Genomic DNA, 137,145 nt, shown 5'->3' with positions numbered 1-137,145 from the left:
TGTTATGCTCCACAAATAAGTGAGACCATATGATACTTGACTCTCTCTGCTTGACTTATTTCGCTCAGTATAATTTCTTCCAGTCCCGTCCATGTTGCTACAAAAGTTGGGTATTCGTCCTTTCTGATGGAGGCATAATACTCCATTGTGTATATGGACCACATCTTCCTTATCCATTCATCCATTGAAGGGCATCTTGGTTCTTTCCACAGTTTGGCGACCGTAGCCATTGATGCAATAAATATTGGGGTACAGATGGCCCTTCTTTTCACTACATCTGTATCTTTGGGGTAAATACCCAGCAGTGCAATTGCAGGGTCATAGGGAAGCTCTATTCTTAATTTCTTGAGGAATCTCCACACTGTTCTCCAAAGTGGCTGCACTAACTTGCATTCCCACCAACAGTGTAAGAGGGTTCCTCTTTCTCCACATCCTCTCCAACACACATTGTTTCCTGTCTTGCTAATTTTGGCCATTCTAACTGGTGTAAGGTGGTACCTCAATGTGGTTTTAATTTGAATCTCCCTGATGGCTAGTGATGATGAACATTTTTTCATGTGTCTGATAGCCATTTGTATGTCTTCATTGGAGAAGTGTCTGTTCATATCTTCTGCCCATTTTTGATATGATTATCTGTTTTGTGTGTGTTGAGTTTGAGGAGTTCTTTATAGATCCTGGATATCAACCTTTGTCTGTACTGTCATTTGCAAATATCTTCTCCCATTCCGTGGGTTGCCTTTTTTAAACCAAAGATTTTAACAAGAAATGAGGATGGACACTATATCATACTTAAAAGATCTATCCAACAAGAAGATCTAACAATTATAAATATTTATGCTCCTAAAATGGGAGCATCCAATTCTATGAGCCAATTAGCAACAAAATCAAAGAAACACATCAGCAATAATACAATAATAGTAGAGGACTTTAACACCTCATTGATAAGGAAAGATCATCTAAGTAAAGATTAACAAGGAAATAAAGGTCTTAAATGACAGGCTGGACTAGATGGACATCACAGATATATTCAGAACACTTTGTCCCAAAGTAACAGAATACACATTCTTCTCTAGTGCACATGAAACATTCTCCAGAATAGACCACATCCTGGGTCACAGATACGGTCTCAACTGGTACTGAAAGACTGAGATCTTTCCCTGCATATTTTTGGAATATGCTTTGAAACTCAAACTCAGTCACAAGAAGAAAGTTTGAAAGAACGCAAATACATGGAGGCTTAAGATCATCCTACTAAAGAATGAATGGATCAACCAGGAAGTTAAAGAAAAAAAATTTGGGGAAACAAATGAAATAAAAACACAACTGTACAAAATATTTGGGATGCAGCAAAGGTCTTCCTAAGAGGAAAGTATATAGCAATACAAGCCATTCTCAGGAAACAAGAAAGGTCTCAAGAACACAACCCAACCTTATACCTAAGGGAGCTGGAGAAAGAACAGCAAATAAAGCCTAAACCCAGCAGGAAAAAAGAAATAATAGAGACCAGAGCAGAAATCAATGAAAGAGAAACCAAAAGAACAGTAGAGCAGATCAATAAAACTAGGAGCTTGTTCTTTGAAAGAATTAATAAGATTGATGAACCCCTGGCCAGACTTATCAAAAAGAAAAGGGAAAGGACACAAATAAATAAAATCATGAATGAAAGAGGACAGATCACAACCAACACCAAAGAAATACAATTATAAGAACATATTATGAGCAACTATATGCCAACAAATTAGATAATTTGGAAGAAAGAGATGTATTCCTAGAGACATATAGACTACCAAAACTGAACCAGGAAGAAATAGAAAACCCAAACAGATGCCTAACAAATGCCATCAGACCCCATCAGAAAGGAAAATTACAGACCAATATCCTTGATGAAAATGGATGTAAAAATTCTCACCAAAATACTAGCCAATAGGATCCAACAGTACATTAAAAGATTATTCACCATGACCAAGTGGGATTTATTCCTTGCCTGAAAGGTTGGTTCAACATCTGCAAATCATTCAATGTGATACAATACATTAATAAAAGAAAGAACAAGAACCATATAATACTCTCAATAGATGCAGAAAAAGCATTTGACAAAGTACAGCATCCTTTCTTGATTAAAACTCTTCACAGTGTAGGTATAGAGAGTACATATCTCAATATCATAAAAGCCATCTGTGGAAAAGCCACAGCGAATATATTTCTCAGTGGGGTAAAAATCTGGAACAGAGCAGGGATGTCCACTATCACCACTGCTGTTCATATAGTACTAGAAGTTCTATTCTTAACAACCAGACAGCAAAAAGAAATAAAAGGTATTCTAATCTGCAAAAAGGAAGTCAAACTCTCACTCTTTGCAGATGATATGATACTTTTTGTGGAAGACCCAAAAGACTCCACCCCAAAATTTCTAGAACTCATACAGAAATTCAGTAAAGTGGCAGAATATAAAATCAATACACAGAAATCAGTTGCATTTCTATACATCAACAATGAGACAGAAGAAAGAGAAGTTAAGGAGTTGATCCCATTTACAATTGCACCCGAAACCATAAAATACCTAGGAAAAAACCCAACCAAAGAGGCAAAGAATCTGTACTTAGGAAACTATAGAATACTCATGAAAGAAATTGAGGAAGACACAAAGAAAATTGAAAACATTACACGTTCATGGATTGGAAGAACAAATATTTTAAAAAGTCTATACTACCTAGAGAAATCTGCATTTAATGCAATCCCTATTAAAATACCATCAACTGGGGGCGCCTGGGTGGCTCAGTGGGTTAAGCCGCTGCCTTCAGCTCAGGTCATGATCTCAGGATCCTGGGATCGAGTCCCACATCGGGCTCTCTGCTCAGCAGAGAGCCCGCTTCCCTTCCTCTCTCTCTGCCTGCCTCTCTTGTGATTTCTCTCTGTCAAATAAATAAATAAAATCTTAAAAAAAAAATAAAATACCATCAACTGTTTTCAAAGAAATGAAAGAAATAATCCTAAATTTTGTATGGAACTAGAAAAGACCCCAAATAGCCGAGGAATGTAGAAAAAGAAAACCCAAGCTGGTGGCATCACAATTCCAGACTTCAAGCTTTATTACAAAGCTGTCATCATCAAGACAGTATTGTTCTGGCTCAAAAACAGACACATAAAAAAAAAAAAAACAACAACAGACACATAGATCAATGGAACAGGATAGAGAGCCCAGAAATGGACCCTCATCTCTATGGTCAACTAATCTTCAACAAAGTAGAAGTAGACTTTTACAATGGAAAAATCACAGTCTCTGCAACAAATGGTGTTGGGAAAATTAGACAGCTACATGCAGAAGAATGAAACTGTACCATTTTATTACACCACACACAAAAATAGACTCAAAATGGATGAAAGACTTCAATGTGTGACAGGAATCCACCAAATTCCTTGAGAAGAACACAGATAGCAACCTCTTCCACCTCAGCCACAGCACCTTCTTCCTAGAAACATTGCCAAAGGCAAAGGAAGCAAGGGCAAAAATGAACTACTGGGACTTCATCAAGATAAAAAGTTTTTTCACAGCAAAGAAAACATTCGACCAACAGAATGGGAGAAGATATTTGCAAATGACATATCAGATAAAGGGCTAGTATCCAAAATCTATAAAGAATTTATCAAACTCAACATCCAAGGAACAAATAAGCTAATCAAGAAATGAACAAGCATTTCTGCAGAGAAGACATCCAAATGACCAACAGACACATGAAAATGTGCTCCACATCACTCGGCACCAGCGAAATAAAAATCAAAACCACAGTGAGAGTACCACCTCACACCAGTGAGAATGGCTAAAATTAACAAGCTAGGAATTGATGTTGGTGAGGATGAGGAGAAAGGGGAGCCCTCCTACACTGTTGGTGGGAATGCAAGTTGGTGCATTCACTCTGGAAAACAGTATGGAGGTTCCTCAAGAAGTTGAAAATAGAGCTACCCTATCATCCAGCAGCTGCACAACTGGGTATTTACACTAAATATATAAATGTAGTGATCCAAAGGGGCACCTGCACCCCAATGTTTATAGCAGAAATGTCCACAATAGCTAAACTATGGAAAGAGCCCAGATGTCCATCCACGGATGAATGGATAAAGATGTGGTGTGTGTACACACACACACACACACACACACACACACACACACACTGGAATATTATACAGCTATCAAAAAATGAAATCTTGTCATTTGCAATGAGGTGGATGGAACTAGAGGGTATTATGCTAAACCAAATAAGTCAATAAAAGACAATTATTATATGATCTCACTGATTTGTGAAATCTGAGGAACAAGACAGAGGATCATAGTGGAAGGGAGGTAAAAATGACACAAGATGAAACCAGAGAGGGAGACAAACCACAAGAGACTCAGGAAACAAACTGAGGGTTGCTGGAATGGAGGGAGGTGGGAGGGATAGGGTTGCTGGGTGATGGACATTGGGGAGTGTATATGCTATGGTGAGTGTTGTGAATTGTGTTAGACTTACGAATCACAGACCTGTACCCCTGAAACAAATAATACATTATATGTTAATAATAAGAAAATTTGAATAAATGTTACTATTAAATTGTGGGCTTGAAAAAGTGGTGGACTTGGAAGATTACATCAGGAAACTGTCTTTTACCACTGGTTTCAGCCATACTTTGGAGGATTTCACAGATTTTTGGTCATTTTCAGCTTTAAGAATAGTCTCATTTTCATATATAAACAAGTCCTGTCCAGAATAATTCAAGATTTCAACATCATACCCAGTTTAAACCTGAAGTGGAGAAGGGAGGGGAATCTATCACTCTCCTCTCAATCCCTCTTCTTCCCCAGAACCCTCCCCATCTCTGCATTGCTAACTTCTCAAGGTTAAGGTTACTTAGAGTTTTCCTCCAAGAGTACGGAGGCAGAATACAACATGATTGGTGTGGCTATAATTTGGGACCCCAGTCACGACAGGACAGGCATCCAAATACTGCTGTTTCATGGGAGATGCCATTGAGTTCTTCAGAGATGATGTAGTCAGACACTCTGGGGCTCACCTCTTGTGGAAATCCCTCAGCTCCTGCTCTGTAGCCCTTCTTTCCCCAAATACAATCTTTTTAAAAAAATTTATTTATTTGATAGAGCTCACAAGTAGGCAAAGAGGCAGGCAGAGAGAGGAAGGGAAGCAGGCTCCTGGCTGAGCCGAGAGTCGGATGCGGGGCTTGATCCCAGGACCCTGGGATTATGACCTGAGCCAAAGGCAGAGGCTTTAACCTACTGAGCCACCCAGGCGTCCCCCAAATACACTCTTGAAGTAGTTATACTACTACCAGATCCCTTCATCAAGGTAGGTGGCTGTCTTAGGCAGGGGCTGATCACAGCACTTTGGGCCCAACTACTTTGGTGGCATTCACATGGCCTTATATGGTGTCTCATATAAGACAAGGGCATATTTCTCTCTCTCTCCTTGCCTGGCCATCCTGGAATGTTCTGGTATATACTCTGTTCCTCCTCTGGAACCCTCCAGGTGGAAAGCCAGGACTAGTCTCCATGGTCTTGTAGCGCTCCATATTCCGAGACATGTTTCAGGTTCTTCTGAGAACTCATTAACCTTCATCTGGGCCTTCAGTTCTTGCAGTTCAGGGCAGAAGAGTTACCTCTAATATCCATGAGGGGTTCTTTTGGAGCAATGCTCTCACTTGCTTTGTGGTTGGGAAACACCAACTCTCTTCCATTGAGGTGACTCTCTTCCATTGAGGTGGGTGATGATGGTGGAATTTGCTGGACTCGACCTGCCTCTTACCAGGAAGTCTCAAAAGCTGTGTCTACAGCTTTTATTTTTTTTTCAAAGAATGTGGGGCAATGTTTCAGTCACTGTCCTTAGCTTTGGGATTTTAAACAAAACTCTATCAACTTACAGCCCCAACAGCACCATTTGAGAATGTAAATTCCCTAGATTTTCTCCAGCTCTCAATATTATCAAACTCAAATTCTTTTTCTCTTTTTTGCCAATGTGATGGGAAATAAAGAAATAAAGAGACTGCGGACTCTGAGGAACTAACTGAGGGTTTTGGAGGGGAGGGGGAGTGGGAGGTTGGGTGAGCCTGGTGGTGGATATTGTGGCATGTATTTCATGGAGCACTGGGTGTGGTGCAGAAACAATGAATTCTGAAACACTGAAAAGAAATTAAAAAGATAAATAAAAATTTAAAAAAGTCAAAGAAAATTAAAAAAAATCTTAAAAAAGAATAATTTCTATTTAAAGAACATATATCATCCCAAGAAATTTTCTCTTATTGTACAAAAGAAGAGTCATGAATCATGTTATCCATACAGAAAAAAATACTAGTTTGATAACTATGGTCATTTACATAATTTTATAATAAAAGAAAGTATGAGGTCTCCCCAAAAAAGAGATAAATTGTATCCCATTGTTGTTTTATTTTAATTTACATATTTCTCTTTACTTCTATTTATTAACTAGTAACATTTTCTCTTAAAAAAAATTGCCTGTTCAGGGACCCCTGGGTGGCTCAGTCTGCTTTTGGTTTGGGTTATGATCCCGGGATGCTAGGATCAAGTCCTGCCTTGGGTTCCTTGCTCAGTATGGAGCCCGATCCTTCCTCTGCCTGTCGCTCCCCCTGCTTGTGTACCACCCCAGCTCGTGCATGAGCTCTCTCTCTTTCTGTATCTCTCTGACAAATAAATTAATAAGATATTTTTAAAAAATTGCGTGTTCAGAGATGCCTGGGTGGCTCATTTGGTTAAGTGTCTCACTCTTGGTTTTAGCTCACGTCATGATCTTATGGGTTTGTAAGATCAAGCCCTGTGTTGGGCTCTACACTCAGTCGGGAGTCTGCTTGAAGATTCTCTTCCTCTGTCCCTCCCCCCACTCACACATGCTCTCTCTCTCTCTCAAATAAATACATAAATCTTGGGGGTGGGGTAGGAGAATGGGTGAGCCTGGTGGTGGGTATTAAGGAGGGCATGTATTGCATGGAACACTGGGGGTTATATGTAAACAATGAATCTTGGAACACTACATAAAAAACTAATGATGTGAGCATGGAGACTAAAATAACACAATAAAAAAAATTTCCTGGGGGGGCACCTGGGTGGCTCAGTTGGTTAAGTGTCTGCCTTGGGCTCAGGTCATGATATAAGAGTCCTGGGATTGAGCCCCATGTCAGACTCCATCCTCAGTGAAAAGTCTGCTTATCCTTATCCCTCTCCCTTTCCCCCCTCCCCTTTTGTGTTCTGTCTCTCAAAAAAAATAAATAAAATCTTTTGAAAAAAGACTGTTCAAGACATTTCTGCAAAGACAACATTCAATCAAGAAATGGGCAGAGGACATGAACAGACATTTCTGCAAAGAAGACATCCAGATGGCTAACAGACACATGAAAAAATGCTCCACATCACTCGGCATCAGGAAATACAAATCAAAACCACAATGAGATACCGCCTCACACCAGGCAGAATGGCTAAAATTAACAAGTCAAGATATGACAGCTGCTGGTGAGGATGGGAAGAAAGGGGAACCCTCCTACATTGTTGGCGGGAATGCAAGCTAGTGCACCCACTCTAGAAAGCAGCATGGAGTTTCTTCAAAAAGTTGAAAATAGAGCTGCTGTATGACTCAGCAATAGCATTACTGGGTATTTACCCTAACGATACAAATATAATGATCCAAAGGGGCACTGCACCCAAATGTTTATAGCAACAATGTCCACAATAACCAAATTATGGAAAGAACCTAGTTGTCCATCAACAGATGAATGGATAGAGAAGATGTGGTATATATATATATATATATATATATATATATATATATATATATATAATGGAATTCTATGCAGCCATCAAAAGAAATGAAATCCTGCCATTTGTGACGATGTGGATGGAACTAGAGCGAAATAAGTCAATCAGAGAAAGACAATTATCATATGATCTCCCTGATATGAGGAATTTGAGAGGCAATGTGGGGAATTTGGGGGAATAAATGAATAAATGAAATAAATGAAAATAAATGAATAAAGGAATAAATGAAACAAGATGGGATCGGGAGGGAGACCAACTGTAAGAGACTTAATCTCACAAAACAAACTGAGGGTTGCTGGGGGTAGGGGGGTAGGGAAAGTGTGAGTGGGTTATGGACATTGGGGAAGGTATGTGCTATGGTGAGTGCTGTGAAGTGTATAAACCTGGCGATTCACAGACCTGTACCCCTGGGGCTAATGATATATTATATGTTAAAAAAACCCAAAAAACCCAAAAACCCAAACCCCACAGGCTCTGCTGATGTGCCCTTTGGCCTGGGTATGACTGCCTTAGAGTCTCTGCATTTCCAAACCCAAACTTCTACAATTTTTAGCTGTTTGCAGACAGAGGGGGGCATTGGAAACTGAGGCAGAGAAGAACAGAGAAATTATAAAAACTTTTCCATAGAGAGTCACGAAAAGGCAAGCTCTAGTTATACTACTTCTCTCTGAGTATCTGAGCTACTCCACAGTTAATTTACCTTTTTTTAAGTAAGCAAGTTTGCACAAACCGTTACCAACAAATATTAAATAAGTCAATATTAACAACTTTTCAATAAACATAATTGTGATATGCTAAAAAAAAAGCCTGTTCATATCACTTGCTCATTTTTCTTTTTTTAAATAAGATTTTATTTATTTATTTGTCAGAGGGAGAGAGAGGGATAGAGAGGGAGAGAGAGAACAGGCAAGAAGAGGTTAGGAAGAAGCTGGCTTCCAGATGAGCAAGGAGCCCAACGAGGGACTTGATCTCAGGACACTGGGATCAGGACCTGAGCTGAAATCTGATGCTTAACTGACTGCCACCCAGGCGTCCCCATTTGCTCATTTTTCTTAGTGAGTTATAGTGGCTCTTTATGTATTCTGCATACTTTTCCTTTGTCAATTACAGACATATATGGTAAATATTTTTTCCTATTGGACAGCTTATCCTTTAACTTCATGGAGTTCTTTTTCTTGCAGTTTTTGGAGGAAGAGTTTAAAAATCTCTGGCTTAAGTGTCATCTGAGCAATATATTTTGTGCCCTCAAAGTGTCTGAGGGTACACTTCTCTCTACACTATGAGCTCTTCCCAGCAAGAAGGGACTTCTGAATCCTAAGCATGCACTCTTTGTAATACCACCATTGTTCAGTCTGGTAGAAAAATTCCTGTCCCTAAAATATTTCGAACTGGAGTATGAACTTTGATCCTTAATTTGTTTAGAGCATCCTAATTCCTAATTTTTTACAAAAGGAGAGCTTTAGAATTTATGTTTAGGGACACCTGGGTGGCTTAGTTCCTTAAGTGGCTCCTTTTGGCTCAGGTCATGATCCTGGGATCGAGTCCTGCATTTGACTTCCTGCTTGACAGAGAGCCTGCTTCCCCCTCTCACTCTGCCTGTTGCTCTCCCTGCTTGTACTCTCTCTCTGTCAACTGAATAAATAAAATCTTAAAAAAATTAAAAAAAATTATATTTAATTTATTAAATTTATTAATTTAACTACAGAGTGCTTTCAAATCTATATTACCTCAGCCTCTTGGAGGGTTGGAATTATGTCTCTATTTTGAGAAAACTGAGGTTCTCAGTAGTTCCTAATGACAATTGAATCATGCTGTCAGACCTGGAGCCCAAGTCTGTTTCTCCCAAACTGTGGCCTCTTTTGGCATGGTCTCCCATACAGCCATTGTTTAATATCCATCTTAAAAGAATTCTGAAGAACTTGTGAGGAGGATGTAACAGGTACTCTGAGATCCTCAGAAGGAATGCTGTGTCAGTAAAATTAAAGGTAATCATAGACAATATAAGTTGTTGCTATTGTTTTTCTGGCTTTTTCCTGAGAGGAGATGCTGAATAGAGAATTTAGCAAGATTGGTGGAGCCAGAAGTTCTAGGAAAGGATTTGAGAACTGGGAAACATCCTTTGTTTAGTTGCCCAAAGCCCGTCTGACTAGAAACATCTCCATCATGTAAATATATTTCCTTTTCCTTTAAATCATTATGAAACTTTATGAAACAAATAGTATGAGTTATAATATCAAGAAGTTATTTATTTATTTATTAAAATATTTTATTTATTTATTTGAGGGAGAGAGAGAGAGAGAGAGAGAGAGAAAGCACGGGAAGGAGGAGGGTCAGAGGGAGAAGCAGACCCCCCACTGAGCAAGGAGACCAAAGTGGGACTCGATCCTGGGACTCCAGGATCATGATCTGAGCCAAAGGCAGTCACTCAACCAACTGAGCCCTCAGGTGCCTGAGTTATTTATTTATTTATGTATTTACTTAAAACTTAAAAAAGATTTTATTTATTTGAGAGAGAGAGCAAGAATGGGAGGAGAGTCAGAGGGAGAGGGAGAGACAGAATCCTTAAGTATATTCCTTACTGAATGCAGAGCCTGATGCAGGTCTCTATCCCAGGATGCTGGGATCCTGGTATGAGTCAAAATCAAGAGTTGGCCACTCAACAGACTGAGCCACCCAGGTGCCCCTGTTGTTTTCTTCAAACCAGTGAGTGTCAGTATACTGATAGGTATACTGGTAGGAAGTGGCAAAGCTGATTCTAACTCAGAGCTAGTTTACAGTTCAAAGACAAAGTAAGTTCTGTCTCTGGAAGGAATGTTCTACCAATTATAAGTTGGTTTTACTAGGACAAACTTGGCATTCTTTAGTGACGGACACATGAGAATGTTATTTTCTTTTTGGTGGTTCCATAAACCTACTGATTGATTCAGTTCAGGAGAAAGTCTCCATTTGGGACTTAGCACCTCTCTGACACTTAATCATTTTTTAAAAAAATTTTTATTTATTTTTTTCAGCATAACAGTATTTATTGTTTTTGCATGATGCCCAGTGCTCCATGCAATACGTGCCCTCCCTATTACCCACCACCTGGCTCCCCCAACCTCCCACCCCCCGCCCCTTCAAAACCCTCAGGTTCTTTTTCAGAGTCCATAGTCTCTTATGGTTCACCTCCCATTCCAATTTCCCTCAAACTCCCTTCTCCTCTCCATCTCCCCATGTCCTCCATGTTATTTGTTATGCTCCACAAATAAGTGAAACCATATGATACTGGACTCTCTCTGCTTGACTTATTTCGCTCAGCATAATCTCTTCCAGTCCCATCCATGTTGCTACAAAAGTTGGGTATTCATCCTTTCTGATGGAGGTATAATACTCCATTGTGTATATGGACCACATCTTCCTTATCCATTCATCCGTTGAAGGGCATCTTGGTTCTTTCCACAGTTTGGCGACCGTGGCCATTGCTGCTATAAACATTGGGGTACAGATGGCCCTACTTTTCACTACATCTGTATCTTTGGGGTAAATACCCAGTGACACTTACTCATTTTTTAACAGAGAAAGCGCATCTCCAGCTCAGACCATTTAATAAGCAAAGACTTCCAGGAATTTAATTTTATTTTGTATTTATTATATTTATGTGTTGCTCTTACCTTCTATTCATAAACAAGTGATACTGGTTTTTAGATATTGGTTAATATGGTTTTGACATATTAACCTTTAAAGTGTGAGTATTAGAGGGGCACCTGACTGGCTCAGTCAGTTGAGCATGTGACTCTCGATCTTGGGGTTGCAGTTTGAGCCCCATGGTGTGTGTAGAGATTTCTTTTTCTTTTTTTAAGATTATTTATTTATTTATTTGACAGACAGAGATCACAAGTGGGCAGAGAGACAGGCAGGGGGCAGGGAAATAGGCTCCCCACTGAGAAGAGAGCCCGATGTGGGGCTTGATCCCAGGATCCTGGGATCATGACCCAAGCCGAAGGTAGAGGCCTTATCCCACTGAGCCACCCAGGCGCCCCTGTAGAGATTTCTTAATAGTAAATATATATATATATATATATATATATATATATATATATATATATTTACGAAGCAGGAAAGAATATCCAATGGGAAAAAGTCTCTTTAACACATGAAGATACTGGAAAAATTAGCAGCCACATGCAGAGGATGAAACCAGACCACTTTCTTACTCCATACACAAAATTAAACTCAAAATGGATGAAAGCAAATGTGAGACAGGAATCCATCAAAATCCTGGAGAACATAGGCAGCAACTTCTTTGACCTTGCTGCAGCAACATCTTGCTAGACACGTCTCCAAAGGCAAATAAAAACAAAAACGAACAACTGGTACTTCAACAAAATAAAAAGCTCTTGAACAGCAAAAGAAACAGTCAACAAAACTAAAGGGCTAATGTTCAAAATCTATAAAGAACTTATCAAACTCAGCACCAAAAAACAATCTAACCAAGAAATGGGCAGAAGAGGGGCCCCTGGGTGGCTCAGTTGGTTGAGTGTCTGCCTTGGGTTCAGGTCATGATCCTGGAACCAGGAACTGAGCCCCATGGCAGACTCCCTATTCAATGGGGAGTCTGCTTCTCCCTCTCCCTCTGTTCCTCCCACGCCACTTGTGCTTGCGTGCTTGTGTGTCTCTCAAATCAATAAGTAAAATCCCCCCAAAATGCAGAAGACATGAAGAGACATTTTTCCAAAGAAGAAATAAAAATGGCCAACAGACGCATGAAAAAATGCTCTACATCACTGGGGGTCAGGGAAATACAGATCAAAACCACAATGAGCTACCCTCTCACACCAGTCAGAATGGCTAAAATTAACAAGTCAGAGACAACAGATGTTGGTGAGGATGTGGAGAAAGGGAACCCTCTTACACTGTTCGTGGGAATGCAAACTGGTGTAGCCACTCTAGAAAACAGTATGAGGGTTCCTCAAAAAATGAAAAATAGAACTATCCTATGACCCAGAAATTGCACTACTTGGTATTTACCCAAAGGATACAAACATAGTGATTCAAAAGGGCACGTGCACCCCAATGTTTATAGCAGCAATGTCCACAACAGCTAAAATATGGAAAGAGCCCAGATATCCAGTGACAGATGAAGGAATAAAGATGTGGCAAAGCACACACGCACACACACACACACACACACACACACACGAATATTACTCAGCCATCAAAAAGGATGAAATCTTGCTATTTGCAATGATGTGATGGAAATAGAGGGTATTGTGGCTCAGTGGGTTAAACCTCTGCCTTTGGCTCAGGTCATGATCTCCAGGGTCCTGGGATCAAGTCCTGCATCAGGCTCTCTGCTCAGCAGGGAGCCTGCTTCCCTCTCTCTCTCTGTGCCTCCCTCTCTGCTTACTTGTGATCTGTCTGTCAAATAAATAAATAAAATCTTAAAAAAAAGGAAATAGAGGGTATTATGCTAAGCAAAATAAGTCAGTCAGAGAAAGACAAGTACCATATGGTTTCACTCAAATGTGGAATTTAAGAAACCAAACAGATGAACATAGGGGAAGGAAGGGAAAAATAAAACAAGACAAAATCAGCAAACCACAAGAGATGGCTGAACTTGAGGAAACAAACTGACTATTGCTGGAGGGGAGGTGGGTTGGGGAAAGGGACAATTGGGTGATGGGTATTAAGGAAGGCACTTGACATAATGAGTATTATATGCAACTGATGAATCACTAAATTCTACTCCTGAAGCTAAAAAAAAAAGATTATTTATTTATTTCAATATTTTATTTATTTGACAGAGAGAAATCACAACTAGGCAGAGAGGCAGGCAGAGAGAGAGGAGGAAGCAGGCTCCCCGCGGAGCAGAGAGCCCGATGTGGGGCTCGATCCCAGGACCCTGAGATCATGACCTGAGCTGAAGGCAGAGGCTTTAACCCACTGAGCCACCCAGGCGCCCAAAAAAAAAAGATTTTTAAAAAGATTTTATTTATTTATTTGACAGAGATCACAGGTAGGCAGAGAAGCAGGCAGAGAGAGAGGAGGAAGCAGACTCCCTGCTGAGCAGAGAGCCCGATATGGGGCACGATCTCAGAATCCTGGGATCATGACCTGAGCTGAAGGCAGAGGCTTTAACCCACTGAGCCACCCAGGTGCCCCAAAAAGATGGTTTCTAAAAAAAAATATTTAAGGGCACCTGGGTGGCTCAGTAGGTTGAAGTGTCTAACTCTTGATCTCAGCTCAGGTCTTGATCTCAGAGTCATGAGTTCAAGCCCTGCACTGGGCTCCATGCTGGAAGTGGAGTCTACTTAAAAAAAAAAAAAAGTCTTAAAAATTAAAATAAAAAATAACAAAAGGTACATGTATTAGAGAAAACACACAGATGAGCACATGTATAGTCCTAGATTATCTTGGGAAAGAAATATGAGACGCTGTACTATGATTCTGGGAGGACAAGGAGAGAAATTTTTCACTGTGTACATTATTGTACCTTTTGAATCTTGAATCATATGAACATATAATGTATTAAAATATAATTTTTATTTTATTATTATTTTAAAAGATTTTATTTATTTATTTGAGAGAGAGTGAGAAAGAATGTGTGTGCATGATTGGTGGGGTGGAAGGGCAGAGGGAGAGGGAGAAGAAAACTCCCCATTGACCAAGGAGCCCAGGACCCCAAGATCATGAGCTGAGCTGAAGTCAAGTCAGACCCTTAACCAACTAAGCCACCCAGGCATCCCTATAACTTTTATTTTAAAGACAGAAATTAACATGGAAAAAGGAAATTTAAAGAGTCTATTAAAATGTAATTAATTAACACTTATCATGACAAACACTGAGTAATGTATGGAATTGTCAAATCATTATATTGCAAGCCTGATACAAATATAACACTATATGATGATTATACTTGAATTAAAAAAGTAAATTAAAAGTATATTAATTAGATACTACAGGTGGTAATGTGGATATGACAAATATAAAAAGGGCATGTGGTTTGTGGCAAAAATTATAAAGGCAGTATGTGAGTTAAGGGAGGCTGGAAACACTACTTAAAGAATCTGAGGTATTTTGGCAGGTTCCCTTTCAAGTCGAGGTGGCCATGTGGGTGAAGAGGGGTCTTTGGTGATGACCAGGTGTTGAGGGAACAGCTCATCTTTCCTTTCCAGGTCTCAGTTTTATCTGTAGTGGGAAGGGGCTGCCCTGGAGTTTTCTCTGAGATCCAACTATCTTTGTTTGGGTTCCCCAGAAGCAGACCTTAAGGCAATGATCCCAGTGAAAGCACTTCCTTATTTAGGAAGTGCAAGAAGCACCCACTGGTTGTAGAGAAGGTAGCCAAGGAGCCAGGGAAAGTGCATTATGAGGCAGGTTAGCACTGTGGGGAGTGACACTTGCTTCCACTGAGAAACAGTAAAAAGCACTCCTCTCAGCCCACATGAGGCTAAAGAATCCGGGCATTTAGACACTGACTCCTATCTGTCCCTGGCTGATGGTGACCCCAAGGGAGGATAATTCCCCTGCACTTGTAGTCTGCTTTTCACAGGGGCAGGTCACCTGAGACTCGGGAGAAAGTCCTCAGGCTGGGGGAAGCACCTATGGTGGTGACAAGTCCTGGAGCCCACAGGAGTCCCCAGTCTCAGTCACACCCTCCTGCTCTGACTAGCTTAAAGACTAACTTATTTATGGGGGGGGAGGGGCAGAGAAAGAGGGAGGGAATCTCAAGCAGACTTCCTGCTGAGCCAAGCCCAAGTGGGGCTTGATCTCATGACACTGAGATCATGACTTGAGCCAAAATCAAGAGTTGGATGCTTAACCCACTGAGCCTCCTGGGCTCCCCCAATTCTGACTAGCTTAGAGTCTCTGCTTGCAGGCTTCCTGAGAAAGGTGGAGGCAGTGAGAGGGCTGGATGTAGACTTAGTTCCTGGATATGAGCAAGACAGAAGAGGAGAGGCAGGAGAACACGTGGAACCGGCATGGGAGGAACCCAGTAGCAAAACAGGTTCCCTGGATGTTTCCTGTTTCAGCTGAGTCAACCCTGTTGTCAAGACCCATTTATACTCTCTGGCCCTATTTGCGACGACGTGGATAGAACTAGAGGGTATTATGCTTAGCGAAATAAGTCAATCGGAGAAAGACAACTATCATATGATCTCCCTGATATGAGGAAGTGGAGATGCAACATGGGGGGTTAGGGGGTAGGAAAAGAATAAATGAAACAAGATGGGATCGGGAGGGAGACAAACCATAAGTGACTCTTAATCTCACAAAACAAACTGAGGGTTGCTGGGGGGAGGGGGACCGGGAGAGGGGGGTGGGGTTATGGACACTGGGGAGGGTATGTGCTATGGTGAGTGCTGTGAAGTGTGTAAACCTGACGATTCACAGACCTGTACCCCTGGGGATAAAAATACATTATATGTTTATATACTCTCCGGCCCTGCCTGCTGCTGCACGTCTAGGAGCAAGCATTCTGGGCCTGGAGAAGGGAGTGTGTAGGTGGCTTCATGAACTACCAGTCCTTGCACTATTTCTTCAGGTACTTCCCAAGAATAATTAGGGGCTAGGCCAGGATGTCTGTGTTTCTAGGTGGAGAACACACAGGGCAGAGGGAGAAGGAAGGTTGAAGGGGCAGATGTTGGGTTTGGAGACATCAGGAAATGGGCTCAGCCCTGGTTCTACAACAGAGAGCAACCAGGGGAGAATGAAGGCCAGACCCAGGGTTCTGGAAGCAAGAAGTGAGGGCCTGGAGGAGGTTGTGAGCAGTGAGGTCACTCTGCTGTGGGGAGGGGCTGCAAGCCTGTTGCCAGAGATGTTTGTTGTGTTTGCCTCTCAGCCCAGTACCCAATCATCCTTCCTGTCTTTTTTTTTTTTTTTTTTTTAAGATTTTGTTTATTTGACAGAGATCGCAACTAGGCAGAGAAACAGAGAGGAGGAAGCAGGCTCCCTGATGAGCAGAGAGCTTGAATCGGGGCTTGATCCCAGGACCCTGAGATCATGACCTGAGCTGAAGGCAGAGGCTTTAACCCACTGAGCCACCCAGGCGCCCCCCCTTCCTGTCTTTTTAATTTTTTAAATTAATTTTTATTTTTTAAAGATTTTATTCATTTGAGAGAGAGAAAGAGAATGAGGAGGGTGGAAGGGCAGAAGGAGAGGGAGAAGCAGCCCTTGTGGCGTTTGATCCCAGGACCCCAAGATCATGACCTAAGCTGAAGTAAGACGCTTAACCAGTGGAGCCCTCAGGCTCCCCTCATTCTGTCTGTTTTAACAGGAACTTCAGCAATGATTTGACAAAATTGCTTGCTCATTCTATAGGTGAGGAAACTGACCTACCCACAGGAATTAGTTTGCAAAGCAATGTGGCAAGTCAGTGGCAGAACAAAGGCCAGGGTCTCTCTTTCCCAACTCCTAGTTCAGAAATCTTTTTGAGATATTACTCCTACTTTTGGAAGTGTAAGATCTCTGGTAGAGAAACAATATACTGTACTTTTTTGCTAAACTTCAGGTGCACAGAATTAAGTTATGAGCAGTGCTTCATTTGTACACTATCATTAATTGGCCTATGAATGCCCCTCTTGTATTCTGTTACCATTTGATTATAAAATCTGAGCAATCATGAATTCAGTACTTAACCCAACAAGTAGATTATTCCAAAGAATTTACTCATGGATGGATTTCTCCTCTATCCCCAGAAGTGACAATTTATCTGGATTTGTGTTTTTCATTTTTCCTGCTCCTTCTTTTAATTATCACACATGTTGTTAGTTTCATTTTACTTGTTTTTGAACTATATGACTATGGCAAGAAAATGTTCTGTTTTGGGGGAACTGGCTTGTTTATTAAAATTTTTCTTATTGTGAAGATTTCAAACCCACAAAACAGAGAGGAGGAATACCATGAACCTCAGTATGCCCATCACCCATCTTCAACAATTATCAAGATTTGGCACTCTTGCTTCACCTATCATGTTTTCCTTGGAATGCTTTATTTATTTATCTTAAAGATTTTATTTTAAAGTATTCCCTACTTCCAATGTGGGGTTCAAACTCACAACCCCAAGATCAAGAGTCACATGCTCTATCAATTGAACTAGCCAGGCACCCCTCCCTGGAATACTTATTCATTTATTCATTCATTCATGTTGCAATTTGTTTGTTTATTTCTTTATTTTTATTATGTTATGTTAGTCACCATACTGTACATCATTAGTTTTTAAAAAATTAATTAATTTTATTTTCTAAAATTTAATTTAATTTCTTTTCAGTGTAACAGAATTCATTGTTTATGCACCACACCCAGTGCTCCATGCAATACGTGCCTTCCATAATACCCACCACCGGACTCCCTCAATCTCCCACCCCCCACCCCTTCAAAACCCTCAGATTGGTTTTTGATGTAGTGTTCCACAATTCATTATTTGCATATAACACCCAGTGCTCATTGCAATACTTGCCCTCCTTTATACGCATCACCAGGCTAGCCCATACACAATCCCCCTTCCCTCTGAAACCCTCAGTTTGTTTCCTAGAGTCCATAGTCTCTCATGGTTCGTTCCCCTCCTCTGGTTTTACCCCCTTCATTTTTTCCCTTCCTTCTCCCAATGTCCTCCATGCTATTCCTTATGTTCCACAAATAAGTGAAACCATATAATAATTGTCTTTCTCTGCTTGCCTTATTTCACTTAGCATAACCCTCCTGTCAATGGAAATGGTGGGTATTCATCTTTTCTGATGGCTGAGTAATATTGCATTGTATATATGAACCACAACCTCCCTGGAATACTTTAAGGCAAATCTTAGATATCATTTCACCAAAGCCCTTCTTATTAGGAATGTAAATTTGCAAAGCACGTGTTAAAGTAAAAAGCAACCTTTCCATATTAGGAGATACAAATCTGTAAAAATAATTTTAATAAAGCCTATAATTCAGTTGTCAAAAAAGTGTACCTATTGTGGGTAGGGGGATGGGGATGGGTGAAATAGGTGAAGGGGATTAACAGTACACTTATTGTGATGAGCACTGAAGTAATGCATAGAATTGTTGAATCATTATATTGTACACCTGAAACCAATATAACACTGCTAATTATACTTGAATTAAAAAATAAATTAAAAATTACTTGTACATAGTCACTTATACATACATACTTCAGAATTCATTTCTGAAAACTGTTGATTTTTTTTTCTTTAAAGATTTTATTTGTTTATTTGACAGAGAGAGAGAGCAGGAACAGGGAGAGCCGCAGAGGGAGCGGGAGAAGCAGAATCCTGCTGAGCAAGGAGCCCGATGTGGGGCTGCATCCCAAGATGCTGGGATCATGACCCAAGCTGGAGGCAGACTCTTAATCAACTGAGCCACCCAGGTGCCCCAACGGTTGACTTTTTAAATGTAATCATATTACTATAATCACCCCTGACAAAAATCAACAATTTGGATTTTTTAGCATGCAGTACCAGGAACCTGCTAATTTGACTTAACATTGTGTTGCTAGGATTATCATCCATGGTATTCCGTTTGGCTGTATAATATTCTATTTATGCATTGTATGTTCTCTTATCACGACATTGGATCATTTCCCGTTTTGAGTCATTACGCACCGTGTGAGTATGAATATTATTGCATGCTTCTCCTGGTGCATATGTGCTATGTTTACTTTGACAAATTTGTAAAAGTAAACTTGTTGGGCAGGATATGCAGTGTTTGAACCTGTGTTTCAAAAGTAATTCAGTTTTCCCACTAACCAGTAATGTGTTAGCGATCCCACTGGTTCACAAACCCCTTAAAACTCGTATGTATGGATTGGGTTGTAAAGTAAAATTCAGGTTTTAAAAAATTATTTTTTATTATGATTATTATTACTATTATTTTTACTGTGGTTACATTCAGAAATGTTTGAAGAACCGTGGTTTAAGAGCCAAATAGTTAGGGTGTGCCTAGGTGGCTGAGTCAGTTAAGGGTCTGCCTTCAGCTTAGGTCATGGTCTCCAGGTCCTGGGACGGGTCCTGTGTCAGGTTCCCTGTTCAGCTGGGAGACCACTTCTCCCTGGCCTACCCACCCCCACCTTGTGTGAGTGCTCGCTCTCTTTCTCTCATAAATAATAAAATCTTAAAAAAAAGAAAAAAAAATCCAAATGATTATACAAGTTTTGTTACAAAAACCTACAGTCCATTGGTCCCCTCTCCACCTACCCCAGGCTATCACTTTTGCTAATTTTGGCATTTATTTTCGTAACTGTGAGCAATACACATATACTGTGATTTCTCAACTTTTAGGCATAATCTATTAGGCTTTCTTGCTATGGAAGGTGGGCTTTTTCCTTGTTTTACCACTCTTCTTTTTCTCCATCCTCCCAATAACAGTTAAAGTTTTATTTTTGATTAAATTGATGTTTTGGTGCACCTGGGTGGTTCAGTCAGTTAAGCGTCTGCCCTTGGATCAGGTCATGATCCCAGGGGCCAGGGGCTGAGTCCCACATCGGGCTCCATGCTCAGCAGGGAGCCTGCTTCTCCTTCTGCCCCTCTCCCCGGCTTGTGTGCATGCTCTCTCTCTCTCAAATAAATTAATAAAATCTTTAAAAAATTGATGTTCTGGCTTTACATTATTATGACTATGTAAGTGCTATTCTTGGCTGAGCAATGTCATATATTCTGATTTGTTTTTGTTTCTTGTGTAACTTTTTGTTTTCTCTATATTTATGTTATAGATATATTTTCTATAATCTTGATTTTATATACATATGTATATGTATACATATATATAAAATAGATAATAATAATTGCCTTTTTTTCCTTGGTTATCTTGGTGGTTACCACTAATTCAGTTGCAAGCCTATTTTCAGTTGTCTAAATCTCCTGAGTATGTCCAGAAACATTAGATGCTCCATACAGTGTGGTATCTGTGCATCTATCTTATCTATCTCTCTGTCTTTTGTGGCCACAGTCCCCTAGGCTATTCACCTTTTCACCTCTTCTTCCTCTTCCTGGTGTAGAGATCACATCTGCTTATTTTTTGAAACTTATTCTTCAAGCCACAGCAGTCTGGTTTCCCCATGCCCCATGCCTCTGCAATGACCTTTTACAAGGTCAGGTTTATGCTGCTAAATCTGTTGGGCATTTTTTTTTTCATCTTCGCCTCTCAGCTGCATTTCACACCCGGGGCACTGGACTTCCTTGAAGCAGTTTCCTCTCTCTTGCTTATCATCTGTATCGGCCTTGGGTTATGTTCTCCCAGAAGTAGAGCCTGAGACAAAGATTTGGGTACAAGGAGTTTGTTTGAGAGGTGTTGGGATCACTGGCAGAGGGGCAGAGAGGAATGGCAGCCAATAAAAGGTACATTTAAAAATTTTTTCTCCAGGGACGCCTGGGTGGCTCAGTTGGTTAAGCAGCTGCCTTCGGCTCAGGTCATGATCCCAGCATCTGGGATCGAGTCCCACATCGGGCTCCTTGCTCAGCGGGGAGCCTGCTTCTCCCTCTGACTCTGCCTGCCACTCTGTCTGCCTGTGATCCCTCTCTCCCTCTCTCTGACAAATAAAAAATAAAAAAAAAATCTTAAAAAATTTTTTTTTCTCCAACTTTATTGAGGTATAGTTGATAAATAAAAATTGTATATATTTAGAGTGTACAGATGTTTTCATATATGTATACATTGTGAAATGATTACCACAATCAAGCTAATTAACATATCCATCATCTCACAGTCATCTTTTTAAAAAAAGTTTATTTATTTAAGTAATCTCTACATCCAACTCAGAACTCAAACCCATGACCCCAAGATCAAGAGCTGCATGGTATTCTGACTGAGCCAGTCAGGCACCTCTCACACAGTCAGCTTTTTTTTTTTTTAAAGATTTTATTTATTTATTAGTCAGAGAGAGAGAGAGAGTGAGTACAGGCAGACAGAGTGGCAGGCAGAGGCAGGGGCGAAGCAGGCTCCCTGCCGAGCAAGGAGCCCGATGTGGGACTCAATCCCAGGATGCTGGGATCATAACCTGAGCCAAAGGCAGCTGCCTAACCAACTGAGCCACCCAGGCGTCCTGAGCTTTTTTTTTTTTTTTTTTTTTTTGGGTGAGAACATTAAAGATTTACTCTCTTAGCAGGCTTCAAGTATATAACATCACATTATTAACTACAGTCACCATGCTGTACATTAAATCTCCAGAATTTATTGATCCTGTATAACTGAAAGTTTGTACAAAGTGTGCATTGTTAAGTCAGCTACCTCAGTGGGTGACTGGACCTTAATCCAGAGGGAAAATGTTGGGAAACAATGAAAAATATACCCACCTAATGTGCGAGGAAGCTGGGTATTTATATTCCAACTTCTGAAAGTTATTGGTTGAGAGCTGCTTTGGAGTGAGATGGGCATTAATTTCTTTGCGTTTCTGGCTTAAAGGGTTGCAGGCCTGGCAGCTCTCTGGAAATTGTCTGGCAGGTTCTGAGGTGTTAGGATCTGAGGGATTTGAGGGCAGCGTGCTGACAGTATCTGCTACACTTCCCAAATAGAGTTGACCCTTGAACAATAGGTTTGAACTGCTTGGGTCCACTTATACCCAGATTTTTTTCAATAAATATACATATATTTCTTTAAATGTATTTCCTCTTATGATTTTCTTAGTAACATTTTCTTTTCTCTGGATTACTGTAGTGTAAAAATAAAGTATGTACCACATATAACATACAAAATGTGTTGACTGTTTATGTTGTCACTAAGCCTTGGTGTGTGTGTGTGTGTGTGTGTGTGTGTGTGTGTATATATATATATATATATGTATTTAAGTTTCTGGGAAGTGAAAAGTTATATGTAGATTTTTGAGTGCATGGCAGTCAGTGCCCCTAGTCTGTGTATTGTTCAAGGGTCAACTGTAGAAAGATAGAGGAGGGCAGGGATTTTTTTGTGCTTTGCTTACTTCTGATCTCCAATGTCTGGCACATAATAATTGCTTAGTATATAATACTGAATTTTAATGAGCAATGAACAAGTGAATGAATGAGAAATTCAGGAGTTCAGTTTTAAGGATCTAGCAAGAGGCTAAACAAACTGCAGTACTGGATATGATGAAAGTTAAATATTTTAGGCAAAGGAGCCTCATTTTCATATGGAAAAGAGTAAGCAAGGAGAACCCTTGTAAAGAGGGACTTGAGAACAATTCAGTTTAACATAATCATGGAATTTAAAAACATGACATGAAATCACTGGGTTCTTGTTTTTTGGGGGGTTCTTGTTTTTATAATTTTATTTTTAATTTTTTATAAGGCTGAGGAAGATTTTAAATTTTATTATCATTATTTTTTGGGTAATCTCTACACCCAACATGGGGCTTGAACTGATGATCCTAAGATCATGAGTCATGCTCTACCAACTGAGCCAGCCAGGCACTCTAAATCACTGGGTTTTTAATAATGCCATTGAGCTGAATACCCAGCTCTGGAATCCACCTCTGATCTTGTTCTGTGATATGATATATGGGCTATTGTTTGAATTAGGATTTCTATTATTATTATTTTTAGAATCTCTGTTATTTGTAACCCAAAGTATACCAACAGATATAAGCTCTATCATAAAAACTTGGTATGTAATTATATAACTTTAATGTGCCTCAGTTTCTGCATCTGAAAATGGGGGTAATAATATCCTCTTCATAGGATTTCTATGAAGATTAGAAGAGTTAACATACTTAGAACTGGCATAGAGTAATTGCTCAATCAATGTCAGTTGTAATTAGTTTTTTTGGTTATTATTTTATTTATTTATTTATTGTTTTTAAAGATTTTATTTGTTTATTTGACAGACAGAGATCACAAGTAGGCAGAGAGCCAGGCAGAGAGAGTGGAGGAAGCAGGCTCCCTGCTGAGCAGAGAGCCTGATGTGGGGCTTGATCCCAGGACCCTGGGATCATGACCTGAGCTGAAGGCAGAGGCCTTAACCCACTGAGCCACCCAGGCTTCCCTATTATTTTATTTTTAAAAATATTTATATGAGAGAGAGCGAGAGAGCAGGGGAGGGGCAGAGGGAGAGAGAGAGAGAATCTTTCTTTTTAAAAAAATTCTTTATTTAAATTCCATTTAGTTAATATATACTGCATTATTAGTTACCAGGGTAGATTTTAGTGATTCATCAGTTGCATATAACATCCAGTGCTCATTACATCAAGTGCTCTTCTTAATGCCCATTACCCAATTACCCTTTCCCCCCACCTTTTCCCTTAAGCAACCCTGAAACAAACCCTAGTTTGTTTCCTAGAGTTCAGTGTCTCTTATGGTTTCCTTACCTCTCTATTTTCACCTTATTTTTCCTTCCTTTCCCCTATGTTCACCTGGTTTGCTTCTTAAATTCCACATGTGAGTGAAATCATATGGTATTTGTCTTTTTCTGACTGACTTATTTTGCTTAGCACAATACCCTCTACTTCTATCATGTCATTGCAAATGGCAAGATTTCATTTTTTTTGATGGTTGAGTAATATTCCATTATAGCTATCTATCAATCATCCATCTATTTATCTGTCATTTCACATCTTCTTTATCCATTCATCTGTTACTTGACATCTATGATCTTTCCATATTTTGGCTATTGTGGACATTGCTGCTATAAATATTGGGGCACATATGCCCTTTTGAAACATGATGTTTGTATCCTTTGGGTAAATACCAAGTAGTAGAATTGCTGGGTTGTAGTGTAGCTCTATTTTTGACTTTCTGAGGAATCTCCATACTGTTTTCCAGAGTGGCTGCACCAGTTTGCATTCCCACCAGTAGTGTAAGACATTTCAAGGGAGAGAGAATTTTAAGTAGATTCTGTGCTGAGCATGAGCCAGATGTGGGTCCCCTTCCTTGTCCCTGAGAGCACAACCTGAGCCGAAATCAAGAGACAGCTACTTAACTGACTGTGCTACCTAGGCGCCCCTGTTATTATTATTTTTAATTATGTTATCATACTATGTGTTCATTATTTGTTCTATGTTCTTAAAATGTTCAATTTTCAAAATTTGGCATTTTTAGTTCCATTTTTGACATTTTCTATTTCTTACCTTAATGTATCATGATTAGAGAGTATGGTATGCATCATTTCTTGTCTTTTGTGGCATAAAATTGGAATGGTTCTTGTAAAATGTGCTTCAGTGTTTTAAAAAAAACCCTTTTATTTCTGAAAGTTAATCTTCACATATGTCCACTAATGGTGCCTTTCTAGTTGTGTTGTTCAGATCAATTAGTTCACTCCCATATCTATAAATCTGAACTTGTCCCCTTTTCTACTTTCTAAATCTTTCCAAGATCCACCTCCCCCTTCCAGGTCCTAATTGGATATCATTCCAACCTCTTCTCAAATTTCAGTTTGTTTCTAACCTCTAAGATCTTCCTGTTCTCTACTTTCAAAAGAACTTTCATTATTAAGATTCTGGAAAAAGACTCCAAGCTATGGCTTTTCTAGCATCACTGGTGGATTTTTATATATTTATTTATTTAAAATTTTTAAAATTTAAATTCAATTATTCACATATAGTGTATTATTAGTTTTGGGGGATAGAATTTAGCGATTCACCAGTTGCGTGTAATACCCAAGATCCCTTCTTAATGCCCATCACCTAATCAGCCCATCTTCCTACCCATCTCCCCTCCAGCAACCCAACTGGTGGATCCCTTAAACCATACTTCCTCTAGGGGACCTGAATGGCTCAGTCAGTTAACCATGCAACTTGATTTCACCTTGTGTCATGATCTCAGGGTCATGTGATCAAGCCCCATGTCAGGCTCCACATTGTGGAGTGTGTGAGCGTGGAGTCTGCTTGAGATTGTCTCTCTGCCACTGCCTCTGCCTCTCCACTTGCTTGCTCTCTCTCTAAAAATAAATAAACAATAAATAAATAATAAATAAATAAGTAAACAAACAAACAAATAAATATCTTTAAAAAGCCCTCCACACTTCTTGTCCCATCTGTGGGCAGGAAGTGTCTGAAACCAGATGTTCCTCTTTTCTAGACGCTGTCAAAATTTAGCCTCCTTCTCTCCCCCCACCCTGTTGCGGGTGCTCAGCTTTTGGCCACATTATTGCTTCAGTTCTCTGTTGCAAGAGTTCTTACACTTTTCAATCTGCAGACTAATTCTTTTGAGAGCAAAAGACACTGTGGAACCACACACTACAGCTTACCTAGGCTTCATTGGCATTTTTATGACCCAGGAAAGGAGTTTTTTTTAAAATTTATTTTTAAAATTTCTTTTCAGTGTTCCGGAATTCATTGTTTATGCACCACACCCAGTGCTCCATGCAACACATGACCTCCATAATACCCACCACCAGCCACCAGCTCCCCAAACCTTCCATCCCCTTCCCCTCCCAAATCCTCAGTTTGTTTCTCAGAGTCCACAGTCTCTCACTGTTCATCTCCCCCTCCAATTTCTCCCAACTCCCTTCTCCTCTCCAGCTCCCCATGTCTTCCAAGTTATTCCTTATGCTCCACAGATAACCAAAACCATATGAAAATTGACTCTCTCTGCCTGATTTATTTCACTCAGCATAATCTCTTCCAGTTCCGTCCATGTTGATACAAAAGTTGCGTATTCATCCTTTCTGATGGAGGCATAATACTCCACAGTATAGATGGACCACATCTTCTTTATCCATTCGTCCACTGAAGGGCATCTTGGTTCTTTCCACTGTTTGGCGACTGTGGCCATTGTTGCTATAAACATTGGGGTACAGATGGCCCTTCTTTTCACTACATCTGTATCTTTGGGGTAAATACCCAGCAGTGCAATTGCAGGGTCATAGGGAAGCTCTATTCTTAATTTCTTAAGGAATATCCACACTGTTTTCCAAAGTGGCTGCACCAACTTGCATTCCCACCAGCAGTGTAAGAGGTTTCCCCTTTCTCCACATCCTCTCCAACACACGTTGTTTACTGTTTTGTTAATTTTGGCCATTCTAACTGGTGTAAGGTGGTACCTCAATGTGGTTTTGATTTGAATCTCCCTGATGGCTAATGATGATGACCATTTTTTCATGTGTCGGTTAGCCATTTGTATGTTTTCATTGGAGAAGTGTCTATTCATGTCTTCTGCCCATTTTTTGACATGATTATCTGTTTTGTGTGTGTTGAGTTTGAGGAGTTCTTTATAGATCCTGCATATCAGCCCTTTGTCTGTACTGTCATTTGCAAATATCTTCTCCCATTCCGTGGGTTGTCTCTTTGTTTTGTTGACTGTTTCTCTTTGCTGTGCGGAAGATTTTGATCTTGATGAAGTCCCAAAAGTTTATTTTCGCTTTTGTTTCCTTTGCCTTTGGAGACATATCTTGAAAGAAGTTGCTGTGGCCAATGTCGAAGAGGTTACTGCCTATGTTCTTCTCTAGGATTCTGATGGATTCCTGCCTCATGTTGAGGTCTTTTATCCATTTTGAGTTTATCTTTGTGTATGGTGTAAGAGAATGGTCAAGTTTCATTCTTCTACAAATAGCTGTCCAATTTTCCCAGCACCGTTTATTGAAGAGACTGTCTTTTTTCCCACAGGATATTTTTTCCTGCTTTGTCGAAGATTAGTTGACCATAGAGTTGTGGGTCCATATCTGAGCTCTCTACTCTGTTCCACTGGTCTGTGTGTCTATTTTTGTGCCAGTACCATACTGTCTTGGTGATCACAGCTTTGTAGTAAAGCTTGAAATCAGGCAACGTGATGCCGCCAGCTTTGTTTTTCTTTTTCAACAAATCCTTAGCAATTTGGGGTCTCTTCTGATTCCATACAAATTTTAGGATTCCTTGCTTCAGCTCTTTGAAAAATGCTGGTGGAATTTTGATGGAATGGCATTGAAAGTATAGATTGCTCTAGGCAGTATAGACATTTTAACAATGTTTATTCTTTTTTTTTCAATGTTTATTCTTCTGATCCATTAGAATGGAATGATTTTCCATCTTTTTGTGTCTTCTTCAATTTCTTCCATGAGTGTTCTGTAGTTCCTTGAGTACAGATCCAGGAAGGGAGTTTTCAATGTAAGCTAAAGAGCTGGTGGTCAGATGTCAGCCAGGGCTACAGTCATTTGAAGGCTTGACTGCTGCTGAAGGATTTATTTCCACAGTAGCTCATTGACACAGAGGGTGAGTTGGTATCGTCTATTGGTGGAAGCCCTCAGTTCTTTTCCATCAAGGCCTCTTCACAGGGTAGCTTAAATGTCCTTAGCAGCATGGTGGGTGGCTTTCTTGAGACTTCAGAGAGAGTAATCCATGGCAGCAAGGCAGAAGCCAAAATTCCTTGGAAGTCACACACTTTCACTTCTATCATTACACAGGCCAACCATAATTCAATGTGAAAGGGGTGTGAAAGAATATTAATAAAGGAAGATCAGGGGTGCCTGGGTGGCTCAGTGGGTTAAAGCATGCCCCTTTGGCTCAGTTCATGATCCCAGGGTCCTGGGATCGAGCCCCGCATCGGGCTCTCTGCTCAGCAGGGACCCTGCTTACCCCCCTCCTCTGCCTGCCTCCCTGCCTCCCTGCCTGCTTGTGATCTGTCAAATAAATAAATAAAGTTTTTTTTAAAAAAAGGAAAGGAAGATCAAAGGGGCCATCTTGAATGCTGGCTATTACCTAGGGCATGCCAAGTGTAACTGATGTAGTATGCTTGGACTATAAATGGTTAGCAATGAGGCTGAAAATTATTTAGGGACTAAATTATCAGGGGCTGAAGAGTTTGGTTTTTAACTGCTGGTGGTAGAGAAATCTTGAAATATTTTGAAGAAGGCACCTAGGGTTGAACTGCTTCTTCTTATCCAAATCTGGCAGGAAGCTGCCCAATACATTTAAATAAGCTCTCAACATTCTCTGCTTCTCCTTTGGGCTGTTTGAAAATTCATGTATATTTACATACATCCCATTGTTTCATTTCTGTTGGACTGACTTTTGGAAACTGTTAGTTTGTATCATATGTCAGCTTGGATTTCTTCCATTGTGTCAAACTCCGTATTTCTGCATCAGCTGGGATATTTTTAGTCGCAAATAAAAAATTCCACCCACAATGACTTAAGCAATGAAAAGAATTTATTAATCATGCGACTGTAAAGTCCAGAGGTAAAAAGGATTTCAAGTGTGGTTTGATCCAGAGCTTTACATTTGCAAGAGGGATTAGGCTTTGTTTTTATGCTAAATTGGTTTAGTCTCAAGTGGACTTTCTTCACAGTAGCAAAAATGTCTACAGTCGTTCCAGGTTTTACATTATATTAGAAAGAGAAAAAACATCTTTGTCCTCAGATCTACTTTGATGGGTCTGGATTAAGTCACATGCTCACATTTTAAACAAATTACTGAAGTCAGGGGTATGGAATATATGGATTGGTTTAACTTAGTTCACATGTTCTATGCTTTGAGCTGGGGATGAACCTTAAACCACATAGTTGTCCAAATGGAAATTAAGAGTTCTGGGAAGAGGAATTGGATGCTGGGAGGTTAAATAGATTATGGGGATTAAGGGGTGTACTTGTTGTGATAAGCATCAGGTGATTCTGGAATTATTGGATTACTATATTGTATACCTGAAACTAATATTACACAGCATGTTCACTAAGGAATTTAAATAAGCTTAAAAAAAGGGCACCTGGGTGGCTCAGTTGGTTGAGTGACTGCCTTTATCTCAGTTGTGATCCCAGGACCCTGGGATTGAGCCCGGCATTGGGCTCCCTGCTCAGTGGGAAGCCTGTTTTTCCCTCTTCCTCTGCTGCTCTGCCTGCTTGTGGTCTCTTGCTCTCTCTGTCAAATAAATGGAGAAAATCTTAAAAAAAATACTTAAAAAATAGTTGCTGGGAAGATGGAAAGATGCTTGGGAGGCAACCACAAGTGTCCAAAACAAAATCAAAATTGTGATGTGGTTCATCTAAACAAGATTTCCTGGGGCACCTGGGTGGCTCAGTTGGTTAAGTGACTCTTGGTTTCAGCTCAGGTCATGATCTCAGGGTCCTGAGCTTGAACCCTGCATTGGGCTCCACATGGAGTCTGCTTGAGATTCTCTCCCTCTCTTTTCTACCCCTTCCCCTGCTCTCTCTCCTTAAAATAAATAAGTAAGTAAGTAAGTAAGTAAGTAAATAAATAAATAAAATCTTTAAACAACATTTTCTGAGCCCTGGTTAAATATAGTGTTGGGTCCTGGGATAGAGCCATGAACAGGACACAATCCCTGCTGTCAAGTGAGACATAGTAAATATTTGTTAAATGAGTAGTCTGGGGGAAGATACATATATAGAGAATTTGTCATACCATATAAGGTCTGTTTCTGGCTCTAGAGACTTTGAGGAGGGAGGGTGATCTGCTTTTTCATTCCTCTTTCTTTTCTTTCATCTTCTTTTTTCCCTTTCTTTTCTAATTGAAATCTAGCTCTTCCAGGGTGAGACACTGAGAGGAAAGAATTGGATGGATAGCAGAGGGTTCCTCACATGTGCCTTGCTGCCTGTTGGTAGTCAGAAGTGTCCCTATTCTCACTGGTGCAGACTGGGTCCATCTCTTACTTATGATCTTCAGGATCTGATGTTCAAGGTGTTCTTGGAGGGGTGATATTTAGTTTTACCTTGGTCCCCTTCCCTGATGAGGAGTGCTTTGAAGGGGGAAATACCCAACTCACTTGGCCTCTCCAGGCTTAACCCATTCTCTAACATGTATTTCTTCATTTGGAACCATGAAGTCCCCATCTCCCTGCTTCTTGGTCTTATTTAAGCTGCACAAAACTTTTCTGGAGGAAGGATCTTAGCCCTTCTTCAAGCCCTCAGGTCTGTAAAACCCTGACCATGGAGACCCTGAAGCTGAATGTGACAGTAATGATACAAGATCAGGTCAAGGATCATGATTATTTGTCAAACTGTACAAGATTTTGTAACCAGAGGATGTAATGTAATCAGTGTAATGATAACAATAATGTGGCAGGGACACCTAGTTGTCTTCTCATATCTATTTCTTCTTTAGAAGATAAACTTCAAATTTTTCCAGAATTTAAACTACAACTTCCTTTGCAGCTATGTGTGACTAAGTTCTGGCCAATGAGATGGGAGAGAAATCGGTATAGCTTTTGGGTCATACCCTTAAAGGAAGTTGGTTGCTATGAGCAAAACAGGGAAGAATGGATATTGAGTGGCCTAAAACAACAAATGTCCACTATGAATAAGTAATAGGATTTCCAATTATGTGAAAATTAGTAAGTTAATAAAACCTCACTAAAGCAGAGCCAGGAGGCTACAGTGGGAGGTTAGAAGAGAAAGCTGTAGCACTCAACCTCAGTTACAGGAAATATTGTTTTTTTTTTAAATTTTTATTTTTTAAAATTTTTTTTTAAAGATTTTATTTATTTATTTGACAGAGATCACAAGTAGGCAGAGAGGCAAGCAGAGAGAGAGGGAGGAAGCCGGCTCCCTGCTGAGCAGAGAGCCTGATGCGGGGCTGGATCCCAGGACCCTGAGACCATGACCTGAGCCGAAGGCGAGGCTTAACCCACTGAGCCACCCAGGCGCCCCCAACAGGAAATATTGTTAATTATAGACCCCAACAGAAGAATCCTCAACAGGAAGGAATTATAAATTATAGGTTCCTGTAACCATCCCTCAGAATAACATACTGCTTAAACTATAACTTTAACTAATGAGGAGTTGTACTGGTCATGCAAGCATGCTTAAAGATGACCTTGAGAAAAACACGTACTAGTAGCAGGCCTCTGGTGGAGGGGATGATACATGTCTTTGAAGCCAGCAGCTGGGAAGGCCCAGCTGGCTCAGGGTGGAACACCGCCCTGCTTCCCTTTTTGTTTGTCTCCCCTATCTCAGAGAAAGCTTCCTGCTAAGGTAATACGTTTAAGTGTGTTTTCACAGCTACAGATCTCATGCTGCTCAACCAGACACATCCTCCTCTTTTGTTTACCTTGTTTATCTCTAAAACTTGTGACCAAAATATGACTCTCATTCCTTCTAGTTTACCTACTAGATATATGGCTAATGTATAACCTTTTCTTCTCCTTTCTTATCTTGCATCTAATAAAAATGGGTTTGAGGAGTTCGGGGTGACAGTCTTTCCAGCTGTTGTCCCCTGCTCCCATTCTTTTACAGCTGACTTGTTTGTGCCTCATACTTCTGCCATGCACTATTAGGAAAGTGGCAGGTTTCAACAGGGAAAGATGTATACTACATCTCCTACAAGAAGTTGACTACCCCAGCAATTCAGCTAATGGGAAACTGTCATCTCCTGGATCTCTGCTTCTCTTCAATAGAATTTTGTTCCAAACAATCCCTATCAGCTTCCTCAATTTCTATAAAAACATTCCTCTCCTTTGTTTGTTGTACTTGCCTGTGGTTTTGTCATAGCTTCCATAAATTGCAATTCTGTGCTATTCTTGAATAAACATATTTTTGCTAGTAAAATAATTTATTTATAAGGTTTGATTATTATAAGGAAAATGAAGCTCAGAGAGTAAGTTAACTTGCCCAAAGTCACCCAGCTAGTAGAAAACAGTTAGTGACTGAACCCATATTAACTGAAATGCTCTTAACCATGATGCTGGCTGGCTTCCAATGGCTAACTCAGGTGAGGTATATCTGTGTTTGAATCTCCACAGAGCAGTTCTGTGCTCAGTTGGGTTTCTACTGACTGATGCCTCTTCAAATAGGGTATAAAGATAAATCTAATGCTAGCCCTTTTCCCTCTTGATCCTTGGCTTTATTTAGCCAGAAGTTGGGGCATACTTTGATAACAGAATCAAAAATTTGAAATCATTTGCAGTCTGCTTCATCCTGCAATGTTCTGCAGGATACAGGTAGTTCAGACAGCTATCAATAGGCTTCTGGTGTGTGAACATCCTCCTTTCCTCTTGTGGTAAAGAACAAAATCCCTAATTGCTCTGCCCTTTGAGTTCACCAACATGGAATACACATGGTAAGAACAGCTGTAATACCTGGAGGTTTGACTGTTCATAAAGAATAAATACCCTGAAAAAATATTAAATTAAATTATATAAAAAAAAAAGAAATACCTACCTGAATTTCTACAAGACAATAGGGGCTTGATGTGGAGACATGGGGATCAGGTATGCAGATGTATGAGGGTTGGACTGCCACTTTCCTAAGGGTGCACAGGAGAAGAATGAGGCACAAACATGTCAGTTGTAAGAGAGAGGGAGCAGGGTTTGACAGCTGGAAGGACTGTTACCCCAAACAACTCCTCAGCCCTGTATTTATTAGATACAAGATAGCAACAAAGGAGAAGAAAAGGTTATACAATAGCCATAGGTCTAGTAGGTAAACAAGAAGGAACATGTAATATGTTGGTCACAAGTCTTAGAGGTAAACAAGAGGACGAATAAAGTGTGTCTGGTCCAGCAGCATGAATTTATAGTTGAGCAAGCGCACTGAAAGGGATTACCTTAATAGCAGGCTTTCTCTGAGGTAGGAGAGACAACAAAAAAAGGGAAGCAGGTGGCTTCCACCCTGAGTAGGCCGGGTGTTCCCAGCTGCTTGGCTTCCATGAAGCAGGCAGTGTTCCGCCCTGAGCAAGCAGGGCATCCCCAGTTGCTCAGCCTCAAGGACGTGCATCATCCTCTTCACCAGAGGCCTGCTGCCAGTACATGTTTTTCTCAAGGTCATCTTTAAGCATGCTTGTGTGACCAGTACAACTCCTCATTTAAAGTTATATTTTGAACAGTATATTACTCTTACGGACAGTTCCATTGGACTAAACTGGAAATCACCCACAGAATTCAGGCTGCTCCAGGACTCACTCTCCCTTTCTCTCTCAGGGGCACTGTGTCTCCCTCATGTTATCTTTGCTTCTTTCTGTGAATAGACTTTATTCCCTTCCTGTGACCACTATTCCTTCATAACATAGTTTGCTCCAGTTGTCACTTCCACATTTCAGGAAGAAGGTTCAGGGAGGGCATCAGCCTCCTTGTCCATCAAGTTTCCCCTTACATCTCATTGGTAAGAATGGGATCACATGGCCACACATGGCTGCAAGGCAGGCTGGGGAATCCTATAGGCCACCCCCTTTCTAGTCTCTGTCTTAGAGGCATGGGAGAGGAAGCCGGAGTTAGCCTACTAAAGTATCTTCCCCAGGAGGTGGAATTTAGATCAGCCTGCCAGCGTGATTGAGATAAAATTTATAAAATGGCTTGAAACTATAAAGCACTATAAAATGTTGACTTCAAAATGGGATGCATGTGGTACAACCCATTGGGAGAGAGAGTCATTTAAAGGTCCCCAAAGTGTGCATCTACCTTGCCTGAGTCGTTTCATCTGAAAATTATATCCGTAAAAAGGAATTACAGAGAAGCAAAAAGTTATATGTGGACAATTTTTAAATGCAGAACTGCCTAAAATTACTAAAATTTCTCAACTTAATGGAATACCTTATATTCATTAAAATGGGTATAAATATGAAATATTTGTGCTAAAATGTTATATGACAAAACCATGATACAGGGTTAAACCAACCCCATCATGACCAATTTGTAAATTATATCTGTGCTGGGAGTGAGGGCAGAAAAACTGATATATGATAGAAGTGGGACTGTATGTTGCTTTTTCTTGTTTTCTTTAATATTGTCAAAATACTGTTTGCATGTTAACATACAGGGAAGGGAGGGGAAAAGTGGGAGGGAAAAAAACCCCATACAGTGTCTTTGTAGGTGTGCCTCAACTGTCAGGGACTGAACAGAGTTTTGTATCTTAGGACATATCTGACCTACTCCCCAGAAGTGATCTGTCCTGTGGAGTTGGGGAGAAATTGTTGCCCTTTGACATTTGTGTCTATTCCTCTCCTCTAGAAGCAAAAATATCAGATAAAAGAGTTTGTAGTTCTTTTCCTTCTGTTCCTTTCATATGAAGGAAGTAAAACTTCCTTTCTGTCCTATTCCAGAAATTAGTAATTTTCTTTTCAGTCCTCAGGTCATGTCCTGAGCCACTTCCTCTTTCAAAGATGGGAAACAGAAAGAAGTATTTCAGGGGTGGTGGCAGTGCATGGTTTCTCTGCCCTGCAGGTGACCGCTGCCAAACATGTTCTTGGTGTGATCTTGGAGAGGGAATACCTAAGACTACCAGAAAACAGATGATATGGTTGTTTATTTCTCCTGCCTGAAGTTTGGATCTCTGGTCTGAAGAAGTGTGTGGAACCATCTAGAATGCTTCTGAGAGAACAACAGGCAGCTTTGAGACCAGTATTCCCTTTATGTATCATTGGGGATGTGTTACTATATCATTGGTTAACCCAAGACACAGTGGGTAGAATAATTATAGTTAATGTTGACTAAATATTCACTACATACACTTTGACATCCACTAATTTCATTTAATCATCACAAACAGCTTCAAGAGGTAAGTACTATTATTACCATAATTTTCCAGATGAGGACAAGGAAATCCAGAGAATAACTTGCTTAATTAAGGTCAAACACTTAATAGAGATAATCTGAAGCCTTAGTATGGCTTCAGACCCCAAAAGCTTAACCAGATTGTTAAGAATGACATTCAGGTGGAAATTTTCTCAGCAATAAGTGTAATGGAAAAACAGTATGTTATTTGTATTTCCCAGAATCTTCTCGGAAGGGTAGATCCTGTGTGGCCAGTTCCTTTGAATATGGTAGGTCAAGCAAATTGGAGAGGTTCAGACAGAGGTAACTTGTCTGTGTAGGTGGGGGATGGGAGAAAAATTTGGAGAGATGGGTCTGGGAGATTGTGTTGGGAAGAGAGGAGCCACAATCCTGGGTGCCATGTGGGGCATGGGAGATTAAAGAGACCCTGCTACCTTCCTCACTCTCTTGAGGGCAAAGGCAGAAAATTAGGGAGAAGAAACATGGTAAAGAGGATTTGTGAAGTTGAATATAAAGACTTAAGTGATACCCCACTTATTTGAAGTAGCTGAGAGGATAAGTCTTGAAGACATCTCAGGAAGAATAGTCCAGTTAAAGGGAACAGCCAATGTGCTGGAAATGTGCCTGGTATGTCTGGGGACCAGCAAGGAGGCCAGCATGGCTGGAGTGGAAGGAGTGAGGGGTCAAAGAGAAAGGGATGAGCTCGGAGAGGTAAAGGTGGGAGAATAGGACAATATGCCCCATGTCGACAGATCACCCAAAGCACTGTTACTATTGACTGAATGTGTGAGAACATCTCCACCACGGTGCCTCGGCCTCCTGGAACTGCCACATAGACCACACAAGCAAAGGCTTGAACAACAGCTTGTCTGAATTTTGGGAGAGTGCCTGTGATCTTCCTAGAACAGAGAAAATGGGAGGCCTGTGAAGAGCTGCACTGGGGTCATTTTCTGCTTGCCTCTCTTCTTCCCTTAGGAGGCCATCACAACCAGTTTCTGTGATCTCCGGGGTTCTGAAGAGGTATAGAACTTTCTTGCGCACCACCCCCCACTCCTAAGGGCTACAGACTAAAACTGCCTCATCTATTAGTCTAGAATATTGCCTCCCCTTTTCCAATTCATCCTTTCTGATTTTCAGGACGAGAACCATGTAGAAATTTGTTTGCCATCTAGGTAAGTAATAAACTGTCTGAACCTAAAAGTGGCTAATTGTGTCTTTACTGATCAGTCAGGCCTTGGCCTGACCTAGCTTTGTTGTCTGCTTGAAGCTGAGATGGGGCCAGCCGAGGGAAGGAAGATCAAGAGCCATCAGGCATTCTGTTTTAGACATACTTGGTTTGAAGTACTTGTTCGACATGGAGCAGGAAGTTGGATATCTGAGTCTGGAGCTCAAGAGAGGCGTCTGGGATGGAGGTATAAACTTTGACATTGTCAGCATCTGGATGATATTTAGTCCCCTGAGGCCACCTAAGAACAGAGTATAGGTAAAAAAGAGGCCCAAAGACTGAGCTCTGGGATCCTCCTTAAGAGTTTGGGAGAGTAGAAGGGACGGACAAAAGGAAGAGGGAGGAGGGACTTGGATGAATCCAATGTACAAATTAGTTCCAGGAAGGACTGGTCAAATGTCAAAAGGTGTGCTGAATCACTTAAGAGGAAGATTGAGAAACAACTCCTGCAGTTAACCATGTATCCTTGGTGACGTTGGTGAAAATGGTTTTGATGGAGTGGGAGCTGGTGTGGGGCAAATGCCTGATTGAGATGGGTTTAAAGGGGAGAGGGAGGAGCAGAATTGAGCACAGCAAACAGTTGTCTACTGTTTTAGAAACTGTTTTGCAAAAAGGAAGTAAAAAATGGAGCAACGAAAAGAAAATATTTGCTTTTTCATGAAGAAAAAAAATTATTTCTGATGAGAATACCAGATTTCTGTGTATACATTCAGTATTGTTTTCATTGGCCTGATGCATTTATTCCAGAACCAATACCATACTTTAACTTACAATGAGTTTGGGGTTTTACTTTGATATGGCATCTCTGGATGTGGAATGGTATGATCTAATAAGGTACGCTTCATAGTTTTCTAAGCTATTTCTATGTGTTTTCTCTTCCAGGTGAGTTTTATTTTTATTTTTTTCCATTTTATTTATTTTTTCAGCATAACAGTATTCATTGTTTTTGCACAACACCCAGTGCTCCATGCAAAACGTGCCCTCCCTATTACCCACCACCTGTTCCCCCAACCTCCCACCCCTGACCCTTCAAAACCCTCAGGTTGTGTTTCAGAGTCCATAGTCTCTTATGGTTCACCTCCCCTTCCAAATTTTTTTTTTTAATAAACATATAATGTATTTTTATCCCCAGGGGTACAGGTCTGTGAATCGCCAGGTTTACACACTTCACAGCACTCACGATAGCACATACCCTCCCCAATGTCCATAGCCCCCTCCCCCTATCCCAATCCCCCCTCCCCCCAGCAACCCCCAGTTTGTTTTGTGAGATTAAGAGTCATTTATGGTTTGTAATTTTTAAAAATTTATTTATTTATTTCATTTTAAAACAATGCACATTTATTGTATAAATTTCTGGAAATCAGAAAAATAGAAGGAATTGTTTTTCATTGTACACTATAATATCAAGCAGAAGATACTACTATTATATTTTTCTTTCTTCTCATTTCTTTTCTGTCTCTCTCTCTACATATATCTATATATATGTGGGTGGTATTATATAATTATGATTTTTAAAAAAGATTTTATTTATTTATTTGGCAGAGAGAGTGTGAGCACACAAGTAGGTGGAACAGCAGAGGGAGAGGGAGAAGCAGACTCCCTACTAAGCAAGGACTCCAATGCAGGGCTCCATCCCAGGACTCCAGGACCATGACCTGAGCTGAAGGCAGATGCTTAACTGACTGAACCACCCAGGCACCCCACTTCCAGGTAAATTTTAGAATCAGCTGTCAAATTCAATAATAATTCTGTTGGGTGGGGCGCCTGGGTGGCTCAGTGGGTTAAAGCCTCTGCCTTTCGCTCAGGTCATGATCCCAGGGTCCGGGATCGAGCCCCGCATCCGGCTCCTTGGTGGGGAGCCTGCTTCCTCCTCTCTCTCTCTGCCTGCCTCTCTACTTGTGATCTCTATCTGTCAAATAAATAAATAAAATCTTTAAAAAAAAATAATTCTGTTGGGTGAGATCATACTGAATTACTGATTTCTTTGATAGAGAACTGATGTATTTATAGTGTTAAGCCTTGTCATCTAAGAATATGGCTTGTCTCTATTCTTTGATGTCCTTGAGGAAAGCCCAATAGTTAAAAAAATACAGTTTTTACATATTTCATATTAGATCTATGCTTATGTATTTTGTAACTTTTCAATGTTATGGATGGTGTTTTCCTGTTATATTTTCTCATTAGAAGATTAGTCAACCTTAGCTGAACAAGGAATAGATTAGATTATATATGAACATATAAATGTTCATCTTGCTGAATAAGATTAGTTCTAACAAGTTACTGTTAATGGTCTTGGATTTTCGTACTTGCTGCAAATGATGACTTTTTGACCACTGAACATGCCTTGTGCAGGAAAGAGTTATGACTAGATATTATTCCTGCCCATATTTTTTGCTCTTGGGGAGTCAACAAAATGATCAGAACAATCCTTTGAAGTGGTTTCCTAGCTGTGCCAGATTTACTCAAACTGAAAGAGAAAATAATTGCATTCGTGGTGCTATGTAATACTGGAATCTTGCTTTATATTGACTTGCATAAAGAACAGATGAATGGCTAAAAAAATACACAAAAAAACCCAAATTAATACAGAGAAGTAAAATTTCCTTCTAAAAGCTTGTTTTAAAATCTTTTCAATAAATGGAACTGGGAAATTATTTGTTCATATGGACAAAAATGAAATTGGACTCCCTATTTCACACCACATACACACAAAATAAAAAATAAAAAATAATTAAAACATTGCAGCAAGTCAGAAATTAAATAATGTAAGAAAAACAAATATTGGATAATATATCAGTGGAAAATGTTTATTCTAACTTTGGAGATTTCTTAAGTCACAGGAAAGGCTGGTAATAATAATCTATATTAAACATAAAAATATCTGCCCAAGAGGAATACCAGTTATAATTGATAACAGCATCTAACTTGCAGTTTGAGCATGAGTATCAGAAGAGATTACGTCTGTGAAAGTGACTTATAAAGTGCTAGGTAAATGGTGGTTGTGTTTACTTTTGAATTCCCCAGCAATTTGCTTTATTTTCTATTTAGTTTTACTTGGTTTTAAGAACACTGGTTCACTTGGGTGCCTGGATGGCTCAGTGGGTTAAAGCCTCTGCCTTCGGCTCAGGTCATGATCTCAGCATCCTGGGATCGAGCCCCACATTGGGCTCTCTGTTCATCAGGGAGCTTGCTTCCCCCCCCTCTCTCCCTGTCTCTCTGCCTACTTGTGATTTCTGTCTGTCAAATAAACAAATAAAAAATCTTAAAAAAAAGAACACTGGTTCACTCAAATTATTTCAAGTTTTGAAGATTTCATAGTTAGGATTCTATGATAGCCATCACTACTGGTCACTATTTTTTTCTTCTATTTCCAGGTACAGGAGACAATTCCACTTCCCTGCCTGGATTTCTGAGATAACACATGAAAGATAACTTCTTGAAAGAATCTCTCTTTCCTGTAGTAAATTTTGGACAAATAAGAAATAAACTTCTGGAATGGCTGGGTGGCTCAGTTGGTTAAGCCGATGCCTTTGGCTCAGGTTATGATCCCAGGGTCCTGGGATGGAGTCCCGCATCAGGCTCCTTGCTCAGCAGGGAGCTTGTTTCTCTCTCCGTGTCTGCCTGCCGCTCTGCCTGCTTGTGCATGTGCTCTCTCTCTCTCTGACAAATAAACAAATAAATATAATCTTTAAAAAAAAGTTTAAAAAAAGAAATAAACTTCTATTATATTAGGCACTGAGATATTGGTGTTGTTACTGCAGCAAAACCTGACTTATCCTTACTGACACAGAAATCCATAGTCTGGATGGAAAATCCATCTGAATTTCTAGGTTTTTAAATTGTAAAGTTAGGATGCTGATTTGAGATCTTCCTTTTATTTTAGTGTGTTTATGACTATAAATTTTTCCTTAGCACTGCTTTCACTGCATCCCATTTTAAGTTTTGTATGTTGTGGTTTTACTTTATTCATCTCTAATATTTAAAAATTTTCCCTTGTGCATGGAGCACTGGGTGTGATGCCAAAACAATGAACACTGTTATGCTGTAAATAAACAAATAAAAAAAAAAGAAAAAAGTAAAAAAAAAAATTTTTTTTTCCCTTGTAATTTCTTCTTTAGCCCATTGATCTTTGGGAGTATGTTGCTTAGGGGTACCTGTGTGGCTCAGTTGGTTAAGTGTCTGCCTTTGACTCAGGTCATGATCCTGGGGTCCTGGGATTGAGCCCTGCATCGGGATCCCTGCTGTGCAGGGAGCCTGCTTCTCCTTCTGCCTCTGCTTCTCCCCCTGCTTGGTCTCCCCTTCTTTCTCGCTGTCACATAAATAAATAAAATATTGAAAAAAAGAGTACATTGCTTAATTTTCACAAATCTGTGAATTTTCCAGTTTTCCTTGTATTGTTGATTCTAACTTTATCCTACCATGGTTGGAAAAGATACTTTGTATGATATCTATCTTTTAAAACGTATTGAGACTTGGGGCACCTGGCTGGCTCACTTGGTGGAGCATGCAACTCTTGATGTTGGGGTTGTGAGTTCAAGCCTCATGTTAGGCATAGTGCTTATTTAATAAAAAATCTAATGAGACTTAATTTTTTGCATAACATAAAGTCTGTCTTAGAGAACATCCAATATGAACTTGAGAAGAATGTTTATTCTGTTCCTGTGGGGTAAATTATTCTGTATGTCTCTTAATCTATTTGGCATATTTTGTTGTTCAAGTCCTCTATGTCCTTACTTATCTTCTTTTTTTTATTTCATGCATGTCTCCTTTTGTCTTTTATTTATTTATTTATTTATTTTCAGTGTCACAGTATTCATTGTTTTTGCACCACACCCAGTGCTCCATGCAATACATGCCCTCCCTATTACCCAACACCTGGTTCCCCAACCTCCCACCCCCTGCCTCTTCAAAACCCAGGTTGTTTTTCACTGTCCATAGTCTCTCATGGTTCATCTCCCCTTCCAATTTCCCTCAACTCCCTTCTCCTGTCCATCTCCCCATGTCCTCCATGTTCTTTGTTATGCTCCACAAATAAGTGAAACCATATGATACTTGACTCTCTCTGCTTGACTTATTTCACTCAGCATAATCTCTTCCAGTCCCATCCATGTTGCTACAAAAGTTGGGTATTCATCCTTTCTGATGGAGGCATAATACTCCATCGTGTATATGGACCACATCTTCCTTATCCATTCGTCCGTTGAAGAGCATCTTGGTTCTTTCCACAGTTTGGTGACCGTGGCCATTGCTGCTGTAAACATTGGGGTACAGATGGCTCCCTTACTTATCTTCTATCTGGTTATTCTACTCATTATTGAGAACAGAGTATTGAAGTCTCCCAAGTATTATTATAGGATGGTCTATTTAATCCTTAAATTCTGTCAATTTGTGCTTCATAGACCATATTCTGATGATCCGTTATTAGGTGTGTACATGTTTATAATTGCTATATTTTCTTGCTGTATTGAAACTTTTATTAACATGTAATGTCTTTCTTTACCGTTTGTGTAAACTTTTTTTTTCCAGTCTTCAAATATTTTTTATTGGAAGGCCATGCATTGCCTTCATTTATTGTATTTCAAATCACTGTACATTTACTTTTGTGAAAACACTGCCTGCATTTTCTAGTACAAAAAAAACCTAAAAATTGTTTCAGGAATGTAGAGAAATATCCAACTTAAATAGCGAAAAAGTGCACCATAATTACTGCTGCACTGCAGTCATTTCTGCATTTCCCATGTTTTTTAAATAACTATCTTGTCTGATAACATACAATATAAAGAGCAATTATGAAAAACAGATATTTACATATACTTCTAAAGTCTTATTGAGAATATCCTGTTGGCATTGGATAACCAATCATAGGTGCAGCTGCAGTAGCAGGATATGCATATGCCTGTTGGTTCATACCATTGTGCATATTTGGAACATTACTTCTGTATTGCTGAGTGCTATCGTAACCATTCTGGTAAGTCCCTGTTGTGTAAACTTTTTGATTTAAAATTTAACTTGGGTGGCTCAGTTGGGTTAAGTGTCTAACTCTTGATTTCGACTCAGGTCATGATCTCAGGGTTGTGAAATTGAGCCCCAATTTGGGCTCTGTGCTCACTGAGAAGTCTTCTTGATATTATCTCCCTCTCTTTCTGCCCCATTCCCCCACCATCTGCTCATGCATGTGGATGGGCTCTCTCTCTAGCTCTCAAAATTTTTTTTAAGATTTTTGTCTGATGGGGGCACCTGGGTGGCTCAATGGGTTAATCCTCTGCCTTAGGCTCAGGTCATGATCTCAGGATCCTGGGATCAAGCCCCACATTGGGCTCTCTGCTCAGCAGGGAGCCTGTTTCCCCACTCTCTCTGCCTGCATCTCTGTGTACTTGTGATCTCTGTCTCTCTGTCAAATAAATAAATAAAATCTTAAAAAAAAAGATTTTGTCTGATGATAATATAGCTACCCTTGCTCTTTCCTGGTTACTATTTGCAAGTATCTTTTTCTATCTGCTTACTTTCTTACTTTCAATTTGTTTGTGTCTTTCTACCTAGAGTGAGTCTCTTATGGAGAGTGCACAGCTTATATTTGGATTATGTTTTTTTTTTTTAAACATCACAAATAAGATTTTTTAATTTGTAACCATTGAATGTCTGAATTTTAAACAGATTCTTGGACTGGTGGCTCATATCCATCAGCTCGTTCTACTTTAGCACCGGTCTCATCCCCAGTAGCTTTTCCAGAACTACTACCTTCACCATGAAGCTCCATGAGCTTTCCCAATTCAAACTTGGTTTTTGAAGTGAGTCTTGCTGATCTGCAGAATGATGAAGTTGCATTTAGAAAATTCAAGATAATTACTGAGGATGTTCAGGGCAAAAACTGCCTGACTAATTTTCATGGCATGGATCTTACCTGGGACAAAATGTGCTCCATGGTCAAAAAGTGGCAGACCATGATTGAAGCTCATGTTGATGTCAAGACTACCGATGGTTATTTGCTTCATCTGTTTTGTGTTGGTTTTACTAAAAAACGCAATAATCAGATTCGGAAGACCTCTTATGCTCCGCATCAACAGGTCCACCAAATTCGGAAAAAGATGATGGAGATCATGACCCGAGAGGTTCAGACAAATGACTTGGATTATGGTTTTTAAATTCATTCTGCCAATCCTTGTCTTTTGTAGGGGGGTAATCCATTTACATTCAGAGTAATTACTGATAAGGAGGGACTTAGTACCAGGTTGTGGGGATTAGGGAGGGCACGTATTGCGTGGAGCACTGGGTGTGGTGCAAAAACAATGAATACTGTTACGCTGAAAAGAAATTAAAAAAAAAAAAGAGGGACTTACTTCTGTCATGTTGCAGTTTATTTTCTTTATGTCTTAAAACTTTCTTAATCACCTTTTTTTGTGTTTATAAAGTTGACTTCTTTTTGCAGTGAAACATTTTAATTCCATTCTCATTTCCATTTGTGTATATTGTGTAGTTATTTTTTTGGTTACCAAAAGATTACATTTAACATCCTAAAGTTATAACATTCTAATTTGAATTTATTTATTATTATTATTTTTTAAGATTTTATTTTTTTATTTGACAGACAGGAATCACAAGTAGGTAGAGAGGCAGGCAGAGAGAGAGAAGGGGAAGCAAGCTCCCTGCTGAGCAGAGAGCCCGATGTGGGGCTCAATCCCAGGACCCTGGGATTATGACCTGAGCTGAAAGCAGAGGCTTTAACCCACTGAGCCACCCAGGCACCCCTCTAATTTGAATTTATAGCTTCACTTCAAGAATATACTAACTCTGCTCCCTTAAAGCTCCATCAGCATGCCATTTTGCTTACTTAGATCACTAATTTACTTCTTTATACATTGTGTGACCAAAAAAATAGGTTAACAGTTGTTTAAAAATATGCATTAGTTTCTTCAAATATGTAGAAAACAAAATGTGGCATACGAACCAAAGCTATAGTAATACTAGTCATTAGACTAATGGTTTACAAAGTGTAGTCATCTCCTAAATCCTATAGAAAACCAAAAAAAGTCATAATGCAATCTTATTATTATTATTTAAAAAAGATTTTATTTATTTTTTTGACAGAGAGAGATCACAAGTAGGCAGAGCAGCAGGCAGAGGGAGAGGGAGAAACAGGCTCTCCACTGATTGGGAGTCCAATGTGGGGCTTGATCCCAGGACGCCGGGATCATGACCTGAGCTGAAGGCAGCCACTTAACTGACTGAGCCACCCAGGCGCCTATAATGCAACCTTTTTATAATAATACTAGTGTTTATAATTGCAGGTATTCCTCTTTACTGAGGTCTTTATTTATTCATATGACTTCAAGCTGTTGTCTAGTGTCCTTTCATTTCAAACTGCAGGACTACCTTTAGTATTTCTTTCCGGGTAGGTCTAGTGGTAATGAGCTCCTTCAGCTTTTGTTAACCTGAGAATGTCTTGATTTCTCCTTCACTTTTGAAGCACAGATTTGTGGGGTATAAAATTCTTGGCTTACAGTTTTTTTTCTTTCAGTACTTTGAATATATCAGCCCATTGCCTTCTGGCCTCCAAAGTCTTTGATGAGAAATTGACTGAAATCTTATTTAATATACCTTCTATGTGATGGTTCACTTCTCTTTTGCTGCTTTCAGACTTTCTTGTCTTTAGTTTTTGACAGTTTGATTATAATATATCTTATATGGGTCTCTTTGAATTCATTCTACTTGGATTTTATTGAACTTTTGTAATATATATACTCAGGTCCTTCAGAAAAGCTGGGAATTTTTCGGTCATTATTACTTCAAATAATCTCTCTGATTCTCTTTCTTTTCTAGCATTCCCACAATGTTTATATTGGTCTGCTTAATGATGCTCCACAGGTCCTGTAGGCTCTTTTCACTTTTCTTTAATTTTTTTTTCTTTCTGTTTCTTAGACTCAATAACTTCGGGTTATTGTCCTACCTTTAAGTTTGCTGATTCATGTTTCTGTCTGCTCAAACCTGCTTTTGTATCCTTCTGATGAATTTTACACTTCAGTTACTGTGGTTTTTGGCTCTAGAATTTTTTGGTTTCTTTTTAGGTTATTTTTTATTTTGGTTTTCTTTTTATTGATATTTTCATTTTCATATGTATTTTCTTTATGTTTTCCTTTAGTTATTTGGGCAACTTTAAGACAGTTGTTTTAAAGTTTTATCTAGTAGGTCTACCATCTGGTCTTTCTCTGGAATAGTTTCTGTTTTTTCCCTTTGAATGGGCCATACTTTCTAATAATATAGTAACTCTGGAAGTCAGATTCTCTCCCAGGGGTTTGTTTTCTTTCTTTCTTTCTTTCTTTCTTTCTTTCTTTCTTTCTTTCTTTCTCTCTCTCTCTCATTGTTATAGGTTATCTCTGTGCCAGGGATGAGCTTGAGGTATTAAGGTCTTCTTAGGGCAATTATAGAGACTTTCTAAACTCTTTTCTGTAACAGTTGCTTTTTAAAAAAAAATTTATTATTTCTTAGTTTTTGAAATTAAAACTTTGTTTTGGGGTACTGGTCTGTGATTCTTCAGTCTTACACAATTCACAGCACTCACCATAGCACATACCCTCCCCAATGTCCATCACCCAGCCACCCTATCCTTCCCACTCCCCCTTCCCTCCAGCAACCCTGTTTGTTTCCTGAAATTAAGAGTTGCTTATGGTTTGTCTCTCTCTCTGGTTTCACCTTGTATCATTTCCCCCTCCCATCCCCTATGAGCCTCTGTCTTGTTTCTCAAATTCCTCATATCGGTGAGCTCATATGATAATTGTCTTTCTCTGCTTGGCTTACTTCACATAGCCTAATACTCTCTAGTTCCATCCACATCATTGCAAATGGTAAGATATTTTTTGATGGCTGCATAATATTCCGTTGTATATATATCTCACATCTTTATCCATTCATCTGTTGATGGACATATTGGGTCTTTCCATAGTTTGGTTATTCTGGATATTGCTGCTATAAACATTGGGGTGCAGGTGCTCCTTCAGATTACTATTTGTATCTTTGGGATTAATACCCAGTAGTGCAATTGCTGGGTTATAGTGTAGCTCTATTTTCAACTTTTTGAGGAATCTTCATACTATTTTCCAGAGTGGCTGCACCACTTGCATTCCCACCAACAGTGTAGGAGGGTTCCCCTTTCTCCGCATCCTTGCCAACACCTGTCATTTCCTGACTTGTTAATTTTAGCCATTCTGACTGGTGTGAGATGGTATCTCACTGAGGTTTTGATTTGTATTTCCCTGATGCCGAGTGATGTTGAGCACTTTTTCATGTATCTGTTGGTCATTTGGATGCCTTCTTTGCAGAAATGTCTGTTCATGTCTTCTGTCCATTTCTTTTTTTTTTTTTGTAATTTAATCTTTATTTACAGACACTGCAAGAGAGGAGATTCCACATAGAAATAAGAAACCCACTGGGAGGAGGAGCTTCATACAGTTTGTACAGTTTGGAACTGGTCAAGTAGAGTTTTGTTGTAAAAAGTGCTACAATAACAAAACACATTTAAAAAGAATTCTTAGGGGTGCCTGGGTGGCTCGGTGGGTTAAAGCCTCTGCCTTCAGCTCAGGTCATGATCTCAGGGTCCTGGGATCGAGCCCCGCATAGGGCTCTCTGCTCAGTGGGGAGCCTGCTTCCTCCTCTCTCTCTCTGCCTGCCTCTGTGCCTACTTGTGATCTCTGTCTGTCAAATGAATAAATAAAATCTTTATAAAAAAAAAGAGTTCTTGGGGCGCCTGGGTGGCTCAGTGGGTTAAAGCCTCTGCCTTTCGCTCAGGTCATGATCCCAGGGTCCTGGGATCGAGCCCCGCATCGGGCTCTCTGCTTGGCAGGGAGCCTGCTTCCTCCTCTCTCTCTCTCTCTCTGTCTGCCTCTCTCCCTACTTGTGATCTCTCTCTGTCAAATAAATAAATAAAATCTTTAAAAAAAAAAAAAAGAGTTCTTAGTAGAGAAACAGTAAGACAAACTTCTACCAAACAGAGCACACCACAAACAATGTTCTGCGTCGGCTGTACAAGCTAAAAGTTAAAGGTCCCAGCGGTGCCATCCTGAACCTGGAACGTATAGCCTTCAGAGGTAGTTTCTGGCACAACATTCTGATCTTCCTCTTCCTCTACAGAGAAATACTTCTCAATCAAGTTTAATGAAGCTTTGTACACAGACTCATTTTCATGGTTTTGTAGAGCCTCGATTTTGTCCAAACCTCCACATTCTTCGATCATTATACTAAGTTTCTCGGTTTCACCTAATTTCTCAGCAGCCTGAAAGATATTGGAAATGGCATCCAGAATGACCAAAATAATTTTGGTATCCTTCGCAGTTAAGAGGTTCATCAATGGTTCTATTATGCCACAATGGATGAGGTATACAATCTGTTCAACTGTCCCACCACTTGTATAGTTGGTCACAGCCCAGACAGCTTCCTTTTGTGTCTTAAAGTCTGCCTTAGAGAGAACACCGATGAGGAATGGGACTAATCCATGATTCACAACTTGCTGAATCTGGTCCTGGCGGCCAGCTGTGATGTTTGACATTGTCCACGTGGCTTCCTTCTGAATATTAGTTTTGGGGTTCGTTAGCAGGCTGGGAAAGACAGCAAGCGCTCTGGCATCTATTACAACCTGAGTCTGTTCATCTGTCCCAGTAACAATATTTCCTATGGCTCTTAGCACAGGAGTCACAATGGGCAATTCAGTAGCTCCTAGAAGCTTTACAAGCTGGGGCACAACTCCTGTTTTCACAACCATCTCAATCCGTTCATTTGGACCATCCGTCAGGTAGGAGATGGCCCAGCAGGTATCTGCCAAGACCTCTGGATGGTCGTGATGCAGGAGATGAACTAAGGTAGGAAGAATCTGCTCCACGGCATCTAGCGGGGGTGCGGGGTTCTTGTTGCGACAAAGGTTTGAAAGTGTCCAAGTAAGGTTCCGTAAGTAGCCACATGCTAACGATGACATATCAGGAACCGCAAGGAGAGCCAGAAGTGGTTCAACTGCACCATACTTGATAACCAAGTCTCGAAAAACTGAACCGTGACCTGCAATGTTTCCTAGAGCCCACACAGCCTGTTCGCTGATGTGGGCGTGGGAAGATGCCAACAGGGAAATGAATGCTGGGATAGCGCCTCCATCCACCATAGCCTTGGTCTGTTCTGATGTCCCGGAAGCAATGTTAGAGAAAGCCCAAGTGGATTCAAACTGAATGGGACTACAATCGGTTCTGCCCAAGAAGGACACAAATTTTGGAATCAAACCAGCCCGGATTATGTTGTCTACGGGGGGCTGCTTTTCCCGAGAAAGCAGTTTCCTAGCAGCTTGAGTAGCCTGGAGCTGGCTTTCCAAATTGTTGCTATTTATGCCCTTGACAATGTCATCAACAGACCAATTTACAGTGCCCTGGTTGTTGCGGTTTTCCTGCAGTGGAGAGGTAGCATCATCGGGAAATGAGCTTACGTTTCTCCTTTTCAGCATCTGGTCATCCTTCTTAGCTTTCCTCAGCTCCACATTAACTTCTATTCGACGCCACCTCATTTCTGTACTGTCTTTCCCCTTGTTCTTGAATCTATTAAGGCGGGCAGCTGGTGAATTAGCATTCTTGTTGGTGGACATGGTTATGAGACAAAGGGAGAAAGCTACACGGCCGGCTCAGGCTTCCACGGGAGGTGGTCCGGAACGCACAGGCTGCAGGTCAGCTGCCCTCAAAACGTCCACCACGGATCACCCCAAAGACGGTGTCCTTCTGCCCATTTCTTGATTGGATTATTTGTTCTTTGGGTCTTGAGTTTTATAAGTTCTTTATAGATTTTGGATACTAGCCCTTTATCTGATATGTCATTTCCCATTCTGTTGGTTGTCTTTTGGTTTTGTTGACTGTTTCCTTTGCTGTACAAAAGTTTATTTTATTTTTAAAAATGAACATATAATGTATTTGCTTCAGGGGTACAGGTCTATGAATCATCAGTCTTACACAATTCACAGCACTCACCATAGCACATACCCTCCCAAATGTCCATAACCCAGCCACCCTGTCCCTCTTCCCCACCCCCCAACAATGCTCAATTTGTTTCCTGAGATTAAGAGTTCACGGTTTGTCTCCCTCCCTGGTCCCACCTTGTTTTGTTTTTTTTTTCCCTCTCTATCCCCCACAACCCCTGCACCTTGCCTCTCAATTCCTCATATCAGAGAGATCATATGATAATTGTCTTTTTCTGGTTCACTTGTTTCAAAAGCTTTTTGTATTGATGAAGTCCCAATAGTTCATTTTTGCCCTTGCTTCCTTTGCCTTTAGCAATGTTCCTAGGAAGAAGTTGTGGCTGAGGTCGAAGAGTTTGCTGACTATGTTCTCCTCAAGGATTTTGATGGATTCCTGTCTCACATTCAGGTTTTTCATCCATTTGGAGTCTATTTTTGTGTATGGTGTAAGGAAACAGTCCAGTTTCATTCTTCTGCATGTAGCTGTCTAATTTTCCCAACACCGTTTGTTGAAGAGACTATATTTTCCATTGGATATTCTTCCTGCTTTTGTCAAATATTAATTGGCCATAGAATTGAGGGTCAATTTCTGGGCTATCTATTCTGTTCCATTGATTTATGTGTCTTTTTTGGTGCCATACTGTCTTGATGATTACAGCTTTGTAATAGAGCTTGAAGTCTGGAATTGTGATGCCCCCAGCTTTGGTTTTCTTTTTCAACATTCCTCTGGCTATTTTCTAGTTCCCTATAAATTTTAGGATTATTTGTTCCATTTCTTTGAAAAAAGTTGGTGGTATTTTGATAGGGATTAGCAGTTGCATTTGAATGTCTTAGTTCTTTTTTTTTTTTAAAGATTTTATTTATTTATTTGTCACAGAGACAGACAGAGCACAAGTGAGGGGAGTGGCAGGCAAAGGGAGAAGGGGAAGCAGGCTCCCCGCAGAGCAAAGAGCCTGATGTGGGACTCCATACCAGGACCCTGGGATCATGACCTGAGTCTAAGGCCGACACTTAACTGACTGAGCCACTCAGGCATCCCAAATGTCCTAGTTCTTGAAAAGCATGTGTTACTCTGGTTCCCAAAAGTGGAAAAAGAGAAAAATGGAGGAGAAAAAGGCACCAGCCCATTAAATCTCCTGGAAGTTGATTCTGCCAGAGATGGAAGTGCTTGCATAAATGGGTGGGGTCCAACATGGTTGCCTGGCTGTGTCTGAACTTCTGAGATCAGAGGGACAATCAGCAATCAGAACACTCCTGAAAGCTGCATGCAAGCTGCTTCTGGAACACAAGCACAGTTTCCTGCCACCTGTGGGAGATGGGGGACCCATAGCTGCCGTAGTACTGGGGAACTGAAATAGACTGAAATTTGCCATGAGTTTCTGAATAGACTCCAGAATTCCTACATAGTCACATAAGACACGTTCTGCCAGTACAGTTGCTATCTAGGTAGGGAGAAGGATTCCTAATACTCCCTACTCTGCTATATTTCTGAAATTTTCATTCTGATTCAATTAATTTTTATTATGAATCTTTTCTATGAGCCAGCCACTGTCCTGTGCACTGGAAATAGAGTGATGAGCAAGATACACAAGAATCTCTGCTCTCAGGGAGCTTATATAGTCTAGTTGGGGGTTAGACAATAAAAAAACCCCAAATAAATATATAATTTCATGTAATGATAAATGCTAAGAAAAAAACATTTGAGTATTTGTAGCAGACATTGTAGTTTCTCTCCTCACATGCCATCAGTATTTAACATTCTCATGCAAGCTGGCCAGATTTCTAGCTGTCATTGCCTGCAAGTGGTTGCCTGAGGGCTCTTTCTGCCTCTGGAGCCTCTTCTTCCTGAGCATAATGGCAGGCAGGTTGGGAGTACCAGAGAATTAAGGCTACTCCAGAGAGCACCCTTCAACTAATAACTGATTTGAATTGTGGGTAAGAATCTAGGGGTGTCTGGGTGGCTCAGTTGGTTAAGTGGCTGCCTTCAGCTCAGGTCATGATCCCAGGGTCCTGGGATTGAGCCCTGCATCCAGCTCCCACTCAGGGGAGAGCCTGCTTCTCCCTCTCCCTCTGCCTGCTGCTCTGCCTACTTGTGCTCTATCTTCCAAATAAATAAATAAATAAATAAATCTTAAAAAAAAAAAAAAAAGAATCTAGACCCCCTTACCTCCCAGGCAGATAACTCTGAGGTATGTTTTACACGGGTTTCCAGAGTTCTCAAGGTATTGAGCTCCAATTGTCCATAGTGTTAATTTTTTTCATCACACATTTTTTAAGGAGCTCTTTCCTGTTCCCATGTTGACACCAGTATTTCTTGTATCACCTCCCAAATAAATTACTTGCACTTGGATCCTTGTTTCAATCCATTTACAATGGAACCCAAGCTAAGGTTTTATCAAGAGAGGGGGCTGAGGAATGTTTGAGAGGAAATGGCTGGGAGCCCATAGACAGGGGGTCACCTCATCAGGTGAATACCTATTGGTGAGTAAATGAGAAAGGCTCCGTGGTGTGGATAGCCATTCTGAAAATTTACCCATGCCTTTACAGATAGTGGGCCCTTGGCCACTGTTCAGGGCAAAGAAGCCCTCATGTCTGAGCTATAGCAGCTTCCTGTGGTGATCAACATGTGAAAGCTTTTACCAAAACAAATCAAGCATAAACATGAAATTATTCCTCCACACTCTGATTGGTATCCTTTCATCCAGGGCCTATGGCCTTACTCCTCTCTCCTCTTTTTTTTTTTTTTTTAAAGATTTTATTTATTTTTTGACAGAGAGAGAGATCACAAGTAGGCAGAGAGGCAGGCAGAGAGGAGGGGGAAGCAGGCTCCCTGCTGAGCAGAGAGTCCAATGCAGGACTCAATCCCAGGACCCTGAGATCATGACCTGAGCCGAAGGCAGCGGCTTAACCCACTGAGCCACCCAGGCACCCATCCTCTCTCCTCTTTACTGCTAACATGTATAGATGTATAGGTACTTTGTTGTTTTAAATTATTTATTGGTGTTTTTCTTTTCTTTCTGATTATAAAAATCATTCTTTTTTGTATAAAAGTTTTAAATACAAAAAATATAGAAGAAAATGAATATCGTCCTGGGGCAGATTAAAATAGACCATAATTCTCTGACACAATTCCCATTTAGAAGTGGAATCTAGTCCTCTCTCCTTGAATGTGGGTGAGTTCTGTGACTGCTTGACGAATAGAATATGGTGGAAGAGATCCTGTGGCAGTTTTCAAGTCAAAGTCTCATGAGACTGGACACTTTTGATTATTATTTCTTAGAACACTTACTCTTGAAGTTTAATCACTATGCTGTGAGAAGTCCAAGGAACGTAGAGAGGCATATGGAGGTACTTCAGTCAATAGTCCCAACTGAGCCCCAACCTGCACCAACTGCTGGCAATGTGAGTGACCAATTTTGAAAGTCCAGCCCAACTAAGCCTCAGATGACTCTACTCTAGTGTTTGTCATAATCTGACTGTGACCACGTGAGAGCCCTCAGTGAGAACTGCTGAAGCTGGACAATCTACAGGACCATGACACAGTAAGTCACTAAGATTTGGAGTGGTTCGTTAAGCAGCAATAAATGACTGGAACAAATTCATAATCCAACCATCCAAAGATAGTCACTATTAACATTTTGGTTTTCTTTTTAAAAAAAATTAAAAAAATATTTTATTTATTGACAGAGAGAAATCACAACTAGACAGAGAGGCAGGCAGAGAGAGAGGAGGAAGCAGGCTCCCCGCGGAGCAGAGAGTCCGATGTGGGGCTTGATCCCAGGACTCTGGGGTCATGACCTGAGCCGAAGGCAGAGGCTTTAACCCACTGAGCCACCCAGGTGCCCCTAACATTTTGGTTTTCTTACACACACATATTTTTAAATAAGTAATTTTATTAAAAATGTATAGAATTTTTATGGATTTTTTTTGGAGAACAAACATTTATTTGCTCTGGTAATTAAGAAGGTAGGACTAGGGGCAAGAGAAAATGTGTTAGAGATAGAGTGAAAAAAATCATTGGCTTGGGGAATCACATTAGCAGTCACATACAAGGTACAGTTTTGTATTCTATGTATTTCGTGTGTGACTGAATAAAGGAAATCTCATTTAAAATGGAGTCAGGAGGCCAGGAAGGGCAGCTTTCATACCCTACTGCTCATGGTCAGTTGTAGACCCCAATAAAAACAGACCTGCTTTCACACAGGAAGATATCTATACTTTATATTTTTTTCCTCCAGGAGAAGGAAGATTTTCTCCTTGCCCACCAACAACCTGCCAATAAGAGACTGTTATAACTCAGCAATGAAAAACCACTACATTTTGAACCTTCTGTTTATTTTATTTTTTTAAAGATTTTATTTATTTACTTGAGAGAGAGAGAGAGCTTGAGCACAGGTTTATTCTTTATTGGTGAATTTTATTTTATTTTTTTAAAGATTTTTTAGTTTATTTGACACAGAGAGAGATCACAAGTAGGCAGAGAGGCAGAGAGAGAGGGGGAAGCAGGCTCCCTGCTGAGCAGAGAGCCCAATGTGGGACTAGATCCCAGGACCCTGAGATCATGAACTGAGCTGAAGGCAGAGGCTTAACCCACAGAGACACCCAGGCACCCTATTGGCGAATTTTATTTTTAAAAGATTTTATTTGTTTATTTGACACGAGAGAGAGAGAGAGAGAAAGAGAGAGAGAGAACAAGCAGGGGGAGTGGCAGGTAAAGGGAGAAGCAGTCTCCCAACCAAGCAAAGAGCCTAACTCCGGACTTGATCCCAGGACCCCAGGATCATGACCTTAGCCCAACTGACTAAGCCACCCAGGTGTTCCGAACTTTTTGTTTATAACAACCCCTCCCAATTCCTTCCTTTCCTCTCTAAAAGAGCTTTCCCGTCCTTTGGTTTTGGGATTTGCCTCTGGTTTTGTCATTAGCTTTTAAGTCTCAAATTGCAATTTCTACTATTCCTAAATAAACCCAGTTTTGCTAATAAAGTAACTGACAGTTTTGTCTTTAAGGTTAACACACGAAATTATGATCTTATGTCTTTGAAAACAGATTCAGAAGTGAGTAGACATAATGGAATGTAAGGATATATCACAGAGTGAGACATCATTTAACCATCCCACTATTGTTGGGTATTTAGGCTGTTCTTGTTTTTCATTATAAAAACATTGGCTCAGTGAACAAACTTGTACATACCTTTTTGACTGTACTTCTCAACTATTTCTTAGGATAAATTTCTGGAAGTGAAAATTCCTGGACAAAGGGTTTGAGGCTTAAAAATTTTTTTTTCTTTTATTATGTTCAATTGGCCAACATGTACATCATTAGTTTTTGATGTAGTGTTCAATGATTCATTGGTTTTTTTTTTTAAAGCAAAATAATATTCAAAAAGCACTGGGTTTCTCTGTATCTGAATTGTCCTTTCTGATGGCTACAAAAGGAAGACAGCACTGGCTGAACCACACTCCTTGTTTCTTGGGCAGGAGGGAAGGGCCTCTTGTAAAGTGTGTTTTCAGGGAGAAACAGTGTGACCTCCCACAAATGCTTGGTTTGTATAAATGTTCGGACACACTTTCGAGGAGAAGTCAGGCCCTAAGTCTATTCAGCTTGCTTTTCATAATGTTCGGCCAACCCTAAAAGCAGGTGGGAACACCCCCAAAACCAAGCCCCCTCCCAAAAACCCAACCAACCTTTGGTGATTTAGGAAAGACATTAGGGTTTGAGGCTGATGGCCAAGAAAGAATTCTTGAGATGTCTTTGGTGCAAAAAGGTGATTTTATTAAAGCATGGAGAGGCCCTGTGGGCAGAAAGAGCTGCTATGGGGTTATAAGGAGTGGCCCATTATATACTTTCAAGTTGGCAGGGGTTAGGGATAGTGTAAGTCTCTAAGGAATTTTGGAAGCAAGATTTCCAGGACCTTGAGAGGGCTAGCTATTGTTGGGAAAAGATCATTTATTACTGTCTAATAAAACCTTAGTTATGAGACCCTTCAGATTATATCGGTGGGCCATATGCTTGGGGAATGATTGCCAAAACATATCTTGGGGGTTTTAGAGATAAAGGAAGTTTCCAAAGGAATTTTTATAGTTAAAGTAGACTTCCAGGATCCTGGGGTGAGGGGGTCAGGCTAGCATTGCCTTTTGCCCTTAGGAAAGTATTAACATTGAGGCAGTTGAGTCCTTAGAGGAATGTCACTCTGCCTGTTTCAAGGACTTGTCAATGGGCTGTACTTAATAAGGAAATTTATTAATTTTTCTTCTGTCTTTGTTTCCCACATCACTTGGGACAATGATCTTGATGGTTTGGGCCAGGAATCTGGTTAGGAAGGGAGCACAGGCTGTTTGCAGCCCCAGGAAAATGTCAAGCAGGGCTGGTGTGCTCCCTGAGCCTCCGCCCTCTTCCTTTCAATTGATACAAGACTTCTGCCTCAAGCTTCTCCTTTTCTGTCCTTCTTATGCTTGGTGGCTTTCTTGAAGTGGCTCCGTGGTATGTGCAGCCCATAGTTCCTGGCCTTCCAGCTATGACTCACAGAGTCCTTCTGTTAACAGGTACACCAGGGACTTCAGGGGGAGGGGGGCTCAGGGTAAGGAGGGGATTTTATGAGTCTGAGTGGAGAAAGGCGGCACAGAATACGTAGGAACTAGCCTGGGGGAAGATAAAGAGAGTTTGGGGGAAAGATAAGGGATTCAAAAAGAAGTGTTGGTGGGAATGCAAGTTAGTGCAGCCACTTTGGAGAACAGTGTGGAGACTCCTGAAGAAATGAAGAATAGAGCTTCCCTATGACCCTGCAATTGCACTGCTGGGTATTTACCCCAAAGATACAGATGTAGTGAAAAGAAGGGCCATCTGTACCCCAATGTTTATTGCAGTAATGGCTACGGTCGCCAAACTGTGGAAAGAACCAAGATGCCCTTAAATGGATGAATGGATAAGGAAGATGTGGTACATATACACAATGGAGTATTATGCCTCCATCAGAAAGGATGAATACCCAACTTTTGTAGCAACATGGACGGGACTGGAGGAGATTATGCTGAGCGAAATAAGTCAAGCAGAGAGAGTCAAGTATCATATGGTTTCACTTATATGTGGAGCATAACAAATAACACGGAGGACATGGGGAGATGGAGAGGAGAGGGAGTTGAGGGAAACTGGAAGGGGAGATGAACCATGAGAGACTATGGACTCTGAAAAACAACCAGAGGGTTTTGAAGGGGCCGGGGGGGTGGGGGTGGGGGGTGGGAGGTTGAGGAACCAGGTGGTGGGTAATAGCGAGGGCATGTACTGCATGGAGCACTGGGTGTTATGCCAAAACAATGAACACTGTTATGCTGTAAATAAACAAATAAAAAAATTAAAAAAAAAAAAAAAGAAGCTGAGAATAGAACCAGACCAAGATACCCAGAGAAGCTTGGATGAATAATTAAATTAATGGACTATGCAATGGGGTTTGGCTGGCCCCTTCACTTTACAGATCAGGAAACAGGCCCCAGAGAGGTGGAAGGATATGCCCAAGGGTGCACAACACATATTGGATGCTGAGTGTTTTTTTCTTGGATTCCATCTTATCACCTTCATTTTGTCCAGAGTTCTGTTTTCCAAGAATCCAAGTGTAAATGTTGAGTGACTGGCCAAAATTTTTCAATTTTGTTTCCTTTTATGCCTGTGCTTTGTAGAGAATTTGTAGAGAATGAACAAAAGGGAAAAAAAGTGCTTGATAATTGCACAGGAAGGAAATTACCTAATTGAGAGTCTTTAGGAACTTGATTGTTGGGCAAATCAGTAGGTGGGAGCACAGGGTGGAGTTAGAGACTGGCTGAATGCACCCCATTCAACTATCAGGAATCATCAACTGGGGCTTGTGGGGATTCAGGGAGGCTTCTTCCCACCTGTTTTTATGCCACTTGTGAGCCATAGGTCTCAGATGAGCATTTATTTATTTTTATTTAAGAATTTTCTCAAGTAGGCTCTACACCCAACATTGAGCTCAATGTGGTGCTTGAACTCAGGATCCTGAGATCAAGACCTGAGCTGAGATCAAGAGTTGGTTGCTCATCCCTCTGAGTCACTCACGTACCCCTCAAATGAGCATTTATAATCTATTTATAATAGGGAATACTAACTTTGAATCCTGGAGATGTTATTTTCCCCAAAGAATTCCATTTGTCTCATTAGTAAATTTTTAGAAAAGATTTTATTAAGCAATCTCTACACACAACACAGTGGTCGAACCCACAAACCTGAGATCAAGAGTCACAGGCTCTACTGATTGAGCCAGCCAGGCATCCCTCATCTGTACTCAATTATTATATTTTGTATTACCTTATTGAAAAATGTGTGGAATGCATTCTCTCTCTTGTTTCATTGGGCCACAAAACCTAAAATATCTGGCCCTTTATAGAAAAAGTGTGCCAATCTCTGCCTCAGGCTAATAGAGCTGGACTTGGGAGGCAGACATTTCTATGCTGGGTTTGGGTGAGTTTCAGCCGGTAGATGCATGGAGCAGGAGGGTAAGCTGTTTTCTTACTTCTTATTCCTGCCTGATCCTCACCCCTTGTCCTTCCTCTAGCCTTGGTCTTACTATGTGATGGGTTCAACCTGGAGACTGAAAAAGCAGCGATCTTCCAAGAGAATGCAAGGAGCTTTGGGTACAGTGTGGTCCAGCTTGAGGGATCCCGGTAAGGACTGCAGGTGGAGGTCTGTCTTATACTTATTCTCTTTAAAACATATATGCCTGAAAAAACCCCACAATTTCCTTTATTTTTTTTCTTGATTTATTTATTTTTGTATCAGAAATACAGTTACAGAGTTCTACATTTGAAAGATAGAGTGTAATAGTAAAGTCTTCTCAGCACACACTCCTTTCCCCCATTCCCTACTCAGGAGGGCCCCTGGTAAATGGTTTCTTGTGGGTTCTTCCATAGAGGTTCTATGCTGTGTGTGCCTCCATATTTCCCTAACCCCCATACCACACACAATTTGTAGCATGTTATACTCAAACTGCAGCTTGCTGCCCATTTTTGTGAAAAAATTTTATTGACACAACCTTCATCCCAACTTGCCATTCATTGTTTATGGTTGCTTTGGATTTAAATGAATCAAGAGTCTTCAAAAGGGAGTATATGGTCTGCAAAGCCTAAAATATTTGCCTATATGAAATAATATTTATGGAAATAATAGTACCTTTCCAGAAAAAGTTTCCTGGCCTCTGCTCTATACTGAACTCTGAATTTTTTTTTTTCTTAATAGAGCTTGGTGATTTTACCCGATAAATGTATAAAGACCTTACTCATTCTTTTTTTTTTTTTAAAGATTTATTTATTTGTTAGAGAGAAAGAGTGAGCGTGTGCAAGCAAGCATGGGGGAGGGGCAAAGGGAGAGGAAGAGAGAATCTTTTTTTTTTTATATTTATTTTTATTTGTTTATTTACAGCATAACAGTGTTCATTGTTTTGGCATCACACCCAGTGCTCCATGCAGTACGTGCCCTCCCTATTACCCACCACCTGCTTCCTCAACCTCCCACCCCCCCCCCACCCCCCTGCCGCCCCTTCATAACCCTCTGGTTGTTTTTCAGAGTCCATAGTCTCTCATGGTTCATCTCCCCTTCCAGTTTCCCTCAACTCCCTCTCCTCTCCATCTCCCCATGTCCTCCATGTTATTTGTTATGCTCCACAAATAAGTGAGATCATATGATACTTGACTCTCTCTGCTTGACTTATTTCACTCAGCATAATTTCTTCCAGTCCCGTCCATGTTGCTACAAAAGTTGGGTATTCGTCCTTTCTGATGGAGGCATAATACTCCATTGTGTATATGGACCACATCTTCCTTATCCATTCATCCGTTGAAGGGCATCTTGGTTCTTTCCACAGTTTGGCGACCGTAGCCATTGCTGCAATAAACATTGGGGTACAAATGGCCGGAAGAGAGAATCTTAAACAGACTCTGTATAGAGTGCATGGGGCTTGATCTCATGACCCTGAGGTCCTGGCCTAAACTGAAACCAAGAGTCAGATTCTTAACCAACAGCGCCACCCAGGCACCCCATTTTTAAGAAAGATTTATTTATCTTACTTTCTTTTTTATGCTTGCTTCATAATCTATTATTTTGATGTATTATAATTTACATTGATATTAAAATCTCTTCTTAATAGACATTAGATTGTTTCCAAACTCCTGTGATGTGAAAAATGCTGTCATTTTGCACAGGTGCAAGTATGTTTGGAAGTAAGTTCCCAGAACTAGGATTCCAGGATCAAAGGATACATATGCATGTGTAATGTTAATAGGTTTTTCCAGATTACTCTTTATGGAGGTGGCAACAATTTACATTCACACCAGAAATTTATTGAAACACCTACTTCCCCACCCATTTGCCAGCCCAGTGTGTTATCAAACTTATTGATCTTTGCAAATTGAATAGGTGAGATATGGTATCTCAATTTAGTTTTAGATTGCACTTATGTTTAAATGAGATATAGATTTCCTTTTCTGTGAACACCTTTTTCTTATTTGTTGCCCATTTTTCTGTTGTTTTTTCTTCCTTAATTGGTTTGTAGGAGCTCTAACTATTGAGGAAAGTAGTCTGTGGCATGAGTTGCTAATCTCCCTCTGCCCAGTTTGTTGTTTGTCCTTTGATTGCTTGTGGTAGTTTATCATGTACAGAAAATTTTTATTTAACTTCAGTTAGCCAACATCATTAGTTTCAGATGTAGAGTTTAGTAATTCATCAGTTGCATATAATACCCAATGCTCATCACATGATATGCCCTCCTTAATGCCCATCACCCAGTTATCCCATCTCCCCACCCACCTCCCCTCCAGGAATCCTCAGTTTGTTTCCTGAGATTAAGAGTCTCTTGTGGTTTGTCTCCATCTCTGATTTCTTCCCATTAAGTTCTCCCTCCCTTCTTCTATGATCCTCTGCACTATTTCTCATATTGCACCTATGAGAGAAACCATATGATAGTTGTCTTTCTTTGATTGGCTTATTTTCCTCAGCATAATACCCTCCAGTTCCATCCACATCGATGTAAATGGTAAGATTTCATCTTTTTTGATGGCTGACTGATAATCCATTGTGTATTTATACTACATCTTCTTTATTCATTCATCTGTTGATGGAAATCTGGGCTTTATCCATAGTTTAGCTATTGTGGACATTGCTGCTATAAATATTGGGGTGCAAGTACCCTGTCAGATCACTATGTATCTTGTATCTTGTATCTTTGTATCTATGTATCTTGTATCTATGTATCTTTGTATCTTGGGGTAAATACTTAGTAGTGCAATTGCTGGGTCATAGGGTAGTTCTATTTTTAACCTCCATATAGTTTTCCAGAGTGGTCATACCCCGTTGGATTCCCACCAGCAGTGTAAGAGGGTTCCTTTTCTCCACATCCTCACCAACATTTGTTGTTTTCTGACTTGTTAATTTCAGCCATTCTGACTGGTATGAAGTGGTATCTCTTTGTGATTTTGATTTATATTTTCCTGATGCCCAGTGATGTAGAGCACTTTTTTTTCATGTGTCTGTTGCCATTTGCACATACAGAAAAAATTTAAAAGGTTTTAATTTAAATTCTAGGTGGTTAACATACAGTGGTATATTAGTTTCAGGTGTACAGTACAGTGACTCAACACTTCCATACAATACCCAGTGCTCATCACAAATGGCACTCCTTAATCCCCATCACTTATTTAATCCATCCCTAATCCTTCTCCCTTCTAGTCACCATCAGTTTGTTCTCTATAGTTGAGTCTGTTTCTTGGTTTGCCTCTCTCCTTTTCTTTTTGTGTCCCTTAGCTTGTTTTCTTAAGTTCCACATATAAGTGAAGTCTTACGGTATTTGTCTTTCTCTGATTGACTTATTTCACTTAGCATAATACTCTCTAACTCATCTATGTCATTGCAAATGGCAAGATTTCATTCTTTCTTTTGGTTGAGTAATATTCCTTTGTATATATGTACCATCAATTTTTTAAAAAGGTTTTATTTATAAGTAATCTCTACACCCAGCATGGGGCTCAAACTCACAACCCCAATATCAAGATCACATGCTCCACCGACTTAGCCAGTAATGCACCCCAACATACCACATCTTCTTTATCCATTCATCAATTTATAGACATATGGGATCTTTCATAATTTGGCTATTGTGGATAATGCTGGTTAAAAATATTGAGATGCAAGTATCCCTTTGAGTTAGTGTTTTTATATTCTTTGGGTAAATATCCAATAATGTAATTGCTGGATCATAATGTAGTTCTGTTTTTAACTTTTTTTTTAACTTCCTGAGGAACCTCCATGCTGTTTTCTAGAGTGGCTGCTCCTGTTTGCATTCCTACCAACAGTGCAAGAGTGTTCCCCTTTCTCCATATCCTTTCAGTCCCTGTTGTTTCTTTCTTTCTTTTTTTTTTTAATTTCTTTTTTAGCGTAACAGTATTAATTGTTTTTGCACCACACCTAGTGCTCCATGCAATACATGCCCTCCTTAATACCCACCACCTGGCTCCCCCAACCTCCCACCCCCCCCCCCCCCCGCCCCTTCAAAACCCTCAGGTTGTTTTTCAGAGTCCATAGTCTCTCATGGTTCACCTCCCCTTCCAATTTCCCTCAACTCCCTTGTCCTCTCCATCTCCCCATGTCCTCCGTGTTCTTTGTTATGTTCCACCAATAAGTGAAACCATATGATACTTGACTCTCTCTGCTTGACTTATTTCACTCAGCATAATCTCTTCCAGTCCCATCCATGTTGCTACAAAAGTTGGGTATTCATCCTTTCTGATGGAGGCATAATACTCCATAGTGTATATGGACCACATCTTCCTTATCCATTCATCCGTTGAAGGGCATCTTGGTTCTTTCCACAGTTTGGCGACCGTGGCCATTGCTGCTATAAACATTGGGGTACAGATGGCCCTTCTTTTCACTACATCTCTATCTTTGGGGTAAATACCCAGTAAGCACCTGTTGTTTCTTGTGTGTGTGTGTGTGTGTGTGTGTGTGTGTGTGTGTGTTTGATTTTAGCCATGCTGCAGGTATAAGGTGATACCTCATTATGGTTTTGGTTTGGATTTCCCTGATACCACATACAGAAGTTTATTTAAAATGACTGTGGTCTGTGATTAAATGTATTCATTTAAAAAAATTTAATTCTGAATCTGCTTTCTCTACTCTGAAAAACAACCTGAGGGTTTTGAAGGGTCAGAGGTGGGAGGTTGGGGCAACCTGAGGGTTTTGAAGGGTCAGGGGTGGGAGGTTGGGGGAACAGGTGGTGGGTAATGGGGAGGGCACGTTTTGCATGGAGCACTGGGTGTTGTGCAAAAAGAATGAATACTGTTACACTGAAAAAATAAATAAAATGAAAAAAAATGAAAAAAAAATTTAATTCTGGTATAGTTAACATACAGTGTTATATTAGTTTCAGATGTACAATATAGGATTCAACAACTTTTAAACGACTTCTTGGTTTTGTATCATTCTTAGAGAGGCCCTTCCCCTTCCATGATTTAAAATTTTACCATTTTTTTCTTTGCGGAGTCTTCCTCCTATTTCTGGGGAATTGGGAAATACCTGTGAGGGTTGTCTGTCCTCACTTTCCTCTGGGTGGCCGAACTTCCATGATCTCTTTCTCTCCCCACACATCAGAGTTTGCTCTTGTCCCTGTGGTAATTTGTTCCTATCTCACCTCTCCAGGTTTGTTGTTGGGGCCCCCCAGGAGATAAAGGCTGCCAACAACACAGGTGGTCTTTACCAGTGTGACTACAGCACGGGCAAGTGTGAGTCCATCCACCTGCAGGGTGAGTCACTGCCCCTCCCTGGGACCCAGGTCTAGGTTTCTACCTGTAAATACACCTGAACTTTCCAGGAATTCCTTTTGCTTTGGGGGTGTGTGATTGAGGGGCTCAGGTGTTCAGCTCCCCAGCCTCTGTGTGTATACAGATTTGACCTCAGACATCCTCAGGTACTCCCTTCATGTTCCTTTCCTAGGACTTGGATTCCTTCTTGAACTGTCAGGTCTCCATGTCTCCCAGGTCAAAGTGACCTCTGTTCACCTTCACAGAGCCCCTTTTACTCCCCAAAGGTGACCATGTATTTATGTCCCCCCAGTCCCCCTGGAGGCGGTGAATATGTCTCTGGGCCTGTCTCTGGCATTTGCCACCAACCCTTTCCGACTGCTGGTGAGTTGTCCTGGGTCATGGGAGTGTCCTGAGGGAAGGAGTTGGGGGTCCATGGCTGCTGGAGCTGTGGTCTGTGGAGGGTGGAGATACTGGGGTGAAAGGACAGGAAGCAGGAACAACCCCTCTCACCTGCAACCTTCCCCAGGCCTGTGGCCCCACTGTGCACCAAACTTGTAAGGAGAACACCTATGTGAATGGCTTATGCTTCCTGTTTGGATCCAACCTATGGCAGCAGCCCCAGACTTTTCCATCAAATCTCAGAGGTAAGTGGCTTTTGGCAGAAACTGCAGATGGGCAGTGTGAGGGAAACAGGAGGACTGGGATGGGCAGAAACTACAGATGGGCAGTGTGAGGGAAAGGGCAGGACTGTTTATAGCTTGAGTGGTGACTCAGAGGTCTAGGTGCAGAAGCTGGAGTGACTGGGCTCCAGTAGAGAAGGTCGGGGGAGATGTGAGGGTCTTCAACTTTAAGAAAAGTCCTGAAAGAATCCATCAATATCCTAGAGGAGTACAGAGGTAGTAACCTCTTCAGCATCGGCTACAGTAACTTCTTTCAAGACATGCCTCCAAAGGCAAAGGAAACAAAATGAAAAAGAACTTTTGGGACCTCATCAAGATAAAAAGTTTCTGCACAGCAAAGGAAACAGCCAACAAAACAAAGAGGTAACCCATGAAATGGGATAAGATACTCGCAAATGACACTACAGACAAAGGGCTGGTATCCAATCTATAAAGAACTTCTCAATCTCAACACCCAAAAAATAAATAATCAAGTCAAAACATGGGCAGGAGACATGAACAGACACTCTCCAATGGAAGACATACAAATGGTTAATTGACACATGAAAAAATGTTCATCATCATCAGCCATCAGGGAAATTAAAGCTGAAACCACACTGAGATACCACCTTACACCAGTTAGAATGGCAAAAATTAACAAGGCAGGAAACAAATGTTGGAGAGGATGTGGAGAAAGGGGAACCCTCTTATGCTGTTGATGGGAATGCAAGTTGGTACAGGCATTTGGAAAACAGTATGGAGGTTCCTCAAAAAGTTAAAAATAGAGCTACTCTAATGACCCAGCAATTACACTACTGGGTATTTACCCCAAAGATACAGATGCAGTGAAAAGAAGGGCCATATGCACCAGAATGTTCATAGCAGCCATGTTTACAATAGCCACTCTGTGAAAAAGAGTGAAGATGCCCTTCAACAGATGAATGGATAAAGAAGATGTGCTCCATATACACAATGGGATATTACTCAGCCATCAGAAAGGATGAATACCTAACTTTTGCATCAACATCGATGGAACTGGAGGAGATTATACTGAGTGAAGTAAGTCAAGCAGAGAAAGCCAATTATCATATGGTTTCACTTACTTGTGGAACATAAAGAATAGCATGGAGGACATTAGAAGAAGGAAGGGAAAAATGAAGGAGGGAAACTAGAGGGGGAGATGAACCATGAGAGACTGTGGACTCTGAGAAACAGGGTTTTGGAAGGGAGCGGGGTGGGGCGATGGGTATTAAGGAGGGCATATATTGAAAGGAACACTGGGTGTTAACATGTAAACAATGAATCTTGGAACACTATATCAAAAACTAATGATGCACTGTATGGTGACTAATATAACAATAAAAAATAATAGAGAAGTCCTGAGATAGCTACTCATCTTTGTGAGATGATTCTCCCCACCAGCCCCTGCCATCATCCTTAGAGTAAGTGTCTAAGTCTCCTGATCATAGCCTTTGAGGCTCTCCCAACATTATTATTTCATCCACTGTGCTCCAGGCACCCTGGCTGCCTTTTTTCTCCAAGAATGACACCAAGTTGTCCCTGCCTCAGGGACTTTACTATTCCTCCAGGCTGGAGGCTCTTTCCTCAGATCTTAGCTCACAACCCGTTATTGTCATCTCTGCTCAAATGTCATCTCTCCAGAGAGGCCTTTCCTGAGTGGCTCTTATAATCATTTTCACCATTACTTCCTACCACATTGTTAAACTTTACCATCTTCATATCTGTCTATACTTATTTTGTTTCTTTTCTGTGTTTTCTTCTAGAATGTAGGCTTCATGATAGCAGGGATATTGCTTACCTTTGTTGATTGCTTTATGCTCTTGTATCTATTGCTGCTTAACAAATTGCCCCGAAACTTAGCAGCTAAAAATAATAAACATGTATATTACTGTTCCTATGAATCAGGAATCTGGGCATAGTTTAGCTGGGTGCCTCTGCCTCAGGTTTTTTCATGAAATTGAAGTTAATCTGTTAAATTGGAGCTGTGGTCTCATAAAGGCTTGACTGGAGAAAGAAGATCCATTTCCAAGCACATTTACAAGATTGTTGAACTGAGGACCTCAATTTTCACTGACTGTTGGAGGTTTCTCTCAGTTGCTTATCACATGAGGTCCCCCATAAAGCAGCTTACAACTGCTCCCCCTAGAGCAGTTGACTTCCCTCAGAATGAGTAAACAAGGGAGTAGGAGAGCAAGAGAGAGAGAGAGAAAACACCCAAGAAATAAATTAGTCTTTCCATAATGTAATCTGAGAAGTAATAGTACATTACCTCTGGCATCTTATGTTCCTTTGAAGTGAGTAAAAAAATCCATCTCCCACTCAAGAGAAGGTGACTATGTAAGGGTGTTATTTCTAGGAGGTGAGAACCTTGTGCACCATCTTGGTGGCTGCCTACCACATCCTTGTTCCCCAAACATTTGTTGATTGATAGAGAGTGAGTGAGTGACAGTGACCAAATCTTTTTTTTTGAGGTACTTTCTGCCACTTACTTCTTCAACTGCGTGGCCATCCCTTTGCTTGTTTTTAAGTTGGGTCTGTTAACAAAGGCAGATATGTCTTTCTTTTATAGTTCCCCCCCACTCCCCTCAAGCTCTGCTCCTTTGTACTTTAAACAGATAACCTTCCTTCCTTCTTCACAAAGAAAATCAAGGTTGCCAGGGATGAACTCCCTCTACTTACTCCTTCTTCTTGTTCAAATTTTTGCAATGGTACCACCCTTGGCAGTGTCTCACTGGTTTTAGAGGGAGACCTAACTGTCCACCTTTCCATGAATCATTCTTCTATCGGGGCGTTTGAGGATTTATCATATCACCAACTCAAAGCCCACACCCTCAATCATCTCTCCAGGAGCTTAAATTTCTCCCCCTCCTTTGGATGTAAACATGCTCATGCTTACCTATATCTTAAAAAAATCAACCACCAGAATTGATAGCATTGAAAATAACCTTTCCTCTCACTGGTCTTCTCCACATCTTCTGCTATTTCTCCTTTCCTTCACCACCAAACTTCTTGTAAGAGTTCTCTCATCTTATTCCCATTTCCCCCATATCACCATTCTTCACCCTCTGAATATGGCTTCTGTCCAACCATCATATAAATCTTACTCTCACAGATGGCATTTGTGATTCCCTAAATGCCAAATCTCTATCCTGTCCTCATGTTTACTGACTCTGATGTGACCTACAGATCATCTCTTCCTTCCCTAAACACCTTGGCTCCAGATTTCTCCCTTCCCCTCTCCTCCCTTCTTCTCCTATCCCACTTCCCCTTCCCACTCTACCTCCTCCCCTCGCTTGCACTCCCCCTCCCCTCCTTCCTCTTGTTTCTTCCCTTGCCAAGGCTTCAGCTAAACTTCATCTCCAGGCCATCTTCCTCTATCACCTTTGCATATGTAGGTAGGGGTACTAGGTTACAGCTTCTGTTCTTGTCCATGTGTTCTTCCTGCCCAATTGCATTCTGTGGCTTCAGCTGTTACCCTCACATTGCTCTCTTTAGTCCTCAGTCTTGGGATTCCATACTTTTCTTTTTAAAACACATTTTCAGTTCTTTAAAAATTATTCAGAATTCAAACAGCACTCAAGCACATAACACTTCTCTCTCTTGGTTCCCACAGCCTACATTTTCTTCCTGGCACTCAACCACTGTTACCAGTTTCTTCTGTCTTCTGGTAAAACTCTATATTCACAAACATATACATATCCATAATCTTTATTTTGTGCCACAAACGGTAGCATGTTGTACACACTTGATTCTTTTCATTTAACATATCTTTGAGATTTTCAAAATTTTTTTCTGGTTAATTTTCTTTGTATATGTTCCATACAGATATTAGAATCTGCTTATCTATTTTTGAAAAGCCAATACTTTTTGGGGTAATTTTATTTTTTCAAAAATAATACAGTTAAATTGGCCTTTTTTCTTTTAGTATACACTTCCCTGAATTTTAAGGTATGTATAGATTTTCATTAAAAGACAACATGAACATGGGCTGCCTGGCTGGCTCAGTTGGTAGAGCATGTGACTCTTGATCTACAGGTTGTGAATTCCAGCCCCATGCTGGTTGTAAAGATTACTTAAAGGTAAATCTTTTTTCCAAAAAAGATTTTATTTATTTATTTATTTATTTGTGTGTGTGTGTGTGTGAGAGAGAGAGAGAGAGAGAGAGAGAGAGAGAAGTGCACAAGCAGGGGGAGCAGCAGGCAAAGAGAGAAGCAGACTTTCTGCTTAACAAGGAACCCAATGCAGGACTCCATCCCAGGCCCCTGGGATCATGACCCAAGCCAAGGACAGATGCTTAACTGACAGAGCCACCCAGGCATCCCTAAAAATAAAATCTTAAAAACCCCAACATGAACAGAATACAAGAGTTCTGTTACTCCCCTAAAAACATCCTTCACACTCCCTCTCTTTTAAAAAATATTTTATTTATTTATTTGACACAGAAAGAGTGAGTCTGAGCAGGGTGAGTGGCAGGCAGAAGGTGAGGAAGAAGCAGACTCCCCGCTGAGAAGAGAGCCCAACATGGGGCTCTATCCCAGGACTCTGGGATCATGACCAGAGTTGAAAGCAGAAACTTAACCGACTGGACCACCCAGGGGTCCCTCAGTGCTATCTCTTTATAGTTAGTTGCCTTCTCCCTTTCCATCCTAGCCCTCGGCACTCACTGGTCTGTTCTCCATCACTGTTTAGTTTGTCTTAAGAAAGCTACATAAATGGAATTATAACCTTTTGAGATTGGCATCTTTCACTAGCATAATGTATTTGCATCCATATTGCATCCATTGTTCATCCATGTTGTTGGGTATATCAGTAGTTCTTTCCCTTTTTATTGCCAAATAGTATTCCATTGCATAGATTTACTGTAGTCCTAGAAGACATACTGTTCACACATTGAAAGATGTTTGGGTTGTTTCCAGTGTTTGGTAATCATTAATAGAGTGGCTAGAAACTTTTCATTGCTATAGTAATCTTTCTAAATACAAAAAAGATCATCTCACCTCCTTTTCTAAGAAAACTTCTGTGGCTTTCCACTGCCTGAGGGACAAAGTCTAACTTTTTTGGGGGGATGGAAAGGCCCTTCCCAACTTTCCTCTGCTTAATAACATAGGCTTATCTCCATTCTCTTCACATAGATTGATTTTAGTAGAGCCATTTCAATCCCTCAATTCTGCGATATTATTTTAAGTTCATTTCCCTTGTATCAGTCAAGGTTTTGACTGGAATGGATGGTACACTCCAGTTAGAATAATTTGAGAAGGTTTTATTTACAAAGGGACTAATTTTAAAGGTTTGTTAGAGTCTTAGGGAACTACAGTGGATGATCCAGGAACCCAGGGCAAGCAGCAGCAGAGCTGTTACCTAGGCTGATTGGACAAGGAGAGGGAGAAGTTGTGTGGAGTGTGCCTCCTTGAAGGAGCAGTGATTTTCCACTGAGGGCCACAGCTGGCCCAAAGCAACCTTCCAGGAAGGGAGTAAGGGTAGAATACTCTGATCTCACTCTTCCCTCCCTCTAGTTTTCTATTGAGGCTCCTAATTGGGCAAATCCAAGTAGAAATCAGAGGCAAAGGAATCCAGAATGCATGTGGTTTATGTGGGCTGACTTCCTGGGTTGCAGAGCAGATTGGAGGAGGATAGAAAGTGGATTTGGGGCTGGGGACAGAAAGGAGGAGGATATCCAGTATATTGTTGTATGTGCTATTCCTTTTTTCCTGTAATTTATTTCTCCCTTTGTATTTCTGGCAAATTATTTCTCCTTCTCAGAGTTAGCTCTGATACCACTACTTTTCCTGACTTCCTTGGGCAGAATTTACCAAATTTTCCCATACTTCATCCATATTCCAAATTGTATTAAACAATATTCAAGTTTATTAAACAGATCTTAAGAAGTATAATAAAATGGTTAACTTTCATTAGCACCAAGGTTTATTTTGCTCCCAAATTTTGCATATAATTGAACTTTTTAATATGCTAACACCTGCTGAATTGATTCTACTGTAAACTCTAAGGCTTCAGTTTCTTCCTGCAAATTTTTCTTTGCTTCTCCTAACATTTCTTGTGTTTATTCTTGTGAATGGCTAATGAAAACATCACAAAATTGATAAGGAATCATTAAGCAGTAGTCATCTATCTGCAAGTATGATGTCCTTACAAGCATCTTTAAATTTTGTAGTTTTTTTTACTTCTATTTCTTCCTTCAGCTTGAAGGAAGAATCTACTTGTAGTCATGAAAATTTGTTTATCTTTTGTTGATCTTCAAAAGTAACATTGGCACTATGGAAAGAACCAAGATGCCCTTCAACGGACAAATGGATAAAGAAGACGTGGTACATATACACGATGGAGTATTATGCCTCCATCAGAAAGATGAATACTCAACTTTTTAGCAACATGGACGGGACTAGAAGAGATTATGCTGAGTGAAATAAGTCAAGCAGAGAGAGTCAATTATCATATGGTTTCACTTATTTGTGGAGCATAATATGGAGGACATGGGGAGATGGAGTGGAGAAGGGAGTTGAGGGACATTGGAGGGGGAGATGGACCATGAGAAACTATGGACTCTGAAAAACAATGTGAGGGTTTTGAAGGGGCGGGGGGTGGGAGGTTGGGGGAGCCAGTTGGTGGGTATTATGGAGGGCATGTATTGCATGGAGCACTGGGTGTGGTGCATAAGCAATGAATACTGTTACTCTGAAAAGAAATAAAAAAAAAGTAACATTAGCATCTTCTGGCAGATGCCTTCTTCATGGTGGCTGTGATCTTGAGATTGTGCCCATGTTTTTATTAAGCTTGGAACATGGGTTGGATATTGTTTACCATTTATTTTAACTTCTTAGCAGAGAGCTGACATGCAAAAAAATGAATGCATTTAGTTAGTGCATGTACTAGTACTTAATTAGTTCATCCTTTCTTTTGTTCCCCAAGAGTGCCCTCGGCAAGACAGTGATATTGCCTTCTTGATTGATGGCTCTGGTAGCATCAACCCGAGTGACTTTCAGCGGATGAAGGCCTTTGTCTCAACTGTGATGGATCTATTCAAGAAGTCCAAAACCTTGGTGAGGGCATATGGGTAGGTTAGGAAATAGCTCATAAAATTTTGGCAAATACGTGGCATCCAGGTCTCCACTTTCCCCTTTTACTTCAATTGCTGACATTGCTAAATTGCAAATTGATCATGATTTTCTTTCATGATTCTTTTTCCTTCTCTGTCTGGATGCAGCCTCAGCTTCTTCCAGCCCTCTGTATAGCATACGACTCTGACTCATTGATAAGGGTTGATATGTGAGATAAAACTCACATATCATCTCTGGGTGAGTTCTAGTACTTAGAAGTGGGAGCTGATGGCAGATCTCTGTCCTGATGAGGCAGAAGGATTGGGGACAGTATGGAATTTGGAGGGATTTGGAGACCGGAATGTTTCAAGATCTATGTAGAGCTTCCTGGGAAATGGGTAAGTGTGAGGAGAGTCATCTTCTCCAATGTAATGGCAGATGCCTGTTCCCAGTTTTCTTTGATGCAGTTCTCTGAAGACTTCCAGCTTCATTTCACCTTCAATCAATTCAAGAAAAACCCTGACCCAGAATTTCTGGTGAGGCCAATAACACAGCTGTATGGGAGGACACACACTGCCACAGGAATCCGCAAAGTAGTGTAAGATCTTTGCTTGGGAATAACATGGAGGACATTAGGAGAAGGAAAGGAAAAGTGAAATGGGGGAAATCGGAGGTGGAGACAAACCGTGAGAGTCTGGGGACTCTGAGAAACAAACTGACAGTTTTAGAGGTGAAGGGGATGGGGATATGGGTGAGCCTTGTGGTGGGTGTTAAGGAGGTCATGTATTACATGGAGCACTGGGTTTTGTACATAAACAATAAATCTTGGGACACTACATCAAAAACTAATGATGTATTTTATGGTGACTAACATAACACACACAAAAAGATCTTTTCTTAGGGTGGAAGGAGGAGGTGATTTATTTTTTTGCTGGGATTTGAAGAATGAAAGGGCTTATTTCAGACAGGGATAGGGTAAAGGACACGAGTAAAGGTGAGGAGAGACTCTGCATGGTACACTCATGAAATACAAGTTGTGAGTAAAGGTAGGACTGAAGGAGAGATGTGAGGGTAAGGTTAGGAGAGAGGCTACAGAGATCATTTGAGGCCAGGTCACTTAAGGCAACTGAATAGTGAGTTGGGATCTACTGAATGTTTTAAGCAGTGAGGAGATGTCACCGTATCTTGTTTTGGAAGTTCACTCTGATATGATGTGATATGTGTGTGTGTAGAGGTGAGGGTGGGGGTTGGGACAGAAGTTCAGGAATGAGCTAGAGAGTTGTTGAATCAAATCAGGAAAGGTTTGTGAAAGCCTAATTAAGCTTAAAAATTTGTTTTAATTTAAGGGTATAATACTCAGTTAAAAACAAGTTTATGCAAAAGTATATAAAGACAGTGATTCTTTCCTTTCCTTCCACTCTTCTCCCTTCTCTTGCTGCCTTTCCAGGTCTTGGGGCAACCACATCTCAATGTTCATTCCAGGGGAGCCTCTACCTCTCTTAGCTACATCTGTGCCTGTGACTGCTAACATCCCCTCCCTAGCATAACAAATATCTCTGTCTATTCACATTTGACTTTTCTTTCCTCTTCCCTGGACAGAAGAGAACTGTTTCACAGTAGCAGAGGAGCCCGGAAGAATGTCTTTAAGATCCTAGTTGTCATCACAGATGGAGAAAAGTTTGATGATCCCTTGGATTACAAGGATGTCATCCCTGAAGCAGACAGAGAGGGGATCATTCGCTATGTCATTGGGGTAGGAGATGTGGCTCTCTGGCCTGATGTTTCTATGGAGGGTTTCTGTTTGGATATACCTTTCCTTCAGTTTGAAAATATCCCTAAAACCAAGGTGGGCCAAGGGTCACTGCTAGCCCATATGGGCCTATATCAGTTAAGTGTAACAAATTAGAATTCAGTCTTTGAAACAAATGATTCTGTAGTTCACCTGGGGAGTTTTTCTGATTTTTGACTGGCTCACTCTTATATGTATATTCATTTGAAGGTTGGTTGGCAGCTTTGCTGATCTTGGCTGAGCTCTCTCCATTTCTGAGGGTTTCCAATTATGTCTTTTTGCTGGACTAGAATGGCTGGAACAACTGGAGTAACTTGGTTCTTCTGCTCCCTGTGTTATCCTTCTGTGAGCTAGACTGGACATGTCTTCATGGTGAAGGCAGGGGAACAAAAGAGCAAATGGAAATGTTGCAAACACTCTTTGAAGCCTCTGTCTGCATCATTTATGATAATATCCATTAGCCAACGGCTATTAGCAAGATGTATGGCTGCACCCAGAGATGTAAGCAGGGTAGATTACTCTGCCATGCGTGAGAAGATACAGCAAAGTTCTGGGGGGAAAGAGCTTGGATATAGGAACAGGTAAAGAGTTCAGATCATCATTGTAGTCAAACTACCACATTACCTTGTATGACAGAAAAAGGTATCATCATTGGTGCATGGTTTGACAAGTAGGAAACCTCTTCATATAGAGGAAAAGACTCTCTTTACTCTGGGGAGAGGTCAGCCCTACACCAGGAGGCATGGCACAGCAAAGGAACCAAAGGCTGTATTTCAGCTCCTAATAACTTCCTTGACAGAATACCCCATGCAGTGCATAATCTGTTTTACTCAACTTGGTGGCCCTGTCCCAGGGGCCTTATGGTTCATTCCCTCATTTGACATATTCTGTTTCAGAATCTTTTCCTTCAGAATTTTTTTTTTTTTTTTTTGCTGGATGAGATAGCTAACTCCAGATGGTGTCTGATTGTCACTGTCCTTGGTAACAGGTGGGAGATGCTTTCAATATTCCAAAAAATCGTGAAGAGCTTAATATCATTGCATCCAAGCCTTCTCGTGATCATGTGTTCCGGGTGAATAACTTTGAAGCTCTGAAGACCATTCAAAACCAGCTTCAGGAAAAGATATTTGCAATTGAGGGTAAGCTAAGGTTCTGCATTCCTGCAGCAGCTCCAGAGGCAGTCCTTTACTCTCCAATATGCATTTCTCCTTTAGAAACTAGGACTTGTACCCCTGGGGATAAAATACATTATGTGTTTATTAAAAAAAAATTTTGGAAGGGGAGGCGAACCATAAGAGACTATGGACTCTGAAAAACAACCTGAGGGTTTTGAAGGGTCAGGGGTGGGAGGTTGGGGGAACAGGTGGTGGGTAATAGGGAGGGCACGTTTTGCATGGAGCACTGGGTGTTGTGCAAAAACAATGAATACTGTTACGCTGAAAAAATAAAGAAAATGGAAAAAAAAAAGAAACTAGGACTTCCTAGCCCTTGGTATCTTGACTCTTAGGATTAATTCAACTCTCTCCACTTCCCCTAGTTTCCAGCAACTCTGGCCTCACTTGGTCATTTCCTTTGAAATCAAAGGATCTGGACTTTATCTCTACTTTGCATTGGCTATAGGCTGGAAAATTGGAGGATAGGGGAGCCAAACCTCACACACTATTTTTACAAGAATTTGGATATGTTGCCAATATTTGTGTGTTTGTTTCATTGCTGAATCTCCAGTGTCTAGAATAGAGTCTGGTACATAGAGGGTGCTCAATAAATGTTTACTGATTAAGAGAATTTAAAATACTGGGGGAGGGTTCATATACAATCTAGATTTATGGTTTGTCTTAAAAAGTTGGAACATTAGACTGCATTCTCATGTGGCAAAAACCAGTTGGAGCCAAATAGCTACCATCTTTATAAAAGGGGTATATACTTTCTAATTCAGCATAGCTGCCATCTGAGCCTCCTTTTGTCTGGTCACCATAGCATTTGAATTCCAGCTCTTCTGCTTTCTTTATTATAGAAATCTCTCCTCCTCACAGGTACTCAGACAGGGAGTACCAGCTCCTTTGAGCATGAGATGTCTCAGGAAGGCTTCAGTGCTGCCATCACCTCTGTAAGTGATCCTTCATTAAATTGGGATTGGGCAAGAGGTTTGGTGGCTTTTATCTGCAATGAGTACTTGTTGGGAGGCATTTCTTTGATGGGGAGCAGTGGTCCCTTTTCCTTTTTAATCCTGTTTTTTTTTTTTTTTTTGTTTTCATTGAGGGTATATGACATGGATATGGATACACGATAAGATTTTAGCTTCAAGGGGCACCTGGGTGGCTTAGTGGGTTAAAGCCTCTGCCTTTGGCTCAGGTCATGATCCCAAGGTCGTGGGATCGAGCTCCACATTGGGCTCACTGCTCAGCAGGGAGCCTGCTTCCTCCTCTCTCTCCCTGCCTGCCTCTCTGACTACTTGTAACCTCTGTCTATCAAATAAATAAATAAAATCTTTAAAATGAAAGATTTTAGTTTCAAGTATACAACATGAGGATTTGATATATGTGTATATTGTGAAAAGATCACTACAATAAGTCTAATTAATATGTATCACTACATAGTTACAAAATTTTTTCTTTTGATGAAAACTTTAAGATTTGTTTTCTTTTTTTTAAATTAAAAAATTTAAAAATTCTTTATTTAAATTCAATTTAGTTAACATATATTGTATTATTAGTTTCAGGGGAGGTATTTAGTGATTCATCAGTTGCATTTAGCAATCCTTTGTTTCCTTAAGCTCAGCATCTCAGTATCTCTTTGCTACCCTCTCTATTTTCATCTTATTTCATTTTCCTTTGCTCCTTCCCTTCCCCTATGTTCATCTGTTTTATTTCTTAAATTACACATATGAGTGAAATCATATTGTATTTGTCTTTCTCTGACTTATTTCACTTAGCATAATACTCTCTATTTCCATCCATGTCATTCCAAATGGTAAGAGTTCATTCTTTTTTGATGGCTGAGTAATATTCCACAGTACATCTTCATCCATTCATCTGTCATGAGACATCTGGCCTCTTTCCATATTTTGGCTACTGTGGACATTGGTGCCATAAACATTGGGGTTCATGTGCTCATTCAAATCATGATGTTTGTATCCTTTGGGTAAATACTGAGTAGTTCAGTTGCTGGGTGTAGGGTAGCTCTATTTTTCACTTTTTGAGGAACCTCCCTACTGTTTTCTAGAGTGGCTGCACCAGTTTGCATTCTCACCAACAGTGTAAGAGGGTTTCTCTTTCTTCACATCCTTGCCAACATCTGTTGTTTCCTGAGTTCAATTTAACCAGTCTGACTGATGTGAAGTGGTGTCTCATTGTGGTTTTGATTTGTATTTCCCTGATGCCCAGTGATGTAGAACATTTTTTAAATGTTCTGTTAGCCATCTGGATGTCTTCTTTGGAAAAGTGTCTATTCATGTCTTCTGCCCATTTCTTGATTGGATTTTTATTTTTTTGGGTGTTGAGTTTGATAAGTTTAATTTTTTTTTGATAAGTTCTTTATAGATCTTGGATACTAGCCTTTTATTTGATAAGACATTTGCAAATATCTTCTCCCATTCCATAAGTTGCCTTTTAGTTTTGTTGATTGTTTCCTTTGCTATGCAAAAGCTTTTCATTTGGATGAGATCCCAATAGTTCATCTTTGTTTTTGTTTCTCTTGCCTTTGGAGATGTGTCTGACAGGAAGCTGCTGTGGTTGAGGTCAGAGGTTGCTGCCTGTGTTCTCCTCTAGAATTTTGATGGATTCCTCTTTCACATTTAGGTCTGTCATCCGTTTTGAGGTTATTTTTGTATATGGTATAACAAATTGGTACAGTTTCATTCTTTGCATGTTGGTGTCTAGTTTTCCCTGTACCATTTGTTGAAAAGACTCTCTCCATTGGATATTCTTTCCTGCTTTGTCAAGGATTAGTTGAGCATAGAGGTGAGGGTCCATTTCTGGGTTCTCTATTCTCTTCCATTGATTTATGTGTCTGTTTTTGTGCCAGTACCATACTGTCTTGATGATTATAGCCTTGTAATATGGCCTGAAGTCTGGATTGTGATGCCTCCAGTTTCGGTTTTCTTTTTCTTTCTTTCTTTCTTTTTTTTTTTTTTTGGTTTTCTTTTTAAACATTCCTGTGGCTATTCAGGGTTTTTCTGGTTCCATACAAATTTTAGGATCATCTGTTCCAGGTTTGTGGAAAATGCTGATGGTATCTTGATAGTGATTGCATTACATGTGTAGATTGCTCTAGGTAGCATAGACATTTTAACAATATTTTTTTTTCTGATCCATGAGCATGGAATGTTTTTCCATTTCTTTGTGCTTTCCTCAATTTCTTTCATAAATATTTTTTAGTTTTCAGAATACAGATCCTTTACCTTTTTGGTTAGGTTTATTCCTAGGTATCTTACAGTTCTTGGTGCAATTGTAAATGGGACTGATTCCTTGATTTCTCTTTCTTCTGCCTCATTGTTAGTGTACAGAAATGCAAATGACTGATGTGCATTGATTTTATATCCTGCAACTTTGCTGAATTCCTGTATCAGTTCCAGCACTTTCTAGTGGAGTCTTTTGGGTTTTCTGCAGAGAGTATCATATCATCTGCAAAGAGTTCTTCTTTGCAGATTTGGATACCTTTTACTTCTTTTTATTGTCTGATTGCTGGTGCTAGGTTTTCCAGTATTATTTTGAACACCAGTGGTGAGAATGGGCATCCCTGTCATGTTCCTGACCATAGGGGAAAAAGCTCTTAGTCTTTCCTTGTGGAGGATGATATTCACTGTGGATCTTTCACATATGGCTTTTATGTTCCCTTTATCCCTAAACAGTGGAGAGTTTTAATCAAGAAAGGATGCTGTATTTTGTCAAACGTTTTTTTCTGCATCAATCGAGAGGATCATATGGTTCTTGTTCTTTCTTTTATTAATGTGGTATATTTTGTTGATTGATTTGTGGATGTTGAACCAATCTTCCAGCCCAGGAATAAATTTCACTTGGTCATAGTGAATAATCCTTTTAATGTACTGTTGGAACTTATTAACCAGTATCTTGGTGAGAATTTTTTAATTCATGCTCATCAGGGATATTGGTCTGTAATTCTTTTTGGTGGGGTCTTTGTCTGCTTTTGGGGTAAAGGTAATGCTGGCCTCATAGAAAGAGTTTGGAAGTTTTCCTTCCCTTTTTATCTTATGAAACACCTTCAGAAAAATAGGTATTAATTCTTATTTAAATGTTTGGTGGAATTCCCCTGAGAAATCATCTGGGCCTGGAGTCTTGTTTTTTGGGAGGTTTTTTATTACTGCTTCAATTTCCTTGGTGGGTATAGGTCTCTTCACATTTTTCATTTCTTTCTGTTTCAGTTTTGGTACTTTGTGTTTCTAGAATTGCATCTATTTCTTCCAGATTGCTTAATTTGTTGGCATATAGTTGCTCATAATATGTTCTTATAACTGTATTTCTTTGGTGTTGGTTGTGATCTTTTGTCTTTCATTTATGATTTTATTTATTTGATCTTTCTCTTTTCTTTTTGATAAGCCTGGCTAGGGCTTTATCTATCTTACTAAGTCTTTCAAAGGATCTGTTCTACTATTTTTTTAAACTTATATATCATTGATTTTTGTTCTAATCTTTATTATTTCTCTTGTCCTGCTGGATTTAGGCTTTGTTTTCTGTTCTTTTTTCCAGCCCCTTTAGGTATAAGGTTAGCTTGTGTATTTGAGACTTTTCTTGTTTCTTGAGGAAGGGCTGTATTGATATATACTGCATCCCAAAGCTTCTGAACTGTAGTGTCTTCATTTTCATTTACTTCCGTGTATTTTTAAAAATTCTTCTTTAATTTCCTTGTTGACCCATTCATTCTTAGTAGGATGTTTTTTTAACCTCCCTATATTTGTGTTCCTTCCCAAGTTTTTCTTGTGGTTGTCTTTACGTTTTAAAGCATTGTAGTCTGAATATATGCATGATATAATCTCAGTCTTCACGTACCAGTTGAGAACCTGATTTGTGACCCAGTAAGTGAGATATTCTGGAGAATGTTTCATGTGCAATCAAGAAGAATGTGTATTCTCCTGCTTTAGGATGAAATGCTCTGAATGTATCTGTGAAGTCCATCTGGTCCTGTGTGTCATTCAAAGCCCTTGTTTACTCTTTGATCTTCTCTTTAGATGATCTGTCCATTGCTGTCAGTGGGGTGTTAACATCCCTTACCATTATTGTATTATTTTAAATGTGTTTCTTCAGTTTTGTTATTAATTGGTTTATATAGTTGTCGGCTCCCAAGTTTGGGGCATAAATATTTACAGCTGTTAGATCTTCCTGTTGTATAGACCCTTCTATTATGAAACAGTGTCTTTCTTCATCTCTTATTACAGTCTTTGGTTTAAAGTCTAGTTTTCTGATATAAGGATTGCTACTCCAGCTTTCTTTTGAAGTCCATTTGGATGATAGATGCTTCTCCACCTCTTGCTTTCAATCTGGAGGTGTCTGTGGGTTTAAAATGAGTCTTTTGTAAGCAGCATATCAGTGGGTCTTATTTATTTATTTATTTATTTATTTTATTTGTTTATTTGTTTATTTACAGCATAACAGTGTTCATTGTTTTGGCATCACACCCAGTGCTCCGTGCAGTACATGCCCTCCCTATTACCTACCACCTGGTTCCTCAACCTCCCACCCTCCCCGCCCCCCCCGCCCCTTCAAAACCCTCTGGTTGTTTTTCAGAGTCCATACTCTCTCATGGTTCATCTCCCCTTCCAGTTTCCCTCAACTCCCTCTCCTCTCCATCTCCTCAGTGGGTCTTTTTTAAAAAAAATCCAATTTGATATCCTGTGTCTTTTTTTTTTAAAGATTTTATTTATTTATTTGACAGATCACAAGTAGGCAGGGAGGCAGGCAGAGAGAGAGAGGAGGAAGCAGGCTCCCTGCTGAGCAGAGAGCCTGGTGTGGGGCTCGATCCCAGGACCCTGAGATCATTACCTGAGCTGAAGGCAGAGGCTTTAACCCACTGAGCCACCCAGGCGCTCCATCCTGTGTCTTTTGATAGGACCATTTAGTCAATTTACATTAAGATTAATTATTATTTAAAAAAACTATTCTATGTTTTTCTCTTTCTTTCTTTCTTTTTTTTAAGATTTATTTATTTATTTGACAGAGGGAAAGCAAAAGAAGGCAGAGTGTCAGGCAGGGGGAGAGGGAGAAGCAACCTCCCACTGAGCAGGGAACCCAATGTGGGTCTTGATCTCAAGACCCTGGATCATGACCTGAGGCAAAGGCAGATGTTCAGTGAACTGAGCCACCCAGGCGCCCCTACATTCAGATTAATTATTGAAAGTTATGAATTTAGTGCTATTGTATTATCTGTAAAGTTGCTATTTCTGTAGATTGTCTCTGTTCCTTTCTGGTCTTTGTTACCATTGGGCTCTCTCTTCACTCAAAGGATCCCCTTTAATATTTCTTGCAGTGTTGGTTTAGTGTTCACAGATTCCTTTAGTTTTTGTTTGTACTGAAATTCTTTATTTCTTCTTTCATTCTGAATGACAGCCTTGCTGGATAAAGTATTCTTGGCTGCATATTTTTCCCATTTACACATTGAATATATCATGCCAGTTCTTTTTGGCCTGCCCTGTCTCTGTGGGCATGTCTGCTGACAGCCTTATGTTTCTACCCTTGGAGGTTAAGGACCTCTTGTCCCAAGGTGCTTTCAGGATTTTCTGTTTATCTCTGAAATTTGAAAAATTCATTATCATATGCTGATGCGTTGACCTATTTTTTATGGAGTTTTTTGGACTTGAATGCTTGTTTCCTTCTTCAGATTAGGGAAGTTTTCAGCTATAATTTGTTCAAATAAGCCATCTGTCCCTCTCCCCTGCTCCTCATCTTCTGAGACCCCTACTATCAAGCTGTTACTTCACTTTATGGAACTGCTGAGTTCTATTTAAATATGCCTTTGCTGCTCAGTAGTTTTCTTTCTCTCTTTCTCTCTTTTTAGAAGATTTTATTCATTTATTTGACAGACAGAGAGAGAGTGAGAGTACAAGCAGGGGGAGCAGCAGGCAGAGGGAGAAGCAGGCTCCCTGAGGGAGCCTGATGTGGGAATCGATCCCAGGACTCTGAGATCATGATGTGAGCTGAAGGCAGATGCTTAACCACCTACCCAGGTGCCCTCTTTCTCTCTTCTTTTCAGTTTCCTTATTTTTTGTCATTTTATCTTTTTTATCACTGAGCTGTTCTCCTGCCTCATTCATTCTAATTTTTATAGCCTCCATTTGGGACTGGTTCTTGGTAATAAGATTTATTTTCTTAGCAATTTCAAATGTAACATAGTTTAGCTAACTATACTCACTATGCTTTATATTGCATCCCTGCATTTATTTATTTAATAACTGGAAATTCGTACCTTTTGACCACCATCACCCATTTTGCCTACCCTCCCAACTCATTACCTTTTGCAACCTCCAATCTGTTCTCTGCATCTATATAATTCAGTTTTGTTTTGTCTTTAGATTCCACATATAAGGGAGATCATACCCTACTTGTCTCTCTCTGACTTATTTTGCTTAGCATAATGCCTTCAAGGTGGGTACATACGTGTTGTCACAAATGGCAGGATTTTCTTTTTTATGGCCAAATAATATTCCATTGTATTCTATATCACATTTTCTTTATTCATGCCTTGATGGATAGTTAGATTATTTCCATATCTTGAGTATTTAAACATTTTTAAAAAATTTCTTTTCAGCGTAACAGTATTCATTGCATATATATGCATCCATGCAATACGTGCCCTCCCTATAACCCACCTCCTGGATTCCAACTTTCCACCCCCCGCCCCTTCAAAACCCTCAAGTTGTTTTTCAGAGTCCAGAGTCTCTCATGGTTCATCTCCCCTTCCAATTTCCCTCAACTCCCTTGTCCTCTCCATCTCCCCATGTCCTCCATGTTCTTTGTTATGCTCCACAAATAAGTGAAACCATATGATACTTGACTCTTTCTGCTTGACTTATTTCGCTCAGCATAATCTCTTCCAATCCCGTCCATGTTGCTACAAAAGTTGGGTATTCATCCTTTCTGATGGAGGCATAATACTCCATCGTGTATATGTACCACATCTTCCTTATCCATTCATCCATTGAAGGGCATCTTGGTTCTTTCCACAGTTTGGCAATCGTGGCCATAGCTGCTATAAACATTGGGGTACAGATGGCTCTTCTTTTCACTACATCTGTATCTTTGGGGTAAATGCCCAATGTTGCAATTGCAGGGTCATAGGGAAGCTCTATTCTTAATTTCTACAGGAATCTCCACACTGTTCTCCAAAGTGGCTACACCAACTTGCATTCCCACCAACAGTGGAAGAGGGTTCCCCTTTCTCCACACCCTCTCCAACACATGTTGTTTTCTGTTTTGCTAATTTTGGCCATTCTAACTGGTGTCAGGTGGTATCTCAATGTAGTTTTAATTTGAATCTCCCTGATGGCTAGTGATGATGAACATTTTTTCATGTGTCTGATAGCCATTTGTATGTCTTCATTGGAGAAGTGTCTGTTCATATCTTCTGCCCATTTTTTGATATGATTATCTGTTTTGTGTGTGTTGAGTTTGAGAAGTTCTTTATAGATCCTGGATATCAACCTTTTGTCTGTACTGTCATTTGCAAATATCTTCTCCCATTCCGTGGGTTGCCTCTTTGTTTTGTGGACTGTTTCTTTTGCTGTGTAGAAGCTTTTGATCTTGATGAAGTCCCAAAAGTTCATTTTCGCTTTTGTTTCCTTTGCCTTTGGAGACATATCTTGAAAGAAGTTGCTGCAGCTGATATCAAAGAGGTTACTGCCTATGTTCTCCTCTAGGATTCTGATGGATTCCTGTCTCACGTTGAGGTCTTTTATCCATTTTGAGTTTATCTTTGTGTGCAGTGTAAGAGAATGGTCGAGTTTCATTCTTCTACACATGGCTGTCCAGTTTTCCCAGCACCATTTATTGAAGAGACTGTCTTTTTTCCACTGTATATTTTTTCCTGTTTTGTCAAAGATTATTTGACCATAGCGTTGAGGGTCCATATCTGGGCTCTCTACTCTGTTCCACTGGTCTATGTGTCTGTTTTTATGCCAGTACCATGCTGTCTTGGTGATCACAGCTTTGTAGTAAAGCTTGAAATCAGGTAACGTGATGCCGCCAGTTTTGTTTTTGTTTTTCAACATTTCCTTAGCAATTTGGGTTCTCTTCTGATTCCATACAAATTTTTAAATTTTTTCAGTGTTCCAAGATTTATTGTTATGCACCACACCCAGTGCTCCATGCAATACATCCCCTCCTTAATACCCACCACCAGTCTCACCCATCCCCCCGTTCCCCTCCCTTCCAAAACTGTCAGTTTGTTTCTCAAAGTCCACAGTCTCTCATGCCTAGTCTCCCCCTCCAATTTGCCCCAATTCACTTTTCCTTTCCTTCTTCTAATATCCTCCATGTTATTCCTTATGCTTCAGAAGTGAAACCATATGATAATTGACTGTCTCTGCTTGACTGATTTCACTCAGCATAATCTCTTCCAGTCCCGTCTGTGTTGCAACAAAAGCTGGGTATTCATCCTTTCTGATGACTTAGTAATATTCCATTGTATATATAGACCATATCTTCTTTATCCATTCATTTGTTGAAGAGCATCTTCACTCTTTCCACAGTTTGGCGATTTTGGCCATTGATGCTATGAACAGTGGGGTCTGTGTGGCCCTTCTTTTCACTACATCTGTATCTTTGGGGTAAATACCCAGTAGTGCAATTGAAGGGTCATAGGGTAGCTCTATTTTTAATTTTTTGAGGAATCTCCACACTGTTTTCCAACGTGGCTGCACCAACTTGCATTCCCACCAACAGTGTAAGAGGGTTCCCCTTTCTCCACATCTTTGGCTATTGTTTTTTTAAATTATTTTTTTCAAGATTTTATTTTGAAAGAGAGAGTGAGTGAAGGTGAGTGGGGGGAGGGGCAGCGCCAGAGAGAATCTCAAGTGAATTCCATGCTGAGCATGGAGCCAAATGTGGGTCTTAGTCCCACAACCTCAAGACCATGACCTGAGCTGAAATCAAGAGTTGAATGCCCAACTGAATGAGCTACCCAGGGGTCCCTGTGTCTTGGCTATTGTAAATAATGCTTCATGAACGTGGGATATCTCTTGAGTTAGGGTTTTCATTTCCTTTGGATAAATACTCAGAAGTAGGATTGTTGGATAACTTGGTAATTCTATTTTAAAAATTTTGAGGAACCTCCATTCTGTTGTCCACAGTGGCTGCACCAAATTGCTTTGGCTATTTGGGGTCTTTTGTGGTTCTATACAAGTTTTAGGATTGTTTGTTCTATTTCTGTGAAAAATGCTATTGGAATTTTGATAAAGATTGAACTGAAGTTGCAGGCTGCTCAATCTTGTTCTACCCTGTTTCCCAGAATGGTCTCTTGCTAGGTGCTGTGGGAAGCTTTGACTGGGCTGGTGGAGCCTTTCTTCATGTGTCAAAGGATAAATTTACCTTCATCAACACAACCAGGGTAGATTCAGACATGAATGATGCTTACTTGGGTAAGTGGAAAGGGCAGGGTAACTTTAAGAAGGGGTCAGGATATGGCCTAATTCAATTAACATATATATAATTGGCTCTTTTGTGGACCCTTGGAATAACTGTAAGGACAGAAATTTCAAAATTTCAATTTAATTATGTTAACAAAGGGGGAATATAGTGCAGGTTCCAGTTATCCCAACCTATTAAGCATGGGGCTACTGCATTGCTCCTACTCAAGGGCTAGGTCTCTCAGAGGGAGCAGGGTCTGTGAAGGAAACACTTACCTTCTCCAGATCATCATCTTCAGGTTATGCTGCTGAAGTCATCTTGAGGAGCAGGGTACAAAACCTGGTTCTTGGTGCACCTCGATATCAGCACACTGGCCTGGTGGTGATGTTCAGAGAGAGTGCTGGTACCTGGGAGAACAGTGCTGTTATTAAGGGCAGCCAGGTAAGTGCAGAGCACTTCCCTAATACTCTTTGAACTTTCCCATGATCAAGCAACTATGAGGTCAGACAGGCCACCTCAGAGGACGAGTTCAGACCTACTCCAGTTAAGCCCCTGCTCAGTGCCTGAGCAGCCCCAGGAGTTTGAATTTTTGAGTATCACCCCTGCAAAAGCAGTGTGATTTCATCTTATGTGGAGTATCTTATGTGGTATGAGAGGCAAAAATTTCAGGTTCAAATTATCCTTGCAAATTCCTGAAATTGTACTGTGCTCATGACCTTGTGTCTGTAGTTCTGTGTGTATTCCTTTAATTTTCATCACTGGTTCACCAGTAATTAATGCATCATATATGGATGAAATCAGTTTAGTCTGTTTTTCATAATTCTTTGCGGTTACTCAAATTCTTCAAATGGTCTTTTCATAGGTTTTATCAACACAAGTTGACTGTTGATGGCATAAGTGCTTGACATACAAGGAGTGGGGTGGGGTAGAATGTGTAGGGGAGTTCCAGGAAGTAACTGTGGATGAGATACTACTTCTCTGTTTTCTGTGTGTCATCCAAGATCACATGGAGAAGGATAGCTAGTGAACTCCTTCACCACACACAGGTATTACACATGCAAATTATAATCAAGGGTGATAAATACTTAAAATGGGACAGTCTGGGTGTTATGAGAGCAAATGGGAGGGGCGTCCACACAAGAGTATTGGGGAAGGTTTCCTGGAGAAAGTGATAGTTAAGGTGGAAGAACTAGAGAAGTGAAGAATGGGGAAATAAAGCACCAAAGAAGGGAGAGAGCAAGAGAGAGTTCAGGGTGTGTATATTGGGGTTGAGGGATTGTGGGTGAATACACTGGGAACAAGGGCAAGAAAAAGAACAATCTCAAATCTATCCACTCCATTTCTACTGAAATCAGCCTGGTCCAGGCCATCATCATTTTTCCTGTGGACCTAGCTGTAGCCTTGCTGGTCTCTCATAATCTCATGTTGTTTCCCTCTAATCCATAGAGGGAGGGTGAACTTTCCAAATGAGAAACTGTTTATATTAATCTGCAGTTTAAAACTCTTTGTTGACTACAGGCCAATATTTAATAAAAATTTAAGTCTAGGGCGCCTGGGTGGCTCAGTGGGTTAAAGCCTCTGCCTTCAGCTCAGGTCATGATCTCAGGGTCCTGGGATCGAGCCCCGCATCGGGCTCTCTGTTCAGCAGGGAGTCTGCTCCCCCCCCCCACGCCTGCCTCTCTCCTACTTGTGATCTCTGTCTGTCAAATAAATAAAATCTTAAAAAAAATTTAAGTCTATACAAGTAGTACTTATAAAAAGATAATACATCATGATCAAGTGTGGTTTATCCCAGGAATGCAAGGCTTGTTCAGTAGTGCTGAGAAATGGGCAAGCTGATTCTAAAATTCATATGGAAATGCGAAGGACACATATAGCCAAAATAATCTTGAAAGAGAAGAATTTCCAATTTCAAAACTTACTACCAATCTACAGTAATTAAGATGGTGTGGTACCAGCAAAAGGATAGGCCTACAGATCAATGAAATGGAACTGACAGTCCAGAAATAAACCTATACATCTGCAATCAATTGATTTTTGACAAAGGTACCAAGTTCATTTAATGGGGAAAAGTAATCTTTCAACTAATAGTTCTGGGCCATTTGGATATCCCTACCTCATGACATACAAAAATTAACTAAAAAAAAAATTTGGAAGGGGAGGCGAACCATAAGAGACTATGGACTCTGAAAAACAACCTGAGGGTTTTGAAGGGTCAGGGGTGGGAGGTTGGGGGAACAGGTGGTGGGTAATGGGGAGGGCACGTTTTGCATGGAGCACTGGGTGTTGTGCAAAAAGAATGAATACTGTTACGCTGAAAAAATAAATAAAATGGGGAAAAAAATTAACTCAAAATAGATCAAAACCCAAAGGTAAGAAATACAGCTATAAACCTCTTAGGAGGAATCACATTAATTTTTGTAACCTTAGATTTGGCAGTGATCTTTTTCCACTTTTCTGGATTTTTAAAAATTTAAAATCAATTAATTAACATAGAGTGTATTATTAGTTTCAGGGGTAGAATTAGTGATTTGTCAGTTGCATATAATATGCAATGCTCATTACATCAAGTGCCCTCCTTAATGTCCATCACCCAGTTACCCCATCCCCTCCTCCCACCTCCCTGCCAGCGACTGTCAGTTTGTTTCCTCAAGTTCAGCATCTCTATGGCTTGCCTCCCTCTCTGATTTCATCTTTATTTTTCCCTTCCTCCACCCATGTTCATCTGTTTTGTTTCATAAATTCCGCATATCAGTGAAATCATATGGTATTTGTCTTTCTCTGACTTATTTCACTTAGCCTAATACCCTCTACTTCCATCCATGTCATCCAAACGGTAAGAGTTCATTCTTTTTGATGGCTGAGTAATATTCTAAGTACATATTTGTCCATGTCACATGGATAAAACTTGAAAAATTTATGCTAAGTGAAAATAACCAGTAACAGAAGGCCACATATTGTATGATTTTATCTGCCTGAAATGTCCAGATTAGACAAATCTGTAGAACTGGAGAGTAGATTAATAATTGCCAGGGAATAGAGGAAAGAAGGAATTGGATTTACTGCTAATAGATACAGAGTTTCTTTCTGGGGTGATGAAAATTTTCTGGAATTAGTGGAGATAGTTACAAAACAATATAACAATATAAACATTGTTTATATACTAAAAACAACTGAACTTTATACTTTGAAATGGTGAATTTTATGTTATGTAAACTTTATCTAAATTATAAAAGACTATTCTGAGAAAAAGAGCAGTCAATGAAACTCACCATAACAGACTAGAGAAGAAAAAAACATAATAATCTTCATAGATGCAGATAAAGGATTTGACAAAATACAACACTTGTGATGTTTAGCTCTCAGTAAACCTGGAACTAAAAGAACTTACTTAACCTGAAAAAGAGCTCCAAGGGAACTCTTTAAAAAAAGGTCCAAGGGAACCTCAGTGGCTCAGTTTGTTAAGCATCTGCCTTCAGCTCAGGGTATGATCTCAGAGTCCTGGGATTGATCCCCACTTCAGGCTCCCTGCTGAGCAGGGAGTCTGGTTCTCCCTCTCCCTCTGCCCCCTCCCTCCACCTACTCATGCACACACACACACACACACACACACACACACACACACACACACACACACCCCTCTCTAATTAATAGATAAATGAAACCTAAAAAAAGTCCAGCTAACATCACAATAAAAAATAGAACTTTTCCCCCCTAAAATTGGAAATAAAACAAGAATATTCACTTCCATAAAGAAAGGATGAAAAAGAACAGAACAGAAAAGAAAAAGAATATAAAATAAAATAAGATGAAACCAGAGGGAGACAAACCATAAATGACTCTTTTAAAATTTTTTTAAATTTTATTTTAATTTTTCAGTGTTCAGTGTGAACAAAGATTCATTGTTTATGCACCACACCCATTGCTCCATGCAATACGTGCTCTCCTTAATACCCACCACCAGGCTCACCCATCCTCCACCCGCTCCCTTCCAAAACCCTCAGTTTGTTTTTCAGAGTCCACAGTCTCTCATGCTTTGTCTCCCCCTCTGATTTCCCCCAATTTACTTTTCCTTTCCTTCTCCTAATGTCCTCCGTGTTATTCCTTATGCTCTGCAAGTGAAACCATATGATAATTGACTGTCTCTGCTTGACTGATTTCACTCAGAATTATCTCCAGTCCCATCCATGTTGATACAAAAGTTGGGTGGGTATTCATCTTTTCTGATGGAGGTGTAATATCCCATTGTATATATGGACCATATCTTCTTTATCCTTTTGTCTGTTGAAGGGCATCTTCACTCTTTCCACAGTTTGGCAATTGTGGCCATTGATGCTATGAACATTGTGGTACAGATGGCCCTTCTTTTAACTACATCTGTATCTTTGTGGTAAATACCTAGTAGTGCAATTGCAGGGCCATAGGGATACTCTATTTTTAATTTTTTGAGGAATCTCCACACTGTTTTCCAAAGTGGTTGTACCAACTTGCATTCCCACCAACGGTGTAAGAGGATTCCCTTTTTGGAGACATGTCTTGAAGTTGCTGTGGCTGATGTCAAAGAGGTTACTGCCTATGTTCTCCTCTCAGATTTTGATGGATTCCTGTCTCATGTTGAAGTCTTTCATCCATTTTGAGCTATTTTGTTTATGGTGTAAGAGAATGGTCGAGTTTCATTCTTCTATACATAGCTGTCCAGTGAAGACATACAAATGGCTAGCAGACACATGAAAAAATGCTGATCATTAGCCATCAGGGAAACTCAAATCAAAACCACATTGAGATACCATCTGACAGCAGTTAGAATGGCAAAGATTAACAATGAAGGAAACAACAAATGTTGGAGAGGATGTGGAGAAATGGGAACCCTCTTACACTGTGGTGGGAATGCATGTTGGTGCAGCCACTTCGGAAAACAGTGTAGATTCCTTAAGAAATTACAAATAGAGCTTCCCTATGACCTTGCAATTGCAATACTGGATATTTATCCCAAAGATACAGATGTAGTGAAAAGAAGGGCCATCTGTACCCCAATGTTTATAGCAACAATGGCCATGGTCGCCAAACTGTGGAAAGAACAAAGATGCCCTTCAATGGACAAATGGATAAGGAAGATGTGGTCCATATACAGTATGGAGTATTATGCCTCCATCAGAAAGGATAAATACCCAACTTTTGTAGCAACATGGACGAGACTGGAAGAGATTATGCTGAGTGAAATAAGTCAAGCAGAGAGAGTCAATTATCATATGGTTTCACTTATTTGTGGAGCATAACAAATATTGGAGAGGAGAAACAATATGGAGAGGAGAAGGGAGTTGAGGGAAATTGGAAGGGGAGATGAACCATGAGAGACTATGGACTCTGAAAAACAACCTGAGGGTCTAGAAGGGGCAGGAGGTGGGAGGTTGGGGGAACAAGGTGGTGGGTATTAATGAGGGCACGTGTTGCATGGAGCACTGGATGTGGTGCAAAAACAATGAATACTGTTACGCTGAAAAGAAATAAAAAAAAGAAAAAAATTAAAAATAGAGCTTCCCTATGACTGTGCAATTGCACTACTGGGTATTTACCTCAAAGAGACAGATGTAGAGAAAAGAAGGGCCATCTATACCCCAATGTTCATAGCAGCAATGGCCATGGTCGCCAAACTGGAAAGAGTGAAGATGCCCTTCAACAGACAAAAGGATAAAGAAGATATGGTCCATATATAAAATGGGATATTACACCTCCATCAAAAAGGATGAAAGCCCAACTTTTCTATCAACATGGATGGGGCTGGAGGAGATTATGCTGAGTGAAATCAGTCAAGCAGAGAGAGTCAACTATCATATGGTTTCACTTGTGGAGCATAAGGAATAACATGGAGGATATTAGGAGAAGGAAAGGAAAAGTGAATTGGGGGAACTTGGAGGGGGAGAAAAGGCATAAGAGACTGTGGACTCTGAGAAACAAACTGAGCATTTTAGAGGGGGAGGGGAATGGGGGGATAGGTGAACCTGGTGGTGGGTATTAAGGAGGGCATGTATTACGTGGAGCACTGGGTGTTGTACATAGACAACTAATCTTGGAACACTGCATCAAAAAGTTATGATGTATTTTATGGTGACTAACATAATATAATTAAAAAAAAAAGAAAGATACACTTAAGAGAATGAACAGACAAGCTACAGATTGGGAGAAAGTATTTGCCAATTTTCCGTCTTTTTTAAATTATGTAGCTGACAAAAGACTTATATCCAGAATATATAAAAGATTCTCAAAAACTCAACACTAAGAAATTAAACAATCCAATTAAGAAGTAAGCTAAATATTTTTTTTAGTATATGTGCTGCCAAAACGAGCACAATCTAAATATTTTTTTAAAGATTTTATTTATTTGTCAGAGAGTAAGAGAGAGCACAAGCAGGGGAAGCAGAAAAAGAAGGGGGAGAAGCAGGCTCCCCACTGAGCAAGGAACCTGATGTGGAACTTGATCCCAGGACCCTGGTATCATGACCTGAGCCAAAGGCAGACGCTTAACTGACTGAGCCACCCAGGCATCCCAGTAAGCTAAATATTTTAACAGACACTTCACCAAAGAAGATACAGAGATGGCAAGTAAGCACATGAAAACATCCTCCATGTCATTAATCATTACAAAAAGACAAATTAAAATGACTATTAGATACTATCACATAGCTATTAGAATGATTAACAGAAGGTAGTAAACTGGCAATATTAAGTCCTGGCAAGGATGTGCAACAACTAAAATTCTCATACATTTCTGTCTGAATGAAAAATGGCATGCCTACTTTGGAAACAATTTGTCAATATCTTACAAAGTTTAATATGCTGTTACCATACCAGCAATCTCACTTTGAGGTATTTACTTAGGAAAAACAATAACAGATGTTCACATGGAAACCTGTATGTGAATGTTTCCAGTGGCTCTATTCATAATTGCTAAAAACGAGAAACAGTCCAAGTGTCACTCAACTGGGGAATGAATAAACAAACTGTGGTACATCCATATAATGGAATATCAGAAATATTGGAAATAAAAAGGAATGGACTACTTATATATGTAACAACCTGACTGAATCTTAAATGCTTACTCTGGGTGAAAGGAGCCAGACATGAAAAGCTACATACTATATAATTCCATTCATACAACATTTTGGAAAAGGAAAAACTTTAGGGACAGAAAACAGATCAGTGGTTGCCAGGAGTTGGTGTTGGAGGGAAGAGGTTGATTACATTAGAACATGGAATATTTTGGGAGTGATGAAACTTATATCTTGTTCATTGGTGGTGGTTACATTACTTTATGCATTTGTCAAAACTTAATAAAACTGTGCGAAAGAGGCTGAATTTTATTGTATGTAAGTTACACCCTAATCAACTTGACCTAAAGACAAAAATCCTACTGACTTTAGGTTAAAGCTTAAATGCCTTTATTCGGCAATGAGTGAGGCCTTCATCAATGGTGTGTGGTGTAGAAATCAGATTGTAATGACTCATGTCTTGACATCTTCTGCACTTTTCCTTCCTGGAACTTGCCCCACTTTGAAATTGCTAAATACATCTCCCTGTTTGTCTCCTGCTCCATGGAGAGCCCTGGAAAGCACTGTGTTTCCACTATCCAGTCTCATGCTCAGCAAAGAGCAAAACTTTGTAAATGAATGAATGAATGAATGAACGAATGAATGACTAAATGGATGAGTCTTGTGGGTGAATTCTACAGATTGAACATATTTTTGTTTTTTGGAAATATACTTAAAAATTTTTTTAAATTTTTTAAAAAGATTTTAATTATTTATTTGACAGAGATCACAAGTAGGCAGAGAGGCAGGCAGAGAGAGAGGAGGAAGCAGGGTCCCCGCTGAGCAGAGAGCCTGATGCGGGGCTCGATTCCAGGACCCTGGGATCATGACCTGAGCTGAAGGCAGAGGCTTTAACCCACTGAGCCACCCAGGCGCCCCACTTTAAAAATTATTTTAAAAGATAGACAATACTGCTCAATACCATGCAAAAAAAATTCCTGTAGCAAGTTATTTTTAACTTAAGCCAGTTGATTCCTTACTAGCCAGACTGTCAACATTGAAGATATTCTTTATTCTCTCCTAGGCTTTTCTGTGTAGTTTCCAATTCAACTTCTTCTTTGCTGTACTAATCATCTCCCTGGAACACCATTGTTGGTAAATACTCAGCCTCTTCCCATCAACTCTCTAATATTTTCCTCTAGCTGGCAGTACATTCAAATGAGAATTTGAATCATAAAGAAAAACACATCTGCTTCCAAGTCCTTTCCCCAGCTCGTATGATTTTTTCCTCACAGGGAGAAAACACTCAAACATTGATTTTGGTGGCAAGAGATGTGATCCTGGACTCATCTCTTTCAGATTGGCTCCTACTTTGGGTCCTCCCTCTGCTCTGTGGATATTGACAAAGATGGCAACTCAGACCTGGTCCTCATCGGGGCCCCCCATTACTATGAGCAGACAAGGGGAGGCCAGGTGTCTGTGTGCCCCTTGCCTCGGGGGGTAAGTGGCTCCTGGAGCCTGGGCTGGGTGTGGCCTGGGTATGGAGTTGAGGAATTGCCTGGGTTGGGACTTGACATTCTTTTTATTCAACAGAGGGCTAAGTGGCAGTGTGGGGCTATTCTCCGCGGGGAGCTGGGCCACCCCTGGGGCTGCTTTGGGGCAGCCATGACAGTGCTGGGGGATGTGAATGGGGACAAGCTGACAGACGTGGCCATCGGGGCTCCAGGAGAACAGGAAAATGAGGGTGCTGTCTACCTATTCCATGGAACCTCAGGACTGAGCATCAGTCTGTCCCACAGCCAGGTAAGGTCGGGTCACTGTCCCCATTATGTCAGTAGCCTCTTTGTTGATCTGTCCCTTTCTCATTCAGCATCCCCACGGCTGCCAGATCAATTCTCCCAATACTACTATTCAGAATACTACTACTATTATGTGTTAAAAGTAGTAACACATTTTATGGAAATTCTTGCCACAACTATAGGAGGCGCATGGGACATCACCACCCCCACTTTATAGATTAGATGAGGAAATTAAAGCTCAGAGGTTATACCTGGCCAGCTGGAAGTGTTGGGATGTAGGCATTGTTTTCTTCTGAATCTCAGTCAGTCTTGGTAGGGAGACCAATAGTCCTGGTTTGCTCAGATCTGTCCTAGTTTTAGTACTGAAAGTAAGAAGGATCTTGGTCTTAGTTTAATGCTCTGCTCTTGCTCTCTTGAAATTATTAATTTTTGAACAAGGTGTTCTGCACTTTTATTTATTTTTTTTTTTTGGGTACTGGATCCTGCAAATTATGTAGCCCATCTTGGTAGTTGGTCACTTGAAATTTTGGTCACCACAACTGGTTTCCTCTCTGAAATACCTCACTGTTACCTGCTAGGTGGAGTCCACTATTTAGAGGACCACAGTCTGGTTAAGGAACCACAGTCTGGTTCTTTCCTACCACTGCCAGCTGAGGCCATCTGCTCTTCCATCCTTGGGTCTCTGGCTTTTTTCCAGCTTCACATTTTTCTTAAGTGTTTTTCCTTTCAGTCCCTCCATAGCTCCTGCCAAATCTCTCATGCCAGAGGTTCAATCCTATCAACACAATAAAATTACCTGAAGGATTAAAAAAAACACAGATGCTTAGGCCCTGCTAGTATGGGTTCTAATTTAATTAGTCTGGAGTTGGTGCCCGAGGTATCAATAGAGATTTCCAACATTTTATTTAGAAAATTTTCAAATTTACAGCAAAGTTGAAGGAATTGTACAATGAACACCCATATATTTACAACTTAGAATCTACAGTTAACATTGACCACTTATGTTATCACACATCCATTCTTTGATTCACCCTATTTCTATCCATCCATGAGTCTATCCTGTTTTTTAATGCATTTCCAAGTAAGTTACAATGCCCTTAACTACTTAAGTAGTTAACTAGAATTCACTAGTTAGAATATCTAGTTGGATATTCTAGTTAAATATATCTAGTTAGAATATCACTAATTAGAATTCAATATTTACTGACTGTTGTTTTTAAGATAACATTTATAGACCGGAGATGCACAAATCTTTTGCCATTCAATGATTTTGACAAATGCATACATCTGTGTAATCCACATTCCTATCAAGATATAGAACTTAATTACCACTCCAGGAAGTTCTCTCCTGCCACTATCCGGTCAATTTATTTTCTCGTGAAACTTCTTGCAGCTCTTTCAATGATTCTCCATAATTCTCAATGACATGATGATTTTGTTGCTTCCTCATTACTGTTTTAACATTGACTTCCTATTATGGGAGGTGAGGACTGAGCTTGCTTTCAGAGAGCTTGCCACCTCTGACCTTTTACCCTCTTGCTCCACTCCTTAGATGAGAATTTTGGGAAGATCAATATTCAGTGTTTGCATTATCCTGACCATGTGTAAAGATTCAGCTTAGTCAAATAGCATGCTGTGTCACTTCTTTCCTGTAAAACTTTGTTTTTCTTGGAAAACCTGGGTAATTGATAGAAATTTTGGGTGTCATCTCAAGGCTGTGGTCTAAAGCTGAATAATGCCTTAATTTCCTTGAGAAGCTGTAGGAGATGCGACCTAATTGGAGCCCAGACAATATGTCCTGGGGTCACTCTGGGCAATTGAATTACACACTTTCCTATTCTTTCCCACTCCCTTTCTCTCCCCCTCTCTACCCTCAGAGGATTCAAGGCTCCCAGGTCTCCCCCAGGCTCCAGTATTTTGGTCAGTCACTAAGTGGGGGCCAGGACCTCACAATGGATGGACTGGTAGACCTGGCTATAGGGGCCCAAGGCCATGTGATGCTGCTCAGGTGAGAACTTCTTTAGAGCACACCAAATATCTTTTCTTTAAGAAATGGCTTTATTGCCTGAAGGCCCCTGATGGCCCTCTGGTGTCCCTACAGATCCCAGCCTGTGCTGCGTCTTGAGGTGACCATGGAGTTCACACCCAAGGAAGTGGCAAGAAATGTGTTTGAGTGTCATGAAAAGGTGGAGAAAGGCCAGACTGCTGGAGAGGTCAGAGTTTGCCTCCATGTTCGCAAGAACACACGGGACCGACTAAGAGTAGGTGAGGCTGGGTAGGTAAGTCTGAAAGGGTTAAATGACTAGAGACATTGATGGGAGGATCACTCCAGTCTTCCAGCCTTCTGTCAGTTTAGAGCAAACTTCCAGATAGGTTTTGGCAGGCTTTTATAAGCTTGGCTGGAGTAATAGGCACTTCTCTGACTGGGTAGAGAGCCCCAGCAAACCCCACCAAAAAGTGAGTATGTGGTACTCCCTTACTCTCTCAGTTCTCCAGAGAAGCAATGGCTCCACACCTGTGAACTAACCAGGATTTTTTTTTAAGCTCAAGAGATGACTCATTTAAATGGGAGTTTGGGTTGATGAAGCTACACACAAATTCACAAAACATTCAGACATGCACAACTAACTTGACTTTTTCCTCATCTCTATTCTGAAAAAGTAGCATTGTCCTTGATGTGGAGGACCACCACCATGCTGCCCTGCCCCCCTCAGGAGAGATCCAGAGCATTGTTACATAGTAACGGTGGTACTAGGGAGAAATGGGGAGGAAATAAAATTAGGTTTCTAGCAGTAATCTTACTGGGCTGAGGAGATAGCAGTCAGTTTGGGGCAGCCAGCATGGCAAGACACTGAGAGCAAAATGTTGGAGAGTTGAGAATTGCATAGAAGGTGCAATATAAATTCCTCTCAAGTCATTGGCTGACTTCTTAAGCCATGCATGTCTAGGTCAGTACTCTAAGAAACTGAGTAGAAGATAGCAGCTGAAGAGTTGAGTAGAAGTTGAGCTCTCCAGTGCTGGGGAGACAGAAATCTGAGCGAGATATTGGTAAGCAACTTGGTCTTTCTATTGGAACAATGTCTATTCAGGCCAGCAACCAAGAGAAACAGTAGATAATAGAAATAGACTGATAGGTGATTCAGGATTTAGAATTATTAGGAATTTAAAAATGACTACAGTGAATATCTTCAAGAAAAAAGAGGAAGTGGTGAAGTTTAGAAAAGACCTGGAATTCATAAAATAGATTAAAATGGAAATCTAGCACTGAAAAATACAGAGACTGAAATTAAGAGCTCAATAAATACATTTAATAGGTTAGAAGCAGAACAGAGAATTGGCAAACTGGAAAATAAATCAATTGAAAATATTTATATTAACACATGGAGAGAAAAAAGGCTAAAAAATACAGAGAAAAATCACAAGACATATGGAACACAGTGAAAAATTTAATAAACATATAATTGGAATTCCAAACAGAAGAAAGAGAGAGAATAAGAAAGAAGCAACAAAATAGTGGTAACACATTTTCTAAAACTGATGAAAGACATCAAGATTCTCTGCCAAATCAAAGAAGGATAAATATAAAGGAAACCATACCATAGTATATTATACCAATGTATAAGACATTATATATTGTACCATACCAAAGCACAAACTTCTGAAGACCAAAGTAAAGAAAAAGTTGAGAGTTTCCAGTAAAATATACTTAATATTTTAGTATGTAACAGAAAACTGCCATTTATTGAGCACTTTCTATGTAGCAGGCATTGTGCTAAATGCTTTATGGACACTATTTCATTTAATTTTCACCATGAAGAAGGTACAATTATTATTCTCAAATTAAAAATAAGGAATGGAAATTCAAAGAGGTCATATATGATGCCAAAAGTTATATGGTTGGAGAGCAATAGATCTGGACCTCAAACTCATGCTTGTTTGACTCTAAAACTGGACTCCTCACCACCATGCTGCCCTGCCCCCCTCAGGAGAGATCCAGAGCATCGTTACATATGACCTGGCTCTGGACCCAAGTCTCCTACATCCCCGAGCTGTCTTTGATGAGACAAAGAACAGCACACGCAGACAGACAAGGATCTTGACGCTGAATCAAGAATGTGAAACCCTAAAGCTACTGTTAGTGGTGAGCAAGAGATGGCCACACTTCTGGGTCTTTCAAGCATGGGGTGGGCTTGGGAAGCTGAGGAAGGCAGACCCTTAAATCCCTGTTATCTCTCAGTATTGTGTAGAGGACTCAGTGACCCCCATCATCCTGCACTTCAACTTCTCTCTGGTGGGGAAGCCTTTGCACTCATTCAAGAACCTCCAGCCATTGCTGGCTGTGGATGCTCAGAGACACTTCACAGCTTTGGTGAGTCCTCAACTTGTGGTCCTGCAGGGGCATGGAAGGGACCAGAGGCCAAGATCACTGAAGCACATTTTATTTCATTTCACGTAATTTTATTTCAATAATTTGTTTTATTGTTTCATTTCACATCATTTTGTTCTTTCCTTTCATCATATTCTTTTTTTTTTTTTGTAGTTTCCCTTTGAGCAGAATTGTGGCAGTGACGGCATCTGCCATGATGACCTCAGCATCACCTTCACTTTTACGGGGTGAGTTTCTTTTCCTCACTGCTACCTGCAAATCTGCACCACAACCAGGTGCTTTGTTCTTCTCCTGGCCTGTAAGGGAGCCTGGCACAGAGCAGCTGCTTCAGAGGTGTTTGTGTGGCTGCCCCATCCACTGTCTTCTCTCTCCAAGCATCTGTGCCTCCTTCCCACCAGGGTAGACTTGCCACATGGAAACCCTCAGCATCTCATGGCCTGGCTTATTCTTCCCACAGCCTGGACACCCTGGTGGTGGGTGGGCTCCGAGACTTCAACGTGACACTGACTGTGAGAAACCAGGGTGAGGACTCCTACAGAACTCAGGTCACCATCTTCTACCCGCCTGGCTTGTCCTACCGGAGGGTGTCGATGGCCCAGGTAACCAAATCCTTCTCAGGCTCTGTTTGACTTTATTTTCCCTGTCTCTACAGTGGGTGCTTGACATCACTACCTCTGTCTCCCTTGCCTTCCAGAAGCAGCTCTCCTGGCGACGTTGGCGCCTGATTTGTGAGTCTGATGACTCCACCAATGGGCCTGAGGGCTTGAAGAACAGCAGCTGCGGCATAAATCACCCCATCTTCCCAAACTCCTCAGAGGTCAGGCTGCTGTCCTCCTCTCTTTTTCTCTTTTGTTTTCTCCTGAATTCTTCTCTCTCTCTTTTTGACTCTTTTTTCTGAAAGATAGTTTTATTGAGATATAATTGAATTCACCCATTTCAGGCACACAGTTCAATGACTTTTAGTGTGTTCACAGAGTTAATACGTTCATCGCCATGATCAATTTTAGAATTTTTTTTACCTCAAGAAAAGACCCTGCTCTCCTTAGCTATCAGCTCCAGTCCTGTCATTTCTCCAAGCTCTAAGCAGCCAGTAATTTGTTTTTTGTGTCTAGATTCACCTACTCTGGACATTTCGTGTAAATGTGTTTATACAGTGTGTGGCTGTGTTTTCAAGGATCATCCATGTTTGCAGCATGTATCAATACTTCATTTCTTTTTACTGCTGGATAGCAGTCTGATATACGGATGCACCACATTTTTAAAAAATTGCTTTTCAGTGTAACAGAATTCATTGTTTATGTACCACACCCAGTGCTCCATGCAATACGTGCCCTCCATAATACCCATCAACTGGCTCCTCCAACCTCCCACCCCCGCCCCTTCAAAACCCTCAGATTGTTTTTCAGAGTCCATAGTCTCTCATGGTTCATCTCTCCTTCCAATTTCCCTCAACACCCTTCTTCTCTCCATCTCCCCATGTCCTCCATGTTATTTGTTATGCTCCACAAATAAGTGAAACCATATGATAATTGACTCTCTCTGCTTGACTTATTTCACTCAGCATAATCTCTTCCAGTCCCGTCTATGTTGATACAAAAGTTGGGTATTCATCCTCTCTGATGGAGGCATAATATTCCATACTGTATATGGATGCACCACATTTTAAAAATTAACATGTAATGTATTATTTGTTTCAGGGGTACAGGTCTGTGAATCAGCAGTCTTACACAATTCACAGCACTCACCATAGCACATACCCTTCCCAGTGTCCGTCACCCAGCTGTCCTATCCCTCCTCGCTGCCAGCAGCCCTCAGTTTGTTTCCTGAGATTAAGAATCTTCTAGGTTGTCTCCCTTCCCAGTCCCATCTTGTTTCACTTTTCCCACCCTTCCACCCAAGAACCCCCACCCCTGCCTCTCAAATTCCTTATATCAGAGAGATCATATGATGATTGTCTTTCTCTGATTGACTTATTTTTATTTTCAGCGTAACAGTATTCATTGTTTTTGCACCACACCCAGTGCTCCATGATTGACTTATTTTGCTTAGCATAATACCCTCTAGTTCCATCCATGTCATTGAAAATGGCATGATTTCATTTTTTCCCCAAGTGATTTGCTTTTCTTTTTTTTCTTTAATTTTTAAAATTTTAAAAATATACATGTATATATACATGTGTATATATGTATACATACACAGATACATATATGAATACTGTATTTATATATGTAAACATACATATTCATATATGTATAGATACATATATATGAATACTATGCAGCCATCAAAAATGAAATCTTTCTGGAATATATATATATCTAGATATATGTATGGAGATATATATGAATGGATAAATATGGATATATATATAGATATTTATGTATGTATATGTATATATATCCATATCTTTTTTATCCATTCATCTGTTGATAGACATCTAGGTTCTTTCCATAGTTTGGCTATTGTGGACATTACTGTTACAAACATTTGGGTGCACATGCCCCTTCGGATCACTACATTTGTATCTTTAGGGTAAATACCCAGTAGTGCAATTGCTGGGCAATGCACCTCATTTTATTTATTCATTCTTTAGTTGATAGACATTTGGGTTGTTTCTTCTATTCTTTTCACTGTCTCTCTTTTCTCTAACTCCAGGTCACTTTTACTATCACATTTGGTGTGGAATCTGATGCTTCCTTTGGAAACAGACTACTCCTCAAGGCCAATGTGACCAGGTATGCTGTACTCAGCTTCCCCATTTTGAGGTTCCAAATCCCTCCCCAGTGTGGACCACTGCCCTCTCCCCACTGGTTCTCCCTTCAGCTTGTTCATTCATTCAATAAATACCAACTGAGCACCCACCATGTACCAGGCATTGTACTCAGTGCTGCTGGTATGACAGCATGGATAAGACATCTGTGGTTCCTGCTCCTACCCTTACAGAGATTATAATTTAGTGGAAAAGATTTACAAGAAAGCTCTATGTTTCCCTTCAGTGAGAACAACACGACTAGGACCAACAAAACTGAATTCCAGCTGGAGCTGCCTGTGAAATACACTGTCATCGTGGTAGTCACCAGGTGCTGGCTTCTAGGGCTTTAGCCCTGACTTTACCACTGGGCCAAACATGGCCCATTGTGTATTTGTGTGTGTGTGTGTGGGTGTGTGTGCGTGTCTAGCATATGCGTGCATGGGTGTGTATTTGCGCATGTGTGTGTGCATGGCCCAAGCTAGCACATTCTGTGTGTCTGACACATATGGCCCCCTATACACCATCCCACTGGCACCCTCTCAGGGCAGCATTACCCATGTGTCTGTTTATTCCCTAACACACTTAGCCCAAGACCTCCTCTCAGGACACATTTGAAGTCCTGACACCTCCTTTACTTTCTTCTTTCTCCCATCAGCCATGAGGTCTCCACTAAATATCTCAACTTCACAGCTGCAGAGAAGACCAGCCACATTATAGAGCATAAGTATGAGGTGGGTAGCTGAGAAGGAGGCCAGGGAGGGAAATCAATGTGATGGGAATGTGATGATGGGAAATAACGATGGGAGACATGCATCAGATGCTTACTACGTGCTGGGCTCTGTTCCAGGCTCACCTTCATTCTGTACACACCCAGGACTGCGTGCGCATGCTACACACACACACACACACACACACACACACACACACACCTCATTTTATCATTACAATGATTCTTTGAAGGAGGGACTGTCATTATCTCCAGTTTGTAGATGGAACAAATGAGGCTCAGAGAGGTTAACAGAACATAGCCATGGTCTCACCACTAGTAGTGGAAGAGCCACTACTTAGTACCAGCCTGTCTGGCTTTCAAATGTGTGTTTAACCCCTACACTCTTCTGCCTCCCAGAAAGCATCAAAAGGCAGGCTGCTTGGGACTGTGAGGCCTTATTAGGTGTACTGGGCTGTCATGAGTGGGGAGGCTGACTCTGGTTGTTGGTGGGAGAGAAAGGACAGAGTGCTAATATCCACCGCCCTCCTCCTACTGTGCAGCTCAATAACTTGGGGCAGAGGAGCCTCCCCATCAGTGTGGTCTTCTGGGTGCCTACCAAGCTGAACCAGGTCACTGTGTGGGACAACCCCCAAGCCACCTTTTCCAAGGTAAGTCTAGCTGGGCTTGAGGAGTGACCCACCTCCTACCACCACAGCCCTGGTCTTTCCTAAAATCTCTGTTTTTGTTTTTTTGTTGGATTTTGGAGCCATTTTGACCCTCTCCTGGACCTTGGCCATTTCAGTCTCCTTGATGGTGGACCCATGAGCCCTCATTTTCTGCCCTTCTCACGGTGTCTCTTTCTTTAGAACCTTTCCAGCACTTGCCACACCAAGGAGTGGGACCCCCCTCTCTCTGATTTCCTGGTGGAGCTTAAGAAGACTCCAGTTGTGGTAAGAATAAACCTAACCCAGCTTTAGGGACACGTGCAGACTCGGCACTGTTCCTTTATTAGTGCTGAGTACCATCTGCCAACAGTGTGGACTGGGTGCATGGATATTTTCTGTATCCAGCTTAGTCACCCCTGCCCTCTGCTCCCTCCCAGAACTGTTCCATCGCTGTCTGCCAGAGAATCCAGTGTGACATCTTGTCCTTTGACATCCAGGAAAAGGTCAATATCACCCTCCAAGGCAAGCTCTCATTTGACTGGTATATCAAGGTATGTGAGGGCCAAGGCTCAGCTGGGCACAGACATGATACTTCAGGGGGTCCACAGGTCCAACTCCCATCCTCTCTCTCCCATAGACTTCAACAAACTACCTTCAGGTTGTGAGCACAGCAGAGGTCTTGTTTAATGATTCGAAGTTTGCCATGCTTCCAGGACAGGAGGCATTTCTGAGGGCCCAGGTATTTTGCTCTGACCCAGAGGGACTATTGGAGGGAGGAGGGGAGGCTGGGCTTATGGCAATCTCTAGGTAAAGCGATAAAGTGAGACAAAGGAGGAGGAGGAGAAGGAGAAGGAGGGGAAGGAGGAGTGAGGGGGCGCCTGGGTGGTTCAGTGGGTTAAAGCCTCTGCCTTCAGCTCAGGTCATGATCTCAGAGTCCTGGGATAGAGCCCCACATTGGGCTCTCTGTTTGTCAGGGAACCTGCTTTCTTCCCCCTCACCCTCTGCCTGCTGTGCTGTTTACTTTTGATTTCTCTCTCTATCTGTCAAATAAATAAATAAAATCTTTAAAAAAAAGGAGGAGTAAGGGTACAGGGAGGGGCTAGTCATTGGGTTCAGGGAGTGCACAAGTTCTGACGGGGGAACCCCTAGAAATCTGAAGTTCATCATCACCCTTCTCTCCCTCTGCCACAGACAGAAACCAAAGTGGAGCCAACTGAAGTGCACAACCCTTTACCACTTATAGTGGGCAGTTCAGTGGGGGGCATCGTGCTTCTGGCCCTCATCACTGCTGGACTGTACAAGGTATCCCCTTTTCCTGTCTGCTCCCCTCTCCCTCACTGCTTCTTACTCAGCAGTTCATTACTGGCTTTGACTCCCACCAAGTCACAGAGTCTGTTTCTTCAGCTATAAAATGAGAGTGTCAATACCATTTTGTGAAGGTAATTGGGTATTAACCCAATATATGTAGTACACTTAGAATGGTCCCTGGTATAGAATGACCACTATATAGGTATTAATTTCTCCTTCTCCTTCTGTATTTTATTTCTTTTCTCTCTTTCCTGTCTCTACCATTAATGCCTCTCTTTTCCTGCCCCATTTCCCCCAGGCCTCTTTACAGTCTGCCACATTTTTCTTTGTGTCTCCTGATCTCTCTGTCTCCCCTCCTGGTTTGCATGGCCTTCACCACTTTGCTGGTCCTTACTCCTTTGTCTCTGCCTCCGCAGCTTGGCTTCTTCAAACGGCAGTTCAAGGACATGATGAGTGAAGCTGGTCCCAGTGCTGCCCAGCCCCAGTAGCAGCTCCTTCCCTATCAAGTGGCCTCTCCGCAGGAAGTAAGACATTTGTTAGACCTACAGTGCAGGTCCTCAGGCTGTTGGACAGATTCATGTATTTGGGGAGTGGGGTGGTAGCAACTCATTCAGGAAAGAACAGCTTGGACTTCCATTCATGTGTGTATATGTTTGTTCAAGTGTGTGTACAAGCGTATGCATGAGTTGTATGCATGATTCAGATGTCTCTTGGAAAAGGATGAGTGCTTTCAGTACAACCTCTCAGGAAGAAGGGAATTGCTTGAGATTCCTTACATGTGGGTGAAGGTGCCATTGGACCTTCCTCCTGACAGAGGTGATGGCAGCTTTTGTGGGTGAACATAAAGGGAAATGCAACAGATTCTGATCCTGCTAAAGGAAGAGAGACCTCCTTTCATGGGCAAGGACATAGACCTGCGGGAGCCTGTGCAGTTGGGTGGAGACCACACTGGAAGAATCATGGTGGATTCAGGATCTGTTCAGCCACCAGGAGCCTGTCCACCCATTCCACACTTGAGCTATATGAGGTCCAAGGAGCAGTGGTGCACCTCCCTTTATCTATGCATTTACTTACTATTTTAATGTTATTTTTATTTTTTGGATAGATAAACCCATCAATTACAAAAATCAAAAGATGTGCAAGCATTTGTGGTGAAGTTTCCCTTTGTTCTGGCCCCCACAGCCATTCAGGTCCCTCTTGAGGGGCTGTCAAGGTTGTGTGTATTTTGGGGTCTCCTTCACAAAGATTCAAGGCATATGCAAACACATACACAAATACAAGCTTTTTATACAAATGATAACATGTTATTTATACTGTTATGCATCTTGCTTAATTCATTAATATAGCTCAGATGTTTTATATCAAGACATAAAACATTTTTTCATTCTTTTATACAGCTGCATAGTGTCCCTTGGTGTGGGTGGGTCATAATGTATTTAACCAGTTTCATTTTGATATTCCCAACCTCTAGCAAATAAAAACAATGGTGAATTAATAAATTGAATGTTATTTTTGCATATGTATAATTTATAGGTTATGTTCTCAGAAGTTTGAGTTCTCCCAGAAGTAAACCCAAGATAAGAATTTGAGTGAAAGAAGTTTATTTAAGAGTGTCCCCAAGAATTAGGGGAGGGATGTGAGCTGGGAAGGAAAGTATTTTTAAGAGACACCACTATGTATCCCTGGAGACTAACCTCATTGGGAGTTCTGGGAGACAGTAGAATGCAAACCTCAGCATTGTCCCACTTGAAGACAGAAGGAACTGGAGTATGTCTATGGTTGGCCCTTGAACAATGCTGGGATTAGGGGCACTGATCCCTCATGCCATTGTAAATCCATGTATTTGACTCCCCAAGAACCTAATTACTAAGCCTTACTGATAACATAAATAAACACCTAATTTGCATATTGTGTGTATTATGTATTCTTACAATAAAGCTTGAGGAAAGAAAATGTCATTAAGAAAATCATAAGGATAGGGGCACCTGGGTGGCTCAGTGGATTAAGTCTCTGCCTTTGGCTCAGGTCATGATCTTAGGGTCCTGGGATCGAGCCCTGCATGGGGCTCTCTGCTCAGCGGGGAGCCTGCTTCCCCCTCTCTCTTTGCCTGTCTCTAAATAAAGTCTAAAAAAAGAGAAAATCATAAGGAGAGAGGGGGCAAGATGGCAGAGAAGTAGGAGGCACTGTTTCAACCAGTCCCCTAAAGTGAGCTGATTATCTACCAAAGCTCTCTGATCACCCATGAAATCAGCCTCAGATTAGAATTATACACTTCTGGATCTCTATGGGGGCAGAAGACTCCAGTGGGCAGATAAAGCAGAGTGGGAACAAAAGGGGGAGTGAGCCACCAGAAGCAACCCATTGGAAAGTAATACCCAATACAAGAGTGCCCTGTGATTGGGGACCAGCATTAACTTGGAGTCTGGTTAAAAGCACTCAAAAAGAACAAAAGATCTTAGGGGGAAATTGGTGGAATCGGGTGGTTAGGGACATGGCTTAAGCCCATGGACCCAGGACGGCCACCGCTGGTGCTGTGCCAGAGAGAGTGTGGCAAAGAAGTCAGGCCTTGGTCGCTGAGCTGCTGGTGCCCAGGAGAGCATCTGGGTGGTGGTGTGCATGAGAGAGTCTGGTGTGGACGCCAGCTGGTGCTCTCTAGATCCACAGCTTTTTACACTCTGCACTCATGCTGCATGACCCGGGTCTGAGTAACACTCCACACCCTCCCCTGAGAGAGGTCTGTGCAGGCGTTAGTCAGTGTTCTCTAGGACAGGTGAGAGTCTGAACACTCCCAGCCTGGGCCAGCATGAAAATCTCAGTGTGCTATCTCCCATTGGGACCTCTCCAGTGGTCTGGACCTGCCCCGACAGCCACGGTGGAGGCAGCCACTGGAAGCCAGCTCTCTGGACTAGTTAGTACTTCTCGTAGTTTTGGTAGCACCAGAGTAGAAGCAGGAGCTCCTGTGACCCCTGAGATTTGGCTGGGGTCGTGCTCTGCTGGTGGGAGGTGGCAGAGAGGGAACTTATGTGCTCTGGAGCACCCAGAGGGGAACAGACTGAGGCTTCTCTGTGAGATGGAGGTCTCAGCAAACTGCAGTTTGCTTTCCTCTAAACCTCCAAAGAATCACCAAAAGCCACCAAGGGAGGAAAAAGAAAAACAAATAAAACAAAACAAACAAAAAAATACTCCAGAGAACAAAAGCCTGAAAAACCGGTTTCCTCAGAGCCCAGCCCTTTGACAGGGGCAGGACTCAACTCTAGCAAGACTGCTTGAAAAACCACGTGGCAGGCCCCTACCCCAGAAAGCCAGCCCAAAACAAAACAAAACAAAAACAAAAAACAAGAGGACAACTACCACAGGGTCCGCATAAAACTGTAAAATCCCTATCAGGGGAAAAGAAGATATTAAGCTCCCGTCATTGCCCTAAAGCCTGTATACTTCATAGATACAACTTTTATTTTTAATTTGTTCCCACTATTCTCATTCTTTTTAGTTTTTAAATTTTTTTAACCTATTTACCATCACGATGAGAGGTTCAGAATCACAAATTCCATAATCACCTTTTAACTTGAACTTTTTTGGATACATATACCTATGTTTTTCTTTTGCTTTTCCATTCTTTAAATATTTATATAGATATAAGCTTCAAGGTAATCATCTTTTCCCAGTTAATACTACCTCTCTATGTAAACCAGTTTTAATCCCCCTTTATCTCAGAAAAGTTGAGTCCTTTAATAAAGATATCAAGATACACCCAGGAAGAATCAAAATAACCTTCCTGGCTCACACTGAGCATTTATACCCACCCTCCCATCTTTTTCTTATGCCAGTGTTTCTGTGCATTTGTTTTTGTTCTGGTAGTATGTAAATCATATACTTGGGGTTCATTTTGGCTGGGCTCTTTTTTTTTCCCTTGTCATTTACTTTTGTCAGTCTTTTTGTTTGTCTGTTCTTGTTTGTATTCTTTATAAATCTTACCTTTGGGGTCCATTTAGGTTGGGTCTTCTCTCTCTCTCTTTTTTCCCCTATCTCTCTCTTTCTCTTTTTTCTCTCTTTTTGGTGGGGACTCCTGATTGCTCAGAAGTGTTTCAGGGTGCACCTTGCCTGGATTGTGGTTGATACATTCAGCTACACATCCCCTCAGCCATCTCTCACCAAAATGACTAGGAGGAGGAATGCCCAACAGAGGAAAATTCAGAGACTAGGCCCCCTCCATCAGAGCTATTGGATATGGACATAAACAGTATGTCAGAAAGGGAATTCAGGCTAACAATTATCCAGGCAATGGCTAGGTTGAAGAAAGCCATTAATGACAAAATGGAATTGATTAGGGCAGAAGTGAAAGCCACTAGGGATGATGTTAACAATGCTATCAATGAGTTCCTATCTAATCTAAATTCTCTAGCAGCTAGGGTAACTGAGGGAGAAGATAGAATTAGTGAGCTGGTAAGATAGAGATAGAGAAAAAGGATCAGGAGGAGAAATGGAACAAACAGCTTAGAAGCCATGAAAACAGAATTAGGGAAATAAATGATGCCATGAAACTTTCCAAAGTCAGAATTATTGGAATCCCTAAGTGGGAAGGAGAAAGAAAGAAGACTAGAAGATATAGTTGAACAAATTCTCCATGACAATTTTCCCAATCTGGGGACTGGAACCAGTGTTCATGTCCTAGAGTCAGAAAGGTCTCCCCCCAAGATCATAGACTATAGAAAGACCTTGAGAGACACCTGATTGTGAAAATGATGAATCATAATTTTAGACAGGAGCTCTTGAAAATAGCTAGGAGGAAGAGATTCCTTATGTACAGAGGAAGGCCCATCAGAATAATGTCAGACCTGTCCACAGAAACCTGGCAAGCCAGAAAGGGCTGACAAGATGTATTCAGGGCACTAAAGGAAAAGAACATGCAGCCAAGAATACTTTATCCAGCAAGGTTTACATTCAAAATGGATGGAGAGATAAAGAGCTTCTAAGACCAGCAAGGTTTAAAAGAGTATGTGATCACCAAGCCAGCACTACAAGAAATATTAAGGAGGGTTCTATAAAAGAAGAAAGAACCTGAGAGTATCATTGAACAGAAATTTATGGAGACAATCTATAGAAACAAGGTCTTCACAGGAAACACGATGTCAATAAAAACTGAGAGTGTTGATAATCACTCTCAACTTGAATGGCCTAAACACGCCCATAAAATGGCACAGGGTTGCAGATGGGATAAAATGACAGGACCCATCCATATATTATCTACAAGAGACCGATTTTGAACCTAAGGATACATCCAGACTGAAAGTGAAGGGATGGAGAAGCATCTTTCATGCCAATGGGCCTCAAAAGAAGGCTGGGGTAGTGATTCTCATATCAGATAAATTAGATTTTAAACTGAAGACTGTAGTCAGAGATACAGAAGGACACTACACCATTCGTAAAGAGTCTCTCCACCAAGAAGATCTAACAATTGTAAATATTTATGCCCCCAATATGGGAGCAGCCAATTACATAAGACAACTGTTAATCAAGATAAAGAGTCATATTAATATGAATACATTAATAGCAGGGGATCTTAACACATCACTCTCAGTAACAGACAGATCATCCAAGCAGAAAATAAAAAAAGCAAGAGCATTGAATGACACATTGGACCAGATGGACCTCACAGATATATACAGAACATTCTACCCTAAAACAACAGAATACTCATTCTTCTCGAGTGGAGATGGAACTTTCTCCAGAATAGACCACATACTGGGTCACAAATCAAGGCTCAACTGATACCAAAAGACTGAGATTATTCCCTGCATAGTTTCAGATCACAATGCTTTGAAATTGGAGCTCAACCACAAGAAAAAGTTTGGGAGGAATTCAAACAACTGGAAGCTAAAGACCACCTTGCTTAAGAATGTTTGGATCAATGAGGAAATCACAGAAGAACTTAAACAATTCATCGAAACCAATGAGAATGAAGACACTTTGGTCCAAAACCTATGGGATACAGCAAAGGCAGTCCTAAGGGGAAAACACATAGCCATCCAAGCCTCCCTCAAAAAAATTAAAAAAAAAAAAGGAAAAATCCAGAATACACCAGCTCTCTTTACACCTTACAGAACTGGAGAATCAACAACAAATTAAGCCAACCCCACACTCAAGAAGGGAAATAATCAAGATTAAAGCAGATATCAATGAGATAGAAATGAGAGATACAGTAGAATGCATCAATGAAACTAGAAGCTGGTTTTTTGAAAGAAACAATAAGATCTATAAACCATTGGCCAAAATAATCCAAAAGAAAAGAAAGAAGACCCAAATTAATAAAATTATGAATGCAAAAGGAGAGATCATGACTAACAACAAGGAAATAGATACAATCATCAGAAATTATTATCAACAGTTACATGCCAACAAGTTAAGCAACCTAGATGAAATGGATGCATTCCTAGAAACCTATAAACTTCCAAAACTGAATCAGGAAGAAATTGATAACCTGAATAGACCAATATCTAGTAACAAGATTGAAGCAGTGTTCAAAAACCTCCCAAAAAACAAGAGGCCAGGACCTGGAAGATTCTCTGGAGAATTCTACCAAACTTTCAAGAAGAAATAATACCTATTCTCCTGAAGATGTTTCAAAAAATTGAAGCAGAAGGAAAACTTCCAGTCTTTTTTTATGAAACCAACATTATTCTGATCCCCAAACCAGGCAAAGACCCCATCAAAAAGGAGAATTTCAGACCAATATACCCAATGAATATGGATGCCAAGATTCTCAACAAGATCCTAGCTAATAGGATCCAACAGTACATTAAAAGGTTATCCATCATGACCAGGTGGGATTTATACCTGGGATTCAAGTGTGGTTCAACATTTGCAGATCAATCAATGTGATAGAACAAGTCAATAAGAGAAGAGAGAAGAACCACATGGTCCTCTCAATTACTGCAGAAAAAGCATTTGACAAGTTACAATATCCATTCCTGATTAAAACCATTCAAAGTACAGGGGTAGAGGGAACATTCCTCAACTTCATAAAATCCACCCATGAAAAACCCAAAGTGAATATCATCCTCCATGGGGAAAAGCTGACAGCCTTCCCTTTGAGATCAGGAACACGACAAGGATGCCCACTCTCACCACTGTTGCTCAAAGTAGTACTAGAAGTCCTAGCAACAGCAATCAGACAATAAAAAGAAATAAAAGGTATTCAAATTAACAAAGAAGTCAAGCTTTTGTACAGATGACATGATACTTTATATGGAAAACCCAAAAGACTCCACTCCCACACCACTAGAACTACTACAGCAATTCAGTAATGTGGCAGCATACAAAATCAATGCACAGAAATCAGTTGCTTTCTTAAACACTAGTAATGAAAACAGACAAAGGGAAATTAGAGAATCAATTCCATTTACTATAGCACAAATAACTATAAAATACCTGGGAATAAACCTAACCAAAGAGGTTAAGGATCTGTACCCTTGATCCTTCTGAATGAGGAATGCAGGAATTGCAGAACACTCAGAGAAATTGAAGAAGACATGAAAAGATGGAAAAGCATTCCATGCATGGATCGGAAAAATAAACATTGTTAAAATGTCTATACTGCCTAGGGGAGGAGTCAAGATGGCGGAGAAGCAGCAGGCTGAGACTACATCAATTAGCAGGAGATCAGCTAGATAACTTATTAAACCATTGCAAACACCTACAAATCCAATGGGAGATCAAAGAGAAGAAGAACAGCAATTCTAGAAACAGAAAATTGACCACTTTCTGAAAGGTAGGACCAGTGGAGAAGTAAATCCAAAGCGACGAGACGATAGACTGCGGGGGCGGGGGGGGGGGGAGGGACTGGCTCCTGGCAAGCGGCAGAGCAATGAAGCACAAAATCAGGACTTTTAAAGGTCTGCTCCACTGAGGGACATCACTCCAGAGGCTAAATCAGGGTGAAGCCCACGCAAGGTCAGCATGGCCCCAGGTCCCACAGAGTCACAGAAGGCTCGGGGGTGTCTGAGTGTCACAGAGCTTGCAGGTATTAGAGCAGGGAAGCCAGCTATAGAGACAGAGCCGAGGAGTGAGCTCTCAGCTCGGGGTTACCTTGAACCGGTCACAGACTGTGTGAGCTTGGAGCGCAGCCGGAGACCAAGGAGATGAGAGTGATTGGGCATTTTTCTCTGAGGGCACACTGAGGAATGGGGCCCTGAGCTCTCAGCTTCTCCAGACCAGAGATTGGGAGGCCACCATTTTCATTCCCATCCTCCAGAACTCTACGGAAAGTGTTCAGGGAACAAAAGCTCCCCAAAGCGAACCCGAGCTGATTACTTAGCCCAGCCCCTGGTAAGGGTGGTGCAATTCTGCCTGGGGCAAAGACACTTGAGAATCACTACAACAGCCCCCCCCCCCCAGAAGATCAATAAGAAATCCAGCCAAGACCAAGTTCACTAACCAAGGAGCGCAGTGGAATTCCAGAGGAGGAGAAAGCAAAGCACGGAACTCATGGCTTTCTCCCCATGATTCTTTAGTCTTGCAGTTAATTTAATTTTTTTAATTTTTATTTTTTATTTTTTTTATTTTTTATTTTTTTCCATTTTATTTATTTTTTCAGCATAACAGTATTCATTCTTTTTGCACAACACCCAGTGCTCCATGCAAAACGTGCCCTCCCCATTACCCACCACCTGTTCCCCCAACCTCCCACCCCTGACCCTTCAAAACCCTCAGGTTGCCCCAACCTCCCACCCCTGACCCTTCAAAACCCTCAGGTTGTTTTTCAGAGTCCATAGTCTCTTATGGTTCGCCTCGCCTCCCCAATGTCCATAGCCCGCTCCCCCTCTCTCAATCCCACCTCCCCCCAGCAACCCCCAGTTTGTTTTGTCTTCTGCTAAATTTTTTAAAACTTTTACCCTTTTCTTTTTTAATGTTTTAAAACTAGTTTATCTTAACAATACCTTTCATAAAAAATAATAATCTTTTTTGAACCTTCATTATTATAGTCATATTTTATCCTTCATTGTATTTAACTTTATTTTTTGTATACACATAGGGTTTTTCTTCTAAAAAATTTGGGGTACAACTTCTTCTAATAGATCAAAATATACCCTAAATCTAGCTCCGGGCTTGTTCTAGTCTCCAGCCTGAGCAAATTCTCTCCACTTTCATTTTCTTTATTCTCCCAACCAACTTATTTTATCAACTCCTTTTTTTAGAAATTAAAAAAAAATCTTTTTTTCATCTTTACAGGTATATTCCATCCCTTCATTGTGTTTACCCTTATATATGTTTTTCATTCTTTAAAATTTTGGGAGGTAGTTTCTTCTAAGAGACCAAAATACTCCCAAAATTCAGTGGGTGACCCTATTCTAGTCACCAGTATAATATATATATATATATATTTTTTTCTTTATTTGTTTTCCTTTTTAAATTTGTTTTTTCTGAACTTCCTTCCCCCCCCCCCCCAAGATTTAGGGTCTCTTCTTATTCAGTTGAAGTGGATTTTCCTGGGTCTTTGACACCCTTTTAGTATTTTATTTGCTCCTTCATATCCTCTTATCTGGACAAAATGACAAGGCGGAAAAACTCACCACAAAAAAACGAATAAGAGGCAGTACTGAAGGCTAGGGACCTAATCAATACAGACATTGGAAATATGTCAGATCTAGAGTTCAGAATTACGATTCTCAAGGTTCTAGCAGGCTCGAAAAAGGCATGGAAGATATTAGAGAAACCCTCTCTGGAGAGATAAAAGTCCTTTCTGGAGAAATAAAAGAACTAAAATCTAACCAAGTTGAAATAAAAAAGCTATTAATGAGGTGCAATAAAAAAATGGAGGCTCTTACTGCTAGGATAAATGAGGCAGAAGAAAGAATTAGTGATATAGAAGACCAAATGACAGAGAGTAAAGAAGCTGAGTGAAAGAGGGACAAACAGCTACTGGACCACGAGGGGAGAATTTGAGAGATATGTGACACCATAAGATGAAACAACATTAGAATAATTGGGATTCCAGAAGAAGAAGAAAGAGAAAGGGGAGCAGAAGTTATATTGGAGAGAATTATTGGAGAGAATTTCCCTAATATGGCAGAGGGAACAAGCATTAAAATCCAGGAGGTGCAGAGAACCCACCTCAAAATCAACAAGAATAGGTCCACAGCCCATCACCTAATAGTAAAATTTACAAGTCTTAGTGACAAAGAGAAAATCCTGAAAGCACACAGGAAAGGAAGTCTGTAACATACAATGGTAAAAATATAATATTGGCAGCAGACTTATCCACAGAGACCTGGCAGGCCAGAAAGAACTGGCTTGATATATTCAGAGCACTAAATGAAAAAAACATGCAGCCAAGAATACTATATCCGGCTAGGCCATCATTGAAAATAGAAGGAGAGATAAAAAGCTTCCAGGACAAACAAAAACTGAAAGAATTTGCAAACACCAAACCAGCTCTACAGCTCTACAGGAAATATTGAAAAGGGTCCTCTAAGTAAGGAGAGAGCCTAGAAGTAGTAGATCAGAAAGGAACAGAGACAATATACAGTAATAGTCACCTTACAGACAATACAATGGCACTAAATTAATATCTCTTAATAGTTACCCTGAATGTTAATGGGATAAATGTCCCAATCAAAAGACACAGGGTATCAGAATGGATAAAAAAACAAAACCCATCAATATGTTGCCTACAAGAGACTCATTTTAGACCCGAAGACACCTCCAGATTTAAAGTGAGGGGGTGGAAAACAATTTACCATGCTAATGGACATCAGAAGAAATCTGGGAATGGCCACGGTCGCCAAACTGTGGGAAAGAACCAAGATGCCTTTTGACGGATGAATGGATAAGGAAGATGTGGTCCATATACACTATGGAGTATTATGCCTCTATCAGAAAAGATGAATACCCAACTTTTGTATCAACATGGACGGGACTGGAAGAGATTATGCTGAGTGAAATAAGTCAAGCAGAGAGAGTCAATTATCATATGGTTTCACTTATTTGTGGAGCATAACAAATAACATGGGGGACATGGGGAGATGGAGAGGAGAAGGGAGTTGAGGGAAATTGGAAGGGGACGTGAACCATGAAAGACTATGGACTCTGAAAAACAACCTGAGGGTCTAGAAGGGGCGGGGGGTGGGAGGTTGGGGGAACAAGGTGGTGGGTATTATCGAGGGCATGTATTGCATGGAGCACTGGGTGTGGTGCAAAAAACAACAAACACTTATACTGAAAAGAAAAAATAATAAAGTGATACATGTTTATAAAAAAAAAGAAAGCTGGGGTGGCAATCCTTATATCAGATCAATTAGATTTTCAGCCAAAGACTATAATAAGAGATGAGGAAGGACACTATATCATACTAAAAGGGTCTGTGCAACAAGAAGATCTAAAAATTTTAAATATCTATGCCCCTAACGTGGGAGCAGCCAACTATATAAACCAATTAATAGCAAAATCAAAGAAACACATCAACAGTAATACAATAATAGTAGGGGACTTTGGGGGGGGAGTCAAGATGGCGGGAAAGTAGGAGGAGGCACCATTTCAACCTGTACCCTAAAGTGAGCTGATTACCTACCAAAGAACTCCGACCACCCATGAAATCAGCCTGAGATCAGAATTATACACGTCTGGATCTCTACAGGAGCAGAAGACGCCAGTGGCAGGTAAAGCAAACTGGGAGCATTGGACTGATATCGGAAGATAAACAAAAGGGGGAGGGAGCCACCAGAGGTGACCGATTGGAAAGTAATACCCCAACACGAGAGTGCTCTGCGTCTGGGGACCAGCATTAACTTGGAATCTGGTTGAAAGCACTCAAAAAACAAACAGCAAAGGATCGTGGGGGGTAATAGTGGGAACCTGGGCGGTTAGGGTCAGGGACCTAAGTCCCCGGACCCAGGACAGCCTCCCCTGGCGCTGAGCCAGAGAGAGTGCTGCGGAGAAATCAGGTCTCCGTCCCTGAGCCGCCAGTGCGCCTGAACGCCAGCGCGCCCGAGAACGAGTGGGGTCTGGCTCCCATGAGGGGCTGGGAGCCTGGCCAGATGGCAATCCAGAAACGCGCGCGTCCCACACCCTCCCTTGGGATAGGTCCTCATAGGCACTAGCCTGGAGCTCAGGCAGCCGGAAAAACCAGACATTCCCAGCCCGGGACAGCGGGAAAATCTCAGTGTGCGATCTTTGCTCGGAACCTCTCTGGCGGTCTGGAGCTGCCTAGACAGCCACTGCTGCCCTGGTTTTGGGTACAACGAGGAGCTCCTGCATCCCCAGGGACAGTGACTCAGAACCGACTCTGCCAGCAGCTTTTGCAAAACATTCTGAGGCTTCTCTCTGAGAGGGAGGTTGGGGTGCTGTTTGCTCTCCTCACCTCCAAAAACCATCAAAAGCTGTCAAGGCGAGAGAAAGCAGATAAAAGAACATAAAAATCCCCAGAGAACAAAAGGCTGAAAAAAACAGTTTCCTCAGAGCTCACCCCCTTGAGGGGAGCGGGAGGACCTAACTCAGGGAACATCATTGTCTGAAAACCCACGTGGCAGGCCCCTCCCCCAGAAAACCAACCAGGAAGGAAGAAAAAAAAAAAAAAGACTACAAGAGAACAACCACCACTACTTCATAAATACAACTTTTATTTTTAACTCTTTACCAATATTCTGGTTCTTTTTTTTTTATACATACATATAATTTTTTAACCTATTTACCACCACACTGAGATGTCCAGTACATCAAATTCTTTAATAACCTTCTAACCTGAACTTTTTGATACATACATCTGTGTTTTTCTTTTGCTTTTCTATTTTTTTAATTCTTTTTTAATTTTAACTTAGTTTAGTCTAGTTTATTCTTTTTTAATTTTTATTTTCTACTATACATATAGAGTTAAACATCAAGGTAATCCCCTTTCCCCAATCAATGCCACCCCTATAGGCAAACCAGTTTCTAATCCCCCTGTAACTTAGGAAAGTTGAGTCCCTTAACAAAAACATCAAGATACCTTCAGGAAGAATCAAAATAACCTTCCTTGCCCACACTGAGAATTTATAACCACTCTCCCAATTTTTCCTTCTGCCAGTGTTTCTGCGAATTTGTGTTTGTCCTGATAATATATAAACCTTATACTTGGGGTTCTTTCTGATGAGGTTCTTCCCTTTTTTTGCTTATATATATATATTTTTTTCTCTTGTCATATACTTTTATCAGTCTTTTTGTTTGTCTGTTTTTGTTTGTATACTTCATAAATCTTACCTTGGGGCCCATTTGGGCTGAGCCTTCTCTTTTATCTTCCATTTTTCCCTCTCTCTCTCTCTTTTTCCTTTTTTCCCTTTCTTCTTCTCTATTTCTTTTTCTTTTCTTTTTTCTCTCATTTGGGAGGGGAACCCTGATTGCACAGAAGCGTTCCAGGGTGCACCTTGACTGCACCACAATCAATAAATCCAGCTGCATCTGTTCAGTCATCTCTCACCAAAATGACTAGGATGAGGAATATCCAACAGAAGAAAAATACAGAGGATGGACCTTCTGAAACAGAGCTAATAGCTTTCGACATAGACAATATGTTCGAAAAGGAATTCAGGCTAACAATTATCCAGGCAATAGCTAGGTAGGAGAAAGCCATGGGTGACCAAACGGAACTGATTAGGGCAGAACTGAAAGCCACCAGGGATGATGTTCACAATGTTAGGGCAGAACTCAAAGCCACCAGGGATGATGTTCAAAATGCTCTCAATGAGTTCCAATCCAATCTAAATTCTCTAAAAGCTAAGGTAACTGCGACAGAAGATAGAATTAGTGATCTGGAGGACAAACAGATAGAGAGAAAGGATCAGGAGGAAGCCTGGAACAAACAGCTCAAAAGCCACGAAACAGAATCAGGGAAATAAATGATGCCATGAAACGTTCCAACGTCAGAATTTTTGGAATCCCTGAAGGGGAGGAAAAAGAAAAAAGTCTAGAAGATATAGTGGAAGAAGTTGTCTATGAACATTTTCCCAATCTCACAAATGGAAACAACGTTCATGTACTAGAGGCAGAAAGATTTCCTCCCAAGATGTTAGATTCTTGAAAGTCCTCACGACACCTTATAGTTAAAATGAGGAATTAGGTTTCAAGACAGACCTTCTTAAAAGCATCTAGGACAAAGAAGCTCCTTACATACAGAGGAAAGCCCATTAGAATAACGTCAGACCTTTCCACAGAGACATGGCAAGCCAGGAAGGGCTGGCAAAATATATTCAGAGTACTAAATGAGAAGAACATGCAACCAAGAATACTCTATCCAGCAAGACTGACATTTAAAATGGATGGAGAGGGACGCCTGGGTGGCTCAGTTGGTTAAAATGGATGGAGAGATAAAGAGTTTCCAAGACCGGCAAGGCTTAAAAGACTATGCAACCACCAAGCCGACACTGCAGGAAATATTAAGGGGGGTCCTATAAAAGAGAAAAAATCCTAAGAATATCATTGAACAGAAATATAGAAACAATCTACAGACAGAAAGACTTCAAAGGCAACACGATGTCAATAAAAACCTATATCTCAATAATCACTCTCAAGGTGAATGGCCTAAATGCGCCCATAAAACGACACAGGGTTGCAGATTGGATAAAACGACAGGACCCATCCATATGTTGTCTACAAGAGATCCATTTTGAACCTAAGGATACACCCAGACTGAAAGTGAAGGGATGGAGAAGCATCTTTCATTCCAATGGACCTCAAAAGAAGGCCGGAGTAGCGATTCTCATATCAGATAAATTAGATTTTAAACTAAAGACTGTAGTCAGAGATACAGAAGGACACTACATAATTCTTAAAGGGACTATCCGCCAAGACGATCTAACAATTGTGAATATCTATGCCCCCAATATGGGAGCACCCAATTACATAAGAAAACTATTAATCAAGATAAAGAGTCATATTGATATGAATACAATAATAGTAGGAGATCTTAATACGCCTCTCTCAGAAATAGACAGATCATCAAAGCAGAAAATTAATAAAGAAATAAGAGCATTGAATGAAACATTGGGCCAGATGGACCTCATCGACGTATACAGAACATTCCACCCTAAAACAACAGAATATTCATTCTTCTCAAGTGCACATGGAACCTTCTCCAGAATAGACCACATACTGGGTCACAAAGCAGGACTCAACCGATACCAAAAGACTGACATTATTCCCTGCATATTCTCCGATCACAATGCTTTGAAACTGGAGCTCAATCACAAGGAAAAGTTCAGAAGGAACTCAAACACCTGGAAGCTAAAGACCACCTTGCTTAAGAATGCTTGGATCAACCAGGAGATCAAAGACGAACTTAAACAATTCATGGAAACCAATGAGAATGAAGACACCTCGGTCCAAAACCTATGGGATACAGCAAAGTTGGTTCTAAGGGGGAAATACATAGCCGTCCAAGCCTCCCTCAAAAACATTGAAAAATCCAGAATACACCAGCTGTCTCTACACCTTAAAGAACTGGAGAATCAACAACAAATCAAACCAACTCCACATGCAAGAAGGGAAATAATCAAGATTAGAGCAGAGATCAATGAGGTAGAAACGAGAGATACAGTAGAATGTATCAATGAAACTAGAAGCTGGTTTTTTGAAAGAATCAATAAGATTGATAAACCATTGGCCACACTAATCCAAAAGAAAAGAGAGAAAGCCCAAATTAATAAAATTATGAATGAAAAGGGAGAGATCACAACTAACACCAAGGAAATAGAAACAATCATCAGAAATTATTACCAACAGTTATATGCCAATAAGCTAAGCAACCTAGATGAAATGGATGCATTCCTGGAAAGCTACAAACTCCCAAAATTGAACCAGGAAGAAATTGACAACCTGAATAGACCGATATCTAGTAATGAGATTGAAGCAGTGATCAAAAACCTCCCAAAAAAGAAGAGCCCAGGACCTGACAGATTCCCTGGGGAATTCTACCAAACTTTCAAAGAAGAAATAACACCAATTCTCCTGAAGCTGTACCAAAAAATTGAAGCAGAAGGAAAACTTCCAGACTCTTTTTATGAAGCCAGCATTACGCTGATCCCCAAACCTGGCAAAGACCCTACCAAAAAGGAGAATTTCAGAGCAATATCACTGATGAATATGGATGTAAAGATTCTCAACAAGATCCTAGCAAACAGGATCCAGCAGCACATTAAAAAGATTATCCACCAGGACCAGGTGGGATTCATCCCTGGGTTGCAAGGTTGGTTCAACATTCGCAAATCAATCAGTGTGATAGAACACATCAATAAGAGAAGAGAGAAGAACCACATGGTCCTCTCAATGGATGCAGAAAAAGCATTTGACAAAATCCAGCATCCGTTCCTGATGAAAACGCTTCAAAGTATAGGGATAGAGGGAACATTCCTGAACTTCATAAAATCTATCTATGAAAGACCCACAGCAAATATCATCCTCAATGGGAAAAAGCTTGCAGCCTTCCCGTTGAGATCAGGAACACGACAAGGATGCCCACTCTCACCACTCTTGTTCAACAGAGTATTAGAAGTTCTAGCAACGGCAATCAGACAACAAAGAGAAATAAAAGGTATCCAAATTGGCAAGGAAGAAGTCAAACTCTCTCTCTTCGCAGATGACATGATTCTTTATATGGAAAACCCCAAAGACTCCACCCCCAAACTACTAGAACTCATACAGCAATTCAGTAACGTGGCAGGATACAAAGTCAATGTACAGAAATCAGTGGCTTTCTTATACACCAACAATGAAAATACAGAAAGGGAAATTAGAGAATCGATTCCACTTACTATAGCACCAAGAACCATAAGATACCTGGGAATAAACCTAACCAAAGACGTAAAGGACCTGTACTCGAGGAACTACAGAACACGCATGAAAGAAATTGAAGAAGACACAAAAAGATGGAAGACTGTTCCATGCTCTTGGATTGGAAGAATAAACATTGTTAAAATGTCTATACTGTCTAGAGCAATCTATACTTTTAATGCCATTCCAATCAAAATTCCACCAGTATTTTTCAAAGAGCTGGAGCAAAGAATCCTAAAATTTGTATGGAGCCAGAAGAGACCCCGAATTGCTAAGGAAATGTTGAAAAACAAAAACAAAACTGGCGGCATCACGTTACCCGATTTCAAGCTTTACTACAAAGCTGTGATCACCAAGACAGCGTGGTACTGGCATAAAAACAGACACATAGACCAGTGGAACAGAGTGGAGAGCCCAGATATGGACCCTCAACTCTATGGTCAAATAATCTTCGACAAAACAGGAAAAAATATTCAATGGAAAAAAGACAGTCTCTTCAATAAATGGTGCTGGGAAAACTGGACAGCGATATGTAGAAGAATGAAACTCGACCATTCTCTTACACCATACACAAAGATAAACTCGAAGTGGATAAAAGACCTCAACGTGAGACAGGAATCTATCAGAATCCTAGAGGAGAACATAGGCAGTAACCTCTTCGATATCAGCCACAGCAACTTCTTTCAAGATATGTCTCCAAAACCATGAGAGACTATGGAATTTGAAAAACAACCAGAGGGTTATGAAGGGGCGGCGGGAGGGGGTGGGGTGGGGTGGGAGGTTGAGGAACCAGGTGGTGGGTAATAGGGAGGGCAGGTACTGCATGGAGCAGTGGGTGTGATGCCAAAACAATGAACACTGTTATGCTGTAAATAAGCAAATAAAAATAAATAAATTAATTAAAAAAAAAAGATATGTCTCCAAAGACCAAGGAAACAAAAGCAAAAATGAAATTTTGGGACTTCATCAAGATCAAAAGCTTCTGCACAGCAAAGGAAACAGTCCACAAAACAAAGAGGCAACCCACGGAATGAGAGAAGATATTTGCAAATGACAGTACAGACAAAAGGTTGATATCCAGGATCTATAAAGAACTTCTCAAACTCAACACACACAAAACAGATAATCATATCAAAAAATGGGCAGAAGATATGAACAGACACTTCTCCAACGAAGACATACAAATGGCTATCAGACACATGAAAAAATGTTCATCATCACTAGCCATCAGGGAGATTCAAATTAAAACAACATTGAGATACCACCTAACACCAGTTAGAATGGCCAAAATTAGCAAGACAGGAAACAACGTGTGTTGGAGAGGATGTGGAGAAAGGGGAACCCTCTTCCACTGTTGGTGGGAATGCAAGTTAGTGCAGCCACTTTGGAGAACAGTGTGGAGATTCCTGAAGAAATTAAGAATCGAGCTTCCCTATGACCCTGCAATTGCACTGCTGGGTATTTACCCCAAAGATACAGATGTAGTGAAAAGAAGGGCCATCTGTACCCCAATGTTTATTGCAGCAATGGCCACCGTCGCCAAACTGTGGAAAGAACCAAAATGCCCTTCAACAGATGAATGGATAAGGAAGATGTGGTCCATATACACAATGGAGTATTATGCCTCCATCAGAAAGGATGAATACCCAACTTTTGTAGCAACATGGACGGGACTGGAAGAAATTATGCTGAGTGAAATAAGTCAAGCAGAGAGAGTCAAGTATCATATGGTCTCACTTATTTGTGGAGCATAACAAGTAATATGGAGGACATGGGGAGATGGAGAGGAGAGGGAGTTGAGGGAAACTGGAAGGGGAGATGAACCATGAGAGACTATGGACTCTGAAAAACAACCAGAGGGTTATGAAGGGGTGGCGGGGGGGTGGGGGGGGGGGTTGGGAGGTTGAGGAACTAGGTGGTGGGTAATAGGGAGGGCACGTACTGCATGGAGGACTGGGTGTGATGCCAAAACAACGAACACTGTTATGCTGTAAATAAACAAATAAAAATAAATAAATTAAAAAAAAATAGAGCTTCCCTATGACCCTGCAATTGCACTGCTGTGTATTTACCCCAAAGATACAGATGTAGTGAAAAGAAGGGCCATTTGTACCCCAATGTTTATTGCAGCAATGGCTACGGTCGCCAAACTGTGGAAAGAACCAAGATGCCCTTCAACGGATGAATGGATAAGGAAGATGTGGTCCATATACATAATGGAGTATTATGCCTCCATCAGAAAGGATGAATACCCAACTTTTGTAGCAACATGGACGGGACTGGAAGAGATTATGCTGAGCGAAATAAGTCAAGCAGAGAGGGTCAAGTATCATATGGTCTCACTTATTTGTGGAGCATAACAAATAACATGGAGGACATGGGGAGATGGAGAGGAGAGGGAGTTGAGGGAAACTGGAAGGGGAGATGAACCATGAGAGACTATGGACTCTGAAAATCAACCAGAGGGTTATGAAGGGGCGGCGGGGGGGGGTGGGGGGTGGGAGGTTGAGGAACCAGGTGGTGGGTAATAGGGAGGGCACGTACTGCATGGAGCACTGGGTGTGATGCCAAAACAATAAACACTGTTATGCTGTAAATAAACAAATTAAAAAAAAAGAAGAATCAATAAAAAATATTAGGGGACACTCTCCTCACTGAAATGGACAGATCATCCAATCAAAAGATCAACAAGGAAGTAAAGGCCTTAAATAACACCCTGGACCAGATGGACATCACAGATATATTCAGAACATTTCATCCCAAAGCAACAGAATACATATTCTTCTCTAGTGCACATGGAACATTCTCCAGAATAGATCACATCCTGGGTCATAAATCAGGTCTCAATCGGTATCAAAAGATTGGGATCATTCCCTGCATATTTTCAGACCACAGTGCTCTGAAGCTAGAACTCAATCACTCGAGGAAACTTGGAAGGAACCCAAATACATGGAGACTAAACAGCATCCTTCTAAAGAATGAATGGGTCAACCAGGAAATTAAAGAATTGAAAAAATTCATGGAAACAAATGATAATGGAAACACAACAGTTAAAAATCTGTGGGACACAGCAAAGGCATTCCTGAGAGGAAAATATATAGCAGCACAAGCTTTTCTCAAGAAACAAGAAAGGTCTCAAATACACAACCTAACCCTACATCTAAAGGAGCTGGAGAAAGAACAAGAAAGAAAGTCTAAACCCAGCAGGAGAAGAGAATCATAAAGATCAGAGCAGAAATCAATGAAATAGAAACCAAAAAAAAAAAAAAAAAAAAAAAAACCAAAAAAAAAAAAAACCACAAAAAAACAAAAAACAGTAGAACAAATCAACGAAACTAGGAGCTGGTTCTTTGAAAGAATTAATAAGATTGATAAACTCCTGTCCAGACCTATCAAAAAGAAAAGAGAAAGGACTCATATAAATAAAATCATGAATGTAAAAGGAGAGATCACAACCAACACCAAAGAAATACAAACAATTATAAGAACATGTTACAACCAACTCTATGCCAACAAATTTGACAATCTGGAAGAAATGGATACATTCCTAGAGACATAAACTACCACAACTGAACCAGGAAGAAATAGAAAACCTGAACAGATCCATAACCAGTAAGGAGATGGAAACAGTCATCAAAAATCTCCAAACAATCAAAATCGCAAGGCCAGACGGCTTCCCAGGGGAATTCTACCAAACGTTTAAAGAATTAATTCCTATTTTCCTGAAACTGTCCTAAAAATAGAAATGGAAGGAAAATTTTAAAACTCATTTTATGAGGCCAGTATCACCTTGATCCCCAAACCAGACAAGGATCCCATCAAAAAAGAGAATTACAGACCAATATCCTTGATGAACACAGATGCAAAAATTCTCACCAAAATATTAGCCAATAGGATTCAGCAGTACATTAAAAGGATCATTCACCACGACCAAGTGGGATTTATTCCTGGGCTGCAAGGTTGGTTCAACATCCGCAAATCAATCAATGTGATAGAACACATTAATAAAAGAAAGAACAAGAACCACATGATACTCTCAATAGATGCTGAAAAAGCATTTGACAAAGTACAGCATCCCTTCCTGATCAAAACTCTTCAAAGTGTAGGGATAGAGGGCACATACCTCAATATTATCAAAGCCATCTTTGAAAAACCCACCGCAAATATCATTCTCAATGGAGAAAAACTGAGAGCTTTTCCCTTAAGGCCAGGAACATGGCAGGGATGTCCATTATCACCACTGCTATTCAACATAGTACTGGAAGTCCTAGCCTCAGCAATCAGACAACAAAAAGAAATTAAAGGCATCCAAATTGGTAAAGAAGAAGTCAAACTCTCACTCTTTGCAGATGATATGAATCTATATGTGGAAAACCCAAAAAACTGCTAGAAACTCCAAAACTGCTAGAACTCATACAGGAATTTAGTAAAGTGTCAGGATATAAAATCAATGCACAGAAATCAGTTGCATTTCTGTACACCAACAACAAGACAGAAGAAAGAGAAATTAAGGAGTCAATCCCATTTACAATTGCACCCAAAACTATAAGATACCTAGGAATAAACCTAACCGAAGAGGCTAAGAATCTATATGCAGAAAACTATAAAGTACTCATGAAAGAAATTGAGGATGACACAATGAAATGGAAAAATGTTCCATGCTCCTGGATTTGAAGAACAAATATTGTGAAAATGTCTATGCTACCTAAAGCAACCTACACATTTAATGCAATACCTATCAAAATCCCACTCATTTTTTTTTCAAAGAAATGGAACAAATAATCCTTAAATTTATATGGAACCAGAAAAGACCTTGAATAGCCAAAGGAATATTGAAAAAGAAAGCCAAAGTTGGTGGCATCACAATTCTGGACTTCGAGCTCTACAACAAAGCTGTCATCATCAAGACAGCATGGTACTGGCACAAAAACAGACACATAGGTCAATGGAATAGAATAGAGAACCCAGAAATAGACCCTCAACTCTATGGTCAACTAATCTTCAACAAAGCAGGAAAGACTGTCCAATGGAAAAAAGACAGCCTCTTCAAGAAATGGTGTTGGGAAAATTGGACCACCACAAGCAGAAAAATGAAATTGGACCATTTCTTTACACCACACATGAAAATAGACTCAAAATGGATGAAGGACCTCAATGTGAGAAAGGAAGCCATCAAATCCTTGAGGAGAACACAGGCAGCAATTTCTTCAACCTCAGCCACAGCAACTTCTTCCTAGGAACATGACCAAAGGCAAGGGAAGCAAGGGCAAAAATGAACTATTGGAACTTCATCAAGATCAAAAGCTTTTGCACAGCAAAGGAAAGAGTTAACAAAACCAAAAGACAACGGACAGATTGGGAGAAGATATTTGCAAATGACATATCAGATAAAGGGTTAGTGTCCAAAATCTATAAAGAACTTAGCAAACTCAACACCCCAAAACCAAATAATCCAATCAAGAAATGGGCAGAGTACCTGAACAGACATTTCTGCAAAGAAGACATCCAGATGGCCAACAGACACATGAAAAAGTGCTCCACATCACTCGGCATCAGGGAAATACAAATCAAGACCACAATGAGATACCACCTCACACCAGTCAGAGGGGCTAAAATTAACAAGTCAGGAAATGACAGATGCTGGCCAGGATGCGGAGAAAGGGGAACCCTCCTACACTGTTGGTGGGAATGCAAGCTGGTGCAACTTCTCTGGAAAATAGCATGGAGTTTCCTCAAAAAGTTGAAAATAGAACTACCCTATGACCCAGAAAATTGCACTACTGATACAAGATACAAACGTAGAGATCCAAAGGGGCACGTGCATCCGAATGTTTATAGCAGCAATGTCTACAATAGCCAAACTATGGAAAGAACCTAGATGTCCATCAACAGATGAATGGATAAAGAAGATGTGGTATATATACACAATGGAATACTATACAGCCATTAAAAAATGCCATCTTGGGTGTCAGGGTGGCCGAGTGGTCTAAGGCGCCAGACTCAAAAAAATGACATCTTGCCATTTACGATGACGTGGATGAAACTAGAAGGTATCATGCTTAGTGAAATAAGTCAATCAGAGAAAGACAACTATCATATGATCTCCCTGATATGAGGAAGTGGAGATGCAACATGGGGGTTCTGGGGGGTAGGAAAAGAATAAATGAAACAAGATGGGATCAGGATGGAGACAAACCATAAGTGACTCTTAATCTCACAAAACAAACTGAGGGTTGCTGGGCGGAGGGGGATCGGGAGAGGGGGGTGGGTTTATTGACATTGGGATGGTATGTGCTATGGTGAGTGCTATGAAGTGTGTAAACCTGGCGATTCACAGACCTGTACCCCTGGGGATAAAAATACATTATATGTTTATAAAAAAATAAAAATAATTTAAAAAAAGTCTATATTGCCTAGAGCAATCTATACTTTCAATGTTATCCCAATCAGAATTTCACCGGATTTTTCAAAGAGCTTGAGCAAACAATCCTAAAATTTGCATGGAATCAGAAGAGACCCTGAATTGATAAGGAAATGTTGAAAAAGAAAAAACTGGTGGCATCACGTTGCCTGATTTCAAGATTTACTACAAGCTGTGATCACCAAGACAGCCTGGTACTGGCATAAAAACCGACACATAGACCAGTGGAACAGAGTAGAGAGCCCAGATATGGATCCTCAACTCTATGGTCAAATAATCTTCGACAAAGCAGGAAAAAATATCCAGTGGAAAAAAGACAGTCTTTTCAATAGAAGGTGTTGGGAAAATTGGACAGCTATGTGTAGAAGAATGAAACTACCATTCTCTTACATCATACACAAAGACAAACTCGAAATGGATAAAAGACCTCAACGTGAGACAGGAATCCATCAGAGGAGAACATAGGCAGTAACCTCTTCGATATCAGCCACAGCAACTTCTTTCAAGATATGTCTCCAAAGGCAAAGGAAACAAAAGCAAAAATGAAATTTTGGGATTTCACAAAATCAAAAGCTTCTGCATGGCATAGGAAACAGTCCACAAAGCAAAGAGGCAACCCACGGAAAGGGAGAAGATACTCGCAAATGACAATACAGACAAAGGGCTGATAGCCATGATTTATAAAGAACTCCTCAAACTCAACACACACAAAACAGATAATCATGTCAAAAAATGGGCAGAAGACATGAACAGACACTTCTCCAATGAAGACACACAAATGGCTAACAGAAACATGAAAAATTGGTCATCATCACTGACCATCAGAGTGAGTCAAATCAAAACCCCACATTGATATACCACCTGACACCAGTTAGAATGACCAAAATTAACAAGACAGGAAACAACGTGTGTTGGAGAGGATGTGGAGAAAGGGGAACCCTCTTCCACTGTTGGTGGGAATGCAAGTTGGTGCAGCCACATTGGAAAACAGTGTGGAGATTCCTTAAGAAATTACAAATAGAGCTTCCCTATGACCCTGCAATCGCACTGCTAGGTATTTACCCCAAAGATACAGATGTAGTGAAAAGAAGGGCCATCTGTACCCCAATGTTTATAGCAGCAATGGCCATGGTCACCAATCTGTGGAAAGAACCAAGATGCTCTTCAACTGATGAATGGTTAAGGAAGATGTGGTCCATATACACGATGGAGTATTATGCCTCCATCAGGAAGGATGAATACCCAACTTTTGTAGCAAAATGGACGGGATTGGAAGAGATTATGCTGAGTGAAGTAAGTCAAGCAGAGAGGGTCAATTATCATATGGTTTCAGTTATTTGTGGAGCATAAGGAATAACACGGAGGACAAGGGGAGCTGGAGAGGAGAAGGGACTTGAGGGAAATTGGAGGGGGAGATGGACCATGAGAGACTGTGGACTGTGAAAATCTATCTGAGGGTTTTGGACAGGAGGGTGGTGGGACATTGGGTGAACCTGGTGGAGGATATTATGAAGGACACATATTGCATGGAGCACTGGGTGTGGTGAATAAACAATGAATTCTGGAACACTGAGAAGAAATTTTTAAAAAAGGCTACTTGAGGAAAAAAGAAAATCATAAGGAACATTGGGGTACATATGGCCCTTCTTCTCACTACATCTGTATTTTTGGATGAACCATGAGAGACTGTTGACTCTAAGAAACTGAAGGTTTTGAAGGGGGGGTGGCTTGGGGGATTTTGAGGCTGGTGGTGGGTATTAAGGAAGGCATGTATTGCATAAAGAACTGGGTGTAGTGCATAAACAATGGATCTTGGGACACAAAAAATAATATTAAAAGAATAAAATCATGTAAGTTAAAAATTGTTTTTTTTCCCCATTTTATTTATTTTTTCAGCATAACAGTATTCATTCTTTTTGCACAACACCCAGTGCTCCATGCAAAACGTGCCCTCCCCATTACCCACCACCTGTTCCCCCAACCTCCCACCCCTGACCCTTCAAAACCCTCAGGTTGCCCCAACCTCCCACCCCTGACCCTTCAAAACCCTCAGGTTGTTTTTCAGAGTCCATAGTCTCTTATGGTTCGCCTCCCCTCCCCAATGTCCATAGCCCGCTCCCCCTCTCCCAATCCCACCTCCCCCCAGCAACCCCCAGTTTGTTTTGTGAGATTAAGAGTCATTTATGGTTTGTCTCCCTCCCAATCCCATCTTGTTTCATTTATTCTTCTCCTATCCCCCTAACCCCCCATGTTGCTTCTCCATGTCCTCATATCAGGGAGATCATATGATAGTTGTCTTTCTCCGATTGACTTATTTCACTAAGCATGATACCCTCTAGTTCCATCCACGTCGTCGCAAATGGCAAGATTTCATTTCTTTTGATGGCTGCATAGTATTCCATTGTGTATATATACCACATCTTCTTTATCCATTCATCTGTTGATGGACATCTAGGTTCTTTCCATAGTCTGGCTATTGTAGACATTGCTGCTATAAACATTCGGGTACACGTGCCCCTTCGGATCACTATGTTTGTATCTTTATGGTAAATACCCAGTAGTGCAATTACTGGGTCATAGGGTAGTTCTATTTTCAACATTTTGAGGAACCTCCATGCTGTTTTCCAGAGTGGCTGCACCAGCTTGCATTCCCACCAACAGTGGAGGAGGGTTCCCCTTTCTCCGCATCCTCACCAGCATCTGTCATTTCCTGACTTGTTAATTTTAGCCATTCTGACTGGTGTGAGGTGATATCTCATTGTGGTTTTGATTTGTATCTCCCTGATGCCGAGTGACGTGGAGCACTTTTTCATGTGTCTGTTGGCCATCTGGATGTCTTCTTTGCAGAAATGTCTGTTCATGTCCTCTGCCCATTTCTTGATTGGATTGTTTGTTCTTTGGGTGTTGAGTTTGCTAAGTTCCTTATAGATTTTGGATACTAGCCCTTTATCTGATATGTCGTTTGCAAATATCTTCTCCCATTCTGTCAGTTGTCTTTTGGTTTTGTTAACTGTTTCCTTTGCTGTGCAAAAGCTTTTGATCTTGATGAAATCCCAATAGTTCATTTTTGCCCTTGCTTCCCTTGCCTTTGCCGTTGTTCCTAGGAAGATGTTGCTACGGCTGAGGTCGAAGAGGTTGCTGCCTGCATTCTCCTCAAGGATTTTGATGGATTCCTTTCTCACATTGAGGTCCTTCATCCATTTGGAGTCTATTTTCGTGTGTGGTGTAAGGAAGTGGTCCAATTTCATTTTTCTGCATGTGGCTGTCCAATTTTCCCAGCACCATTTATTGAAGAGGCTGTCTTTTTTCCATTGGACATTCTTTCCTGCTTTGTCGAAGATGAGTTGACCATAGAGTTGAGGGTCGATTTCTGGGCTCTCTATTCTGTTCCACTGATCTATGTGTCTGTTTTTGTGCCAGTACCATGCTGTCTTGATGATGACAGCTTTGTAATAGAGCTTGAAGGCTGGAATTGTGATGCCACCAACTTTGGCTTTGTTCTTCAATATTCCTTTGGCTATTCGAGGTCTTTTCTGGTTCCATATAAATTTTAGGATTATTTGTTCCATTTCTTTGAAAAAAATGGATGGTATTTTGATAGGGATTGCATTAAATGTGTAGATTGCTTTAGGTAGCATAGACATTTTCACAATATTTATTCTTCCAATCCAGGAGCATGGAACATTTTTCCATTTTTTTGTGTCTTCCTCAATTTCTTTCATGAGTACTTTATAATTTTCTGTGTATAGATTCTTAGTCTCTTTGGTTAGGTTTATTCCTAGGTATCTTATAGTTTTGGGTACAATTGTGAATGGGATTGACTCCTTAATTTCTCTTTCTTCAGTCTTGTTGTTGGTGTACAGAAATGCAACTGATTTCTGTGCATTGATTTTATATCCTGACACTTTACTGAATTCCTGTACAAGTTCTAGCAGTTTTGGAGTGGAGTCTTTTGGGTTTTCCACATATAGTATCATATCATCTGTGAAGAGTGATAGTTTGACTTCTTCTTTACCAATTTGGATGCCTTTAATTTCTTTTTGTTGTCTGATTGCTGAGGCTAGGACTTCTAGTACTATGTTGAATAGCAGTGGTGATAATGGACATCCTTGCCGTGTTCCTGACCTTAACGGAAAAGCTTTCAGTTTTTCTCCATTGAGAATGATATTTGCGGTGGGTTTTTCATAGATGGCTTTGATAATATTGAGGTATGTGCCCTCTATCCCTACACTTTGAAGAGTTTTGATCAGGAAGGGATGCTGTACTTTGTCAAATGCTTTTTCAGCATCTATTGAGAGTATCATATGGTTCTTGTTCTTTCTTTTATTAATGTGTTCTATCACATTGATTGATTTGCGGATGTTGAACCAACCCTGCAGCCCTGGAATAAATCCCACTTGGTCGTCGTGAATAATCCTTTTAATGTACTGTTGAATCCTATTGGCTAGTATTTTGGCGAGAATTTTTGCGTCTGTGTTCATCAAGGATATTGGTCTGTAGTTCTCTTTTTTGGTGGGATCCTTGTCTGGTTTTGGGATCAAGGTGATGCTGGCCTCATAAAATGAGTTTGGAAGTTTTCCTTCCATTTCTATTTTTTGGAACAGTTTCAGGAGAATAGGAATGAGTTCTTCTTTAAATGTTTGGTAGAATTCCCCTGGGAAGCCGTCTGGCCCTGGGCTTTTGTTTGTTTGGAGATTTTTGATGACTGTTTCAATCTCCTTACTGGTTATGGGCCTGTTCAGGTTTTCTATTTCTTCCTGGTTCAGTTGTGGTAGTTTATATGTCTCTAGGAATGCATCCATTTCTTCCAGATTGTCCAATTTGTTGGCGTAGAGTTGCTCATAGTATGTTCTTATAATTGTCTGTATTTCTTTGGTGTTAGTTGTGATCTCTCCTCTTTCATTCATGATTTTATTGATTTGGGTCCTTTCTCTTTTCTTTTTGATGAGTCTGGCCAGGGGTTTATCAATCTTATTGATTCTTTCAAAGAACCAGCTCCTAGTTTCATTGATTTGTTCTATTGTTTTTTTGGTTTCTATTTCGTTGATTTCTGCTCTGATCTTTATGATTTCTCTTCTCCTGCTGGGTTTAGGGTTTCTTTCTTGTTCTTTCTCCAGCTCCTTTACGCGTAGGGTTAGGTTGTGTACTTGAGACCTTTCTTGTTTCTTGAGAAAGGCTTGTACCGCTATATATTTTCCTCTCAGGACTGCCTTTGCTGTGTCCCACAGATTTTGAACTGTTGTGTTTTCATTATCATTTGTTTCCATGAATTTTTTCAATTCTTCTTTAATTTCCTGGTTAACCCATTCATTCTTTAGAAGGATGCTGTTTAGTCTCCATGTATTTGGGTTCTTTCCAGCTTTCCTCTTGTGATTGAGTTCTAGCTTCAGAGCATTGTGGTCTGAAAATATGCAGGGAATAATCCTAATCTTTTGATACCGGTTGAGACCTGATTTGTGACCCAGGATGTGATCTATTCTGGAGAAGGTTCCATGTGCACTAGAGAAGAATATGTATTCTGTTGCTTTGGGATGAAATGTTCTGAATATACCTGTGATGTCCATCTGGTCCAGTGTGTCATTTAAGGCCTTTATTTCCTTGTTGATCTTTTGCTTGGATGGTCTGTCCATTTCAGTGAGGGGAGTGTTCAAGTCCCCTACTATTATTGTATTATTATTGATGTGTTTCTTTAATTTTGTTATTAATTGGTTTATATAGTTGGCTGCTCCCACGTTAGGGGCATAGATATTTAAAATTGTTAGATCTTCTTGTTGGACAGACCCTTTGAGTAGGATATAGTGTCCTTCCTCATCTCTTATTATAGTCTTTGGCTTAAAATCTAATTGATCTGATATAAGGATTGCCACCCCAGCTTTCTTCTGATGCCCATTAGCATGGTAAATTGTTTTCCACCCCCTCACTTTAAATCTGGAGGTGTCTTCGCGTCTAAAATGAGTTTCTTGTAGGCAACATACTGATGGGTTTTGTTTTTTTATCCATTCTGATACCCTGTGTCTTTTGATTGGGGCATTTAGCCCATTAACATTCAGGGTAACTATTGAGACATATGAATTTAGTGCCATTATTAGCCTGTAAGGTGACTGTTACTGTATATTGTTTCTGTACCTTTCTGATCTACTACTTTTAGGCTCTCTCTTTGCTTAGAGGACCCTTTCAATATTTCCTGTAGAGCTGGTTTGGTGTTTGCAAATTCTTTCAGTTTTTGTTTGTCCTGGAAGCTTTTGATCTCTCCTTCTATTTTCAATGATAGCCTAGCTGGATAGAGTATTCTTGGCTGCATGTTTTTCTCGTTGAGTGCTCTGAATATATCATGCCAGCTCTTTCTGGCCTGCCAGGTCTCTGTGGATAAGTCTGCCGCCAATCTAATATTTTTACCATTGTATGTTACAGACTTCTTTTCTCGGGCTGCTTTCAGGATTTTCTCTTTGTCACTAAGACTTGTCAATTTTACTATTAGGTGACGGGGTGTGGACCTATTCTTGTTGACTTTGAGGGGGGTTCTCTGCATCTCCTGGATTTTAATGCTTGTTCCCTTTGCCATATTAGGGAAATTCTCTCCAATGATTCTCTCCAATAGACCTTCTGCTCCCCTCTCTGTTTCTTCTTCTTCTGGAATCCCAATTATTCTAATGTTGTTTCGTCTTATGGTGTCACTTATCTCTCGAATTCTCCCCTCATGGTCCAGTAGCTGTTTGTCCCTCTTTTGCTCGGCTTCCTTATTCTCTGTCATTTGGTCTTCGATATCACTAATTCTTTCTTCTGCCTCATTTATCCTAGCAGTGAGAGCCTCCATTTTTGATTGCACCTCATTAATAGCTTTTTTGATTTCAACTTGGTTAGATTTTAGTTCTTTAATTTCTCCAGAAAGGGCTTTAATATCTCCAGAGAGGGTTTCTCTAATATCTTCCATGCCTTTTTCGAGTCCGGCTAGAATGTTCAGAATCGTCATTCTGAACTCTTGATCTGACATATTACCCATGTCTGTGTTGATTAGGTCCCTAGCCTTCGGTACTGTCTCTTGTTCTTTTGTTTGTGGTGATTTTTTCCGCCTTGTCATTTTGTCCAGATAAGAGGATATGAAGGAGCAAATAAACTACTAAAAGTGTGGCAAAGACCCCGGAAAAATGTGCTGTAACCAAATCAGAAGAGACCCCAAATTGTGGGGGGGAGAAAGGGGATAAAAACAGGTTCTGAAAAAAAAAGAAAAAAAAATTTTAAAAATAAAACAAATACAAAAATATAAAAAAGAAAGAAAAAATATATATATTTAGATGAACTAGTCAAAAAACGTTAAAAAAAGGGTAAAAGTTTTAAAAAATTTAGGAGAAGAAGAAAAAAGAAAAAAGAAAAAAAATTGAAAAAAGAAAAAAAAATTGAAGTAACCGCAAGACTAAAGAATCATGGGGAGAAAGCCATGAGTTCCGTGCTTTGCTTTCTCCTCCTCTGGAATTGCTCTGCTGTCTTAGGAATTGAATCTGCTTTCTCCTTGATAGATGAACTTCGTCCTGGCTGGATATTTTGTTGATCTTCTGGGGGAGGGGCCTGTTGTAGTGACTCTCAAGTGTCTTTGCCCGAGGCGGGATTGCACCGCCCTTACTGGCGGCCGGACTAAGTAATCGGCTCGGGTTCGCTTTTGGGAGCTTCTGTTCCCTGAACGCTTTCTGTAGAGTTCCGGAGGACGGGAATGAAAATGGCGGCCTCCCAGTCTCCGGCCCCGAGGAGCCGAGAGCCTGGGGCCCCACTCCTCAGTGCGCCCCCAGAGGACAGCACCCAATCACTCCCGTATCCCCAGCCTCTAGCCGCGCTCTGAGCTCACCCAGCCCGCGGCCAGTTCAAGGTAACCCCGAGCTGAGAGTTCAGTCCTCGGCTCTGTCTCTGCAGCCGGCTTCTCCGTTCTAATACCTGCGAGCTCTCTGACATTCCGACACCCCCCGATCCTTCTGTGACCCTGCGGGGCCTGGGGCCACGCTGGCCCCGCGTGGGCTTCACCCCAGTTTAGCCCCTGGAGCAATGTCCCTCAGTGGAACAGACTTTTAAAAGTCCTGATTTTGTGCTCCGTTCCTCCGCCACTTGCCGGGAGCCGGCCCCTCCCCCCGCGGTCTATCTTCCCGTCGTTTTAGATTCACTTCTCCGCCAGTCCTACCTTTCAGAAAGTGGTTGATTTTCTGTTTCTAGAGTTGCTGTTCTTCTTCTCTTCGCTCTCCCGTTGGATTTGTAGGTGTTTGCAATGTTTAGATAAGCTATCGAGCTGATCTCCTGCTACCTGATGTAGTCTCAGGCTGCTACTTCTCCGCCATCTTGACTCCTCCCAAGTTAAAAATTGTTAAGGAAAATACCTTTGTTGTACTGTATGCAGCTATTGAAAAATCCACATATAAGTGGAACTGTGCAGTTCAAACCTGTGTTGTTCAATAGTGAACTGTACAGCAGCTCTACATAATTATTGGCTGAGGTCTGCTCTTGGTGGGTAGGGGTGTCATCAGTTCCCCGGCACTTCTGACCTCACCTGAATGAGGACAGAATGGGCTCTGTTGGCCAAAGAGTTCTGCTAGTTGGAAATCTGAAAGATGAGCTTATGGTCCCTTGGCAAGGTCCACAGGGCTCCAAGCAGGGCATTGGTAGCACTTGCTACCAAGGGTATGTAAAGTTTTGATAAGCTGTTTCTAGGCAGACTTCCCTCCTCAGGGGAGCATCACCAGTTCCCATTCTCCCATCCCTTTGCCAATGCAGTTAACATAACTCTCACCTTAGTATGCATCCTAATTCTCATGCCAGTCCTGCTAAGTAGCTGCCACTTGCTATTTAATAATACCTGAATTTCACTTATGAGAAAACAGAGAGATCATCCCAATGGCCCGAGGTCATACAGATAGGAATAGAAGGGAGCTGGGATTAAAATCTGGCTCTGTCTGGTTCCAAAGCTTTTCTCTTTTACTGTCCTGATGGCTTTTGAGGAGTACCCTGTGGCAGGGGCAGGCAGAGGAAGGTGTGGGGAGACAGCGGCTGTTATCTAGATGTTATAATATTAGGTGATGAACCATATGAAATTGCCAACATGTTTTTTGACAAAAATGGCAATTTCATGGGGCTCATCAAAATACAGAAAATCATGTCTTAGACATATGTTCCAGGATAAGAACAGAGATGATAGGAAGGAGGGGTGGCTTATCCTGCTTGGGAAGGTGTGGGAAGGGTCCCCAGGGGAGGCAACACCTGACTCAAGTAGAGGCAGGAATGTTCCAGTTAGAGGGAAGCACAGATGGGGACAAAGAGTGGGCAGGAGCTTGGGAAGTTGTGCTTGGTAAGCCAGAGTGAGGAGTTTCAGTTTTACTCAAAAGTGCAATATAATGTAATTAAAGGGTGACTAATGAGACAATGGTCCTTGTATCCTTGGGGGTGCCAAAGCACATGTCACCTTTGGATGATTCTGCACAATTTTCTCTTCTGACTTCAAAATTCATTGAAAATGTTTTTCTACTTCCTTAAGTTGAAAGATAAAGGAACTTAATATCTCCAGAAGTCCTTAACTGACCCAGGAAAGGGTAGGGCTTCTGTATTTGCAGAGACCTGTCTCTGAAGGAACAGTTAAGGTCCTGAGGGCTCAGAGTCCACATTTACATCATTGAATTGGAAGATTCTGTTGAATTCAGCCAGATAGGAGTTTTATGATGGGTTGGAAAATAAATAATTTTTAGTGACAAATTACCCTAGTATAACCACAAAGTTACTAATAAACAGGGCCATAAATCTCATGATAAGCAGCCAACCCCAGGAAAATCTCTTTTTTTTACTTTTTAGGGTCCCTTGCTTCAGAATACATAAATCCCTTCAGTCTCTATATTCATTTTGTGACTCAGGAATAGGGTTCTTATCTGGGCCACCATGGAAGATCGTTAGAATTATGACCCCCATGCTGAAGAAATCAGACAAGCCATGAGAGACTCTGGACTCTGGGAAACAAACCGAAAGTGGGTGGGGTGAAATTGTAACTGGGTGGTCAGTATTAAGGAGGGCATGTATTGCCTGGAGTACTGGGTGTTATAAGCAACTAAAGAATCAGTGAACACTACATCAAAAACTGATGATGTACTATATGCTGGGTAACTGAACATAAAAGAAAAAAATTATGACTCCCAATGATTGTGTCTCCTATATCCCACTCATTTGCTGCTTTTTCCATTAAGTAGAGGGGCCTATCTCTATCAGCTAGAATCTGAGCTGGTCTTGTGGCTTGCTTTGACCAATAGAATGTGGTGGCTTATGGGATGTGTGGGACTTCTAGAGCCTAGGCTGAGAAGCACTACAGCTTCTGCTCTCACCTTCTCAGAATCCCAAGACCACCATCCTGAGACCCACTGAGCACATTAGAGAATGAGCAGCCACAGGAGGAGATGACTAAGGCCCCCAGTAGACAGCCAGCAAGACTGCATGCTTGAGGCCATCATGGCCCTTCCAGCCCAGTCTAGCCATCTGATGACTGCAGCCAAAGGCAAGTCCAACAAAAGAATTGCTCAGAACTGTGAGAAATTGTTGATATCTCAATTCGCTATGCTTTGGAATGGTTTGTTATGCCACAATGGGTAACTAATATAACCACCCAGTTAAAGAGCACATTTCCTAGTTTCCTATGCAGCTATGATGGCTCTGTGGCTAGGTTCTGTATGGGATATGAATAGGTTGAGTGAACAACTTTGGAGTCAGCCCACTGACAGAAGTGTGCTTCCTTTCCCCTTACCATTTTTACCAGCTGGGGCATGGATGCCATGGTGTACCATTTTGGACCTTGCAGATAAGGGCAACATACAAAAAGGCTAGAGTGAGACAGCAGAAATCTAGGTTCTAACTCTGTAGAACTACCATGTTAACCCTGGACTCCATAATCTCATATTGTTATAAGAAAGAGAAATGAACACTAATATTTTTGGCACTGGTATTCTGAACAATACAGCAGCTGCCCCTGTATTGTAATACCACTACCTTCTCAAAAGCTTTGTTTTCTTACTTGGTCTAAGAAATTAAACTTGTCATAAAGCCTGAAGGTTTCTTGGTGATGCTGCTAGCCTAATTCC

The 137,145-nt window shown here is 40.7% G+C and overlaps 2 protein-coding genes across 5 annotated transcripts; one reads left to right on the top strand and one right to left on the bottom strand.

Moving 5' to 3' along the window:
* Positions 1 to 47,275: 47,275 nt before the first annotated feature.
* On the bottom strand, positions 47,276 to 48,953 carry LOC123933971 (importin subunit alpha-1-like). Its single transcript, XM_045993781.1, has one exon. The coding sequence runs from the start codon at positions 48,936 to 48,938 to the stop codon at positions 47,349 to 47,351; it is 1,590 nt and encodes a 529-aa protein (XP_045849737.1). The 5' UTR covers positions 48,939 to 48,953; the 3' UTR covers positions 47,276 to 47,348.
* A 6,794-nt stretch (positions 48,954 to 55,747) lies between these two features.
* On the top strand, positions 55,748 to 104,699 carry ITGAM (integrin subunit alpha M). 4 transcript variants are annotated; one of them, XM_045994364.1, is made up of 31 exons: positions 55,748 to 55,844; positions 57,866 to 57,974; positions 62,998 to 63,101; positions 63,412 to 63,482; positions 63,628 to 63,745; positions 70,706 to 70,836; positions 71,286 to 71,431; positions 72,433 to 72,586; positions 73,611 to 73,761; positions 74,656 to 74,729; positions 84,077 to 84,206; positions 84,494 to 84,636; positions 92,580 to 92,720; positions 92,814 to 93,023; positions 94,897 to 95,027; positions 95,121 to 95,284; positions 97,006 to 97,160; positions 97,257 to 97,388; positions 97,560 to 97,633; positions 97,864 to 98,005; positions 98,101 to 98,223; positions 100,062 to 100,141; positions 100,403 to 100,486; positions 100,814 to 100,889; positions 101,428 to 101,535; positions 101,734 to 101,817; positions 101,970 to 102,083; positions 102,170 to 102,271; positions 102,724 to 102,834; positions 103,257 to 103,364; positions 103,655 to 104,699. In XM_045994364.1, exons 1-30 carry the CDS (start codon positions 55,751 to 55,753, stop codon positions 103,326 to 103,328), a joined length of 3,528 nt encoding a protein of 1,175 aa, XP_045850320.1. In that variant the 5' UTR covers positions 55,748 to 55,750; the 3' UTR covers positions 103,329 to 103,364; positions 103,655 to 104,699. The 4 variants fall into 4 exon arrangements, with proteins under 4 accessions (XP_045850320.1, XP_045850319.1, XP_045850321.1 ...); XM_045994363.1 differs by having other exon boundaries at positions 103,257 to 104,699; XM_045994365.1 differs by lacking the exon at positions 102,170 to 102,271 and having other exon boundaries at positions 101,970 to 102,035; positions 103,257 to 104,699.
* Positions 104,700 to 137,145: the final 32,446 nt, after the last annotated feature.

The sequence above is a fragment of the Meles meles genome, chromosome 21 (genome assembly GCF_922984935.1).
Source record: "Meles meles chromosome 21, mMelMel3.1 paternal haplotype, whole genome shotgun sequence".
NCBI classification, from domain to species: domain Eukaryota; kingdom Metazoa; phylum Chordata; class Mammalia; order Carnivora; family Mustelidae; genus Meles; species Meles meles.
This window is presented reverse-complemented; position numbering and strand designations above follow the sequence as displayed.

What these genes read in the sequence shown, in the direction of transcription:
- LOC123933971 (XM_045993781.1), bottom strand. Translation starts at nt 48,938, where the DNA reads ATGTCCACCAACAAGAATGCTAATTCACCAGCTGCCCGCCTTAATAGA.
- ITGAM (XM_045994364.1), top strand. Translation starts at nt 55,751, where the DNA reads ATGCTTGGTGGCTTTCTTGAAGTGGCTCCGTGGTATGTGCAGCCCATA. An exon ending in ATCACCTTCACTTTTACGGG is followed by an intron (nt 97,634 to 97,863) that starts GTGAGTTTCTTT and finishes TTCTTCCCACAG; the next exon opens with CCTGGACACCCTGGTGGTGG. An exon ending in CATTTGACTGGTATATCAAG is followed by an intron (nt 102,084 to 102,169) that starts GTATGTGAGGGC and finishes TCTCTCCCATAG; the next exon opens with ACTTCAACAAACTACCTTCA.